The 144,179-nt window shown below is 44.2% G+C and overlaps 2 protein-coding genes across 2 annotated transcripts; one reads left to right on the top strand and one right to left on the bottom strand.

The window, feature by feature from the left end:
* Window positions 1-20,639: 20,639 nt before the first annotated feature.
* Window positions 20,640-74,289, top strand: lamb3 (laminin subunit beta 3). Its single transcript, XM_078546556.1, has 21 exons — window positions 20,640-20,784; window positions 23,925-24,088; window positions 35,928-36,054; window positions 40,054-40,127; window positions 40,968-41,153; window positions 41,440-41,503; window positions 43,853-44,052; window positions 45,404-45,524; window positions 46,335-46,523; window positions 48,472-48,668; window positions 49,483-49,591; window positions 57,061-57,430; window positions 59,030-59,199; window positions 61,695-61,903; window positions 62,876-63,064; window positions 63,411-63,555; window positions 64,472-64,679; window positions 65,778-65,919; window positions 67,956-68,132; window positions 70,607-70,757; window positions 73,822-74,289. Exons 1-21 carry the CDS (start codon window positions 20,760-20,762, stop codon window positions 73,959-73,961), a joined length of 3,357 nt encoding a protein of 1,118 aa, XP_078402682.1. The 5' UTR covers window positions 20,640-20,759; the 3' UTR covers window positions 73,962-74,289.
* Window positions 74,290-75,261: 972 nt separating this feature from the next.
* LOC144683497 (calcium/calmodulin-dependent protein kinase type 1B-like) lies at window positions 75,262-112,476 on the bottom strand. Its single transcript, XM_078546557.1, has 12 exons — window positions 112,376-112,476; window positions 107,149-107,280; window positions 106,947-107,021; window positions 102,610-102,748; window positions 99,210-99,333; window positions 97,051-97,126; window positions 93,241-93,353; window positions 89,914-89,992; window positions 87,004-87,091; window positions 82,689-83,137; window positions 79,733-79,845; window positions 75,262-77,652 (listed from the first exon to the last, which is right to left on the bottom strand). The coding sequence occupies exons 1-11, from the start codon at window positions 112,459-112,461 to the stop codon at window positions 79,773-79,775; spliced, it is 1,434 nt and encodes a 477-aa protein (XP_078402683.1). The 5' UTR covers window positions 112,462-112,476; the 3' UTR covers window positions 75,262-77,652; window positions 79,733-79,772.
* Between the last annotated feature and the right edge of the window lie 31,703 nt (window positions 112,477-144,179).

Raw genomic sequence — 144,179 nt, forward strand, 5'->3', positions numbered from 1 at the left:
TTGGCGACTCTCATGGAGAGGGGCTTCCAACAGATTGAGAATCATCTGATTGGGTTACGCTCTGACCTGCAAACCCTTACAGCGCTAACGGCCACAGGTGGTCATTGGCAATGTGGGAGATGTTCTGGGCACCAAGTGTCCCAGCTCAGTGCCCATCCATCTGCGGTGAGCAGGGAGGTTCAAAGTGACCTCACGTTGGCGCAGCAGCTGCCTGTCATCTCTGCGAGCTCCTCTCAGGGCGCTCCGGATGAGGGCAGCAGCTCCTCCGCCCCTCTGCCAGTGACCGTTGCATCCGTTAACGTTGCGACAACGGGGGAGGTGTCAGTTCTAGAACTGGCTACTCCCTTCCAGGCGGAGCCAGCACAGGCTCCATGGGCCAGAGGCTGGCCGCCAAGGTCATCGAGGCCAACAGGACAGCAGAATCAGCAGGCTGTCTCACAAGCCACTCCGAGCGATGGGGCGGCACCTAGACGTGGCACCCGCAAACATAAGCATAAGGCACGTTAGGCACTCCACGGGTATGTCACTGGTGATTTTGTGTTGGCCCTAGATTAGGGAATGTTTCATTATCTGCATCAGAGCGACATTTGTAGTTTTTTTGGTGGCAATAAAGTCCACATTTCTGACCATGGCTGAGGGTGATTCTTTTGTGCTGCATTTGTATGTTTCACAGACATGAGTGTTTGAGTGGACATTAATGTTTATGTACTAAGCCCTTAGTTGCAGCTGATGAGGTGGAAGATGTAGCACCTAAGTGCCACGTGTGGAAGTGCCAGGCAATGCTGGTCCTGCAGATCCATGTGTGTGGGGCTAGCTGAAAGTTCGTTGGATTAAAGTGTCCCGGGTGTCCCTGCCTCCTTGGTGTAGTAGCGAGTTGGCGTGCTGCCCCTCATCATTGCCCTGTGCTTTCTCATCCTCTGAGCCACTGCTGGATTCGTCATGTGCAGCCTCATCCACTGCATCAAGGTCTTCATCAACAACTGCATTCTCCCTTTCCAGCGCAAGATTGTGCAGAGCGCAGCATGCAACCACTATCAGAGAGACGCTATCTGGGGGGTACTGGAGTGCGCCCCCTGAGCGGTCCAGGCATCGGAAGCACATCTTGAGAAGACTGATGATTCTCTCCACCACACCCCTTGTGGAGACGTGGCTCCTATTGTAGCGCTGCTCAGCTTCTGTTCTTGGATGGCAGAGAGGCGTCATGAGCCACCTTCTGAGGGGATAGCCCTTGTCACCCACCAGCCAACCATCCAGCTGAGCTGGAGCACTGAAGAGCCCCGGCACCTGGGAGTGTCTGAGGATATAGGCGTCATGGGAGCTGCCTGGGTACCTTGCACAAACTTGCAGAATCTGCATCCTGTGATCACACACTATCTGCACGTTCATGGAGTGGAAGCCCTTCCTGTTGACAAAGGCACCGGGCTCAACTGCTGGCGCCTTGATGGCCACACGTATGCAGTCTATTGCACCCTGGATACGAGGGAAGCCAGCAATGGCTGCGAAGCCTCTGGTTCGCTGTACCTGACTTGCCTGGTCACAGCAGAAGTGGATGAAGGTCAATGCACGTCTGAACAGAGTGTCTGTAACCTGCTTGACACAAGTGTGGACAGCTGATTGGGAGACAACGCAAAGATCACCCACCGAGCTCTGGTAGGAGCCAGATGCATAGAAGTGGAGGGCAACTGTGACCTTCAGAGCCGCTGGCATGGGGTGTCCACCCACACAGTTAGGGGAGATCTCAGGGCCAATCATCTAACAGATATAGTTCACTGTCCTCCTTGACAGTCAGAGCCTCCTTCGGCACTGCACCTCAGTCATATTGAGGTAGCTGCTTCACCGTCTGTATACCCTGGCAGCACGATAGTGGAGTCTTCAGCGGCCCCTTCCACCTTGGACAACCTCTTGGCCTTGGGCCCCTTGTGCCTGTACCTGGCCTCCCAAAGGTGGCTCCCCTGGAGGCTGATTGTCCAGTCCTGACCACCTCCTTATTCTATCCCTCCCTTCCTCCTCAGAGGAGCTGCCTCCGGTGGAGATGTCAGAACCCATATCCCCAGGCTAAATGGAGGCCTCCAGAAAGCTGCAGGCCCGATAAAGATTACAGAGATAAAAGCAAAGAACTGGGGATGCTGGAAATCCAAAACAAAAACAGAAACAGAAATACCTGGGAAAACTCAGCAGGTCTGGCAGCATCGGTGGAGAAGAGCACAGTTGACGTTTCGAGTCCTCATGACCCTTCAACAGAACTAAGTAAAAATAGGAAAGGGGTGAAATATAAGCTGGTTTAAGGGGGTGTGGGGTTTAAGGTTTAATTTAAACACCCCCCCTCCCCCCCCACTTAAACCAGCTTATATTTCACCCCTTTCCTATTTTTACTTAGTTCTGTTGAAGGGTCGTGAGGACACTCCACCGATGCTGCCAGACCTGCTGAGTTTTTCCAGGTATTTCTGTTTCTGTTTTTGTTTCCGATAAAGATAACTGTCTGCAGACTGCTGAGCTGAAGCTTCAAAGTACAGGGAAAGCTGTTGGAAATCGATCTGAACTGTTAACAATTACACAGGCAAGTTTAAAACACTTTCTGCAATAAATACTTCAGATAAAACATTAACAACCCCTCTGAGCCCACATATCCCACCCGTGGATGAGGTTTGTTAAAAAATCACTTACCCGCCTGCCCGTTGCGCCCGTGCGCCGAGCCGAAGATCGCGTGGGCTCCTCAAAACCGGCATCAATTGCCGAGTTAAGGGCCTTAATAAGGCTTTTAATTAATGGCGGGTGCGCATCGTGCTTCATTGCGCGCCTGCCCAGCTAAATATCGCGGTGGCGCGCACTGACGTCGGCACGCTCGCCCGACATCGGCGTGCGACATTTTAAGCGCTGACGTGTGGGGTCCGCCACCCACACATCATACATAAAATTCTGCCCAATGACTTCAGTCTTCCGAATATTTAATTAGAGGAATTTCTGCTCATTCCATACTGAATGATAAGCAGCCTGATAATTTGGCAACAGTGGAGGAGAGACCAGGTTTCAGTGTACATGTGAAAACTAATGCTGTGCTTTCAGATGATGTCAGGAGATGGTTCTTTTCCCAGGGAACAGTGGACCTCTTGAACAGGTTGCCATCTCATGCAGTGAGTGTGATTCACTCCATTCCTTCAAGTGAGAGTTGGACCTGTTTTTAGCTGAGGCGTAGATCACCTCTTACAAAAGAAAGGTCCAGCAGGGAATTCAGGGCTGGAGTGATCTTCTAGACCAATTACAATCAACTAGCTGAGTCAGAGAGGAACTTTGAAGATTTTTTTCATCCTTATCTATTTCAAAGAAGAGGGAGTTATCCCCACTGCCCTGGTGCAAATTCATTCCTCAATCAATACTATGAAAGCAAATTAGATTATCCCTCACTATCACGTTGCTGTTTGTGATAGTTTGCTGTGCGCAAATTGGGTGGGAATTTCCTAAATTACAACAGTGAGTACACTTCAAAAAGTACTTAATTGGCTATAAAGTGCTTTGAGATGTCCAGTGATCATGGAAAGTGTTATATAAATGCAAGTCTTGCTTTCTTTTGCAGTTGGCCGGGGGTTTTATGTCTCTTTCAAGAGATCACATGGTTCAAAGTGGGGTAGAAAGTGTGCATATTGTGATTCACAAGGTATCACAATTGTGTGGGGCAGGGTGGATGATCAAAGGGTCTCTTACCTTTCCGTCATTGTTTGCATGTTTGTAAATGCAGGCTTGCATTGCGCATGACTTTCCAACCATTACGCGAACTTATACTTTGAGAATCCAGTATGCTGTATGCAACAACCAGTACTCCAGAAAGGAGAGACAGGTCAGACACTCATCCTCATTATTTCTAATTGTTTTGAACAAAACAACCAGAACAAAAGCATCACGTTATGCACTGATGAACAGTGTGGCATAGTGTTTCTTATTTACATAGGAGGAGGGGCAAAGTAAGTAAGATTCAATTACAACATAACTCTGTACGTTCACTTGGTGTCTACAAAATAAAACAGTTTATTTGATTGGTATCTGGTCTTGTCTCATTCAGATGTTTTTGGTTGGCCTACTTGAATATTGGGAAAGTGTACGTGAGAATATGTATGAAAAGCACTGAGACAGAAACTAGATTTTGAGCCACGCAGGTCCACTCAGAGGCCTAAGGAGCGATGGAAATTTGCCCTTGGCCTCATCAACATGCTTGGGGCCAGCTACAAACACTAGTGACATCTCTGAAGTCATGAAGACAAACTCGCTCAAGGAAGGAGTTCAATTTCGGCCCGCAGCTATGCCCCAGGAGGGGTTTGTAACAGGCTATGGGGAGTGGGGAGGATGGTGGGTTGGGGTTGCGGGGGTTGGTGGGGTTGTGACACCTGTGGAGTTGGGTGACCACCCTAATTCCTCCTGGCTCCACAGGAAGGTTATTTCAGAACAAAATGTTGGAACTTATCTTTCGATGGTAGTCGTGTAGGCTGCTGCAGAATCCTGAGGGGGGGGCTAGGCCCTGAGCCTTAACTACTCATCACTGACTAAGTTCACCAGTAAACCCTTCAACAGGCAGCAGGCCCATAGTTGCCACGTTTAATTTAATATACAAATCATAATTATACTTTGAGGCAAACTGGATGATGTGGAAGAGCAGAGAGATTTGAAGTTTCAAATTCACATGGCATTCAAACCAACAATTCAAATGGAATCGGCCATTAAAAAAGTTAATAGAATACTTTGTTTTATGGAAAGAGGTATAGAGTTGAGGTGAAATGTCGAGGTGAAATGCTGCAAAACTCTAAGAATCCAATGTAGTTCAGGTACAACACTATTACATTCAGTCAATAGAGAGGGTACAGTGCATATTTACTGAAGTACTCATGAGGAAATACAAATACGAAAAAAAACATGAAAATTGGGACTGTTTTGTTAGAGCAGAGGAGATTAAGGGATAACTTAATAAGGTTTAATTTTAAGTCATGTAGGGATGAAACAGGTTGGATAGAAATAGCCCGTTCTGAAACAAAAACAAAATGCCACAAATGTTGGAGATCTAAAATAAAAACAGAAAATGTTGTAAATACTCAACAGGTCAGACAGCAATTGAGTGAAAGCAAAGTTAACATTTTACACACGGACATACATATGAACATACGAATTAGGAGCAGGGATAGGCCGCTTGGCCCCTCGAGCCTGTTCTGCCAATCAATATCATCATGGCTGATCTGATTTTAACCTCACGCTCCTGCCTGCCCCCGAGAACCTTTCACCCCTTTGCTTATCAAGAATCTATCTACCCCTGCATTAAAGATATTCAAGGACTCTGCTTCAACCATCTTCGGAGGAAGAGAATTCCAAAGTCTCAGAGCCCTCTGAGAGAAAACGAATTTCCTCATCTCTGCCCCAAGTGACCCCGAGTTCTAGATTTTTCCACAAGAGGAAACATACTTTCCACATTCACCCTATCAAGTCCCCTCAGGATCTTATGTGTTTCAATCAAGTTGACTCTTATTCTTCTAAACTCCTGCAGATATAAGCCTAGCCTGTCCAGCCTTTCCTCATAAGATAACCCGCCCATTCCAGGCATTAATCTTGTAAAACTTCTCTGAACTGCTTCTAATGCATTTACACCTTTTCTTAAATAAGGAGACAAATATTGTACACAGCATTCCATATGTCGTCTCACCAATGCCCTGTAGGAGTCATAGAGTCATAGAGGGCTACAGCACAGAAAAAGGCCCTTTGGCCCATCGAATCTGCACCGGTCAAACAAGTACCTAACTATTCAATCCTGTGTGATTCTCCCTCTGGAGAAGGGAATGCCTGATTTCTTTCATTTCAGTCAGACAGAGGTGTATTGTGAGGATTAATCTTTGTGTTAATTTTGGAATAATAACAGCAGTGTTCCAGCGAGAGAACGTGTCTGTCACTGCCTCAGATGCTCTGAGACCTGCTGAGCATTTTCAGCATTTTTTGTTTTTATTTCAGATTTCCAGCATCTGCAGTATTTTGCTTCTGGATTAAAGTTGGGGAAATAACAGGTTATAAGCAAGTACAGAAGCAGTGACAGGAAAGATCTGTGATAGAGTGGACGTCAGGAGAGGTTAGATGGTGAAGGGTTTGAAGGGAGACTGTGGGGACTGGAACAGAATGGTATAGATATAAATGTTAGAGATTTAGGAAAAATAGCAGATGAAACTTTCTCATACTGAGGGCTGTGAGGCTGTGGGATGCACTCCCCGAGTTAGCGTGGGAGACCTGTAGCATGAAACAGACTCAGAGCAAATCAAAGTCGATCTTTTCACCACACCAGCTTCTATTTTCTATTGATTTGGAAAATATTGTCAAGATTTTTCATTTCAAGCCAAGTAAATTGACAGTAAAATGAGTAAATGAGACTCCAAAAAAGAGTTTGAATATCATTCTGTGAACTTCAAGATTGGGTGCAGTGAAAAATTCTCTAGCTATTGATGCCTATTTCCCGCTGCTGGCATTGACCTCCATGTCACCATTTAGGAATAGATTGTTGTAGGTAAGGGGGATACTACAGAAGCCACAAAATGGGCATGTGGATTGTGATTACTACCCGTATACAGGATAAAACCTACATGGAATGAAAAGACCGATTGCCCTTGTCCACGTTGGAATTTCTATGTAATTTTATACGTATTGGTGACTCTAAAGTTCAGGCTAAATTCCAATGCAGGCTAAACGTGTGATGTGTAAGACATGCCTCCCAATGATTCTATTTCAAGGTTCAGAGGCCCCAGGCACTCAATAGAAGTGAATCCTCCAGTTTATGTGAGATCCAGCACCAAGCCATGGCAAAAAAAAGGGGGGAGCAACTGAAGGGAGTTGCTGACCTGACACTGAGTACTCTGGAGCAAGTGAGCCTCTTTGTCAAAGACTCTCACAAGAGGACCTGGATTAAGCAAATAATAATTATTAAGCCTGATATTTGACACTGGGCATCTAGAACTTCAAGCTGGCTTACATATCTCAACCCAACCAATGCAGATTCTTCCACTGTGCTGAAGAAAGTGTGAGATTGGAGATGACAACTGCTGAGAGGTGTTATTCTAGAGACTAGATACAAGAAACCTCTCTTACAAGATAACTATCTCATTATTGGCATGAAATGTGACTGGCAATGAATACCAGACATAATTTGTCAGATGCTACTCCACACCACCCACTCTCCCTGCTCAGTCTGGCATCATTATTAGAGGGATATCAGAGAGCGAATCTTGCACCTGCTGTAAGCAGTAAAGTTATTGCAGTGACTTCCATTCTCAATTTAGCTGTAAGGGAGTCATTGTCTCAAAAGGATCAGAGATTTAGCAACGAATGAGCAATTTGTAAGTGGTTTGTGGAGTGGCTTGGCCACAATTTAGTTCGTGCTGTAAATGATCACTTAGGTGGCACCTTTATTTTGGGGATTTAGATAATTACAGTTGCCGCAATAATCCGCCTGTATTTAATTCAAAGGGAAATGCACTGTTCTGTTTATATTGAAATCCCATTGAAAGTTGTTCTATGCCTTGCCAGATTTTGTACAGCCCTTGGCAGCCTGAAGGGCATCACATTTTGATGCAACGACCTGAAGGTCACAATAGCTCTGGAGGAATGGTGCAATAGCCCCTTAAATTTCAGCATATGGCATTGTGTAAGATTCGCATGATAGCTGAAGTAAAACTCGAAGGTAGACATATATTTAATTTCTCAGATAAGTTCATTGAAAATGTTAAATGCCATAAGGAAGTTATTGGCACCATTGCTAGCCATCAAAATAAGATTTATCACCTACAGTGTGCACTACCCAGTCTGACTGTCAATTTGTTTTGAAAGGGCTAAAGTTCCATTCCTGACCTGAGAATTGGTTATGATTTTTAATAACAATGCAGAATGGACTTGGTTGTGAAGCAGGTTTGATATACCTGTACAGAATGCTATCCTATTGAAGCAGTCACTACATAGATAATGGCCCAAACTTTGCTGGAGCGGGACATCTCATCGCATGCACCATTAGTTAGACTTTTCAATGAGCTCTTCAGCTTGAAAAAGATTTTGCCCTGAAAGCTGCTGGAAGTAAGAGCTGATAATGGTGTGACAAGGGCAGCAGGGCATCTAGGATCTTAGTGAATGATGGGACCAACTGTCTATCTCCTTAGCCAATGAGATATAAGAACTGAGAAAGAAATCAAAGAACTATGGAGAAGGAGGGTGAGTTGAGTCAAATCAGGTACAGAGAGATTAATAAAGAGAGGAAAAGGAAGGTTCAAGTGAAGCAAAAGAGAAAAATAAGAAAACATTTTAAAACTTCAATTTTTTAAGTCTCATGAAAGAATTTACTACTCACAGAAGTGAGACTCAACAGTTTGAATTATCCCCTTTCTGGGTTGCAGAGATTGATCAGCATTACATTAACAAATGCCATGTTGTACCTACACTGTTAAGTACCAGCTCTAATTTTCTGCTGTGAGTTTAATTTGAGTTTAGTGTGCAACTCCAGCAAGTTCTTTTAGAAATAAGAGGGAGGCTAAGGGCAAAATGCTGTTTGTCTGAGGCAAATATCATAGTGACATAAATTAGCCAACAAGTTACATGATTCAGAACTCACGGCATACCTCTTCTTCGTCTGAACTTGCTGAGTGATTTGCTCATTAATAACAGCTTCATTATGTCACGACAATGGGAAATTGTGACTGGTTAAGATCTACCTATAACTTCACCAGTTAACCAAAAACATTGAACTGTTTAAAGAGGACCTGATTTTTTTTTAAAAACTAGAAAAGACACTGACCAAAGAGTGGCTGCCGTGAGTCATGTGATGTCTGGAACTATAAGTTAATCTTTTCTGGAATGTTACTATATGACTATGTTACTGCTGACATATTACTCACAGAATTCCACTCCTGGGGAGTTTCAAGGTCCACTTCAAAAGAAGACTCTTGAAAAGAAGGCATTAAAAATGCAAAGTGCTGGACTTTAATCAACTGTAATTCTGTCAAGACAATGAGAACTGTTAACCAGCCAAAAACTCAACAGACATTCAAAACTCCCTGTGGTAGATGAAATAATACCATTTCCTGTTGAAATGTGTCAAAAGTTTTTGAGATGAAAGATCAAAAATGTCATTATTTGTATGACAACAACAACTGCATGACATGTTAATTGAATTCCTTCTTGAAATATACAGACAGGAGGATTAAGAATTGGTTTTGCCAAGCCAGAAACAGAAAGAAAAAAATCAAAGTCATCTGGAAATACTGCTGAAGAGAGCAGTAAGGAATCACTCTCTCTCTCCCTCTCTCTCTCTCTCCCTCTCTCTCTCTCTCCCTCTCTATGAAGCTAAGATTGACTCCAGCAAGGTGCAGTTACCTGAACTTCAATTCAACTCCAGGATTTTAAAGAAAATCAACTTAATTCAAACGGTCACAATGTTCAGCAATCTATACCTCAAGGACAAGCAAAGGACTTAATAGTATATTCTTTTAACTTATTTGGACTCTAACTTTTCTTACTTCTGAGATCTGTGTGTATGTTGTCACACCTTTTATTATTTTTTCTCAGGTTTAGTAACTAATAAATTTGGAGCAGGATTTTCAGCCCATCCTGCCACCAGGATCATCCAATCCAGCCAAAAGCCAATGATCAGGAGATTTGGCAGTCCAGCCAAGAGTCACTAGACTTATGGCTGGGCTGCCAAATCTCCTGTGGCAGGTCCCGCCATGACGGGACCAGGAAATCCTGGCCTTACTATTGTTTTGACTCAAGAAAACCTGGTTTGATTGGCTCCTTATTAAAAAGTAAATACATATGGATTGGAAAAGGCTTTACGGGAAAAGGAAATTTTAAAAACCTTTATTGCGACCAACCAATAAATAAAGGGGAGTCAGTTCACTTCTCCTCACTCGGTCGTAACAATTAGGAACCAGCCTTTATTTTCTCAGCAAGATTTGGGCTATTATTACAAACAATGATACTGCTACACCACAGGGGGGAGCTATATTTCCTTCTTCAATTGTTGGAGTATCAGTGAATAACTGCTTGAATACATATAAAAGCCTCAGGCTTATTTACATTACAGCACGTAGAGACTCTACAGCAGTACAATTTTAAATTGTGAAGCTCTATGGATCGTCCTCCAACACTTTGGCTGCCCATTGAAGTTTGTCACTGTCCTGAGTCTCCTGCATGACAACATGGCCACCACTGTCCTGAGCTGACGATCTGAAACTGACACCTTTCACATCCGGGCCCAAACAGGTTGTGTAATCGCCCCCACCTTGTTCACCATTTACCTGACCATCATCGTCCACCTCATCCGAGATGAGCTACTATCTGGTGTCAGCATTCAGCATCGTCTGGATGGGAAACTCTTCAACAGGTCAGTTCCAGGCAAAAATAAGACTCACCACCATGGACATCCACGACCTTCAGTTTGTGGATGACTGCTGCATGATGGCTCACTCTGTATAGGACATGCAAAGGGTGCTTGACCTCTTCACCACCTCTAATAAGAGGCTTGGCCTGTCCTTAAACATCGCCAAGATGAAGGTTCTTCACCAGCCTTCCCCAGGCCCGTTGAGCATACCCTGCACTATCCGCATAGATGGGGCAGCTCTGGAGTATGTGCAGAACTTCCCTTACCTCGGCAGCCACCCCTCCCAAGGGACTACCATTGATGAGGAAGTCCAGCACCGAGTGAACTGTGCCAACGCTGCCTTCTTCAAGCTGCACCAATGTGTCATTGACAACAGGGACCTTTGGAAGTCAACAAAGGCTCTGGTTTATAAGGCCATTGCGTTGATCACCCTCATCTACTGCAGCAAAACATGGGCTGTCTACCGATGCCACATCAGGATCCTTGAGAGATTCCATCAGCGGTGCTTATATCGAATCCTGGGGATCAAATAGGAGGATCGCCAGACTAACACAAGTGTCCTCCATGAAGCTGCATCTACCAGCATTGAAGCCCAGCTCCTGCAGAACCAACTTTGATGGATGAGCCATTGCATCCAGATGCCCAAAAGCCGCTTCCCTCAGCAGGTTCTATTTTCACAGCTCTCCATTGGCCAACGGTCAAAGGGCGGCCAAAGGATATGCTCAAGGTCACCGTAAATCATGGAGGCATTAACACTACTGACTAGGGGGAGAATGCTGCCAATCGTTCGGCATGGCATCACCTGGTCCATCAAGGTACAAGCCACTTTGAGGCTCAGCAACTCAACAACGAGGTGGAATAGAGGTGGCAGAGGAAGGAGAAAGAAGCCAACCCAGGGCTGTGATTTCCATTTTTTTTTTATTCACGCATGGGATGTGGTCATCACTGGCTAGGTGGCATTTATTGGATCATCCCTAATCTAATTGCCCATGGTTAGAGGGCATTTAAGAGTCAACCACATTGTTGTGGGTCTGGAGTCACTTGTAGGCCAGACCAGGTAAGGACAGCAGATTTCTCTTCCCTAAAGGGCATTAGTGAACCAAACGGATTTTTATGACAATCAGCAATGGTTCCATGGTCACCATCAGACTTTTAATTCCAGATTTGTATTGGATTCAAATTCCACCATCTGCCATGGTGGGATTCGAACCCAGGTCCCCAAAGCACTACCCTGGATCTCTGGATTACCAGTCCAGTGACAATACCACTATGCCACCTCCCCTGCACAACAACGTACACCCACTGCAGAACAACATATGGATCCAGAATTGAGCTCCTCATTCATCTGAAGCTTCACCAAGCCTGACAGACGTCATCCTCAATTTCAAGGGGCTGCCATCGCCGCTATCAAAGACAATTTTTGGAATGGAGGTGTGGAGAGGTGAATCACTGGAGCTGTTACATGAATGATATCTGAGTGGATTCTCTCCAGAGAGGCGAGATGGTTGGAGGGGTTCGAGGGTGGTGGAGGGGGAGATCCAATAGAAATACAACAAATTGTTGACTTTATTGGGTGTGTAGTCACTGTTTTTGGACTAACTTCTTGCCAACAGCTGTCCAATCTTAATCTATGCACAACATCTGAAATGTTTGAATAGTATATATGCCACAATAACCTGAACAATTAAGGCTTTCGGGGTGGGGGGAGGAGGGGGTGTTGGAAATGGCTTTGCAAAGCCCAAATGTCACTTCTTTAAAACATAGCATTAAAACCAGTTTGCATTCGATTCTCACCCAACACCTGCGTATTCACTTTGCAGCTGTGGTCACTGGATAATCATCCAGACAGTCAATGATTTCTCTCCTCCTTAGCCCAGGGGCACTGATTAGGGATCAAACCTGATATCTTTCCAGTTTGTATGGCTCAGTAGCACACCAGATGATTCACATACACACCAAACCATTGGACAAGTCCATCAAATTTTATATATGAATATACTGAAAATGACAGACAGGAAAAGACCTATTGGTCCATCCCACCTTCCCCAGACAACTGTGAAGACTCCCCAACCCATCCGGAAGCCATGGAATCTCTTGGGAGAGGTGAAAAACCAGATAAAAACCTAAACCAATTAGGGCAAAAGAAAATCTTGAAAATCCGTCACTAACCCCATTAGGCATTTGAACCAGGAGATCAAGTTCGCCCTGATTACTATTCTTTGGTACCTATACCTTGTGCGAGGTGATCACCATCCCAGCCTGAAACAAGCTCCACCTCTCACTTGAAAGAATTCAGCCAACCAGCGTTCAGTGCATGAGCCGATAACGTGCTTCATTATTCTCTGGGAAAGGAACCACCACCTAACATCCTATCTAGCTCTGCCTTCATATAGATTGGGCTTGCGACTCAAGTCCTTTGTAACCCATTTAAGTTGAAGCAAACTGACTCCACAAACACACATTCTAATTCTTTCATCTTCGTATAAACCTAGTTCAAATTACTTACAAACCTGTGTTTCTCCAAAACATAGAGGCTCAGCTGCTTGAGCCTATCTGTGTAACTAAGATGTTTTAAACTGGGAATTATGTCTAATTCCCTGGTTTTCATAAATACGTTGTAATTTTCACTGGAGTGCTCTAAAATGAGACTCATCATCATCCGGAATTTAATATTCAACCTGTGATCTAATTCTATTGGCCTCTGCTTGTCGAGATTCTGTTTTGCCAAGACATGTATTGTAGACTGAATGCTGCAACAGTGCTTTTAGTAATGCATGTTTCAGAAAGGAATGATTGATGGGAACACCTCATTGCAGGTTTAATACCCTAGTTGGGACAGCAGAGTTCATAGCTAAGTCTTTTCTATAATACCGTCACGCATTAGTATTTATTTTTCAGCGTTAGGCGCAAAAAATATTGGGGGGAAAATTGGGATGGTTTGCATCCATTTTTGGGGGTCTTACCAGTGCCTTTTAGAGCTCCAATGATGCATGCACACACATTTAGGGCAAATTGCACAGGACCCCATATTGGTCAGGGTGTTAACCCATGCACAGTGAATGGCTGCTTAAATTATGTAGAGCAGACAGACATGACACCAGTCAGCGTGCAACACTAACTTAATACCAGGATGCTAGTTTGGAGATTATACTCCAGCCAATGCTCTTTCCTCACCTCGCACGGTTCAGTTTTCAGCAACAGGGAGGGTTGCCCACCAACGCTATTTATAGGGATCATTAACAATTTGCAGGTTAGTTGTTGGTTGATTTCTTTTGGCTGTTACTTCAATTGCACAAGTGTTTCATGCTTTCTATTGTGTCAAGTTGCAATAGTCTACGGGGAGTGGTGTGACAGGTGCTGACTTCAAGGCATCTGCACAAATCACCTCCACTCAGACCTTAGTGCACTAGTGGGCTTACCTCTTTGAAAACAGCATGACATGGAGCATGAACAGAGGTCACACAGAGCAGGAAGAGCTGGTGGAAGAGGGAGGAGGGGAAGGGGGAGAAGGGCTCTCAACATGAGGCCATATCCAGCTTGGGTGCTCAGGTAACAATTCTCCTGCATGAACCTCAAAGGCAAACAATGGGCAGAATTTAATGCCCCCATGAAGAGAATTTGGAGGCTGGGAGGCTGTGTGATCAGGCGGGAGGGTATGAGGCAGAGATCCCACTGCCTTCCTGCCTCACCCTGATCAAGTACAGTGCAGATAGTCTTGCAGGTGGCCTTCCTGGCCAGAGTAGCCACTTAAGGGCCACTTAAGGGTCTCATTCCACTACCTCTCGGGCAACCCCTCTCCCCATGACCCCAACCCTGCCCACATTCACCTCTATCTGGAGATCCATTGGCGATCCTCAAAGTAGGCCCCACTGTAGTATTGACCTACCCTCCTGATGGTGCTGCCAGTACTGGACAGCTGCTGGCTTCTGATTGGCTGGAGCTCTCAGGAGCTGGATTTCCACTCTACTGAGGACTTAATTGAGCAGGAGGCCCGATGCTGCCCTGGTAAGTGCCTGATTGAAACGTAGTAGAATTGGGCCTCCAAGAGAAAAGTGACCCGGGACTCCTGCCGGTTCTCCAACTGTGGTGAAACCTCTGTCACCCACATTAAATTCGGCCAATGTGTAAGATGTCTATGCATCCTCACTGAAATCTGCCACAACTGAAACCTCAAAGCACAACAAAAACTGCATTGATAGCAATTGTGAAGTTGACCATGGCGACAAGCAGGAGACATTTACAAGATCTCACAGTTTGTTGTTCATGTTTGCAGAAGGGAGGTCACTGAGTCTCCAGCATGGAAAATCCAGGGGTGGCCACTGGGCGACAAGGGCTATCCACTGACAGGATGGCTGATGACTCTATATATGTGCGCAGCATAAAAGCAATGAAAGCCCTACTGCCACACAAAATGCTATTACATTTCAATCAGGCACTTAGCAGGGCAGTGTTGGGCCTCCTGCCCAATTATGTCCCCAGTAGAGTAGAAATCCAGCCCCTGAGAGCTCCAGCCAATCAGAAGCCAGCAGCTCTCTAGTACTGCCAGCACCATCAGGAGAGTAGGCCAGTACTACAGTGGGGCCTACTTTGAGGATCGTCGATGGATCCCTAGATAAAGGTGAAAGCAGGCAGGATGGGGATCGTTGGCATGTTGAGACAATGCTTCTGCTGCCTAGACCACTATGGAGGAGTGCTGCAGTACTCAGCAGGCTGGATGTCCAGGGTTGTGGTGGTCTTGTGTATGCTGTACAACCACGTCATCATGAGTGCATAGTCCTTATCACCAGGTATACTATATGTCAAGGAGCTGAGGAGCAGGAGCATGAAAAGGAGGAGGAAGAGAGGAGACAACCTATAAAAAGCCCCTTTCTGCCCAGGCCTTGTATATGAAGGACTCATCCAAGTGCAATACCAGTAACTGTAACCCCAATTCCTCATTCACCAATTGTCCCACACCTTACCTTCCCTCTGTCTCTCACCATCACAGTGTCTGTTTGGCCATAGTGAAAAAATGAAAGCTGCCACAAAATAAACACTCCAAACCAAATTTATAAATGAAATCATGCCATATTTGTTAATTCAAGGGATGTGGGTGTCACTAGCTAGACCAGGATTTATTGCTCATTCCTAATTGCCCTTGAGAAGATGGAGGGGACATATAGGTTTGATGGCAATGTCACTGGGCCAGGCTAATGGTCTGGGGATATGGGTTCAAATCCCACCATGGCAATTGGTGGAATATAAATACAATTAATCAATAAAAACTCAATCTCTTAAAAAGAAATCTGGAATTGAAAGATAGTTTCATAATCATCATTTCTGAGATTATCATCGATTGTTGGTAAAACCCATCTGATTCACTGATGTCCTTTCAGGAAGGAAATCTGCTGTCCTTACCTGGTTTAGCCTACATGTGACTCCAGACCCACAGCAATGTGATTGACTCTTAACTATTTACAAGTGGTGGTGAAGAGAGTGAATGTTTAAGGTGGCGGATTGAGTGTGAATCAAATGGATTGCTTTGTCCTGGTTGGTGTTGAGCTTCTTATGTGTTGTTGGAGTTGCAGTCATCTAGGCAAATGTAAAGTACTCCATCACACTCCTGACTTGTCCCTTATAGATGGTGGCAGGCTTTGGGGAGTCAGGAGGTAAGTTAATCAATCATAAAATTCCCAGCTCTTGTAGCCACAGTATTTATATGGCTGGTCCAGTTCAGTTTCTGGTCAATGGTAACCCCAGGATGCTGATAATGGATGATTCAGCAATGGCAATGCCTTTGAATGTCAAGGGAAGATGGTTGGATTCTCTCTCTTGTTGGAGATGGTTATTGTCTGGCACTTGTGTGGCACAAATGTTACTTGTCCAAGCCTGCATGCTGTCCATGTTTTGCTGCATATGGGCATGACTGCTTCAGTATCTGAGGAGTTGTGAATGGTGCTGAACATTGTGCAATCATCAGCAAACATCCCTACTTCTGACCTTATGATGGAAGGAAGGCCATTGGTGAAGCAGCTGAAGATGGTTGGGCCTAGGACACTATCCTGAGGAGCACAAGCAACGATGTCCTGCAACTAAGATGATTGACCTCCAACAACCACAACCATCTTCCTTTGTGCTATGTATGATTCCAACCAGCGGAGAGTTTTCCCCCTGATTTCCATTGACTCCAGTTTTGCTAGGGCTCCTTGATGTCAAACCCAGTCAATGCTGCCTTGATATAAGGACAGTCATTCTCACCTCACCTCTGGAGTTCAGCTCTTTTCTCCATGTTTGGACCAAGGCTGTAATAAGGTCAGGTGCTGAGTGGCCCTGGTGGAATCCAAACTAAGCATCAGTGAGCAGGTTATTGATGAGTAAGTGCCGCTTGATAGCACTGTCAATGACCCCTTCCATCACTTTACTGATGATGGAGAGTAGCTAGATGAGGCGGTAATTGGTCAGGTTGTATTTTTCCTTCTTTTTGTGTACAGAACATACCTGGGCAATTTTCCACATTGCCAGGTAGATGCCTGTGTTGTAGCTGTACTGGAACAGCTTGGCTGGGGATGCGGTTAGTTCTGGAGCACAAGTCTTCAGTACTATTGCCGGAGTGCAGTCAGGGCCCAAAGCCTGTGCAGTATCCAGGGCCTTCAACTGTTTCTTGATATCATGTGGAGTGAATCGAATCGACCGAAGACTGGCATCTGTGATGCTGGGGGCCTCCGGAGGAAGCCAAGATGGATCATCTACTTCTGGCCAAAGATTGTTGCAAATGCTTCAGCCTTGTCTTTTGAACTGCCGTGTTGGGCTCCTCCATCATTGAGCATGGGGATATTTGTGGAACCTCCTCCTCCAATGAGTTGTTTAATTGTCCACCACCATTCACGACTGGATGTGGCAGGACTGCAGAGCTTATATCTGATCTATTGGCTGGAGAATCGCTTAACTCTGTCTATTGCATGCTGCTTACACTGTTTGTCATGTAAGTAGTCATGTGTTGTAGCCTTTTGAGGTTCACACATCATTTTTAGATGAGCCTGTTGCGGCTCCTCCCATGCCTTACTGCACTCTTCATTGAACCAAGGTTGATCCCCTGGCTTGGTGGTAATGGCAGAATCAGCGATTTACCAGGCCATGAGGTTACAGATTGTGGTTGAATACAAATCTGCTGCCCACAGCGTGTCATGGATGCCCAGTCCTGAGTTGCTAAATCTGTTTGCAATCTATCCGACTTAGCACAGTGGTAGTTCCACACAACACGATGGAGGGTATCATCAATCTGAAGATGTGAATTCATCTCCACAAGGATGGTGAGGCGGTTACTTCTACAAATACTGGCATGGGCAGATGCATCTGTGACACGTAGATTTGCAAGGACGAGTTCAGTTAGGCTTTTATCTCTTGTTGGTTCTTTCACAATCTGCTACAGACCCAGTCTAGCATCTATGTCCTTTAGGACTTGGCCAGCTCAATCAGTAGTGGTACCCAGGTCGATGCAGGGTGGTTAGTCCAGGTTCATTCCTTTTTGATTTTGTAGCAGTTTGATATAACTGAGTGGCTTGCTAGGCCTCTTCAGGCTGTCAACCACATTGCTGTGGATCTGGAGTCACATGTAGGTCAAACCAAACCAGGCAGGAACAGGCATTAGTGAACCAGATGGGTTCCTATGACAGTCAATTCATGGTCACTATTATTGAGGCTAGTTTTCAATTTAAATCAAAATGAACCAGCTGCCGTGGTGGGATTTGAACTCGCGTTCCCTGGGCATTAGTCTGGGCCTCTGGATTACTTGTCCATTACATTACCACTACACCACCGCCTCCCCATCTCCTCCAGATACAAAAATCAATAATCACCCTGTGTGTTCCCTTAGTGCCTATCTTTCATGTGCCTTGGCCTGTCCTCGTGTTTCTAGCGCAGTGCTTTCCCCAGTGGCTGCAGAATGGTTGGTGACCGACTGGTGACCTTCAGTGGATGAGTACTGCAGATGGCCTTCGGGAATTGCTTTGACAGCTTTGGCCTGGAAGGTCCAGCTGCAGAATGCATATCATGGCATGGATGGCAGTAGTCCGAGCTGGCTGCAACAGCAAAACACTGATGGGTGTTTCAATGGGGCAGCGTACAGGAAAAGGCTGATAGAATACACACAGAAATGCAGGCCAAAAAGAACACATTGCTACATTGTGATTTCTATGTAATTCTTTTCCTCTGCATTCAAAGAAATAGGTTGTGCATCCTTCCTCCACAGTACTTTTAATCTCTTATGTCCGGTTCCCATTTATTGGATTCACCAGTTACAAACTGATGCATTTTGATACATGGGTTGTCCTTTTCAGGAGCTAGAGGATCAGATTATGAATATACTCAATTGTCTCCTCAGGCCTTTGCAGTAACTTTCCCCAGACAAGTTGTAACACCTATAAGATTATCTCATTGGGCTGTAATAGCAGGGCGGTGGTTTCTTTTTTTTTTATGAGCAAAAGGTTGTTCAACCTGAACCCACCCAAGGAGATTGTCTAGACAGGTTGCTTGGAAAGCTCCAGGTGAATCATTTCAGTGATGTAGTCAAAAAACAAATCTTCAACATACTGAAATGAGTTTATTGGGAACCAATACGTAGATTGCCATGGTTTTCCTTAAAAATAATAATTTTATTTAAAGGTGTTAGAGACAAGGTATTTTTCTCTGAATTTAAACACATTTATGAAAACATTGATTGTAAACTCGCTGAGGTAAATTTGGCACAATACCTGTGATTTTCCAGTATGCTATGGGCGTTTGTGAGGCCTCAGCAGCAGCACGGTGCCTTATAAAATTTAGCCAAACACCTATAGCTTATTAGAATGCCTGCTCTAGAACCAAGGGTAGACCCTAATTTCACTCTTGAGAATCTAAATTAGAAATTACTGAGTAACATTATCATAACTGATCATTATTCTAAACAGGTGACCACAGACAATGAAATTGCGACAGAACCCAGATCCATCCTGTTTAGGTCATAAGGATGTTTACTGCTTTTTTTTAGGAATGTGTACTGTGGCAGAATTGTATCAATTTTAAAAAAATTATCTGAGACTACTTTCTCAGAGAGAAAATCTGGTTTGCGCAGTTTGCATTGAAGTGGGGATAGTCTGCTCTTTATCTAAATCTTTATTTATAAATAGGTGTTCATCAGGTCCAGCTTCTTGGGCCAAATATATCAGGCTGATGATTTATTAATACAGTATATGTAAGCTTGCCACTTCAAGAGGATATACAGTAGTTAGTCCCAATTGTTGAACCATCAAAATGAGCATCGTGTTTGCCAACCAGATTCACACTTGTTAGATTTAGCAACTCCAGGTCATCATTTAAGACCGAGCTATCTATGTTATCCAACATTGATCACCAGGCTGTCAAGGACCTACCCTTCACTCTATTCTTGATGGAATAGCTTTCATTAATTGTGAATAATATTTATCTATCTCTCTCATACCAGTCTGAAAAAGAAAACTTTGCAAAATATATGTCTTTGCTTAAAAGTTTTTCATCAAGGCCATGTGGTTACGAAAGTTATCACAGAGTGCTGCAAGATTTCTAGACTTTTATGTTTTGGAGTTATTTTAAAGTATTGGTGAGAAAATATGATAGGAAGCCTTAATGAATTACAATGAAAATGCAAATATTTAAAAATATTTAACTTATTTAATCACAAATTTGAATGAAAACACACAAGATAGAACCTAATTAATATTTTAGATAAAGACTAAAAGATCAGTAAGAGTTTGTAATTGTGTGCAGTAATACAGCAGGATATTGCTGCCAATGGGTGTGTGTATGAGTAATCCTGAGACATTCCTTCATCACCCACAGGCTCACACAACCTAAGACACTCCTAGGTGAGTTTAAAAGAGAAACTCCCACATTCAGAGGTAGAGACGGAACCTTAGACAGGTAAGAACACCAAGTCGGGGGAAAGTTTAATGTAAAATTAAAGAGATTATACTATTGATAATGTTTGCAATAAAACTTTCAGAATTAGTGTGAAGTAGTTTCTGGCAAATTTGGATATTGAGTAGAAGTATTTCCATAGGAATTACTGTCAACTCACCTTAATAAATCTACTGAACTGAATAAGAACATTGATCATTTTTCGGTTACATGATCTCCTCAGACTGAAAGGCCACAAAAATCAGTAAAGGCTAACAACTCAGAACTTTAAATCTTGAGCTTGATTCCTGATGCCATTGAATTTTGATTTGATTTACAATAGGTTGAATATGTTAAAAACATCTTCATATAATTGAAAGTGGCTTATCAAATATCAGTGGAAAGTTAAGGTTGCTTCTTTCGAAATATTGGATTGTATTTATCTTTATCCTTATAGGTTGACAATTTTAAGAGGCTCCCTTCCAAGGTGAAGATGTTTCCGTTGTTCCTAAGTCTAGGTGAGTTTTGAAAACCATGAAATTGAACATAAAAATAGATGCATAATTAAATGTGTCAGTGAGCAAACCTATCACCGATGTGCTTATCTATAATCTTTTCATGCTTTGTTTTGAAAACGAATAAGTGTCGGGAGCTGATTTATCATTGAAAAGGATTAATACATGTATTTTAAGATTAAGGACTTAAAACATTCCAAACAGAGCATCATGCATGCATATTACTGGCGGCTGGTTTGGGCATGTTTCCTAACAGTAAATGATTGAGGTAGCCACACACAAATCTTTATCAATACTTCTGCTGTAAGTATATTTTTAGTGCAATTTTCTTATAGGTGTGTTATAACTGTTGACATTGTTACTAAAGGGAAGCTTAAGTATAGTTGTCAGCCAGTCAACAACACTAATGTTATTTTTTGCTATCATTATTAGGTTAATTGGATATTCCTGAGAAGTAGTTAACTTTTGAAAAGTGGTAATTTTTGAAGAATTGATATGATAAACAAAGACAAAGATAACTAATTCCATCCAACCTTATCTGTATGTGTGGCACCAGCCAATGAGTGTAAGGTCTATCGCTCTGAGACTGCATTGGTTAAAATATGGTGACATGGGGCTGGATTTTAAGGGGTGGGTGGGGATGGGCATACTGGTCATGCCATCCCCCCCACTGCCGGAAGGAAAGTCAGTTCCAAACTGACCGACTTTAAATAAGGCCGCCCCCAAATGGAAGGACATCCTGCCCTCAGGAGCTGCCGGCCAATCTAGAAGAACAAGGTCAGCAGGCTTGTGGGTACGCTACCACCTCTAAGACCCCCTCCGAGTCATGCGCTAATCCTGATTTGGAAATACGTTGCCCTTCCTTTGTCATTACTGGATCAACATCATGGAACTCCCTCACTTACATTACCGGGAGAGTACTGTCACCAAATGGATGACAGGAGATCAAGAAGACAACTCACTACCACCTTCAAGGGCAATTAAGGATTTGAAATAATTTTGAAATAAGCTCACCTTGCTAGCAATGTTGTCTCCCATGAATGAATATTTTAAAAATTAGTTTCCAGATATTATGGATCACAAATACAAATGTGAACTTGAACATGAGAAATATGAACCTGATGCAAAATGAAAAAGTTGGCATTAAGGCAAAGCTACTAGGCTGAAACTTAACATTCTTGAATACAGCAGTAAAACCTCCCAAAAGTATCTCTAGGTGACTAGAACCTTCAATAATGTCATTGGGCAACTGAAGGACCATATTTACTTTTGAAAGCATCTCTAGTGGGCCATAAACACTGCAGCCTTCAACTAAATTTTGGCTATTTTTACCGCGTTTTTGTTATTTTGCTGTTCTTCAGTCCACCCTAGGGGAACTTGGAATATAAATGGAAAATGCTGGAAAATCTCAGCAGGTCTGGCAGCAGCTGTGGGGAGAGAAACAGAGTTAATGGATGAAATTTTCTAGCCCGCACCACCACCCCCAGCCCCTTCCCCATGATGGGCAGCTGAGCCATCCAAATCCCTGTTCACATCAGCAGGACCAGAAGATCTCGCCGTCATGAGACCATGAGACCATAGGATGTAGGAGCAGAAGTAGGCCATTCAGCCCATCGAGTCTGCTCCGCCATTCAATGAGATCATGGCTGATCTGATAACCCTCAACTCCACTTTCCTGCCTTTTCCCCATAACCCTTGAATCCCTTACTGATTAAATATCTGTCTATCTCAGCCTTGAATATACTTAATGACCCAGCCTCTACAGCCCCCTGTGCTAAAGAATTCCACAGATTCACTACCCTCAGGGAAGAAATTCCTCCTCACCTCTGTCTTAAATGGGGGACCCCTTACTCTGAAGTTATGCCCTCTGGTCCTAGACTCTCCCACAAAGGAAACAACCTCTCAGCATCTACCCTGCCAAGCCCCCTAAGAATCTTACACGTTTCAATAAGGTCACCTCTCATTCTTCTAAACTCCAATGAGCACAGGCCCAACCTACTCAACCTCTCCTCATAAGAAAATCCCTCCATACCCAGGAGCAACCTAATGAACCTTCTCTGGACTGCCTCCAATTCCAGTATATTTTTCCTTAGATAAGGGGACCAAAACCGTTCACACTATTCTAGGTGTGGTCTAACTAGTGCCGTGTATAGTTTTAGCAAGACTTCCCTATTTTTATACTCCATTCCCTTTGAAATAAAGGCCAGCATTCCATTTGCCTTCCCTATTACCTGCTGAACTTGTATGCTAGCTTTTTGTGATTCATGCACAGGGACCTCCAAATCCATTTGTGCTGCAGCTTTCTGCGGTCTTTCACCATTTGAATAATATTCAGCTCCTCTATTCTTCCTGCCAAAGTGCAGAACCTCACATTTTCCCATATTATATTCCATCTGCCAAGCCTTTGCCCACTCACTTAACCTGTCTATATCCCTCTGTAGACTGTGTCATCCTCACCACTTGCCTTCCCATCTATTTTTGTGTCATCCACAAACTTGGCGATAGTACATTCACTTCCCTCATCCAAGTCAGTAATATATATTGTAAATAATTGTGGCCCTAGCACTGATCCCTGTGGCACTCCACTAGTTACAGGTTGCCATCCTGAAAATGCTGCCCTATCCCAACTTTCTTTCTTCTATTAGTTAGCCAATCCGATTTGCAGGGCTTCCTGTGCCTCACGAAGGCCACCCAGAAAACCCTGTTGGGTTTGCTAGTAGCCCACCAGGGGTGTCCCTCGTTGACAAACACTTAGTGCCAGGTCCCTCAAGAGATGAGGGGCTGGAAAATTTCAGCCAACGTTTCAAATCCAATGTGACTCTTCTTCAGAACGGGACTGGATATGGCTATAATGCCTCCAACTTTCCAATACTCCATGTGGAAATTGGCCACTTAGGCCAGCAATAGAGGGCAGAAAACACTCAGGACCCTTTATTCTCCCTCAGCATGGTGCCTAAATGTATAGGACTCTTTCTACAAGTATGCAGAACATGCATTGCACCGTTTTTATCCTTCTAAGCCATTTCCTACTAATAAAGGTTATGCAAAGTACTTACTTCTTATTTATTCAACGTTTACTAACGTTGCTTGAATATGATCCTAGTGGAGCTTTTTCTGTAGTTTAACTGTCACTATGTTTTCAGTATTTGCCAGTTATGTCACAGCACAGACAGATTGCTCTCAGCAAGCATGCTACCCCACGCCAGGAGATCTTGTCATAGGTCGGATGGATAAACTACAAGCCTCATCTACATGTGGTCTTTCTGCATCTGAGAGATACTGCAGCCCAAGGACATACTATGGACGGGTCAGTAACATTAATATAGTAATAACTTGTTTCTGGGTTATTGGCTAGTATGTACTATGATTAAGTGGTGTCACATTTTAAACATCCTTGTTGATCATTAATTAATCTGGCTACCAAGTGGCCAATTTTACCATGAAAGAAATTCATTTTTTTCAAATATATACTGTTTCTACGTTTCAAAAAATTGTTTTTGTCTTGACAAGGATTCACTGCTAAGCCCTTGAGGGAATCTCTAGGGCATGTCTGACCTGAAAATTAACCCGGTGTAATATGCAAGATTTAAGTTGATTCACAAATACACCTATGGGGTAGTACTTTGGAATATATCCCGGATATTGAAGGGGCTATTTTAGCTTTATATTTCCTGTATAATTTAAATAAAACATATGCACTTTCCAGCATTTTACCCCAATACTTGACAAAATTCTGATGGAAACTGAAAAGTAGAATTTGATTTAAATGGTGTTCCACCTTCTAACATGCTGTTAAGCAGCAACCACTATCTTGGGTGGAAGAAATGTTCAATGTAACAAAATAGCAAAGTATATGCAAGGTTTTGCTAGAGAAGTGATTTTGTCAAATTTAAGCTATTTCTATGTTTGAGAGAATTATTTTAAAATATAAAACTAAAGCAGACTGAATATCTGGCCATACACATTTGATAGATTTCATGCAAAAACTCAAGAAGTATTTTTTTTAAAATACAGTTGCCTCAGTCCATAAATATATATGTACTCTTTGTGGTTCCTTCATTGGAATAGGCACCATGTACATCATGCTGAACTGGGCAGTGATGAGAGTTCTGTGATGCTTATCAGTCTGACTTACTGTGGGTTATTATCCCACTTTGAGCCAGCCTGGATGCCTTTTAAGCTGTACCCCAATATCTTTGTTGGGTTTCTCTGACCTAATTATTGCCCGGCCCATTTTTTTTTAACTCTGTAGTATATTGAAGGAAGTAAATGCAGACAGTTGAGCATGGCTTTCAATTGAATCAGCAAGGGTGGGTCTCAGTTCTGTTTGCCCAAAGGCATGTTTCATTTTATAATGTGCTCACTAGCAAGAGTTTAACCCATTCAGGACTGTGCAGTCATATCATTTCTGCAATAGAACATAAGCAGTTGCAAAATCGCAATTATTTAACATAAGCATTTGAGCATTTAAAAATATCCAGTTAGTTATAGTCTTGTTGCTATAGTTAGGAGGAGTATAGGTTGCTGTTCTGGAGTGTTGCTGAAAACATGAATACAGTAGTTTCTTGTGTAATTGTAACTATGGGCAATTTTATTTTAAACCCTGAAGTGTTGACCTGAGTTCCCTGTGTATTATTTAAATCAAACTTAATGCTAGAATAACACTCTGTACTACAGATGTTTTGAAAAAATTGTTAATAAGAATAAAAATGTATTAGGTAATTTACATGTATCCAGTTATTCAATATTATTCAATATTATTGAAAACTGGATACATGTAAATTACCTGATACAATCTTTTTGAATAACTTTGCAACTGCACATTAACCAGCTGGTCCCCTATTGATTTAAATTTAGGCAACAACCCTGCATAATTTATAAACAAATCCAAATGTGTCCAAAAATTCAATAATGTTAATTAAACAATGACAATAGCATGGCGAAGCGGGTATTTGGTGCTGAATTTATTGTAGATGATTGGATAATTTATATGAAGTAACTTTTGAGTTGAGAGGAGTAGCTGTGTATAATATTTTATATATAATTACTATGTCAAAAAGAAAGAATCCCATTGCAATGCCCGACACAACTAGACCAGCAGTGTTTGTTAGATGCCTAGAAAATTTGAGGACACATATACACATTCTGATAGAGAATTCCTTCTACAAGTTCACTTGAAGAAAAATTGCAACAGTTGCTGAAATGTTGGCACAGGATTCAGACCCAAGATTTGCCCACTTTCTGTAAAATTGGATTGCAGCAACAGGAAAATTGCCCTTTTGATCAGTGACTATGTACATGAGCATTCCATAGGAAACAATCCAGCCAGATTGAACATGGTGCTATCAAAGTCCAAAATTATGCAATAGGTTATACTAGAACCCTAATGACTAAACCGCTCCCAAAGCAGGATACATAAAAGAATACAATATATATTTCAAAGTAGCACCTTTGGAGGGAATAAATATCTCCAATGTCCTGCTTCTGTGTTGCAAGTGATATATTGTTAGATTTGGACACAGCTCGTTAGCAGCTGAAGACAGCTCATATTAAAATGCTAGCATCGTTATACAAGTTAATAGTCTGGCACCAGGAACCCTGTGGATTAAATCAGACCACTGTGTTTTCTCATCACTCTTGCTGACTTTGATTTATATATAAATGGTGAGAGATGTGACATGGAAAAAAAATTAAAGAAATTGGTGTCTTTTAAGTATCTCTTGTGTTAGTAAATTGTTCAGTCAAGTACCTCAAATAAGTTGATTGAAATGCAAATGATATTTTTTTAAAAATGAAAAGTGTTTGGGTGGAATCACCCACTTCCGGTTGCGGCAGGCGGCATAGTAGGCCGAGGCAGAAAATATCGGGAGATCGCAAAAATTGGTTTCATGTCATCGTAAAACCAGTTTGCAATCATCCTCTCCACCCGTCAATGGCGAGCTGCGTTTCCCGTTGCCGCACGTAGGGAATCTAATTTCAATACTTTCGCATATCATTATAAGACCTGCTCGCCAGAATCATCCCCCTATGTTGAATCATTTGGGCACGTCAGCGTGCTGTACACGAGCAGTGCGCACCTGGCGTGCTGTACACGAGCAGTGCGCACCTGGCCAGCTGTACACGAGCAGTGCGCACCTGGCGTGCTGTACACGAGCAGTGCGCACCTGGCCAGCTGTACACGAGCAGTGAGCACCTGGCCAGCTGTACACGAGCAGTGCGCACCTGGCCAGCTGTACACGAGCAGTGCGCACCTGGCCAGCTGTACACGAGCAGTGCGCACCTGGCCAGCTGTACACGAGCAGTGCGCACCTGGCGTGCTGTACACGAGCAGTGAGCACCTGGCCAGCTGTACACGAGCAGTGCGCACCTGGTCAGCTGTACACGAGCAGTGCGCACCTGGCCAGCTGTACACGAGCAGTGCGCACCTGGCCAGCTGTACACGAGCAGTGCGCACCTGGCCAGCTGCACACGAGCAGTGCGCACCTGGCCAGCTGCACACGAGCAGTGCGCACCTGGCCAGCTGCACACGAGCAGTGCGCACCTGGCCAGCTGCACACGAGCAGTGCGCACCTGGCCAGCTGCACACGAGCAGTGCGCACCTGGCCAGCTGCACACGAGCAGTGCGCACCTGGCCAGCTGCACACGAGCAGTGCGCACCTGGCCAGCTGCACACGAGCAGTGCGCACCTGGCCAGCTGCACACGAGCAGTGCGCACCTGGCCAGCTGCACACGAGCAGTGCGCACCTGGCCAGCTGCACACGAGCAGTGCGCACCTGGCCAGCTGCACACGAGCAGTGCGCACCTGGCCAGCTGCACACGAGCAGTGCGCACCTGGCCAGCTGCACACGAGCAGTGCGCACCTGGCCAGCTGCACACGAGCAGTGCGCACCTGGCCAGCTGCACACGAGCAGTGCGCACCTGGCCAGCTGCACACGAGCAGTGCGCACCTGGCCAGCTGCACACGAGCAGTGCGCACCTGGCCAGCTGCACACGAGCAGTGCGCACCTGGCCAGCTGCACACGAGCAGTGCGCACCTGGCCAGCTGCACACGAGCAGTGCGCACCTGGCCAGCTGCACACGAGCAGTGCGCACCTGGCCAGCTGCACACGAGCAGTGCGCACCTGGCCAGCTGCACACGAGCAGTGCGCACCTGGCCAGCTGCACACGAGCAGTGCGCACCTGGCGTGCTGCACACGAGCAGTGCGCACCTGGCGAGCTGCACACGAGCAGTGCGCACCTGGCGTGCTGTACACGAGCAGTGCGCACCTGGCGAGCTGCACTTTGCTTGGGGCTTCGAGGTTTATTTGCCTATCTTGCTTCAGGCAGCTTCGCAGTCATCAGTGCCAGGCTTCACAGGCAGCATCACATCACTTTAATGGGGGCTCAAGGGCAAGACTTGCCTACCGGACTAGCCATAAGGCAGAGGTGGCTTTTTGATAGCTGCAGGGCTAGGGCTTGTTTGGGGAAGAGGGAGAAGAGGCCACAGGCAAGAGTAGAGGCTGCAAGGTGAGAACTGTACTGAGGAAGGGGGTATCCCAGGGTGTGTGCGCAGGCACATGTTGATCTGTGCAAGTGGCCTCAAGATGGTGAGGGCTGAGGAAGCAGTCTCCAGAGGAGATGAGGCCAGCTGGAGATGTGAGGGTGTGTATGATAGAGTGAGTGGTGATGTCCCTTGAGCTGGCAGTGAGTGAGATGCTATTGAATGTGTGATGGCCTTGTGAATGTGTGGGTTTAGAGCGATGAGATGGTTGCCTTAACCTGATGGCACAGATGAGATCATTCTTCCTCTTACTGCACTGGATGGCCAACCTCTTCTTTGGTATTTTTGGCATTGGTACTGATCACCACTGCCACCGCCAAACCATAGTGGTGACATTGCTGGACCTCCTGCTGCCAGAGTGGGGGTGGAGGACATCATGGTGGGTCTGTAAAAGGCATTCCAGTGAAGGGTCACTGAACTCTCCTTGGCTTCCAGGGCCATGTCTTCAGTGGAGCAGTCCTGGGCTGCAAGCATTGAGAACTGTGTGCGCGACTGCAGTTTAGATATGTCACCTGGAGTGAGGAAATGGTGCGATAATGGCGTGGTGGGCGATTCAGAGACTGCCCACCAGTGAGGCAGCATGTTTCCTGTGGCTACATAATTAACAAGACAGGAAGTGAATGATACAGCGTGAAAAGCTGCCACTACGGCTGGTGGGTACAACATTGTTTTCACACTTGCTACTGCACTTAGTACAATTCTGGGATGATTTCGCCCATTGTGATCTGTTTTGGTGAAATTATTTTTGCACCAAGGAAATACTGAAGTCAACAGGCAAAAGGAAATGCCCTCCTCTTTGACAATCCAAAAGACTGCTGGTGGAGGCATTGCTCTCTCGCTTGTGGGAAATTATTGTCAAGAAAACACCATCTGAAATTGTGATGTAGCACCTACACTGATCTAGGGAAATGTCATCAAAGGAGATTGAAACTTTATAAATGTTATCGTTCCATTTTCCATGTTACCATAATCAGCATTCTCTGAGATTTGGGCCCTGATAATCTGAAGGCCATTGATCCCAGTACAAATCCTTGGATTGAACCAGAAATGTGTGCATGGTCAGGTAGATGTTCTCTGTTTTCAATATCATTGATGGACACCTCTACCATTATGGGCATATCTCGAGAGCCTGCTGTAGCAGGAGGGGGGCAGTAATTTGGCCCTCCTTTCCATCTTTGTAATCTCTTCCAGCCACACGCCCCTCCAAAATATCTGCACTCATCTAATTCTTGAGGATTTCTGATTTTAATTGCTCCACCATTTGAGGCTGTGCCTCCAGTGGACTCCGCCTCACGCTCTGGAATACCCTCCCTACAACTCTTTGCCTCTCTGCCTCTCTTTCCTTCTTTAAGTTGCTTTTTAAAACCTAGCTATTTGACAAGCTTTTGGCCATCTGACCTAATATTGCCTTATGTGGCCTCTTATAATGTTCCTGTGAAATGTTGAGGAAATTTTTATGGCATGATAGGCTCTTTATAAACACAAGTCATAGTTATTTGCAGTCATTTCCTATCTGTGCTGGTATGAAGAATTTTGCTTTTGGAAATCTTGACCCCATGTGCAGAGGAGCCCGGGTCACCCACTAATGTGCTACTTTTTCTTCATGCATCTAGGTCAGGACCGAATCCTGAGGGTGGGCTTCATGTCCATCAGCCAGGTGGCATAACTTCTTTCACACACCTGTCCTTTCAGTGCCCACTCTCTTAGCCATTCCTCCTCTGATGTTAGGGATCATGTTTGAGGTGGACAGGATTTCTGCCCTGATCAGGTCCTCACAGAACTTAGTCGCAGACACCAAAGCCAGTTTTTAAGCCATCAACTTCAACTACAGCAAACTTGTTGGAGGGAGTGCAATGGAAGTCTTGCAGATTTTGGGGGCTTTTTATTTCTGCTAATTATTCTTGAATGGACTACCAGAACTTCACTCACTGATTAGTGCATCAGGAAATCAGTGAAGGCATGGCCCACAATTGTCTGCCCATTCATATTCACCAATAGAAAAATGGACAGCTCACTGACATGGGGTATTCATAAGATCAGTAATCACTTTGCCATAATTTTTATATGTTAGTCATGTGATTCATCTGTAACCAGTCAAAGTTGATGTAGTAATACTGAAAGCAGTGAATAGGGTACTGTAGTTGTGGAGTACTTTAGGCCTCAGTGAAGGTGGGGCCCATAATTGCCTCTAGAGAGGACACTCCAGCTTCATGTATATGTTGGTACAACACAGGAAGCAACAGTTAACAGTTATAATGTCTCACTCAATTGCCATAGAGCACAAGCACCAGGGGTTACTTCTGAAGGTGGGAGAGATTATCACGTCTCATTGGATAGCTACCACCCTCCCCAAGCTGGGCAGCTCCCTGTTGGTTAGGTGCTGTCCCATCTTGGCCTGCTTGCTTCAATTGGTGCTTGGAGCTTGGAAGGTCATCTGTCGACAGGCGTGTTGCTAATCTACGCACCAGCCAAGACAAACTCAACAAGGCTCCTTCAACAGCACCTTCCAAGCCCAAGACCACTACCATCTAGAAGGACAAAGACAGCAGATAGATGGGAGCACCAGCACAGGAAGTTCCCCTCCAAAACACTCACCATCCTGACTTGGAAATATATCGCCGTTCCTTCACTGTCACTGGGTCAAGATCCTGGAACTCCATCCCTAACAGCACTGTGGGTGTACCTACATCACATGGACTGCAGCAGTTCAAGAAGGCAGCTCACCACCACCTTCTGAAGAGCAACTAGAGATGGACAATAAATGTTGGCCTAGCCAGTGAAGCCCACATCTTGTGAATGAATGAAAAAAAAGACACCAGTCTTTCGCGTTGCAAGCTGGAATGTAAGGCCTTACTGACGACCTTCTGCAGGTTGATGACACACGCTGTGATCGACAAAGAATTTACAAGGTTCAATGTGGGCATTGCTGCACTGCAAGACCCTAGTCTCAGTCAAAGTGGATCTCTTAAAGAGAAACACTACACTTTCTTCTGGCAGGGGAAAAACCAAGGGGCAACATGCGAGTATGGAGTGGGTTTTGTAGTAAAAAAATACTCTTACTTGCGATGATTGTACACCGACAGAAGGCTCAGAGAGACTTCTTACCCTTCACTTGTCAACAAGCATGGTCCCATTTAACATCGTGAGCATCTGTGCCCCTACACTGACCTCCACCCCAGATGTCCAGGATCAATTCTATGAGACACTTGAAGCTGCCACCTAGCACCAGGAGACTTCAACACAAGGGTAGTTAATGGCCACACAACTTGGCCAATGTGCAAAGGGACCCAGGGAATTGGCAAAATGAAAAAAAAATGGACTGAGGTTGCTGGAGCTATGCTGTTACCATGAACTCTGTGTGACAAATAGCTACTTTTTTTTTATTCATTGGATGTGGGCATCACTGGCAAGGCCAGCATTTATTGCCCATCCCTAATTGCCCTTGTTCAGAGGGCATTTAAGAGCCAACCACATTGCTGTGGGTCTGGAGTCACATGTAGGCCAGACCACCAGTCCAGGTAAGGACAGCAGATTTCCTTTCCTAAAGGACATTAGTGAACCAGATGGTCATCAGCAGACTTTCAATTCCAGATTTTTATTAAACTCAAATTTCATCACCAGCCATGGCAGGATTCTTTAAGGCCTCAAGAAATAAAACTACCATCATTCCACTATCGCAACCATTTAGAAAGGCAAGGGCAGCAGATACATGGGAACACCACCACGTGGAAGTTCCTCTCCAAGCCACTCACCATCCTGACTTGGAAATATATCGCCGTTTCTTCACTGTCGCTGGGTCAAAATCCTGGAACTCTCTCCCTAACAGCACTGTGGGTGTACCTACACCACAGGAACTGCAGTGGTTCAAGAAAGCAGCTCACCGCCACCTTCTCAAGGGAAATTAGGGATGAGCAATAAATGCTGACCTAGCCAGTGATGTCCACACCCTGTAAATGAATAATTTTTTAAAATTCCAAAGTTATGGAGTTTTCCTATCCTGCTGCTGCCTCTGTAGCCAACTTTCTACTGGATCACAGCAACTACAATTAAACATAAGAGCTTTATGGAGTGTACTTATTGGATTGCATGAGATGAGTTGAGCATCAAAACTACATGTCTGATGCACTCAAGTCTACTGCCTCCATGGCGAAGTTGCTTAATGGAAAATGAACAAATAGATTTCAGTGGGACTAACACTCTAATTGGAAGCAAGTCAAATACAGTGGCAGGTTTCAATGACCTCGCCGGTGACTTTATGGGACAAAGGTTAAACTTTATTCAACATATTTCACCATAGCTGTCTGGAAAAGTTGGCTGAAATTGCTGTCTGGAATTTTTGCCTATGCAGTCAGAAAAACTGAAATGGAATAATGCTGAAAAGAGAGACATGTTGCAGAAACCTTTTGGCCCGAATCTTCTGGCCGGCGAGCGGAGGCGGGTCCCACTCGCCAACACATAAAATGACGCGTAGTGATGTCGGGCGTGCGTCCCGATGTCACTGCGCATCATTCCGATCTTCAGTTCGGCAGGCGTGCACCGGAGTCGTCTGCGCGCCTGCCGAATTGTCAAAGGCCTGTTAAGGCCACTTAAAAACTAAATTCAAATAATTAACGGATCTGCCCTTCCAACCTTAAGGTTGGCGGGCAGGCGACGAGACCAGGTGGCCTTTGCATTTATCTTGAAACCTCACCCACGGACGGGATGAGGTTTCATGAAGGAGTTATAAATCAAATACATTTTTTCATTAAAATGTGACACTGTCACATGAGGGGACATGTCTGAAATATTTTTTTTTTCTCTTTATTTAAAAAAAAAATTAAACTCCCTGAGGCAGCTCCGTGCCTTAGGGAGATTTCTGCGCTCTTTCGTGTTCATGCGTGCAGCCGATCACGGGCGGTTCAAGAGGAGGTCCCGCTCAGCACCCCCGACGGGGAGAAAATCCTCCCCTTTGTCTTGCACTTATCAGAACAAACACAAGAATGCCAAATTTCAAACGATCACCATCATTTACACTACAGGAGAAAAGGTGCTGATTGTTTGGAAAGTCGACTCTGATTGGCCGAGGGATTGCCACGGAGAATGCAGCGGGGAGCTATAGGTTCCCCAAGATCCCGGGTAATTCAAAAAAAGGCATAAGGCTTGAGCTTTTTCCTTTTGTTTGCGGAGAATGGGTCCCTGAGAATGAATGTGTGTTGTTTCTAGCAAGTGCAAATCAGCCACATTATGAGCTGGACTGATTATCTTAAATTGTTCGTTACTGTAGCTATTAGCGCACTCAGGATTGTTCAGCAATCAGATCAAAACTGAAATTCAGAGAAAATAGAAGTAGGAAACATTTTCAATCCTGGAATTTGGGATACAGTGAATTAAATTCTAAATTATGTTTGGACAAAAGATTGTGCCGAGGCCTATGTTGCTACATTGTGTTGTATGTGATTTTGATTGCTACACTTCAAAAGGGACACATGTGCAATGGAGATGCAGCATGCCAAATTTAGAAGTGATAAACTATAGGTTAATATTATCGAAGTTTAAACTTTGTAGTATGAAGGAAAATAGCCCCCAAGATAGATGAACTGTTAAATAATATAAAGCAGACCCCTCGTTCTCTGTGATTCTACTGGGTAGGGTGGCACTGGGTAGGGTACTGGACTATCAAATCAGAGTTAGTAAGTTCAAAATCATATTGTTAAATTAAATGCAAGAAATCTGGTCATTTATAGATCAGATCTCTGACTGCACCACTTCTAGTTAACCATACTGCTGTATAATCAGGCAAATAATGAGAGGTGGGGGCTTCATGAGCACCCCCACCCTCAACCATGCTAGAGTCTAGCATATAAATGCAAGTAAGAGAGCTGAGTGGTTTGTGATCATCACCATTCAAATATGCCGAGTGGATGATCCTATCTGACCTACTCTTGAGGTCTCCACCACCACAGATGCCAGCGTCGGGATGCTTTGATTCATTCCACATGACATTAAGAAGCGATTTAGTGCGCTGGACACAGTGAAAAGTATGAACTCTGGCAAATTACTTTTTATAATGGTGAATACTTGCACACCAAAACTAGCCTCCACAGAGGTATTCCAGTGTAGCTAAGCCAGCAGTAGCATCCACCCAGCAATGGGGAAAATTGACCAAGTATAAATCCATGAAAAGCAAGACAATGTAACCCAACCAATTATTGCCTCATCCACCTTCACACAAACATCAACAATGTGGTGGAAAGAGCTTTTAATCACCAACAAGCCACACACCATCTTAATCACCCACTTGTGGGAATTTATTATCAAGAAAACACCATGAATGCTCTTAAAAGATGAACAGTGGAAAAACCAAAGTTGGAAATTTCATAAGTATTACAATGGAATGATTCCACTGAGATCTGACAGTTGCTTCTTTTTTTCCCTTCTTTGACCACAAAGATGGTGATCCAGCAGATTGTGGTTCCCCGACCTATCTTTAGGGAACCTTTTCTAGCCCCCTTCCCATATGGGATGAGCGGAGGGTATCCTCAAGAGGGCTGCTCAGTCACAGATGCTGCTGCCTAAGGGCACCTCTTTCTGAACACAGGTATCCAACGACCTCTATGCATCTGTGACCTGTGTGCAGATTCTTGACTAGTGACTCCCAGGTTCACAGCCCTGACCCTGTCGCCAAATCTTCATCACCACAGCACTTGGCAAATGGACCATAGTAGAAGCCTGCACCTGACTTTGGGATGTCGTCATTGTCCACATCATCTTGATGGGTTGGTGGCCAGATTTCGGTGATGCGTTGAGCCACGATGACTGGGGTCACCCTGCTGTTGCAGCCTTCCTCCAACTTTGCAGCTGGTGAGATGCACAGCCTTCCTTCACCTGTTCTACCATTGAGCAATTTTGGGACTGTACCTTGCCTGGCACCTACACCTCCCCCCCCCCCCCCCCACCCTCGATCTTGCCGCTAGGGATGACCCTACCAGAAGCAAGGAACTCCCAACGGCATCTCTCAAGGGATGCTCAGAGTGCACAAGCCTCTCCACCACAACAAGATAGCAATGCACAGAGGGAGAACATATAGTTACTTTGCAAAAATTCTATGTGAGCCATAATTGTGTTTCACAGATACAAGAAACACATTTTGGAGCCATGCGGATATATTTAAAAAGAGCACCCTTTATCAGGTTTGGGGCAAGTGATTTGGAATAATTGGAGATCCCACATTCTTGTTGATGATATGTTGCTCAAGTGTCAGAGTTTTCCATAAAAACTCTTAGAGGCAGTAAAAATGTTGGTTTCTGAACATTAACAGTCTCACCCCAATAAGAATATAGAATAGGAACAATTAACTACTTCAAATATCCTGTGCGCAAAGCCATCATTGACTATTGCAGCATTCCTGTATTAAATGAATTATTAGGTTGAAAGTACAAGCCAATTCTTGTTTACTTTAGAGCACTAATGGTTCATGAATTACAGCAATTCTGTGCCAACACCACATTAGCTGAAGGAGATAGAAAATGAATAAAATATATGTCTTTTTTATTAGCTGTAGGGAACAACAAACTACCTTATAAAAAGTGAAATAATCAGCTGAAATGACTTTTACTTTGTGCCTCAGGAGTTACTGCAGTGCTGTATCTGTGACTCTAGAAATGAATACAATCCTGTATATTTCACAAACAGCCATCGAATTAAGAATGTGGCTTCTTCAAGTGCATTGAGGAGCTGGTGGCAATCAAAAAATGGTAAGATTAGCATTTAATTTCATGTAAGGAGCACAGTAAAATAAAGCTCCACGTTTGCATGGAATTATATTCCTATATTGACCTGCTCCCACCAAAATGATCATGTTAGAAGCAGAATCAGAATAAGATATTTTTGAAGTGGGTGCAATTCTTGGAATAGCCCAGCATTACTCCAACGCCTGGACTGTAGCAGACAATTTATTAACTCTAAGGTCAGAGTTGTTAGTTCAGCTTCCAGATATTAAGCGTAGGTTTCCCTATACTGTAACATAAGATCCCATTGCATCTATTATAAGTTATGTCATTGCACTCGTTTTAATATAAATACATGCAGGACAGACTATCTTGGAAACTGAATAGCCATTAAGATTTCCCTGTGGAATGGCCTGATAGCCCTAACAGTGGGGAATATAGGGCTGCTAATTTACAGCTTATTATTTTGGAATACAAAAGCTGACTGACTTTTGAAATCTGCTCACTCTTATTGTTTGAGCTTCATCAATTCTCTGACCCACAGTGAGTTCAATAGCTAGTGCATCTGAGCAGATATATACAGAATGGGCCAGAAATTATTTTGGGCTGGTTTGCAGATGGGAAATGGCTGCAGGGAATGATCCCAGCATCTGGGGAAGGAGGCTCATGGATTGAGAGAAAATGGTCCTCTGGCCTCGCCTAAATAATTGTAGCAAATTGCCAGCACCTTTCACAGCACCCCCAGGAGCATCACACTCAACTAGAAAAAAAATAATAATTGAACTTGACTGGAAAAGGTAAAGTTCAGTGAGATAAGAAGAAATCTGGGTCAAGTTAGCTGGGCAGACAAATCAATGAATAAATTGATGGGTCAACAGCAAGAAATCTCCAAATGTGGGATTCATTGGTTGAAATTTTATCAGCTCTGGAAATTTTCAGGCCACCTCCCATTTGCCATCCAATTAAGGACAGCGGGTGGGGAGGCCCAATGGGAGGGTCCACAGGACTTCATCCGACAGCCTCAATGGGAGAGGTGGGCGTTGCTGGTGCAGAGGGAAAGCACGAAGATGCTTCCAAATGGAGGCACTGCTGAATGGCTTCTAAGGGCTTATTAAAAATGAAAGACCAGAGCTGTTATGGCCAACAGCGGGAGGGGGAAAGCTTTGGAATCCTTTTAGCTGCAGCTGTGCCAATTTCAGCCTTGTGGCTTCACTACAGCGGCATGGACAGTAGCCTCTGACCTTTCATCATATACTGCCTCCGATGTGCTGCTGGACACCAGACAGTGCACAGGGCCCTTACACCTCTTATCAGATCACATTGCTGCGCACAATTAAGGGCTAATTGCTCTTTGCACACCTTGATCAACTACCCTCTGCAGATGGGCAGGTAGCCACTGCTGCAGGGAGCCCACCTGTTGGAGGTGGGAACATGCCATGGAACCGACTCAGTGTGCGGTGTTCCAAATTTCCATGCCACTAACCCCACCCCTCACCCCCACCCCACCTCCAAATAGGCCTCTGCGGGGCTGGTAAGATTAGTGTGCAAAGTAAATGGATTCCTGAAAAGCAAAAAACGGAATGCATCAAAGAATAGTGTTCTGCAAATAAGTACTGAAATTTAAATTAACTCAAAACGTAACTGAGAGGTCTATGATGGAAATAGCACAAACAATATTAAAGAATATTATGAGAATGTAGAGTTCATGGATTTTCAAGGAAATATTAGAAGTGGTGACTAAAACCTTGGTCAAAGAGTTGGGTTTTAAGGGAGTTCTTACAGGAAGAGAGAGAGAGGTGGAGGGGTTTAGGAAGGGAACTCCAGAGCATAGGGCCAAGACTATTGAAGCACAGTCACTAATTGTGGGGTGAAGGGACTGCGGTATCCCCATCAGGCTAGAGTTGGAGAATCACAGATTCCTCACATAACTTTAGAATTAGAGAATGTTGTAGAAATAGGAATAGGGAGCAGTGGGACCACAAAGGGATTTAAGCATAAGACAAAAGCAAATCCAACCTGACCAATCATGCCCCGTCATCCCAACAGTACACTCTCAATCATCAGCAGAGTGTTGAAAGGTGTCACCGACAGTGCTATCAAGCGATAACCTGCTGACCGATGCTTAATTTGTCTTCCTTCAGGACCACTCAGCTCCAGACCTCATTACAGCCTTGGTCCAAAAATGGACAAAATAGCTAAATTCCATAAGTGAGGTGAGAGTGACTGCCCTTGACATCAAGGCAGCGTTTGACCAAGTGTGGCATCAAGCAACCTGAGTAAAATTGAAGTCAATTGGAATCAGGAGTCACGCCTAGCATAAAGGAAGATGGTTGTGATTGTTGGAGACTAATTATTTCAGGCCCAGGAGATCTCAGCAGCAGTTCCTCAGGGTAGTGTCCTAGGCCCAACCATCTTCAGCTACTACATCAATGACCTTCTGTCCATCATAAAATCAGAAGTGGGGATGTTTGCTGGTGATTGCACTGTATAGTTCCATTTTCAACTGCTTAGTTAATTAAGCAATCCATGTTCATGTGCAGCAAGACCTGGATAACATTCGGGCTGATAACTAGCAAGTAACATGCTACATAAGTTCTAGGTAGTGGCCATCTCCAACAAGAGACAGTCTAACCAAATCCCCTTGGCATTTAGTGGCATTGATATGGCCAAATCCCCCACCATCAACATTCTGGGAGATACCATTGACCAGAAGCTTAACTGGACCAAGCACATAAAAACTGTGTCTACAAAAGCATGTCAAAGACAAGGTATTCTGAAATGAGTAACTCACCCCTTGACTGTGGCCAAAGCATGTCGATCATCTACAAGGCACAAGTCAGGAGTGTGATGGAAAACTTTCCATTTGCCTGGATTATTGCAGCTTCATCAACACTTAAGAGGCATGACACCATCCAGGAGAAAGCAGCACGCTTGATTGGCATCCCATGCATCACATTAAACCTTCACTCCCCCTACCACCGGAGCACTACGACTGTAACGTGTATCAACACCAAGGCTTCCTAGACAGCAGCTGCTAAACCTATGACCTTTATCACCTAGAAGGACAAATAAGCAGACACTTGAGAAGACTACCACCTTCAAGTTACACACCTCATTGACTGGAAATATATTTTGTTCCTGGGTCAAAATTCTGGAACTTCCCATCTAACAGCACTGTTGGTGTACCTTTACCACATAGACTGCAGCAGTTCAAGAAGGCTGCTCCCCACCACCTTTTCAAGCACATGTAGGATTGAGCAATAAATGCTGACCTTGCCAGTGATGTCCATATCCCATGAATGAATAAAAAAATCAAATATAAAGAGTTTGAATTTGAGACTTTGGGGGCTGGGAAAACAATTTAGGCCAATGAGAACAAACCTGATAATATACTTACGGCAGAGTTCTGGATGAGCTGGTTTATGTAAGGTGAAGGGTGGGATACTCCCCAAGCCACAATTGGAATATTTGAGTCTGGAGGTGACAAAGGCATGGATGAAGGTTTCAGAACAGATAAACTAAGGCAATGCAGAGGTGGGTGATGGTATGGAGGCAGAAAAAGGCTGTCTTTATGAGGGCAGGGTTGGGAAACTATGGCTATGAGAAGAGATTTGAGATCCTGGAACTAATTCCACTATTGCAGAGAAATTGATTTAGTAGAGCTTTGTGACATTATATAATTTTTGATACAGAGAATTAGAGAAAGACTATTTTCTCTGAGGAGTCTGTGATGAGGGGTCATCAATTTAAAATTGTTTTTTGGAGTGTAAAGAAAAATAGTTTTTTATATCCAGGTCAGTCTGACATGGAATAATTTGCCACAGGGAATGGTTGAGGCAAGGATTTTTGCATTTTTATGGATAAAACTGGACCAAGGGAAGAATGTGGGCTTAGGGCTAAATTTTAAGTCACTGTGCCATAGAGCTGGTACAGAAACAATATGGTGAATGAGATCTGTGCTGTAAAATTTAGTTCATTTTATTTGATTGATATCATCTGAAACTGTATCTACCTCTGCATTTACAGATCAGGATCAAGTGTATATACAGTTAGACATGGAAGGGAAATTCCAACTGAATGAAGTTCTTCTAAGATTCAAGGTAAGACATACGCTTTAGTATATTTGCCATGTGGGTGTTTTCTATTCTACATTGTGTTTATTTTCTTCCTATATTTATATTGCCCTCACCAGGATGGAACAATAGCAGGCAACTCATGGTTATCATCACATAGGCAACCAACACATTTGCTCAGTGTGAGAAGCCACCAACTTTCTCTCCATCTGACATATTCTGGGCCAACGCCATTGGTTAGAAGAAACTAAAGTGTAAATGTCAGTTGAGCGTGGAGTTGAAACTCAGATATTCAGGAATTCCAACTCTAACATTGCCGCTTACCCAGTGAGGGCATTTACATCTGAAACCCAGAGGAAATATAATTTAAATTTCTCTGAAAATAAGCAAATCCATGTACAGTGATGAAATACAAAACAGTGGTTTCTGGATTCGCTGCTCAGATAATAGCAACCAAAGATTTTGACCCTTCTGAATAGTGCTAACAGAAATATCTACTAATTTATTACTGTTACTCTGTACACTAGTTCCAGTTCTGCCCTAATCCATTCTACCCGTCATGGCTGACTTGTAATATGCCATAGGTCACCGTCAATACTGTCCCTTCTTTGACTTATGTTGGTACCCTCTTCCTTCACTGACTGAATCAATATTCCCAGTTGTATCTCTTGTTTTATTTAGCCAGACCACTTTTAGGTAGCATACTTCAGGGAATGACTAAGGGTGCAGCACAATGGTTGTAAATTTTGAGTTTGTTTACCTTGATGCAAATATGATTCTCCTAACATCCCTGATCTCAATTAATTTGGGTTATTTTAATGAAGACAAGAATGCTTTTAATGTTTTCTGATCTATTTTTACCTTTAGTCTCCATGGCCAGCAGCCATGATGATTGAGCGCTCCACGAATTTTGGTCAAACCTGGAAACTGTACCAGTATTTTGCTGATGATTGTGCTGCCTCCTTCCCTCAAATCCAAACAGGACAACCTCGCAGCTTTGATGATGTGCGTTGTCAAGTACAACCCCGGAATCAAGATTCATCAAATGACCAGGTACAGCCACCCACAGCAATATACTGAGATGAACAACTAAACATTTTCAACTCATGATTCTCAGCATCACTATTGTACTTTCCAACTATCTGCACCCTCTTTCAGCTGAGAACCACATTGCTAATGTAAAAGCTGTAACATGTAAATCACTGAGTTGGTCTGTATGTAATGTCAGAAATATCAGCAATTCTATTTGCTGAATATGCCGCTAAATTGCAATCTATGAAAACTATCATTAATTAAATGAAGGATTTTGACTGTCTCTCTTTTCCATGTTTGATTCTAGGTTACATTTAACCCACTCAAGCTGACTGATTATATCAGTGGTTCAAAGAGCAACAAAATTAACAGTAAGACATTTCTTTGATCTAATAAATCCCAGTGAATGTTTATGATCTCTAAACTTCTAAATGAACTCTGTTTCATAATGCCTTTGAAGACGATTACACTCTCCAATCCCACAACGATCACAGAGACTCAGGCTCCCTTTTAACCGGTTTTATTCAAGCATATGCAAGGGAGCCGCAATCATTCCTTAGAATGAGGACCCAGCTCCCAGACTGATTACACTTCATTACTTTTGTACCTTTTTCTTATCATTGGCCAGAATTTTCCCGTCGGTGATTTGGGGGCGGGGCCCGGTCACCGAGGGGAAAATGACACGGGATGGCTTTGGGAGGAATCCCCAACGTCATCCTGGTCCATTTAAATTTTTAGGAAGGTGGGCAGACAGCGAAATCAGCTGTCCGCCCGCCGACCTGTCAATGGCCAATTGAGGCCATTGACAGAGTAATTAAGATAATTAAAGACCCTGCCCGTCCAACCTTAAGGCTGGCGGGCAGGCCAGGAGCCTCAGCGGACTTCTGATAATACATAAAACCTCAAACGCTGGCGGGATGAGGTTTCATCTCAGTTTTTAAAAAGTTTATTAAAGTTTCACTCATATTTGTTAACATGTCCCATCTCGTGTGACAGTGTCACATGAGAGAGACATGTTAATAATGTTTTTATTTCTCTATTTTTAAAGTTTTTAAAACATTCAGTGCTCTCCCTGAGACAGCACTCAGTCTCAGGGAGCAGTGCGCTCATTCGCGAGCATGCACGGAAGAGTGCACTTTGACAGATGGGGATTCCTTCCACCCCCCGCACAGGAAGCAGCGCTTCCTGTCGGGCAGGCCGCTAGGCGGGCCTTAATTGGCCCACCCACTCAAAATGGCGGCGGGCCCCGTTTCGGCGGTGGAGTTCGGCTGCCCGCCCACCACCGAGTCGGTGGGGCCTGCCCGCCAACCAAGGGCAAAATTCTGCCCATAATACATTTGAGTACATTTGAATACATCCAATCGGTAACCAACACACCAGTCCCAAGCTAACTCTATCCTATTGAGTACATAAACATGTGATTTTGCTAACCAATTATTCTAAAGGATGTATACATAATTATATTATCCAATCAAAATTAAAACACGTACACAAAGACCTTGATTCTCACAGCTCAAGGCTGTTTGTGTTTCAACAAAGCCCCCTCTTTGTCTATTGTATGTCTTCCCATATCTAAGCTAAAACCATCTGCCCCCTCCTTATGTGAGAGGGGAGTACACTTAATCTAATTTATGTCCTGCTTGTGTCTCCAGTCTGACTCTCAAAGCTGTGCAATGTTCATCTGGTAATCTTCAACTCTTAATATGTTTAGCAGCCATGTCTGCCTGGAGATTTTAAGGGTTTTTCAGTAAATTATTACTGTATTCTCTTTTAGCATTTTTAATTTCCCCCTAACACCTTCATAAATAGATACAGTAATCAGAATAATTAGAACTTCTACTTGTCAGTAGTGAATTCCTAATCATGCTTGCATTGGCAGAGAAGCTGCTAAATATACCAATACTCTTCCTGAATAGATATGCATTTCTGATTTAATTTTTAGGTTAGAAAATTATTTCAAGCAATCCCACAGGCTATGTTTTCAATTCAAGCCATTGAATCTTTATTGCCTTGTTCAATACATATGCTGTAGAATCGTCTATTCCCATAAGCTGCACATGAAGAATCAACAGCCTTGAGATAAAGCAGGGTTAGAGAACAAATAATTAGGGCCAGGGCACACAATCTTAATTTTAAAATCAAATGTTCTGTCCATATTTTTATGTATTAGTTTTTAATGATATCATTTATGGTTAAATAGCAAAACTAACGGCAACTTGGGAAGTGGAGAAGAAGAATTGGCTGGAGGACGGGGATTTCTCTGCAGTGAAGGCCGCAGAGCTGGTAGCTGCATAGCTGAGGCACTGCAGTGCTACCACTGACAGGAGAGTGTAAAGACAGTTTAACCAGTAACACAAAATGGCATTTATCATTATAAATATGAACGTAATGAACTTATAATGGAAAAAGGTGACACACAAATAATAACAGGAAATAAAGTGTGCACTTTAAGTGCATGTAGACCAGAAGTGCATGTAGATTTATTGTAGATATTTATGATCAATTTGGCTTTGTGTACTCAGTGTTAGGGGCTTGTACATTCTGCTTGAATGCCTCACCCTATAGCCTTGATATTTCAAAACTTGGATAAAGACGATTATTGAACAATAAATCGTGTTCTCTGTCATGATTTAATTTTTTTCTTATAGTTTCATTGCATCCAGAAGAATCACAAGACCCTTAATGTATTTTAAGTAAACAAACACTGTCTCTATTCTTAGACATGGCACCATTTACAAACCTGAGGATTAATTTTATCAAACCATACAAGCCAGCTTTATCCCATGAGCTTCATAATGTCAACAACTTCTATGCTGTGTATGACATGAAGGTTCAAGGCAGCTGTTTCTGTAATGGACATGCATCTTGTTGCATCTCAGAAGATAACTCTGCGCATACTCCACGAGGACCAAGAAAAATGGTGAGAATCCTATTTTCACTCCATGTCCTTATTTCAAGCTACTGTACAAATAGGCTACAGACTGACAATATTTGCTGTACATCTTTGCATACCTTAGCCTAAAGTACTGACCATAACCCTGCCTTCAGGTACAGAACAATTTAATTGGATGTTATTTCGGAATACTCATGTGGTTCACAAATTGTGGAACTAGGAAGGGAAATCACAGAGATGCATTAAGAAGATCAGAAGGAAAAATGTATAGGAGCAAAAATATGAAACCCAATTCCACCTAGAATACCATCTACTTATTTGTAGCCTATGAAAACTAACATAAACCTTGCACTTCACAATTTGTCAGATAACATCACTTACTCCTTTTAATTATGCTATAGGATTTCTACGTCAATATTCTGTAGGATATGTGGTAAAAGTCCAAACTCAGCGTTACATCAATAATGAATGCAGGAGTGTTTAGGGTTGCAAACTGTGTGTTCCTTTAACAAGCAGTTGCTAGTTTCGAGTTACCTCACTGTTTCCTTAACTTCCAATGTATCTGATTTAAAATCCCTGTTCCTGTGTACAAAACTCTCCACAGCCCTGGCCCACTTCAACTTCCTCCAGCCTTGCACCCTCCCATGTCCTTCACTCTTCTTATTCTAGCCTTCAGCACATCCCTGTCGCAACCAATTCAGCTTTACTCAATGTAACTCCTTTCCTAAAGATCTTCATCACTTTTACCTCCCTCTGCACCATGCAATGCCAGCTGAAACCTTCCTCTTCCACAAGCTTTCAATGTCATCTTCTAAGGCACAATCCAAGGCTCAGCAAGCACACCTTTCAAAGCCACTTGTGCTATTGAAGGAACCATATAGATGCTAATTATTGTTGCTTGAGGATAGAAGATGACAGTGGAAATTCAAGCCTGCCACATTGTTTGCAATAAGCACACGAGTGAAGAATGATAACTATCTAGGGAGTAAAAATTATTTCAAGATAGGATTTCCATTATCTTTAATTCTCAAAGTCAGAAATTCCTGCCAATACATCACTATTCTGGGGCTTTCAGAAGGCACTAAGGAAGAATGATAGAAATGCAGAGCATAACCTGACGAGATATCTGATTCATCTGATTCTTATTCCATGAATGAGGCTGAGCCTAAATAGTCCGTGATTCAAATCAAAATGGAACTCAAACATTTCAACGCATTACTTATGTCTAAGAGTATCTATTGTAACGCAGTTTAAATGCTTCTATATAACTGAAAAACTTGTGCAGATGCCCGCTACAGATAGGTCAGAATCTGCCCTTTGCTATTTGTTTGTATTTTTAAAGTTGTGTTGTCAGTAACTCACTGTCCATTTCTTCTAGATTCATGAACAATGTGTCTGTAAGCACAATACTGCAGGTAAAAATTGTGAGATGTGTGCGAGCTTCTATAATGACCAACCTTGGAAGCCAGCTGATGATTACAATACCAATCAGTGTAAAAGTGAGTAATTACCTTAGACCCTTTCTGTGACCCCCAGCAAGAATTTCCTGGATTTAGAGTAGGGTGGCAAGACAAGTGCCAATTTCTGAGAGTTCATTAAAAATATCATTAGTAGATGGCCAAGCATTAATCATTCATCTGATAATAATGCCAATGATAAGTGCTGGGCTATACTTCCATGAGTCTAATATTTGACTCTCTATGGGGGCGGAGGTTACATGGTAATTAGAGGTTGGAGGCATTGCTCTCCCTAGCCCACCTTCTCACCGAACACTTGGTTCTATGTGTAACAAATTCTTCTAATTAGCTCTCTTCCTTTCACCAATGTGTCGTTATCTTTTATATCCCTTTTTTGGGGTGATGTTATAAATTCTTGCTCCTGTTGTGAAGCTTCACACACCATGAGCGCACATCTGGAATTTGGGCTGCATCTGCAACTTTTAAACTTAGTAAATGGAAAATCATCCTCTTGAATTTCCAGATGCTGAGAGAACAGATTTGTAAAATGTTCACTTATTAAACTCCAATTGCGTATACAGTTAAATTATGTGGTATATTTCTATAATTTTGTATTGAAAGAAGTCCACATAACTGGTGATAACAGTCCTTCTTATTCAGATAGGACAGCAGGATACTGGCAGGAGTTTGATTGGAGCTTGGGTTTTTAAACATGTTGTCACAGCACTCTAGTTTCCTGGTCACGGGGATGGAAAGACAAAGATCCTGTGCAATGCTCTGTTTTACTTCTTAAGTGATCCATTTAGGTAATGACTGGATGCAGTTTTTAGCTTTTCTTACTTTCTCCTGCAGAGTGCAACTGTAACAATCACTCCCAGAAGTGTCACTTTGATGCCGAGGTTTATCGAGCCAGCGGAGGAATCAGTGGCGGAGTCTGTGAGGACTGCCAGCACAACACAATGGGAAACAACTGTGAGAAATGCAAACCCTCTTTCTATCGCAGGCCACGACAAGATGCTACAGCGATCGACGCCTGCATTCGTAAGTGAACTCCACGTAGCATCAGAACCAGTGTTAGCAAAGAGATAGGGAAGAACATTCCAGCCCAATACATCGATATATAAAAAAATACAAGCATGTCAAACTTTCCATTAACTGCAATTTTCACGATACCTCCAAACCTATACATTATCATAGCATTTAAACTGGGCCACAGGGAGCATGGCGTCAAATCCAGCGCTAACTGACATTAAGTTAGGACTCATACTTACATGAACCACTGAGTGGGAGGTCCATTTTTGGTGTAAGTTTTAGAAATTTCCTGTCGCTCCGAGACTTTCCAGCTCAAATGCAATCACTGCAGTAAAGGTACTTGGCAATTCCAGAGGTCACAAGAACGGCAGGTATGAAAAATACAAATGTAAAGCTTGTACAGCAAAAAGAAAGAACTGACATTTATATAGCACCTTTCACAAACTTTAGTTATTGCAAAACACTTTACAACCAATAAAATACTTTTGAAATCACAGAATCTCACAGTGCAGAAGAGGCCCTTCGGCCCATCAAGTCTGCACCGACACGTGAGAAACACCTGACCTACCTGCCTAATCCCACTTACCAGCACTTGGCCTATAGCCTTCAATGTTATGACATGCCAAGTGCTCATCCAGGTACTTTTTAAAGGATGTGAGGCAACCCACCTCCACCACCCTCCCAGGCAGCACATTCCAGACCGTCACCACGCTCTGGGTAAAAAAGATTTTCTTCACATCCCCCCTAAACCTCCTGCCCCTCACCTTGAACTTGTGTCCCCTCTTGACTGACCCTTCAACTAAGGGGAACAGCTGCTCCCTATCCACCCTGTCCATGCCCCTCATAATGTAGCCACAGTTGAAATGTGCAAAACATAGTAGTCAATTTACTGTCCCAAAAACTGCAATGTAAAAATGATCAGATAATATGTTTCAGTGATGTTGATCGAGGGATTAAATATTTGCCAAAAAATTGTGGAGATCTCCCCTTCCCTTCTTCAAGGTTCTCCCATGGGATCTTTTATGTCCACCTGAGAGGATGAATGGGGAATAAAAGCTAAAAATGCTGGAAATACTCAGCAGGTCAGGCAGCGTATGTGGAGAGACAAAAAGAGTTAATATTTCAGGTCTGTGACCTCTCATCAGAACTTGGGGCCTGGCTTTAAGATCTAACCTGATGAGGGCAGTAGGTGCGTGGGAACACCACCACCTGCACATTCCCCTCCAAGCCACTCACCATCCTGACTTGGAAATATATCCTTCACTGTCGCTGGGTCAAATTCCTGGAACTCCCTCCCCAACAGCACTGTGGGTGTACCTTCACCACAGGGACTGCAGCAGTTCAAGAAGGCAGCTCACCACCACCTCCTCAAGGGCAATTAAGAATGGGCAGTAAATGCTGGCCTAGTCAATGATGCCCATATCCGTGAATGAATACATTTTTAAAAATCTGACATTACAGTTCTCCTCCAGTAATGCACCAAAGTATCAGCCTCGATAATGTGCCATAGGTCTTGGGAATTGAATCCACACTCTTCTAACGTGAGGCAAAAGTGCTACTACTGAGCCACTGAACCATGGCTGACACCTTATTAGAGAGAAGATACTCTTGTGCGTTTGGGGCACATGATTGAGGAAGAGCAAAGGGAATTTTACTTTATATCTGGGCAATTCTACTGCAGGCCCAAAGGTGTTTGATGCAAACACTGAGTGACAACAGGCGTGAAGTATTCCACTCCGCAACACTGACATCCCTAACTTGGTGTCAAAGTACAAAATGTAAAGTTCAAAATTTAATTGAGGCAGGCTGTGAAACTGCTATCAGACCCCACCCCTGCCTGATTTTCCTCCACCCATACGATGTTCCACACCCAAGCACAAATGAGGGAGAGCCGCCCATAAGTTGGGAAAATAGAATACCCTAATTGAATACTGTAAGGATTTGCTTCATTTTTCAGAATGCACATGCAATGGGCTGGGGTCCCAACCCGATGGTAGCTGCAATCCCACCACCGGCCAGTGTAATTGTCTACCAAACGTGATAGGTTCAAACTGTGACAGGTGTGCTGAGGGCTACTGGAACTTGAGAAGAGGGATTGGCTGCGAGCCATGTAGTTGTGATTCCAGAAACTCTTACAACCAGCGCTGTGATCAGGTACGGCATAACTCAACACTAAAAATGCTGCTAACCATTCCAACTAAAGAAGCGCTTAAATTGCGCGGCATTCTGTCTCAGCTGGGGGGTTTTTTATTATTCATCCATGCGGTGTGGGTGTCGCTGCAAGGCCAGCATTTACTGAGTGCGGATTTGCACAAAAATAAAATAAGCCATCAGAGGTGATTTTCTGAAGTTTTCTCTTTGCAAGGGTTTGCAGACTTTGCTGGTGCTATATTTTCAGGCAGAGGAAAGCAAGGCATAACCTTAAATCTAACATTTCATAATGTATTTCATATTGAAGTACTGTAGGTGTAAAGCTATGAAATGTAATTTTATACCAATATATTGCCTTAAAACACGTTTAGATATATGATTCACTAGCTAGGTGATTCATACTCTGGTATAATCAGTTTTTACAGCATGTGTAATATGCAATATAGTTTGCAAGTGTGACTCAATTCGGCATCAACAACAGCTGGCATTTACATAGCACCTTTAACATAGTAAAACATCCCAGGAGCTTCACAGGAACCTTACCTAACAAAATTAGTGCTTGTGCACCAAAAATGTGGGTTAGAATTAATAGTTTTGTTCTTGGGATTGAGAGCAGTGTTTTTACCTTGGGTAATCTGCTATAACATCTTGCTGATATGTTCAGTTACTGGGTGGTTCTGAAATCCTGCACACTATGCTAACAGTGTGCCTTTGGGACAGCCCACACTGAAATCCCAATAAGATACATGTTTTGGGGGTTCTTCACCCAGGCACGATGTAACAGAGTACTGATATGTTACTGTATTGTTCTGTCCAGGTCACAGGCCAGTGTCCATGCAGGGCAACAAACAGTGGGAGAACATGCAGCGCAACAAATTTACAAGAATGTCCAGACAACCACTACAGTTTGGGTACAGAATGCGTACGTAAGTATCCCAAGCCTTTAATTATTTTGTGTTTACTTAAAACAAATGTATTTTCCCCGATTGAAACATCTTAGGATCTTTCTGTCTAACTGCCCTGTTGTGTCAGATCCTACTGAGTCCCTGTAGATTCCTGAAACAGGTGCTGCTCACTTTATCTAACACAATGTAACAGGAAAAATTGTTACCGAGCCTCAATGGTGAGTAATGGAGTGTTACATATGAATTGAACCAAGTGCCTCGGCTTACGATCTCCTTCCGTTTCTTAACCTTTGACCCGCAGAGGGTATTCTAACAAGACTGTATTAATGAGGCATAAGTGAGAAATGTCTTTTACAATGGAAATGAATAATATCAGTATGGAGAAGAGCATATTGTGAAGCTGTATCAAGTTTGACTAAGCTTACTTGTACCACATCACATTGTTCTGAATAAGCTGTTATCTCAAAATAAATCCTCACTGGATAACATAGTACAGCACATTATACATTTACTTAAGGCATAATGAATAAGAAATCCATTCTGTAATGTCAATCCTGAATGATCAGAGTTGCATTATAACATTTGGATACTATCCATCAAGGACATGGGGTTAGCATGGGAAAGTGGTGTTGCGGTAGATGATCAGCCATGATCTAATTAAATGGCAGAGCAAACTCAATGGGCTGAATGGCCTACTCCTGCTCCTATGTTCTTATGTTCCTATAAATAAGCTCAGCTCTCTGCTTTTACTGGCATCATTTTTTTTATTCATTCATGTGATGTGGGCGTCGCTGGCTAAGCCAGCATTTGTTGCCCTTCTCTAATTGCCCTTGAGAAGGTGGTGGTGAGCTCCCTTCTTGAACTGCTGCAGTCCATGTGGTGTAGGTACACCCACAGTGCTGTTAGGGAGGGAGTTCCAGGATCTTAACCCAGCAACAGTGAAGGTACGGCAATATATTTCCAAGTCAGGATGGTGAGTGGCTTGGAGGGGAACTTCCAGGTGGTGGTGTTCCCATGTGTCTGCTGCCCTTGTCCTTCTAGATGGTAGTGGTCGTGGGTTTGGAAGGTGCAGTCTAAGGTGTTTTGGTGAGTTCCTGCAGTGCATCTTGTAGATGGCACACACTGCTGCTACTGTGCGCCGGTGGTGGAGGGAGTGAATGTTTGTGGATGTGGTGCCGATCAAGTGGGCAGGTTTGTCCTGGATGGTGTCAAGCTTCTTGAGTGTTGGTGGGAGCTGCACTCATCCAGGCAAGTGGAGAGTATTCCATCATACTCCTGACTTGTGCCTTGTATATGGTGGACAGGCTTTATGGAGTCAGGAAGTGAGTTGTTCGCTCCAGGATTCCTAACCTCTGACCTGCTCTTGTAGCCACAGTATTTATATGGCTAGTCCAGTTCAGTTTCTGGTCAATGATAATCCCCAGGATGTTGATAGTGGGGGATTCAGCGATGGTAATGCCATTGAATGTCAAGGGATGATGGTTAGATTCTCTCTTGTTGGAGTGGCCATTGCCTGGCACTTGTGTTGCACGAATATTACTTCCCAGCTGCTGCTTGTCAGCCCAAGCCTGGATATTGTCCAAGTCTTGCTGCATTTGAATATGGACTGCTTCAGTATCTGAGGAATTGCGAATGTTGCTGAACATTGTGCAATCATCAGCGAACATCCCATTTCTGACCTTATGATGGAAGGAAGGTGATGAAGCAGCTGAAGATGGCTGGGCTTAGGACACTATCCTGAGGAACTCCTGCGGTGATGTCCTGGAACTGAGATGATTGACCTCCAACAGCGACAACCATCTTCCTTTGTGCTGGAGTCTTACTCCAACCAGTGGGGAGTTTTCCCCCTGATTCCCATTGATTCCAGTTTTGCTAGGGCTCCTTAATGCCACACTCGGTCAAATTCTGCCTTGATGTCAGGGGCAGTCACTCTCTCACCTCACCTCTGGAGTTCAGCTCTTTTGTCCATGTTTGAACCAAGGCTGTAATGAGGTCAGGAGCTGAGTGTCCCTGGCGGAACTCAAACTGAGCATCAGTGAGCAGGTTATTGCCAAGCAAGTGCCACTTGATAGCACTGTCGAAGACTCCTTCCATCATTTTACTGATGATTGAGAGTGATGGGGGGTAATTGGCCAGGTTGGATTTGTCCTGCTTTTTGTGTACAGGACATACCTGAACAATTTTCCACATTGGGGTAGATGGCAGTGTTGTAGCTAATTGTCAGCTAAATATTTAATATCAGTGAGGAGACTGTCAGTTCTCTGTTCTGGACAGCTCCAGCAGGTATTCCTACTTTGGTATAACTCCTGACTTGAATGGCAATCTGAAGCTGCAACCAATCAATGGATTCAGACAGTGCAGTATAACTGATCCATTAACAGTAAAATAAGTCCCATAATCTCCAAGACAGAGGCAGAAAGTACTGGAAACATGCAGCATCTATGGAGAAACATGTCACATTAATGTTTCAGGTGTAACCCTTCATCAGAATGGCAAAAAGATTAACGGTGTACAGGATTTAAAAAGGAGCACCACAGAGGGAATGGAGGAAAACATATACACATGTATAAACATAAACATATACACATGCATAAATACATACGCACACATAAACATTTACACATGTATAACATGAACATATGCACACACATAAACATAAACATATATGCACACATAAATGGGACTGGAAGTATGTCTGGAATGAACTGTTAGATGTTTAAAAGGGAAACAGGAGATAGCTAAATGGCCGAGGCAAGATAATAAAAGAAATTAAAGGGACACAGAGATCCTGTGGACAGCTGAGGTAACTATAGAAGGAGGGCCTGACAAGGTGAAACAGAATCCAACTGCCTGGAGAGGAGCAAACAGCAAGCAGACACAGGCAGATTACTTTGCCAGAATAGTGATCAAGTAGAAGATTTCCGTCAATGATAAACGCATATACCCACCACCTCCTCCATCCTACACTCTCTGGATAAATTGATAGTACCCCTCCCTCATCACCAACATTTGCTGTTATTAAGAAGGTGAGTGCGCTATTTAAGATCTGAAGTTATAAAAGTCAGCTTTATATTCTCTAATTTCAGCTGATCACTCCACCCATTCAAACTTCTCTCTTACTTTGCGTTATATTAGTATTCTATTCTTCCAGTTCACTATTCTAAATCTTCTCAATTCTGATTAATCACAAAATGTATTGTGAAAATTCATCCCAGTACCTCTGATGTAATCATTTCAACTCTTGATTTTATTCCCTTCAGGGTTCATTCATATCTAATGACTGTTTCTTACCCTTTTTCCTCTCTCTCTTATTGCTTAAGTTATCTAAATGCAGCTGGGAAACTGAAACTGACCTAGTCAGATACAAACACTCCCAAGGCAGATGGAAATCTTTGATGAGGAGCTCCATCTGACGGTCTGATTGAGAGCTGCAGTTCAAACTTGGATCGTCTTGTTTAGTAGGAATCATTGGTAAAATTCTATCACCCATGATAGCCTACTCATTACCATGAATGAGGGAAAAGATAATTAGCTGGCAAGTACAAAAGTGGAAATCCCTAACCCATCAACTCTGCGTTGGTATTTTTCTTCACACAAGTCGCCTCGTCTCATTCCAATCGCCTGCTTTCTCGTCACACCCTCTAATATTTATCTTTTTTTATCCAACCCATTAATTTTTAAATCCCCTGCTGTCTCCTTAGCAATATTGGATGGAAGAACACAACCCAAACAACAAACGTACCATATAACATCAATTAAATACATCCTCCAAATATAGGTGGCATACACACATGCAAGATTGCTGACAGAAACAATCTTGTGCATTTCTTGACATTATTGAACCCTCACTGTACAGCTGACAGAAAGTTCCAAAAGTGGTAGCAGAGGCCAAGGGGATATTAGGACAACTGCCTTTCCCATTTCCCAATCCTGGCCACCCCAAAATAGGTGAAAACAAAGGGGGAAAAATCTGCAAGCATAAGTTTTTTTTTATTCATTCACGGGATGTGGGTTTCACTGGCTGGGCCAGCATTTAATGCCCATCCCTAGCTGCCCTTGAGAAGGTGGTGGTGAGCTGCCTTCTTGAACCGCTGCAGTCCATGTGGTGTAAGTACACCCACAGTGCTGTTAGGAAGGGAGTTCCAGGATTTTGACCCAGCGACAGTGAAAGAACAGTGATATATTTCCAAGTCAGGATGGTGAGTTACTTGGAGGGGAACTTCCAGGTGGTGGTGTTCCCATGTGTCTACTGCCCTTGTCCTTCTAGATGGTAGTGGTCGTGGATTTGGAAGGTGCTGTCTAAGGAGCCTTGGTGAATTCCTGCAGTGCACCTTGTAGATGATACACACTGCTGCTACTGTGCGTCGGTGGTGGAGGGAGTGAATGTTTGTGGATGTGGTGCCAATCAAGTAGGCTGTTTTGTCTTGGACAGTGTCCAGCTTTTTCAGAGTTGTGGAAGCTGCACTCATCCAGGCAAGTGGGAAGTATTCCATCACACTCCTGGCTTGTGCCTTGTAGATGGTGGACAGGCTTTGGGGAGTCAGGAGGTGAGTTACTCATCGCACGGTTCCTAGCTTCTGACCTGCTCTTGTAGCCACAGTATTTATATGGCTAGTCCAGTTCAGTTTCTGGTCAATGATAACCCCCAGGATGTTGATAGTGGGGGATTCAGCGATGGTAATGCCATTGAATGTCAAAGGATGATGGTTAGATTCTCTCTTGTTGGAGTGGCCATTGCCTGGCACTTGTGTTACACGAATGTTACTTCCCAGTTGCTGCTTGTCAGCCCAAGCCTGGATATTGTCCAAGTCTTGCTGCATTTGAACATGGACTGCTTCAGTATCTAAGGAGTTGCGAATGGTGCTGAACGTTGTGCAATCATCAGCGAACATCCCATTTCTGATGGAAGGAAGGTGATGAAGCAGCTGAAGATGGCTGGGCTTAGGACACTATCCTGAGGAACTCCTGCGGTGATGTCCTGGAACTGAGATGATTGACCTCCAACAGCGACAACCATCTTCCTTTGTGCTGGAGTCTTACTCCAACCAGTGGAGAGTTTCCCCCTGATTCCCATTGATTCCAGTTTTGCTAGGGTTCCTTAATGCCACACTCGGTCAAATTCTGCCTTGATGTTAAGTGCAGTCACTCTCACCTCACCCCTGGAGTTCAGCTCTTTTGTCCATGTTTGAACCAAGGCTGTAATGAGGTCAGGAGCTGAGTGGCCCTGGCTGAACCCAAACTGGGCGTCATTGAGCAGGTTATTGCTAAGCAAGTGCCACTTGATAGCACTGTTGATGACCCTTCCATTACTTTACTGATGATCGAGAGTAGGATGATGGGGCGGTAATTGGCCAGGTTGGATTTATCCTGCTTTTTGTGTACAGGACATACCTGGGCAATTTTGCACATAGCCAGTTAGATGCCAGTATTGTAGCTGTACTGGAACAGCTTGGCTAGGGGCGTGGCAAGCTCTGGAGCACAAGTCTTCAGTACTATTGCCAGAATATTGTCAGGGCCCATAGCCTTTGCAGAATCCAGTGCCTTCAGCCGTTTCTTGATATCACATGGAGTGAATTGAATTGGCTGAAGACTGGCATCTGTGATGCTGGGGACCTCCAGAGGAAGCTGAGATGAATCATCCACTTGGCACTTCTGGCTGAAGATTGTTGCGAATGCTTCAGCCTTATCCTTTGCACTGCTGTGCTGGGCTCCACCATCATTGAGGATGGGGATATTTGTGGAGACTCCTCCTCCAGTGAGTTGTTTAATTGTCCACCACCATTCACGACTGGATGTGGCAGGACTGCAAAGCTTAGTTCTGGTTCGTTGGTTGTGGGATCGCTTAGCTCTGCCTATCACTTGCTGCTTATGCTGTCTGGCATGCAAGTAGTCCTGTGTTATAGCTTCACCAGGTTGACACCTCATTTTTAGGTATGTCTGGTGTTGCTCCTGTTATGCCCTCCTGCACTCTTCATTGAACCAGTGTTGATCCCCTGGCTTGGTGGTAATGCTAGAGTGGGGGATATGCCGGGCCATGAGGCTACAGATTGTGTTCAAGTACAATTCTGCTGCTGCTGATAGCCCACACCGCCTCATGGATGCCCAGTTTTGAGTTGCTAGATCTGTTCGAAATCTATCCCATTTAGCATGGTGGTAGTGCCACACAACACGATTGGAGGATATCCTCAATGTGAAGGGTGGACTTTGTTTCCACAATGACTGTGCAGTGGTCACTCCCACCGATATTGTCATGGACAGATGCATCTGCAGCAGGCAGGTTGGTGAGGATGAGGTCAAGTATGTTTTTCCCTCACCACTGCAGACCCAGTCTAGCAGCTATGTCCTTTAGGACTTGGCCAGCTCGGTCAGTAATGGTGCTACTGAGCCACTCTTGGTGAAGGACATTGAAGTCCCCCACCCAGAGTACATTCTGTGCCCTTGCCACCCTCAGTGCTTCCTCCAAGTGATGTTGAACATAAAGGAGCACTGATTCATCAGCTGAGGGTGGGTGGTGCGTGGTAATCAGCAAAAGGTTTCCTTGCCCATGGACTGACCTGATGCCATGGGACCTGGCGTCAATGTTGAGGACTCCCAGGGCAACTCCCTCTTGACTGTATACCACTGTGCTGCCACCTCTGCTGGATCTGTCCTGCCGGTGGGACAGGACATACCCAGGGATGGTAATGGCGGTGTCTGGGACATTCTCTGCCCCTGTCTCTGACATTTCTTTGAGGATGACTACATCAGGCTGTTACTTGACTAGTCTGTGAGACAGCTCTCCCAATTTTGGCACTAATCCCCAGATTAGTAAGGAGGATTTTGCAGGGTCAACAGGGCTGCAATTGCTGTTGTTTCCGGTGCCTAGGTCAATGCCGGGTGGTCCATCCGGTTTCGTTCCTTTTTTGAGTCTTTGTAGTGGTTTAGCAGTTTGATATAACCGAGTAGCTTGCTAGGCCATTTCAGAGTCAACCACATTGCTGGGGGTCTGGAATCACATGTAGGCCAGACCAGGTAAGGACGACAGATTTCCTTCTCTAAAGGGCATTAGTGAACCTGATGGGTTTTTACAACAAACAACAATGGTTTCTTGGCCATCATTAACTTTTAATTCCAGATTTTTATTGAATTCAAATTCCACCATCTGCCATGGTGGGACTGAACCTGGGTCCCCAGAGCATTACCCTGGGTCTCTACATTACTAGTCCAGCAACAATACCACTACGCCATGGCGTAGGCCCAGTCTAGCAGTTATGTCCTTTAGGACTCGGCCAGCTCAGTCGATGCCGGGTGGTCCGTCCGATTTTCATTCCTTTTTTGAGTCTTTGTAGTGGTTTAGCGGCTCGATATAACCATTGACATGGAAATTAAATTGGAGTTTGCTCCCAGTGTTCTGGTCTTGATCATGTCACAATTGTGTATTAGCACTGATGGTGCGTGACATCAGTTGAATGCCCTGAATCAATCCTCTTTGAAACTTGTTCTCTTGATAGGATGTGATTGTGACCGAAGCGGCACCGAGACCAGCGGATGTGACAAGAGTTCAGGACAATGCCTGTGTCGCGCAGGTTTTACAGGGAGGCGCTGTAACGAGTGCAAGCGGGCCCGTGGTTACTGCTCTGACTTTCCAAACTGCAAAGAGTGCCATCCATGTTTCCACATCGTGGATAATCAACTCAGCACATTAAATATTCGACACAAGGCCCTGGTAAACATAAAGCTGCCAACTCATGTGGGAAATGATTACGATTCAGAGACACTTGCCCTAGACAATAAACTGCAACAAGTCCGGGCAATAATTAGCATTCCAGCCGTGACAGAAAGCACAGTCACAGACGTGTACAACAACTACAACCGGCTCAGGTAGGATGGATGAAATAATCAATCAAATGTTAATTTACTTGTCACCGTGCACTTCTGCATATTTACTCACTTTTTCCAATACAAGATTTTTGTTTTCACCTTATTACCCTATTCTTTGGGGGCACTTTAGTGCACACAATCCTCCACCCGACAGAGGCTGGTCATTCATTCTCATTTGTTTGTCAATGCCTGAGGCAGCAGTTCATGAGCTCGAGCATCACTCCTAAGACTCGAGCACATAGTCTAGGCTGAAGCATTACTCCAGTGCTGAAGGAGTGCTGCACTGTCAGAGCCGCTGTTTTTCAGAGGTGACATTAAATCAAGGCCCTGCCTGCCCTCTCAGGTGGATGTAAAATATTCCATGCTGCTGTTTGATGAAGAGCAAAGGTTTTCCTATATTACATTTCAAAAGTGCTTCATTAACTGTGAAACACTGGGGTTACAAAAGGTGCTATATAAATGTATATAATGTGATATTGATATCACATTAATGCACAGTATAAATAAATGAAAAGACTTAGGAGTGGGAAGATACACAAAAATTATAAACCTACTCTGGAGTTACCTATCCCCAGTGTCACATTGTAAACTATTTCCACTGTAGAAATATACGTATAGTCGATTGGTAGCACAGAACTTGAGTATCGCTGAAGAGACAATGCTGGTCCTGAAGAGCGAAAGCTTTTTTCAGCAATACACAAGAAATTTAGTTATTTACTAACTATATACACTGACATTTGAAGTTGTTCTTAAGATTGCACAGGTGTGCAGTTCCACTTTCGGATGGTGACGTTATTTAAGTGCAGCTGAAAGGTAGCAAAGCCCTTACTTACAGAATTTTTTACAGGGTGTGACAGGGTGGATGTAGATCAGATATGTCCCCTGGCTGGTGAGTCTAAAACCAGGGGACACAATCTCAGGCCATTTAAGGCTGAAAGGAGGAATTTCTCCATGCAAAATTGGTGAATCTTTGGAATTCTCCACCCCAAAGGGCTGTGGAAGCTCAATCACTGAACGTGTTCAAAACAGAAATTGATAGATCCACAAGCAGGATGAGGTTTCCTAAAGCTTTTATTAATCAAATAAACCATTTTTCCGAAATATCAAAACATTTTCCATCTCATGTGACACAGTCACATGAGGGGACATGTTTAATTAAATTTTTATCCATTTATTTAATAATTTCAAAAGCCCTTCAATCTCCCTGAAGCCCCAACTCTTCCTCCTCCCGCATAGGTAGCGCTGAGCGCTATGGCTCATGTCTTACGCTGGGTGGGCCTTAATTGGCCCACCCGCCTAAAATGGCGGTGCAGAGCTGATCGCGGGCGACAGTCGGCTCCGAGACTGCTCCAGCCGAGCCCGCAAGCTGACTGAAAAATCCTGCCCGTAAAGTTATCAGTCTGATCTATGGCAAGAAGTTCAGTCTCTGACTGTTGCTGTATCAGAAGTGTGACTGGAGCAAAAATACAAATGTGAGAATTTCATAATAACGCTTGTAGGGGGTTCTGTAGAATCTGTCTCTCACCACTCCGTGCGTGTTGGTGTTGCACTAAAGTCAGGACTTTATTCCCCAACCTGTTTGTTTATATTTGGACACAGGGCAGAGGCTGAGAAGATCAACCCTGATACCAATGTTGTGGATCAAAATTATCGCCTGAGCAACGAAATGGATGTCTTGGATAGTAACATAAAAATCATCAACGGTCAACTGCAGAGCACAAAGGAAAAAATGGAGCTTTTCATCAGTGAAGGCTCACAAGGCACACAAGGTATTACACCCTGGAACCCACACTGGTTTTCTGTTTCAGTAAATGATCAGATTTTCAACTTGAGTGCAGATAGCTTTAAACTAAAATATAATTTTAATGATGTTGTAACTTCAATTGTTAAGACCACGGTGAGGAACAGACCAGGAAGGTAGGAGATAACAAGTTAGAGTGATAGAAGGGAGTGGAAGACTTGAGGTGCCAATGTCACACAGGCAGTTCTCAATTAAAGGATCTAGAGAGGGTAAGAGGCCAGAGGGAGGGGTCCAGGCGAAGGCAGAATACTGGAACCAAGTAAAAGGGTCCATTGTGTCTGGTCAAAGGAGCGGGTGTGGAGGCAAAGAGGATGGAAGAAGAGCTTATACTCACTTCATAATTTAATGAGGAGGAGGTGTTAGGGGAGGAAGTTAAGGCCTTTGCTGAGAAAGGTTTATTCAGGGTCAGAAATGGGAATGTCAGAGGGTATAAAGAATATAAGGCAAGGGGTGAGATTAGAAGAAGGGATGGGGTTATAGGGACAAGGAAGGTTCTAGGTTGATCCGGGTATGTGCTGAGTTAGCTAATCTCAGTCAACTATTGCTGGCTAAGAAGGTAAAAATAAGCCAGCCAGGTTTTCTGCTGCAGGACACACACTGTTTCCTCGGGCTTGGGCGTGGGGTCCACACCCTCGGACTGGAATAACCAATAAACTTTCATCGTCAAAACTCACCTTAACAACCAGCCACATGGTAATTATCAGAGAATAACTGGCACCTGTGAAACCATACTGAAGCCTGAAGTTACAGTTTTGGCAAACAGGGGAGATGGTTACCGATATTGGCCGGGATTTTCGCGTCCCCTGGCGTCAGATGTGTTCGGTGGCGTGAGCGGACAATATGGCGAGAAGGCCAAAAAATCGGTTTCACAACATCGTGAAACCGGTTTGTGATCATCCGCTCAGCCTGTTGATGGCGGGCTGCATTCCCCACTGTCGGACGTCAGGAACCTCATTGTAATACATCAGCTTATCATTATAAGGCCAACCCGCTGGCCTCATCCCTCTGCCCCAATGGATCATCTGCCCATGTTGGTGGGAAAACACGCTGACGTGTTTCACAACAGCATGTATAAGGCGTGCACCTAGCGGGCTGCACTTCACTTGAGACTTCAAGGTTTGTTTTCCTACCTTGCTTTGGGCAGCACTCGCAGTCATCAGCGCCAGGCTTCACAGACAGAACCACGACACTTGTAGGGGCCTCACAGGCAGGTCTCTACCTACCAGATCAGCCATATGGGGGTGGCTTTTCAATGGCTGCAGGGCAAGTTCTTGCTTGGGGAAGGGGGAGGAGTGGCCTCAGGCAAGGGAAGAGGCCGCAGGATGAGGCTGTACTGGGGAAGGAGGGTATCCCAGGGTGTGTGTGGGGGCACATGTTGATCTGTGCAAGTGGCCTCAAGATGGTGAGGACTGAGGAGGCAGCCTCCAGAGGAGATGAGGCCAGATGGAGATGTGAGGGTACGTGTGTGAGAATGGGTGGTGATGTGCCCTGGGCTGGCAGTGAGTGAGATGCCAGTGAATGTGTGATGGGCTTGAGTGTGTGAGTTTAGAGTGTTGAGATGGTACCCTGGCTGCATGGATGAGATCATTCATCCTCTATCTGCATTGGACGGCCAACCTCTTCTGTGCAGCATTGGCACCGATCACCACTGCCACTGCCTCCAAGGCCAGAGTGGTAATGGAGCTGCTCCTCCTGCGGCCAGAGTGGAGATAGAGAACATCACAGTGGGCCTCCACAGCACCCAAATGCCGCTCGAGGGCTGCAGTCTTCTTGCCTTTTGGGGCCATGCCTTCTTTGCTGCAGTCCTGGGCTGGGAGCACTGAGCGAGACTGTGCTTTAAATGTGGTGCTTGGCATGATGAAGCAGCGAAGTGATGGCGTGGCAGGCGAATTGGAGCCCGCCCACCATGGAAATGGCGTGTATCCCGGGAATGCATAATTAATGCGGCGGGTTTAGGATGGTAGGGCGTGAATTACGGCCAGCGGGTAAAACGTTATTTTTCCTGCCCGCTACCACACTTAGTGCAAATTTGGGATGGTTCCGCCCATCGTGTCTTGTGGGGCTGGATATTCCTGCGTTAGTGTGACATGCCAATTGGGTCAGGGAATGTTTTCAGCCTGATAGGAGCTTTCAGTCTCAGCCAGAGCATCAGGAGGAGGCTCTCACTCGTGAGGTGAGGGAAAATTAGAAAAAAAAGTCTTCCCACTGATCTCTTTGCATCCCAGCTCTTAGATTAGGTTGAACAATATTGGCAGACACCTGGGACTATGGTACTTGCCCAACCTCCCTGCAGGGTGGTGTGGATAGGAAGCCCAAGATTGCCAGAGAAAGCAACTTACAAAATGAGAAAAATTGGTTAATAATTGAACAAAATCTGAACGTGTTCACTTTTCTTCTGAATACTAATGCTTTAATAGACAAAGTATTCAGATCAGGGTTACTGATGATTTATGTTTCCTCCAGGTACTTTCAACAACATTCTTTCATCATATCAACTGTCGGGAAAAGCAAAAGGCAGGATTGTTGCTGTGGAGCCCATCATTCTTAAATCGAGAGAATCTCGGTTAACTGCAAATCAGCTTATTAAGCATGTAAACACAGATAACAGGAATAAACTGGAGAAGCTGAAAGATGGTCTGAAGTCCCCCAATGTAAATCCTCTCATCAACAAAGTAAGGGGCTGTTTAAATAGTACAGCATGTGAAATAGCACAAAAAGACAATTGATAGTGGGCGGAATTTACAACAATGGCAATAGTGAGTTTCTAGTGGGATTGGCTGTTCTGTTGTTTTCATTCGAACACTGACACTGACAATCTCTCCGAAATGCAAGCGTGTAAGTGAATGAACACAACTATATTAGCCTAGAAAAAAGTTGACCAATTATAGACATGCCATACCATTCACAAGGCACAGGTTTCCGTTTTTCAGCTGAGCTAAGGGGTCCTTGAACACTTACATTTCAATTCTCGTAGCTGACAAAGCACAATTTGTGTTTAAATATATTTTTCCTGTTACATAGTGCACTTCATTTTTCACCTCTGCTAAATAGTAACATCATAGAAGCATTTGACCTTGTGCCTTACTGTCTTCATCCTCGATTACATTTTGGCTGATTTGCAATTTAGTGTCTTATTCCTCTCAAGAGCTCCAATTTTCAACAGCACAGTGATGCATTGTACAATTATTTTATATTTCTAGAATTTCAAAGTGAGTCCAGATGATCTCCTCAGTTTCACCTACCTGAAGGAGCAGTCCTTAGTTCAGCTGTATTGTGAACGTGACTTTATGTGTCCTCAGAAATGTTTATGTAACCTCAACCAGTTCCATTACTGAAATACAATGTTATTCTGTAATTGGTGGCATGAGTTTGGTCCCTGTGTAATATTAAACTGGAGCATTAGCACTTTGCCGAACTTTGACTCTAGGCACTGAACCTCATGGAAGCTCACACTTAGGTTCTGTGTAATTTCTAACAGCTGAAGTGTGCAGCTAGACTGTACTCATGCACCCAGGAGCTGTGAAAATCTGGTCGACTTTCCTTTTAGGACTTTGCAAAGCCTGCTTTAAATTTTGTTAACATGGATTAGTTTTGTTGAGGATACGTCACTATTTTCAACTAATGCTATTATGACCTTTCTCCAGGTCTGTGGTGGCTCTAGGGAGGAACCGTGCACAGCAGAAAGGTGCTCAGGCGATCTTTGTCCTGAAGCCTGCGAAGGTATCAACTGCCAGGGGACACTTCGTCTGGCTAAGAAAGCGATTGAAGATGCAGAGAGAGGGAGTATTTCCATACCAGATGTCTCCAACAGAATCACGCAGCTCGCCAAAAGGGTGAGAACATTTTCTAAAATGTTCAGAAATACTAATAATGTGTGAAACAACACAGGAATACTTAACCCTTCTTATATGTAGGTTTAAATATTGTCATAATTTTTCCCTACAAGCTGTTTGTGGTAGAATTGGAATATTGGCAACGTCACTTTCAATGATTGGCAACAGCTATAAGTAATTGAATATTCCCATTATTATTATTTTTGATATTCCCATTATTATTTATTAATAATATTCTTATTATTATTTGACTATTTTTAACGGGGAATGTTTTAACATTGATACAAAAATGTGAAAGCCTCAGTAGTGAAGAATGTGCTGTAATTGAACCTGTGCTTATTTCCAGCTTGAAAGTACAGATCAAAAGGCACAACAAATGAAAAGCAACATCTTACTTTTGACACAACAAGTTGTCTCAGCCAAAGATCAGATGCAAAAAAACATTGCAGACATCAAGACTCTCATTGCCACAATCAAAGATTTCCTGACATGTATGTGATCAATTGACCAAAGTTTTGATTAGATCCATTTTAGTTGATCTCCACTGTGCCACAAGTTAAAAAAATAGAGCAGATTTCTGTCTAAAGCTAACATACAGTATGCGTGCAGTACTCATCTGCAAACTCATCCATTGTAATCTATACCTTTCCCTATTTCCAAGAACTGATTGTACTGTCACAAAGCAAGAAGTGAATTAAACTATTGGAAAGATCTGTCTTTCACAAACACTGGAATTAGCCTAACGGAGCTACATTGTATTAGTAAGCCTTCGGGTTTTGTGAAAGCTGCAATACAGTAAGAATAAATAAACAGCATTTTCATTGCATGCTGTAACTCAATTACATAGTTGCTACACTGATGTGAGCATATCACTTCGAAAACTGAAGAACAGCAATGCTGCTCTTTCCTACTCATAGGTGTTACAAATTTCCCTTTTCATCCCATCCAGGTTACACCCGAGCCAATAGAAACATGGGAATTCACATAAAATAAAATTATTTTTGATGATATTGGTGGATGAACACTTAGTGTTCTCTATTTTGACGCAGGAATTAATCTTTAAATCGGTTAACTCCTCCACTAATACAGTGGACAAAGAAATACAAAGGTTATACAAATGAGTTAAGGTCATCAACAGCCATTTTGAGGCTCTGATGTGACCAACGATGTTTGTAGAGCTTATTTACATAAGAAGCACTTCAGATTTACTTTATTCAGGATGGTGTGAGACCGTAAAAGAACTCAGAATAAAAGATAGTTAAGGGGAAACGAAAATTGTTTCTTTGACCATACCCAAAGGGTGGGCGATTCCAAATCATGAAGTTTTAATGATGTTTACAGGTTGGATTGATACTTTCCAGGTGCTTTAATAATATTGTCTATTTACGTTTTACTTAATTTTCACAGCAACCCAGGCAGACCCAGATGAAATTCAGAGAATTAGTGAGAATGTTCTCTCACTCAAACTTCCCACTGATACTATTACAATCAGAGATAAGATCACCAGTTTACGCAACATTGCAGCCAGAATTCCTGATGTAAGCGAAATATTAGCAAACACACAGGATGATGTTGCCAAAGCTAAGGTGCTCCTTGAAGATGCAAACAAAGCCAGGTACTAAGTGAATCTCATTATAGATATCATCAGGCTCGGGAGAGAGAGGCAATCCTCTCATGCTTCACCATTGTAATGTAGAACCAATTGATACGTTCCTGCATGGAGGTCATTTTAAATGTTGCAATTTTTTTTGGAGCAGTATTTATGGGCAGAATCTTCTGGCTGGCGTGTGGATGGCGGAACCCACACCCCAGTGCTTAAAATGTCGCGCGCTGACATCACGCGAGCGTCCCGATGTCAGCGCGTGGCATCCCGATATTTCGGTCGGCAGGCGCGCTATGCAGCGGGACGCACGCCCGCCATTAATTAAAGGCCTCGTTAAGGCCCTTAACTTGCCAATCGTCGACGATTTTGAGGGGCCTGTGCGAACTTTGGCGCGGCGCACGGGCCCAACGGGCAGGCGGGTAAGTGATTTTTTTACAAACCTCATCCAGAGGCGGGATGAGGTTTGATAGCGGTTTAAAAAGCGTTTAATAAAGTTTTTGTTTATTTCATTAACATGTCCCATCTCGTGTGACGTTTTCACATGAGGGGGGCATGTTAATGAATTTTTTCTTGTTCTATTTTTTATATTTGCCAGCCTTTCAGCGATCTACCTGAGGCAGCACTTAGTCTCAGGGAGATGTACGCTGTTTTGTGCGCATGCGTGAAAGGGCGCACTCTGGCAGTTGGGGAATCTCTCCCCCCACAGACAGGAAGCACATAGCGGCTTAGTCGGGCGGCCCGCTGGGCAGGCCTTAATTGGCCCGCCCACTTAAAATGACGGCGGGCCCCGTTTCGGTGGCGGCGATCGGCCGCCAATGAGCTGGTAGGGCCCGCCCGCCCATCAAGGGCAAAATTCTGCCCTATGACAATATGCATTCATATACCGATAATCTTAAAAATTGTACTGCATCTTGATGCATTGTCCTTGCTAGCAAGTCATCTAAAATAAGGTAGGATATGATTGCAAAAGGACACGTAAAGTTAAGCTTCAATCCTGAAAGGGATCTATACATTTTCTAAGCGTTTCTTTATCTAGTAGTCATTGTCCTTGGTATATGATTGAAGGTACATTCAAATTAAGATGCTTCTTCCTTTGCTGTTGTGATCTAGGGACAGAGCTAGCAGAGTGAAGGATAACATCGACGAAGTGCAGGATGCTCTGACTGATGCCAATGAGGCTCTGAGGAATGTGAATGACATGATTGAAGATGCCTCTGAGGCTATTGACACCATCCAGGAAAAAACCACAAAGGTAAATGAAACGTGTTATAATTTCGAACCTCCTTCAACCATAATGAAAATAACAGTAATATTTCTACACTATGTCTCCCGCAAAACAGAAGTAATTTAATTTTTCAGTACTTCCTTTTCCTTCCTTCATTCTTTCCTCACCATGACACAGGTTCTTCCTTTCCAGAGAACACCAGTTGTCTGAATTTCAAATGTCACCACATTTTTCCTCAATATTGCTCCATGCCCAGTCAATACAAGCCAAAATTAAACTGAGCTGACTTTTTCCTTCCTTCTACTTCAGTGACGGAGGGACCTTGTTTTTGCCCCTTCCCAGTGCAGCTCAGTGAATTGTAGCAGATGGATTTGGTTGGTGGTTGGCTTCAGAATTTGAACCCCAAAATATTCTGATCACAAACCAAGTGCTCTACCATTTACGTTACTGACCAACTACATATGAGCACATATTTTTGTATCTTTATTTTATTGACATCTATTTGTGATGGAAAACACATCGGCCCAGATTTCCTGGTCTCTGTATGGTTGTACCCTGGAGGTATCCTGGAAGATGTGCTGAGGGACCCCTTGGAAGTCCCTATGCACTGACTACACGGGAAATGCCTGGGAAGTTTCAACTTCCGTTGGGCAATTATCCTGTGTCTGGAATCCTTCGAAACTGATTTAAAGTCGGAGACTTCGGATGGTTCCAATTTATTTACCAGAATAATTACACAGGAAAAGTTAGAAGAATTAAAAGCAGTTACTCCTGGGTAGCTATGCTACTGAGCTCCCTGACCCCCTTCTGGACCACCCGACTGCCCTCCTGAACCCCCACTACTCTCCAAATGCCCCCAACCATTCTCCTGACCCCCCAACTCCTTCCCAACCCCACCTACCTGCCCCACCGTCCCTCCCCCGCCTATACTCCTGACCTCCCGAACACCCCCAACCCCCTGACTACCCACCAACTGCCCCTCCCACTGGATCACTCGACTATCTTCCTGACCCCCCTCCAACTACCACCTTCCGGACTCCCCCCCCCCCACACCCAGACTACCCTCCTGAACCCCCCAGCCTACCTCCCAACTACCCTCCCAACCTACAGACTACCCCACCGATCCCCAACTGGACCTCCCGACTACCCCCCTAACCCCAGCCTCTCCCCACCCTGACTACTCTCCCAAGCCCCAGACTACCCCAGCCATACCACACTCTGACCCCCAACTGGACACCCCCACTACACTCCTTTCTGTCTACACCCCATCCCAACTACCCCCTCAACTACCTCCCTGCCTAACCCCTCAACTACCACTCCACCCCCTGAATAGCCCCCCCACCTCCCCCACTACACCTGCACCCCTTGACTACCCCCCCCCCCAAGACACCCCCAATCCCTTCACCCACTTCCCTTATACACTTAGCTTCTCTCCTAGCTTGTCAAAGTGGCTGATACACTTAAACTTACCAAACGTGGCAGCTAGTGCCATAAAAAGTATGTGTGGCTTGGCTTCCATTGACGCTCCTACACTACAAGGGAAGGACTCCAGAAGCAGGTACGCTGCACATTTCTCAGGAGGCTCGGTTCAGAAGTCCGAAGCATGTGGAGCAGGGTAAGTAAATAGGAGCAGAGTGGCAACTGCACAAATTCCAAAAGTGAAGTAGTGATCGCCACTCCATGGAAGATTTGGCCCATCATTACTCAAAAGCAAAGCAACTCATGTAGTGCTGAACTGGCAACATTTTTATTCATTTAGCTATGAACTGATGTTTGGAACATTTCGAAGCAAGTTCTGAAAATGATACATCTAAGATTTGTTTTTAGTGTGTTACATTAAGGAATGTGGATCTGTTCTAAATTAGAGATAATCACTCACTTTTTCCCTCCATGGATAATTTGCAGATAAGCATTGCAATTTTATTATGAGAAACGCATAGATTGATATTACACATAATTTGTATTCTGAATACAAAGGCCCAAAGAACAGTGTAATTGTGATTGTTTGTGTTTCCATTTTTAGATTTGGAAAGCAACATGTTCATATTATATCTATTTTTCAGATCGAGGACAAGCTCACTCACACAGAAACTAATCTGCAGGATATAACAGATCGTCTCAGGGACCTCACTGATAAAATCAACAACCTGCAGAGGCAGAACGATATTAATTGGCAGAGGGCCACAACATTAGAAACAACAGCTCTTGATTCACAAAGCATGGGTTACAAGGCTGAGCAGGTAGATAATCATCAAATTAAATAGAAAAGAAACGTTTTCATGGGGTTTCAACGTTGAATTTATTTCACATATTGTTAATAATGTATTTAATTCTACAATAAATAAGTTAATAGAAACTTCTTACTTCCCATTTATACTATTAACCTTGACCCAGGAGCACACAGTATTAGCACTGATTACAAACTGGTAATTGCCTTTTTCAAACAGCCTCTCTTGTTGGCTTTAATTTCATATTTCAACAAGGTGGCTATACCCCAAATTATTCTTTGCATGAATGCCGGAAGATTTTATATTGCTTATTGGAATGAATTTTGTTTTCTGTCATCTGAACAAGTGCATTATGTGATGCTTGCAGTCCTTTTTGTGCCTGTCTTTGACATGATGTAGCTGAGGATGGGTTTCCTTTGTTAAAACAAAACTTAACAATCTAGACTAAAATGATTGCACTGTCTTGACGCTTAATACCAGGCTTCAAATGACACCAGGATAAGAATATAGGAAGTAGGAGCAGGAGTAGGCCATTTGTTCCTTTGAGCCTGCTCAGCATGCTGATCTGCTATCTCACTTTCCCACGCTATCCCTTGATTCCCTTAGTATCCAAAAATCTATTGATCTCTGTTTTGAATGTGCTCAACAACTGAGCATCCACAGCTCTCTCAGGTAGAGAATTCCAAAGATTCACAACCCTCTATGTGAAGAAATTTCTCCTCTTCTCAATCCTAAATGACCGACCCCTTATTCTGAGACTGTGACCACCCTAGATCTAGACTTCCCCAGCCAAGGGAAACTGGGGAAATCCTCCCAACATCTACCCTGTCAAACCCCTTTCAGAACTTCATAGGTTTTATGAGAGCAAATCTCACTCTTCTCAGCTGTAGGGAATATAGGCCTAGCTTGCCCAACTTCCTCTCAAAGTACAATTCCCTCATTCCAGGAAGCAGTCCAGTGAACACTCGTTGCGTTCACTATAAGGCAAATATAGCCTTCCTCAGGTAAGGAGACCAAAACTGAACACAATTCTCCAGGGGGAGGATCCCCCTGTCAGGGGGGTTGTGCGGGAGCGGGCAGGTTCTCGATCGGCGCCCCCAATTGGGGGCGCGCAGCCATTTTACGTGGGCAGGCCAATTAAGGCCCGCCCAGCGTGATGTCCGTCAGGAAGCGCTATGCACTCCTTGTGCGGGCGGGGGGGGGATTCCCTGAACCGGGAGTGCGCTCTTTCGCGCATGTTTGCAAAAGAGCGCACAGATCTCCCTGAGGCTAAGTGCTGCCTCAGGGAGATCGGCTCAGGTAAGAAAATTTCAATAAAGAAGGGTAAAAAAATTACTGACATGTCCACTCATGTGCCTCTGTCACATGAGCTGGGATATGTCAATTTCTTTCATTTCAACATTTCATAAACATTTCAAATCCCTCATGAAACCTCATCCCGCCTGTGGATGAGGTTTCATGTTTTTTTCTAAAGGCCACCTGGCCTCCTCGCCAACCTTAAGGTTGGACGGGCAGGTCCATTAATTAGCTTAATTACTTTTTTAAAGACCTTAAGTGGCCACTGACAGTTCGTTGACACTTAAGCCAACTCGGCTGTGCGGCCGCCGAACTGAAAATCTAAATGACGCAGGGTGACATCGGGTCGCCCGCCTGATGTATTCCCGCGTCACTTCGCGCGTCGGAGAGCGGACCCCGCCCCTGCTCGCTGACCGGAAAATGCAGGCCCAGGTGTGGTCTCACCAAAGCAGTAAGACTTCTTTACTCTTATAGTCCAATCTCTAATAAAGGCTAACATACCATTTGCTTTCCTAATTGCTCGCTGTACCTGCATGTTAACTTTCGGTAATTCATATACAAGTACAGCCAAGACCCTCTAAATATCAACATTTTCCAGTCTCTCGTCTTGTAAAAATATCCTGCTTTTCGATTTTTCTTACCAAAATGATTAACTTGGCATTTGTCCACATTATATTCCATCATTTTGCTCACTCACTTAACCAATTATATCCCTTTGCAGCCTCTTTCTGTCCTCTCCACAGCTTGCTTTCCCACCTAGCTCTGTATCATCAGCAAACGTGGACATATAATGCTCAGTTGGGATTTATGAGGCAAGATTTTAACTCATTCAAAACTCTTCAACTGTGCAGAATTAAATTCGGCCCTCCATGGACTCTACCAGAATATAATTTCAAATAATTTCAAAGGCACACTTAATTTCTGAAACTGTTCAAAAATCTAGTTATTACAAAAATGATAAACTCCATGAAAACTACAAAGCTGAACATCAAATTAACTGATGCCTATCGGTTTTTGCTTCTTCAGTTCATTTTTTTTAAAGCTACACAAGTCTTTGAGAAACTGCGATATAGAGGGCAAAACAACAATTGCCCAGTTGGATTGATTAGCCCCAGTATGAAATGTGTGTCTCCTATATGTTTCTAAAGATCAAGGGGGAGTGTCTTGAATTTAATTTTTTTCTCGTTCAGGATCTGAAAAAACTTATTTCCTTGTATGAGAAACTACAAAATAAAGTTCCGGAATCACTTCCACAAGACCTGATAGGTCGAGTAAATCGGGTTAGATTCGAGGCTGATTACTATTTTAAAGAGGTTCAACAGAGGATGCAGGAAATTGGAGGTAAGTTATTGGAAATAATTTACTATGAAGTCAAGTCTATTTTGTGAAAAGATCAGCTGGTAAAGTTGTAGCATAATGGACAAAGGTTTTTGTGTTGCTGAGCATTCAATTCTAGTTTAGAAGTAAATAGCTCATTGGGAACGTCAAAAATGGCATTGGAAGTCTATAAATGTTCCACACTCAAACATCATTATGAAAATTATTGTAGTGGAATTCCATTTCTTGTGCTGACTCAATGGGCAGAATTTAATGCCCAACAGCCCCCATCCCCGGATGCAAGTTTGGAGGTGGGAAGGGGTGCAGGGTGGGTACCCTGCCACCTCCGCGCCCCCACCTGATTAGGTCCAGGGTGGGAAGGCTCATGGACGGTCTTCCCTCCCGGATGCTAAATGAGGCCTTGAAAGGGGCAATGGGCCCCATCCTGCCACCACTGGCATTCAACCAGCGGCAGGCCGGGAACTTGCCATTTGAGGAAACCAACAAGCAAACCCTGTTGGCTTTGCTTGCAGCTTCCTGGAGTGGGTTACACGGGCACCCTGTGCCCAATCGAGGGATCTAGCATCAGGAAGGGGATGCTGAGACCCACAATCCTGCCCCTTCCAACCCCCCTCCCCCCCAGCTAGTGACCTCCTCCTCATGATCCTCATCACACCTTCACTCACCTCTGGCCTGGATCTCCAGTGAGCCTGGGCCTCTCCCTGCGTGCGTTACCATTAGCAGCCACTGCTCCCAGGGGCAATGAATGTCTGCTGGCCTCTGATTTGCCGGCAGCTCTTGGGGGTGGGATTTCCTCCCCATGGGTCCTAAATCTCAAGGAAGGCCCAACACTGGGCAGTTAAGCATCTGACGGTCATGGATGTGATGCGGGAATCCCACCAGTTATCCAACCAGTGGGCAAGATCCCCATTGCCAAGATTGAATTCAGCCCAATGGGTTAGATCTTTGGAATAAGCCTTGGAAAGAAGAAAGAGGCAAAGTGCTTGAAATTTGGCAGAGATCAGTTAGGACTGATCCACACCCATTTTGCACTGCATTCAAGCTTCCAGTAGGAGTTGAGGTTAGATGGTGGTAATGTCTCTGGACTAGTAACACAGAGGCCCAGGCTAATGTTTTGGGGACATGGGTTCAAATCCCACCATGGTAGCTGGTGGAATATTAATTAATGGGTGGGATTTTCCGCACCCGCCCACTGCCGGGATCTTCCGGTCCCGCCGCAAGTCAATGGGCTTCTGGCTGGGGCACCGCCTCACCCACGGCGGGTCCCACCCGCGATGGGGCTGGAAAATCCCGGCCAATAAGTCTGGAATATAAAGCGACCATGACAACTATCATTGATTATTGTAAAAACTCATCTGGTTCACTAATGTCCTTTAGGGAAGGAAATCTGTTCTCCTTACCTGGCCTGGCCTCCATGTGACTCCAGACCCACAGCAATGTGGCTCTTAACAGCCCTCTGTAATGGCCCAGCAAGCCACTGTTCAAGGGCAATTATGGATGGGCAACAAATGCTGGCCTAGCCAGCAACGTCCACATCCCATTAAAAAAAAACTTTTCAAAAGGCTTGACAGCAGAAGCTAGAGCCTGAAATAGTCTGGAACCTCATTTAAATATGCATGTGGGACAAGACATCCTACACTCCCGGGCACGCAGGATGTCCAGTGCAAACAACGTGGTGGAAACTGGACATAGAGGGTCAGCAGGAACTGAAGACAGCTAGCAGGATAGGGTAGTAAAAAGGAAACTGTTTTGTTTATTTTTGTCAGGCACTGAGACTTTCCTGCCAACCGTTCTAACAGTTTTGGCCCTGCACCATTCCTGGCATCAATGAGGTTTTCAGTGGGAATACCCTTGTCTGAAATTTTCTGGAAGAATTAGGGGACTGACAATCATCAGACTGCACAAGAGCTGTTCTGCACCCAACTTCCAGTAGCAGTATACTCACATCTGCAGACAGGGATTAGCCTCCCTCATTTTAGCAGATGATCAGTACATGAGATGGTTCCTATTTACAAAGGATGCTAGGACAGCAGGCGTCATGCCATGACTTGAACAGGTTACTGTTTCATGGGCTTTAATGTTGGTTGCTTCCTCAGAAGCACCCAAATCACAGCATTATCAGTATTCTATCAGTAGCACTGCATGAATGAGGCACAACAAGCTGGTCGGCTGTCAGCACAACCTGATTGGCTGCACCTTTTTAAGACATTATCAGTCAGACCTGCAGTCTCAGGCATAATTACTGGGCCACAGCTGTGGAAACCATTTTCAAAGGATTTGGTCATCAGGCAACCAGACACAGTACCTTTCCAATCCTGTGCCTGGGATACCGAGAGATACTGTGCAGGTCTGCCCCCATCCTGTGACAGAAATTGTTAGTTGTGGCTTCAAACTTTATCAAAAGCCTTTCAAAGTTTTGTCATTGTATTGTGGTTGGCCCCTTTGATTATCCCCTCTCTTTAAATGTCACTGATGCAGAATGGATATGTTAATGTACAGGACATATATACTAGTAAACCAAAGACATAGACTAATCCAGAAAATGTGAGTTCCAATCACAACATGTTTCAGTATTTTTATTAATTCTGGAAAATAGAAACCCTGCCATCAATAAAAGTGACCATGAAGCTGTCATGTTCACCAATGTCCTTTAGGGAAGGAAATCTGCTGTCCTTACTCAGTTTGGCTGATATTTGACTTCAGTCTCACCTTAATGTGGGTGGCTCTTAACTGCCCTCTGGCAGGCAATAACTGTTAGCCTTGCTAGTGACACCTGCATCCAAAAAATGAATAACAAATAGCCTAAGACTGATCAATAAAACTCATTAAGAAGCAGGCACCCTGAGACAGAGGACTTAATTGCCAATGGATATAACTATAAAATGTTTTATCAAAAATTCAAGAATTAACTGTGCAAAGCAGCCAACAGGTATGTTGGTGCAGGACATCACTTAAAGGGAATGTTTACTAAAATAGGAGTTTAATTTGCATATTCGCAGTTAATAATACCATATGATGAACTAAATTCAAAGTATAACCCTGACATTTTGAATCTGTTCTTATTTAGCAATTGAACGAAATTTTGCAGAAGGAAATAAGCAACTGGAGATGAAATTTGCTCAACTGGAAGATTATCAGAAACAAGTGATCAGGATCAAGGAATACATTGAATCTCGAGCACAATACTATGACCAATGCACACCATAACTATTCATGGGCATTGTGTGAGATTTAGATAAATTATTTCCTCTACAGTCATCTTTATGTTTGAACATTAAAACTGCATTCAGATTGGACCTTTAAATATGGGATTCAGAAGGAATGAGTGATTCAGTCCCACTTGGAAGCAACTTTGCCCTCATCAAATATGAATAAGAAATACCCTGATAAACATTTTTATTCTCATTTGCACATTTCCAATGAGTCCAATTTTCGTGAATATAAAAACTTAGGTTTACCGGGCTACAAAATAATAGCCTTTATTGAGTTATTGTATTTCAATAAATGATAATTTATCACAAGTCTTCAGTATCCAGTCTGGGACTCTTGGAATTATTTGCAACAATCACTAAAAATATGTGACTTATTAAGCTTTATAGCCCAGCACTGTTCCTATGCACAATAATGGTTTATTTGGAGAACTGGGGCAGAATTCAACTGCCAGGGAACATTTGGTGGGGTTCTTCTGCATCCATTTGTTTGAATCAATTTCTAGACAGACCTTCCAATTAGCAGCAGCACTGTTCCCAAGGTAAGTGAGAGGTTGCTTAAATATGCATATTGGGGTCTTACACAGGTTGCAGAACCCTGATTGCAATTTTCATGGAAAAATGGAGGAGCAAGTTACCAGCTTTTCTGGGCATCGACAGGCAGAGCTAGTGATCTCTAAAGGACCATCGGAGGTCTTGCCGAAAAGATAAGTTTATTAAAAAATACTTGTGGTGCCAAAAGGAGCAGGAGTGTTTCCCCAGGGCAATCAAAAATCCTCTGGCCCACTGTCGATTCATTCTCATCGAACCCCCAACATCTGCTCCCTCACCCAACAGGTCTTCCCTAGTGACTGGCTGCCTGCTACAGCGGGCAGGATACCGACAAGCTGCAGTGAAGCTCTTATGTGGCAACTTAGCTCAATGTTTCAGGCCCGAATCTGAAAATATTTCAACCCTCCTGACCACTACATTGGACAAATGCCATGGGTGGCACCCAAGTGGAAAATATCTCCCACTGGGTTCCATTTTGGGCATTCTGCCTTTAAAATGCCACTAATACATTAGGGGGGCTCAGAAGAATAAGGTTGATTTGTGTTCTTATGACTCTTAATGAAGAGGAACTCATATACCTGAACTTTTTCTCACTGGGGAGAAGAAAATTGGAGGATGATATTACCCCCAAAGGATCTTTAAAATCCTTAGAGGCATAAATGATATAGCCATAAGCAAGCTATATGAATTGAACTGTGAACAGAGAATGACAGGACATGGATTTTAAATTAACAAACATCCAGAGATTTGCTTAAAAACTACTTGTGCGTGGCCCTTTAATGAAAAATCAAATTTCATTTTACAGACTTTTATCTTTATATCTAAAGAAATATTTCTCAGATAAAATACTTTACATTTATTTGTTCAACACACAAAGCATGTCTATTGACAAAACATAATTAACTTGTTTAAATTTACAGTACAAGATGCACCTTTGAGAGACGATTCAATCCATTACTTCAAACTGAATGGCCTCATCCTGCAAAAAATACTTGAAAGAATCGTACCTACTGTCACAAGTTCAGTGGTTGCAAGCATTGATTGTCAAAGCAAATTCATTTCCATTGATATCAAGGGAAATAATATCGTGCATTTTATTTAATGGGCAGCTGATCCACAATGCTTGTTTTATTTCTGAGCAGCAAGCTCAAACTTTATTCCCAAGTATCTAGTTCCCAACTCAAGCCAATTCTTAAGCAAGTTAGATTTGGTGCCTTAACAGCAATTCAACCTCTCGCTTAAAATAAAGTCTTGAGAGTGAACAACGTGTAACAAAAATGATTCATGTTAAGCTGAGTGTCTCTCTAAATTCCATTAATTCATTAACCAGATAAAAGATTGGAGTTTGAGTGGCTATGCGGGTTACCTGATCTACAAAAAGAATATGGATCCAGTTTTTGAAATGCATAAGGGCAACGTAAAGTTTATACAAATGCTCAAACTGATACCCCCGAATGTCTCATTAATATTGTACCATTTGTAAATTGTGCTTCAGCCATTTGAGTGTACATTTCCACATCAATGGAGATTAGAGTACGGATGTGGTATGATCTTTGTATTCTGCTGAAACTCTCAATGGATCAGTGGGGGTTTTGTGGTGGCATATATAGTTATTTTTGTTTGCCACAAAGAATTTGGTGTAGATAGAAACACAGCATGTATCAGAGCAGTTTGGATCTGCGGTACCATTTAAAGCAACAACGTGTACTTGACTTGTGCCCAATCTGCTTTCACAGCAAAAAACTATCACAAACATCAAGGTAGACCTGAAACAAAATGTAAAACTATGAAGTGTGAGAAAAATATCTCTGGATAGGAAACAACAGCTCCCAAAAGACAGAATGTTGCAAAATAATCTTTTGTTTACAAATCAGGCCTGTTATCTTAAAGACTATTTCGCTTTCTGTTTCCAAACCACAATCAACAAATAAAATCAATCACTCCATAAGTGAGAGAACACAGAAATGTTACATTCTGTTTCCAACAAAAAAATGGCCACATGCTGCAAATAAGAAATATTAGTTCTCTTTCTAGTTTAACTCTGAAGTGATCCCACTTCATAGTAAGCAAGTTTGAAAACAGGGCTTACTTTTACCCCCTTTACACAGAGTTACAAAATTATTTCAACGTGCCATTTAACCTTAAATACAAGTCTGATGGGCCTGTTTTAAAGAATTTCACTGTTAAGTACTACTTTTATGCAAGCTCTCATTACACTCTCAACACTAAGTTCTGCTTGCTGTTCAGTTGTCTCTAAGGTTGGTATTCATTAATTTTACAGAGATCCCATGATATATTTATTCTCGCGTGCCTGCCGGACACATAAGTAGTGTAGCTGCAAATACAAAAATCCCACTCCACAAATTTTATAACTATTATGTCACATGATTATATAATATAATTTAAGTACAATAATAGTGTACAGAAGTGTCAGCATTTCATCATATTTTCAGTTCATTACAATGGTGATTCCTTTCTGTAGAAACAGTGTGATGCTCAACACAGTTGTGAATATGAGCAGTCCAGCAAGTGAGCAATCCTAAATTTCTCTGATACTTCACAGTTTGTGACATCAAAGCTACTGTAAGCCAACGGCTTTGGGTACCGATTGAACCATCTCCCACTGAATTTCATTGTGCATTCTTTTCACTTATAGAGAATGCCATATAAATGTATTATTTTATTAATTAATTTAAAAAATGCAAGTTAGACATGTCGCATAATGGTATTTTCATTGCTCTTGAAAGAATAACATTGTGTAGATCCAAAGCCATACTGCTACTGTAGTGACATTACTCAATAAAATACATTTATCACAACAAATCAAACAGAACTTGAGTGTTGGAGGAAGATTGTACATTAAATCTCAACTTGGCTACCCTCAACCCAGTCCAGTTCAATCTTGTACACCCATTTAATGGAATGCCCCATTCCAATGACTTTCTTTTATTTGTTCTGAACCTACCCTTCAGCAATCTCCAAGTTATTGAGGAGCAACAGCCACAAGCTGAACCCCTAACAACATTATTGCCCATCTCCTTTCAGACTCCTGTGAAATATCCTCTCTCATGGTAATGTGTTTGAAATTGTTTTCTCTCCATGAAAATCAGAAATTACTGAGCATCCACGTGTTCCACCTAGTATAAAGAATATTGTTTGTGTAAAAGAACTCCAAACAGTTAGCATGACATATAAGGTTGGACATTAGTAACATATGGCTTTGCATTTTCTGATGTTAGGTCGTCACTAACAGTGCCTACACCTATATATACATGATGCTAGTATAATTTATGTGCATTATAAAACTTAGTAGGAAAATATAACGTAATGCTATCAAAGCACGTTAAAGCACTTAATTTAACCCTTTTGCATTAACAAAGCTGATCTATTAAATAACATTTCCACCTAACTTTAGAACAGCCATTGTGAAATGCCTTTGGTTCTTAGCTTGGGGTAAATAACCCTATTATACCCGTCTGTATTTGCATTACTTGTATCACTAAGAATTAAGAATTCCAGAGAGATGACAAAGGGAGTTCAGGTGAAGAAGTAGCCAACTATTGAATAGCAAAATGGCTGAATTACCGACATTCGATTCCATTGGTGTTCTTGTTTTTTTAATAGATTTTTTAAAATGGTCAACTTACAGGTGGGGTCAAGTCATTGTTTTACTGCACAATCTTCATTACACAAATCATGGATATCTTTATATCCACAAACTATAAAGCAGGATTAATATTGTTAATGTAAAGCAGATAACTTTCATTTGCATTCAAGGCACTTCTTTATTTTGTGAATGTAAAGCATTGCAACAAAAGGGACATTCATAACAAGTCCACTAATAAGAAGATGCTCAGTGGCTGAATCTCCTGTTTGTAGAAAATGTGCAGAAACAGCACAAAGCTCCTAGGTCACCAGGAAGTAGGAATGAATAAGGCACATTGTCATGTGACCTTAATATAGTAGTAAAAGGAAAAAAAAAACTCCCCTAAGAAAAATGAGGTTGAATTACTTCCTCAGATGATGGCATTTTTTTTCTCTTAGGCTGGAATTTTCCGGCCCTGTTGGCAGTGGGCATCACGGCACTGCGCGGAATGTTTGTGTGGTGAGGAGAGCCATGGGCGGGATGAGGACACCAGTTCCAGAGGATATGAGCCTGATGGAGATGTGAGGGAGTGTGTGAGAGTTAGTGGTGTTGTCCCTTGAGGTGTGAGGTCCCTGTGGATGTTGGGTGAGTCTGTGACTGAGAGTTGAGAGTGAGGTGGTTGACTTACCCTGGTGGAACAGATGAGAGCATTCATCCTCTTCCAGCACTGGATGGCTGACCTTGTCTGTGCTCTGGTGGTGCTGACCGCTGCTGCCACCGCCTCCCAGGCCGGACTGGTGACTCTGGTGGACTCCTGAGGCCAGGGCGGGGGTAGAGAACATTGCGGCGGCTTTCCACTGCGTCCAGCAGGTGCCCCAGAGAGGCGTCACTAACTTTGGGGTCTGCCGTCTGCTTTCGGGGCCATCTGTCACCAGGATCAGCCCTAGTCTGAAGACATGAAGTAGGCTGTGCCCTGGTGTGCTTTAAATACGGCGCCCGGAGCGAGGAAGCGCTGAGGTCATGGCATGGCGGGCAAATCCGAGGTGCCAGTGATCCAGGATGTTTCCCGTGAATGCATTATTAATGAGGTGGGACAAGCTGGGAATGGGATGGTACAGCGTGAAAACCCGCCAATGTGGCCGCTGGGTAAAATGATGTTTTTCACGCCAACTACTGCACTTAGCGCAAATCTGGAACAATTCCGCCCTTTGTCTTTGCTCCCTTCTTCCTCTTTACCGAGGAAGAAAGAATCCCCCCATTCCCTCCCACTCCCCCATCCCCATAGCTAAGTCTGTATTTGGTTTAATATCAATACACAGCAGCCTGCCACACAGTGCATTTGAAAAGTACAGACTGTTTGTCCCTCTGCAAGATTCTCCGACACCCCCCAGACAAGATGAATGAATGGATAAAGCTTCCGTCATTGGAACCATGAATAAGAATATGAGATAGGGCTGATATTCAAGCTTGAGCATACTAAATGGGAGTCAAATGCATCAAGTACAGCCCGTGCTGTCCATGCACCTTCACCTTCTGATTTAAAATGTACTTCATTTTTTTTCGTGACTTCATGATGGAAACTGTTATGATTTCCCTTGCTTACATATCACGTCACAACTTGAACTACTTACAGATGCAAGAAGACAGCCTAATGCGTTCCAATGACATACATTACATAATGAAGCACACACTTGTCTTTATGTTTTGCAGTTTCTTTGAAACCACTTTTGAAGGTGAAGTTGATCTGTCAAGAAGATGAAATAGGTAGATTTTGTTAAAAAGAAAACCACTATTCAACATTTCAATCAGATATGTTTCACATTCCATCTCTAATTTTGAACTGATAACCCTTAGTGAATTAGGAGACAATGGGCAGAATTTTCTGCCTGTCGGGCGGGCGGGCCCGACCCAATCTCCGGCGGGCGGGGAGCCAATCCCCGCCAGCGAAACGGGCCGCACCGCCATTTTACGTGGGCGGGCCAATTAAGGCCCGCCCAGCGTGACGTCCGGCGGGAAGCGCTATGCACTTCCTTTGTGGGTGGGGGGTATTCCCTAAAAGCGAGAGTGCGCTCTTTCGCGCTTGTACACGAAAGAGTGCACATCTCCCTGAGGCATAGTGCAGCCTCAGGGAGATCGCTTACACTTTGAAAAATATTAAAAATAGGAAAAAAAAATTCCCTAACATGTCCCCCTCATGTGACAATGTCACTTGAGATGGGACATGTTCATAATTTACAGATTAACTTTATTAAAATGTTTAAAACCCTGCATGAAACCTCATCCCGCCGCTGGATGAGGTTTCATGTTTTTTCTATTTGCCGCCGGGGCTCCTGGCCTGCCCGCCAACCTTAAGGTTGGATGGGCAGGTCCTTTAATTGTTTAATTGATCCTGTCAATGGCCTCAATTGGCCATTGACAGGTCGGTGGGCCCGCAGCTGATTTTGCTGCACCCTCACCTTCCTGAAAATTTAAATGGGGCAGGATTACGTCGGGGGTTCCGCCTGACATCATCCTGCATCATTTTACGCATCGGTGAGTGGACCCTGCCCCCTGCTCGCCGACGGCAAAGTTCTGCCCAGTGGGTTATTTCTAGGAAAAGCATATCCCAAGTAACTTGAGTCCTTCTGCAATCAGTTGGTGCTAATGTGTTTCTATGCCACCGCATTCTGATAATTGTAACAGTCCTTTGAGAATTGTATCAGTATTTTGTAGTAAACTGATGATTATTTTTGCCTGAGGACTGGAAGAAATCAGTGAATCTGTGATCAAATACAATGGGCACAAAGTGAATTAGTATGCATGGTTCGTGGATTTTTAAAACAAATGAATGTTAATACACGCTCTATTATTATAGTTTTATCTCAACTTTGGTTCAATCTGGATTCTTTACATTCCTTCAAAATACATGATAGGAGCTCTTCAGCACCTTCTCTTTTGTTTGATTTTGATCCTTACTCAACAAATGTATGAAGTAAAATCCCTTAAATCAGGCAAGTAGCCTTTTTGAGTATTAGCTGTACCCATGTGTCAAATGAGTGTTGACATTCTAATCTGATTGATCAGATGCCCCTTCCAATATTATAAAGAAATAGTTAGTACTATTTTCGTTAGTTAGTATGATATTCTGCCACTTGATGTCATTAGCACATGTATACTGAAAATATTAAAGGCTTAGAGTCATTACTTACTCCACTTTATCTCCTTAATCCAAATAACAATCATAAAAATTTGCTCGCGTAAGCCTGAATGGAAATCTAAATTTAAAAGTGAACTGATCAATTAGCCACTAAGATAAAAGCAAAAAAACTGCGGATGCTGGAAATCCTAAAACAAAAACAAAAATACCTGGAAAAACTCAGCAGGTCTGACAGCATCTGCGGAGAGGAATACAGTCAATGTTTCGAGTCCATATGACTCTTCAACAGAACAATTAGCCACTTGTGGACAACCATGAATTCATGCAAATCCATTAGACAACATAAAGTCAGCAGCAATTTGCCTACTTGTTTTTATGTTACATTCTATTTAAAACAGTGGCCAGTCTAATTGAGTTTTTGCTTATGATGCATCAGACACACATTGTTTCATAATTACCTGGAAAAACTCAGCAGGTCTGGCAGCATCGGTGGAGAAGAAAAGAGTTGACGTTTCTCCGCCGATGCTGCCAGACCTGCTGAGTTTTTCCAGGTAATTCTGTTTTTGTTTTGGATTTCCAGCATCCGCAGTGGTTTTTTGTTTTTACACATTGTTTCATGTTGGGGGTTTTATCAACAAAGTGTGCTCGAAAATTGTTGCAGGGAATGAGTATGACACTTCCAAGAAGTGCATGCTATGTGCAAGATTAAAATACAGCTGATGCATTTCCTAAATGTCAATGTAGCATTCCTAACATTTTGGATGTAATAGTTTTTTGAGTGCTAGGCAAGATGAGGTAAATGGCAAAGTATGCATCTGATACTTGGGATCAGCATCAAATGCTCCTGATCAAGTACAGGATAGCCAGATGCACAGTAAAATGCCCTTTACTCTGCTCTGAAATGGAATAAGATACTCCCGAACTGTAACATTGCAGCATATTTATTTTTCTGTGCTCCTCGTGAACTTTTTCTATATTCAGTACGGAAAGATATCTGTTAAAAGATCCGGATTCAGTATATTTTTCATGGTTTTGGAGAGGGAGCTTAGTGGGCAAAAGAATAATTGTTGTATTTATCCAGGGTGTGAAATCCCTCGATTTTTCTGCCGCTTTTTATCATCACTCATGTACTTGCTGCAAACAGAGAGTAAGTGGATGACCAGTCCCAGGCTCCTGCTACTGGCAATCATAGATAACACCTGGAGGAGTCGCCCTCTTATTTATCTTCCCCAGTGTAGAGGGTGGTTGTCTGTTGGGGGGAGGGGCACTGAGCAGAACCTCAAAACTTCCTCGGGAGAGAAAGCTACAATCAGCAAATCAGCAGAAGGCCTCTACCTCAGACTGGTATCCCATTATTACATACATTGCTGTACTCAAGAAATAAACTGAGTGACCTTAAAATAAAATCTTTCTCCATTTTGAATGATAAGTCTGAAACATGCGCTACTTACTGATCATGACCATTAACTTTAGCTGGTGGGAGAGTTTTGGTCGTGGCACTAGAAACCTTTGTCTGCTTTCCTTTCTCAGTAGTCCCAATGTGCACCTCGCCATTTACTGCACAGCCAGCAGCCACATCCTGTTTAGATGGTCCATCACTTTTTTTCACATCTGATGCTGCACAAACTAATGAACTTTCACTAGTCCTTTGGTGAGGTGGTTCCTTTGCAACACAGTTTGATGCAGTGCTCTGATCAACCACTTTATTTGTTACCAATGTTGCTGGCCCATTTGTTGAAAGGCTGGTAGCTGAATGCTGCGACATATTCTTAGAAATTTGTAAACCTGACCGTTTGGAGTCACCCTGGGGGCAATTGCAACAGCTTGCCTGTAATTTCTGCTCTGAAGGTAACTGCAACTTCTTCATGTGGTTCACTATTAGTGCCACATTGATTGCACGCTAGGAGAAGAAAGAGATCAAGTAAGTCACAAACATACAGAAATCAAGACTGGATGAGGTGCTCCTAAGAAAGAATGGGTTAGCCTGAAAACAAAATGGTCACCAGTGACCCAATGATAACATGTATACAATATAACTGACAAAATTCCATTCAACTTTTTTTCACACACTTATGCTCAATTGACTAAGTACACTAGTGTCCTCTAGTGGCACATTAAAACCACAGCTAAGCGGTTCAATGCATCATTCCTACCAGGCTGAAGGAATACATTTTTTGAATGTAAGGCAAGCAGTGTATGCTCAAACCTTCATCTAAAATATTTTTCTGACTGAAAGATATCAACTGTGCGTAATTAAAGTTGTAAAGAGGAAACTCTGACTGAAATAGCTCTTCTAAAAATAACTGCAGTTACACTGCAGTTTATGATGTCCCGCAAAAACATTTCCAAACGCTTTATAATTGACCTTTTTATGTATTAATGTCAGTTTCTTTGGAAACAAAAATGTCACACTTTCCTCACAGCAATTTTCCACAAAATGCAATGAGATGAATGTCACCAACAGTTAAAAGAAAGCCAGAGAATTAGAATAAACTGCCTGGGAACTAACATTGCCAATAATAAGGGGAGCAAGAAAAAACCATCATCTGGCCTAGTTCACATTTGTCAATACCACGGTTTGCATTTATCCAGCACTTTCAGCATAGTCTAACAACCTAACGCACATCACAGGAGTACAAATCAAAGTTGACGCTGAACCAAAGAAAGAGTCATTGGGCGGAACTTAATGCCCTTCTCCATGGCATGTTTGGTGGCTGGGGAGAGTGCTGGTCTTCCCACCTCCACTCCGATTAAATATATGGTGGGAATGTCCACTCAAGGGCCTCGTCCTGCCACCATTGGTACTAACCCAGCAATGAGGAGGGGACTCTCACCATTCAAGAGGCATGTCAAGCAAACACATGTGGGGTTGCCTGCAGGCTCCCAGGGAGGTCCTTCATTCAAAGGCACTCTGCCTGATCGAGGGACTCAGCATCAGGAAGGGAGGGTTGGGGGGGGCTACTGAGAGCCACACCCCTGCCCTTGCTGCTGACAGATCTCCCACTCTCCCCCGTGGCCATCCCACCCCCCGCTTCACTGCAATCCAGTGATGATCCTAGGCTATGGGTGGGTGTCCCACTGGCAACAGCCATCATCTCCCTGGTGGTGCTGCTGTTCAATAGAGCTGTTCGCCTCTGATTGGCCTACAGCTCTCAGCAAGCAGGACTCCCACCCCCAGGGTCTTTAAACCCAGGGAAGGCTTGCAGCTGTCCAGCTAAGTGCCTGAGTGGCACCTAATGCGGTGGGCCGTCCCTAAAAGAGGCATTGTTGCCAATCATAGTTTAAAAAGAACAAAAACAAAAACAGAATTACCTGGAAAAACTCAGCAGGTCTGGCAGCATCGGTTTAAAAAGAACGTGTGCGTGTAGTAACTGAAGGTATAGCGTCTCCTACTGTCTATCAAGATCACGTGATTATTCCTGGAGGCTCTGACCAATGAGCCCCAAGCGTGAGTAATCTGGGGGCGGGGGCGGGGGTGGGGGGGCGCTGCTGGGACCTGGTTCAAACATGTAACATCTGAAAAGCTCTTTGTAATAAAGTTAACTATTCCTTGTTGAAACCTATCCGGTACATCAAGTCATTACGGTGCATAACAGTTATTGAAATCTATAGCCAGGAACTTTCTCAGAGCTGCTCTACGTAACATCGCTGGAAGTCTGATGGAAATCTAGACTCCACATGTAAATGGGGGTGTTACAGGCAAAATTATGGCAATGGATTAGGAGCGGCTCTGGGGAAAGTCCAATTGAATACAAACTCTCACATAATATTACAGAGTGATTGGAATAAACATCTTCACCAGTGGTGAATGATGCAAAATTGATTACAGCATTTGAAAAGATACTGAATTTATAGGAATGTAAAGTAGTACAGGAAAAAGCAGGAAGAAGGGAAAGTGTAAAACCAGCTGTCAAAAGTGGTCTAAATTTTCAGTGCAGCAACCTCCTTCTGTGCTAAAATTTCCATGGTATGAATTTTTAGGATGGTGGGGTTTTGTTTCCTGCCATCCAAAGGGTCAGCGGGGAACACAACCCACCAACTCTGACTGCCCCGCAGCCAATTTACATTCCAACAAGCATTAATTAGCTGCAGACAGGACTTCCACCCCTCACCGGGAGGAAGTCCTGCCTTAGCGAGCTGGCGGCCAACAGTGATACACTGCAGTGGACAGAAAGGGAAGTTCAAGAAGACGTCGGAGACTAAGTCTGGGAACCAGAGGCCCAGGTAAGTTCAGGGGAGGGTAGGGAAGGCCTGGAGAGGCTGCAGCGGGGGGGAGGCACATGGGGATTGATCAGGTTCTCGGGAGGACAGGCCGGTGGGGAGAGAGGTCCGGAGGCCACCAGACCTTAAGGTGGTGGTGGGGGGGGACTTCAGAAGGGGCCTTCTAGTGGAGGAGCTCACCCCACCCCCTTCCCGGCCTGGATGTAACTTTGATATCTTTCGGGCTTCCCCCACAGAGATTTAATCTCCCCACCAACCTAAAAATTGAGGCTGGATGGGAAACGGCCCCCATGTGGCCATTAATTGGCCACTTAAGGGCTTCAACTGGGGAAAGGGCGGGCTTTCCATCTGAGGCCTTGCCCACCCCAGAGTAAAATCGCCGTGTGCTCGGGATGGGCAGGAACCCGGAGGGGACCCTGTCCCTTGAATTTCATGCACACCTCCCACCCCCGCCTAAAAACCCGCTAGCAGGGGAAGGTAAAATTCAGACCCATGTTTCTTAATTCTACGGTGAATTTGCCCTTCTAGAATCCCAGGTGAGCTGCCTCTGTTCAAACAACTTTCTCCAAGTAAAACAGTGGCAAATTTCTTTGATGTTCTTCCCATTTTGTTGCTGTGAATTCATTAGAAATTTCATTTGCAGTCATAAACGGATCTTCCACTGAAATGACAGTGTTTGAGCTGGTGAGCTTTAAAAAGATTCATCCTTGTAGCCTTGATTTTAAAGTATAGCTTTTTTATGAGCACCGAAAATGACCTTTTCCATTCACAACTGTTTGTTCATCAATAAGACTCATTTTGCCGCCAATACCCAAGCTGTGCCTTTTCCATACTCTCCATGTGCTATATTTAAGCTGTAATTAGAGTAAATTAGGATTCTTTCTAATCTGAATCACAAGATCCATTTGGAGAGACTACCTGTTTATTATTTTGCACAGCTTATATAGGGCTCAGTCTTACCTACGTCGGGTGGGCTGGGCGGAGAGCCAATCGCCACCTGTGATTGGCTGCGCGCCACCATTTTACACGGGCAGGCCAATTAAGGCCCTCCCGGTGTAATACGCGTTCCGTAGCGTTCAGCGCTACCTGTGCAGGCGATGGGGGGGGGGGGGGGGCGGGGAGAGAGTCGGAGCCCGCACTCTTTCACGCAACCTTGGACGGGCAGCGTTGCGAACAACTTTAATTGCTGTTTTCATGGCCATAATAGGCTGTTGACAGTCCGGTGGGCGCGCAGCCGCCTCCGGTGCACGCCCGCTGAACAGAATATCAAAATGACGCATGATGAGGTCACCCGACATCATCGCGTCATTATACACGTCAGCACGTCAAGCCCGGCACCCTCACACACACAGCAATATTCTGCCCATAATTACACAACAAAATATTGATTTTAATATTTCCTCAACTGAATATACAGGGTGAAAGAATATAACAATTATAAAATGTGTACATTATACGTGCAATAATTTTGTGTAACTGAATTAGCAAGGCCAATGCACTGGCAGGTTTGACAACAGTTTTGAAATACATTCCAGCTGGACTCACCTTCCAATTACTTCTTGCAAAGTTCTTCATAATCTGAACGCTGACAGAAGGATAGATATCACGTGTTGGACTGGTATTCGCTGCAATCCTGCCAAGAGTCAAAGAGAAACAAATTCAGCAGGTAGGTGGGTGTGTGAGATCACAAAGCATCAAATTACCATTAGGAACAAGAATCAATCGATCCTCTTTTAAATGAACATTCCTCCCACACATATGGGGCCGAATAATATGGGAGCGGTGGGAGGCAGATGGCACTCCCCTCTGCCCCCAACCCTACCCCCCACCCTGCTGCCACCCTCCCCTCCACTCCCCCCCGCCACCCCACCTCCCCTCCTCCCCCCTCCCCTCCACTCCCCCCTCCACTCCACCCCCCCACTCCACTCCATTCTCCCAACTCCCCTCCCTCCACTCCAGCCCCCCCACTTCCCCCCTCCACTCCATCCTCCCAACTCCTCCCCCTCCACTCCATCCCCCCAACTCCCCCACTCCATTCCAACCCCCCAACTCCACCCCCCCCACTCCTCCCCCTCCACTCCACCCCCCCAACTCCTCCCCCTCAACTCCACACCCCCACTCCTCCCCCTCCACACCACCCCCCCCACTCCACCCCTCCACTCCACCTCCGCAACTCCACCCCACTCCACCCCCCCACTACACTCCCCTCCCCTCCCCCCCTATCCCCCGTCCCCCCCATCCCCTCCGCTCCCCCCCCTCCCCCAGGAAACCACATTGGCATGAAGCCGACTGGCTCTGCGCCAAGCAGCCCTGCAGCAATAAAACACTGAGGGGCTCATTAACGAGGGCTGAGTGAGTCTTCTGCCCCCCATTGCCGAGACTGCAGCTGAAGAGAGGAGCCCAAGGCCTAGGGTCACCGGAGACTCAAAGTCTGGTTCTTGGGCCGGGAGGTTTTGGAAGCGTTAGGGACAGTGGGGAGGAGTGGGGGGGCGGGGGGGCGGTTTCAGAGGGGGTGTGGGTAGGAAGCAAGGGGGATTCAGTCTAAGGGGGGGGGGCGCCAAAGGGCAGCCCTCTAAGAGCAACTCTCCCTTTCCTTCTCGCCCTTTAACCATTTGAGGTAAAAAATCAGGCTTTCTGCTCCCAGCCCTGCTGCCTACGTCAAATGTATTATTATTAACAAGCCTAATTGACCTTAAATGGTCATTTTAATATGGCAGGCGGGCTGCCGATCTATGGGGGTGAACTCAGGGGTGGGTGGGGAGGTGTTGGGATGGGTGCCCATGCCATTTTATGTGCCCCCTGCAGGAAACATGCCCATTGGGGCCATGTAAAATTCAGCCCATGGCTTATTCCTAGAGACATTTTGGCAGTGCTATTTGGAGAATTGATGAAACCTCTTGGAACATTTACCATTAATTTGGTCTGAGGGCAGAGTCAGGGTTTCCACTAAATGTTGTTCACAAGCCCACTGCAAATACCTTTCCTTCCTTTAGTTTTTCAGCTGTTTCTTATCTATTTCTTTTTTTGTGTAGCCACACTACTGTCTAGATCATTGTTAAAACATCCATAAAACCTCATCACGTGCAGTATTACCACACTCAAAACCCCTGCAACAAGTTTGGTCGGAAATAAAGTAAGACAAACAAATCTGACAGTGTTGTCAGGAGGTGACACTAAAGGGAGATCATGAGGTGCCCTCCCTACACTCTTCTTCATTCTCTGCACAGCACACTTTATCCCCAGCGGTTTTACCAACTTCTAAATTCTCAAAGCCCCCACTCCTCTGTCTTCCCGGAGTGTCATCCTTCAAATAAAGTCAAAGGCCTGAATTTTCCCGTCAGTGATTTGGGGGCGGGGCCCGGTCGCCGAGGGGAAAATGGTGCGGGATGACATCAGGAGGAATCCCCGACGTCATCCTTGTCCCTTTAAATTTTTAGGAAGGTGGGCGGACAGCGAAATCAGCTGTCTGCCCGCCGACCTGCAATGGCCAATTGAGGCCATTGACAGGGTAGTTAAAGTAATTAAAGGCCCTGCCCGTCCAACCTTAAGGCTGGCGGGCAGGCCAGGAGCCCCAGTGGGCTTCTGATAATACATGAAACCTCATCCACTGGCGGGATAGGTTTCATGTCAGTTTTTTAAAACTTTAATACATTTTATGTGATATTTATTAACATGTCCCATCTCGTGTGACATTGTCACATGAGGGGGACATGTTAATAATTTTTTAATTTTTCTATTTTTAAAGTTTTTTGGACTGTCACTAATCTCCCTGAGGCAGCACTTAGTCTCAGGGAGCAGTATGCTCTTTCACGCGCATGCGCGAAACATCGCACTTTGACAGATGGGGAATCCCTCCCCCGCCCCGCACAGGAAGCGCATTGCGCTTCCTGTCGGGCAGACCACTGGGCGGGCCTTAATTGGCCCGCCCACTCAAAATGGCGGCGGGCCCCGTTTCAGTGGCGGGGGTCAGCTGTCCGCCCGCCGCTGAGCCGATGGGGCCCGCACGCCCACCGAGGGCAAAATTCTGCCCAAAATGTTTGAGGGGCTCATTGTATTTCATTAATGTGTTCTACATAGATGCTGGAGCACACCTAAGAAATACAAATCTTTGTGGAGCTTCAGGAATTCCTCACAAAATGCAGTTGATGTGAACCGTGTAGTTCTAAATTGGACCGATACCTGAACCATTGCACTTCCACACTGAATTCTTAAAACATTCTATTTAAATACTCTGCACTACCATTTTTATTTGAATGGGAAAGCCCATGATTCACATGCAGCATTGAGAGTCACAGAGCCCGCTCTAATCAATGAAAGCCTTGTGTTAATGCTCTACATTTACAGTATGTGATATTAATTTTACTGTATTCTCTTCCCTACAGTTCTTTTTCTCGCTGGCCTTTAATGAAATTAAAAGAGTTTGCGCAGGTTCAAAGCCATCATGTAATAGTTTACCATGGGTGTTGTAGAGCTTGTTCACAAGTGAAGCGCTTTGCTGGGTCCTTCTCCAGGAAGTGCCTGATAAAAGCTTTTGCTGTTTTTGGAAATGAGGAAAGAGAAATGGAAACAATGTAGTTGGTAATAAGGCAGCATCATTTTATACACTTTTAAGATCTTCCATCTCAATAATAAAGCGTATTGACAGTGTTTTGTTGTATTTCAAACCATTCTACCAATGTATTGGGAAAGACAGTTCAAGGAATAACAACTTGAGGAAAGATGGATCATTTTCTAGTATGTTAACACACTTCAGAAATCCGATCATAAGCGCTTTGATTTTTATCACGACAGAAGTGCCTGCCCCAATGGGTATGGAAATGAACAGACCAAGGAAATTCCTGCCTATCTTCCTCCAGAGCCCAGCAACATATACATACTTCTTTAAACTAAAAGGTGCAGCTGCAGGTAAATCACACTGAGGTAATTCCAGACCAAACTGGTTAAGTGGTTAAATAAATGTCCTGATTAAAATTAAATTTATTTATCAGCGAATGACATTTTATTTGCATATATTCTACAGGGCAAACAGGGATTTCATAGGGCTGTATCTTCCGGGGGGCGGGGCCCGCTCACCAACACGTAAAATGATGGGGGGGGTGACGTCGGGCATTTAGCCGAATCGGCTGCGCGCCCACCGAACTGTCAAAGGCCTATTAAGTCCATTAAAAAAGTAATTAAAGTGTTTAATGGACCTGCCCGTCTAACCTTAAGGTTGGAGGGCAGGATGGGAGCCCAAGTGGGCTTCTGAAAAAACATGAAGTCTCATCTACGGGCGGGGTGAGGTTTCATGAGGTTATTAAAATTTGTATGAAATCTCTAAATAAAAGAAATTGACATGTCCCACCTCATGTGACAGTGGCACATGAGGGGACATGTAATTTTTTTTACCCTTCTTTATTGAAACTTTCTTACCTGAGCCGATCTCCCTGAGGCAGCACTTAGCCTCAGGGAGATGAGAGCGCTCTTTCGGGCACATGCGCGAAAGAGCACACTCCCGGCTCAGGGAATTTCCCCCCTGGCCGTATAGGGAGCGCATAGCGTTTCCTGGTGGACGTCACACTGGACGGGCCTTAATTAGCCCGCCCATGTAAAATGGTGGCACGCCCCCAACCAGGGGTGCCGATTGGGAACCCACCTGCCCATGCCCGCTCCTGCACATCCCCCCCCCCCACAGTGGGAAAATGTTGCCCATATTACAGCAAAAAAAGAACAAATATTTCTGAATTTTGACATCCTTTAGTGAGATTTTAATCCTTTTATATTATTTAGATATTTTTCAGTGTATTTCAGTTCATTTCTCGATCAGCAAATAGCCCTATTACTAAGTAATTCAGTGCAGTCTCCTGGAAAGTATATAGACCCTACCACACTCCTCCATTGAAGGAGAGTGCATACTCTGTACAAACAGTTTTAAGGCTTTTTCACTTTTCCAATTACACAGGGGCTGGATTTTGCAGTCAGCAGCACTCAACCATGACCTCGAAAAGAGATCTAGCAGTCTCTGCGGCATGAATTTCCCCTTTCCTGATGGCAGTTTAAATTTGATGCCAAGTCAAAAGTATCTCCAAACGTCCAGCAGCAGTGATGACAGTAAGCAGCCAATCACATTGAAGTAATCTGACAGACAGGAAACCAGGAAGTTAAAAGCACTGATTATCCTTAATTTTTAATTTAAAATTTTAGATAGTGAAATAAATAATTATGATTAAATTAAGAAGGAAGCTAGAATATCATAAACAACCTTTTAAAAAACGGTGAATTTTTTATTGTAATGGATAAATTTGAAATTCCACAAATATGGAATTAGCTTTTCAGGGCCAATAATTATGATCTTAGCACGCTGTTAAAAGCCCAGTTATATGTCAATCAGCAATATTCTTTCTCAAGCATTTTAAAAGTGAGAATAATAGCATAAAAGTGGAAGTTTTCATCAATTAACTGATTCCTTAGGGATTGCACTCTGGGTGGCTCCTCAACAGCGTACGCTCTGAAGGAGCGTAGAATCACTGACAGCAGCTTCTGGATTTACATGTTATTCTGCGCATGTGTGGACTCTCAAAGTTGTTGCCAGTTTCAGTGGGGTAATGATGGTGAACACTGCCAGTTTCACCAACATTGCCACCATAAAATGGGATCAATAAATCTTGATTCACCTGTTCCTGTCCATTCTGTTCTCAGAACTTTGTCCTGTCCAGAAGTGATCATATCATATATGAAATATACATTGCTTTTACACTCAAATGTTTTCTAAACATGAGATGGTCAAATTCCAAAATTATTTTGAAAACAGAAATACTTTTGGTGGGTTGTTGTGCTATTCAGGTGTTTTGTGCTATTCAGGTGTTTTGATCTTATTGCATGTGTGCAGTCTGAAGAACTTTGAACAGCACACACAATATCCACAGAGAGCTCATAGTCATTTTTATATTGTTTTGCAGCAGCAGCTCTCAGAGTGAAAGTCTCATGCATCCGGTGGCAACATTAAGATAAATTTATTGGTCATTTTGAGACTGGTGACCAGTTTTCTCCAGCATCTTCCTTACTGCTGCCAAACAGCCTTCCATGTCCATCTAAATACACTGCTCTGGGGGCAGTGTTGCCCCAATGATAGTGGTATCATCATGATGCGATATCATGATGGCAGGACTTCGCATATGTCAACTAGCCAATCTACCATGCGCATGCTCGAAATAACAGACCCTACAGAGCAGCTAGTTAACATGAAGGCCAGCTGACTAGCATAAGAACAGAAGAAATAGGCGCTGGAGTAAGTCATATGATAACTTGAGTCTGTTCTGTTCTTCCATTCAATAAGATGATGGCCAATTTTCTGCTTTAATTCCACCTTCACCATACCCCTTGATACATTTTTAGACAGTCTTGGGAATCAATCTCAGTGATGAATATGCTCACGGGCTAAGCATCTGCAGTCCTCTGGGGTATTGGCTGGGAAATGCAGGAGACTCACATAGTTTACTCTTCCAAGCCCCAGGTGGCACTAGCAAAGCAGTCTGACAGTAAAACTCTCATAGGTACAGGAGAGCATTGTCAATGTATAGTGTCAGTTACACAACATACAAATGAATGTTCATGAAATTATTTAAATAAAGGTTTAACTCCTGAAACTATGGTACTGACAGAATATATCTTAACACATTGTGGATAATTTGCAAACTTCATCTTTATAGCCCCATTCAAAATATCCTTCACTGATGGGATAGGAGATCACAGTCATTCAGTGTATTAAGATATAAACATCCTTTACTTGTAGTGCTCACACACCTTGCTCAGAAACATCATCCCAGAATGGAGAGTCAAATTCATAGTCAGCCTTTAAAATTCGATCAAACAGTTTAGCCTCAGTCTCTTCATAGAAAGGAGGGTAACCACATAACCTGTAAAAATAAAAGAAAATTGTTAGTTTCAATTTTCTGTGTTATTTCCAGAAGCATGACCATGGTAGTCACAAAATATACTGTCAGTCATTGGTTATGTTGTGAAAGGAACTGTTTAATGGTTCAAAATCCAGGGGGGGAATTATAACCTAACACCGCTCCCCCTACCCACCAGCAAAAAACAGATAGGATTGGATCAGGTACCAGGTTTTACACTCCGCCCAATTTTAATTTCCACTGATTTCAATCGTGATCCAATCACAGCACCTTCCTGCTGGATATGATTGTTTAAAATACCACCTCCTATCACCTGACCCCAAGCTTAAATCTTAGTTTTATATTCTCATTTTCCGAACTGGTATCACAATGTCACACTGCACCCAACTTATAACTCAATCTACATCTACATCAGATCCGTGCTCTGGTAAACTTGTATAAACTGCATTTCTTTCTGAACATCTTGTTAGCTTTCGTTGGTACACCTAACCAGAAATCTGTCAATGAAATGCGTGTAAATTATAGAGCTGGCATACAGGAATTTCTGCAGAACCACAACATAGATTTCACAGCAAGAGGGTCAGTATTATTCCAGCTTGAAATCTCTAATATGAACGTGGTCCTAATTTTGCAGAATTATGTGACTCTATCTGAAGGAGGTGACTGAGGTTGCAGAGGCTTGTTTTCACCTTGGCTGGAACTGGAACAATTTTTTGTGACACCATTTGCTAAAAACATTATTTTCAAGGTTAAAAAGACCCTGGGTAGTTTGCTGGGTCACCTTTACATTTTGTTACAATCAGGTGAGGAGGGGTCAAATGGCTCCCCCCTTTTCCCACTCCTCGTTTGACCGCAACAGTTTTTTTTAAAGGATATGCTTGCCAATTCAGTGTGTGTTCAACTGTTTATGTGCTGTGACCATAAAAGACACAAATGAACAGGTTTCCTCGTGTCTTTTGAAAACAAAGATTTTATTGCATTTAACCACGTTTAAGAAAATAATTTTAAAAACACTCCGGCTTTCTCTCTCTTTCTCTCACACACACATTTCACACAGAAACGACTACAGGGTGGGAGAATAGATTAAGCAATGTAAAGTCCATTAAAGTTAAGGGGATATACGGTTTGTGGCTTCACTGGCTTCAGGTTGAACTTGATTGTCCTTCTGGGTCAGCATCAAGGTGGTTTAAAGATATAGACAGGTAATTTATCTGTTCTCCTGAAGATAGCAGCTGTGGTGGTGAGTTCTTCTTAAACTCTCCGGCCAGAATTTTTCCATCGGCGAGTTGGGGGCAGGGCCCGCTCGCCGACGCGAAAATGACGCGGGGTGACGTCGGGGGGAACCAATTGAGGCCATTGACAGGATAATTAAGCCAATTAAAGGCCCTGCCCGTCCAACCTTAAGGCTGGCGGACAGGCCAGGAGCCCCAGAGGGCTTCTGATAATACATGAAACCTCATCCACTGGCGGGATGAGGTTTCATGTCTGTTTTAAAAAACTTTAATAAACTTTATGTGATATTTATTAACATGTCCCATCTCGTGTGACATTGTCACATGAGGGGGACATGTTAATAATTTTTTTATTTTTCTATTTTTGAAGTTTATAAAACTTTCAGCGCTCTCCCTGAGACAGCACTTAGTCTCAGGGAGCAGTGCGCTCTTTCACGTGCATGCACGGAAGAGCGCACTTTGACAGTTGGGGGAATCTCTTCCCCCACTGCACAGGAAGCGCATAGCACTTTCCGTCGGGCGTCCTGCTGGGCGGAACTTAATTAGCCCGCCCACTCAAAATGGCGGCGGGGCCAGTTTCAGCGGCGGCGATCGGTTGCACGCCCGCCCATCAAGAGCAAAATTCTGCCCATTGTCTCCATTTTAATGGTTTTGGAATGTAGAAAGTGCAGTGATGCAAATGTGCAGCCAACTTTGACTGTGATCCCAACTCATTGGAAAGTGGCTTTAGTCTTTTCAAAAAAAATTTCAATTAGAGGTTTTTAGCCAGTAAATTAAAAATATTTTTTGATGTTAAATATGATTTCACAACGCATTTTTATGTTAGAAAAGAACATTAAAATATTCCATCAGATAAAATGAAATACAAGCTATACAGAGACAGCAAAATTGAAAACTTCAAAAGCATTGAAGTTCATATTTCTGTGTGAAACAGTATTTCTGGCAGCAGAGACGTCAGATGAACATGCACTGTACTAATTTTGTTTTACTTGTTATTTTGAGTAATCCTTTGACATCCAAATAAACTATTTTTCACAGTTAGCATAGTTCATTTTGGCTTCTTTCCATTATTGGAATTGAATAAGCATCTGAAGGGAAAAGATTTGCACGACTACGGGAAAAGGGCAGGGAGTGGATCTAACTGATATGCTCTTTCAGAGAACCAGCACAGACAGTATGGGCCGAATGGACGCCTTCTGCACCTACCCTGCCTAGTCCTGTTAGAATTTTATAGGTTTCTATGAGATCCCCCCTCATTCTTCTGAACTCCAGCGAATATAATCCTAACCGACTCAAGTTCTCCTCATATGTCAGTCCCGCCATCCCAGGAATCAGTCTGGTAAACCTTTGCTGCACTCCCTCTGTAGCAAGAACATCCTTCCTCAGATAAGGAGACCAAAGCTGCACACAATATTCTAGGTATGGTCTCATCAAGGCCCTGCATAATTGCAGCAAGACATCCCTGCTTCTGTACTCGAGTCCTCTCGCTTTGAAGGCCAACATACCATTTGCCTTCTTTACCGCCTGCTGCACAAGCATGTCCATACAGTGACCACCAGGTTGTGAATCTGAGCCTGCTGTAGATCTAGGTCCCACCAAGGTGTGTGTGTCTCTGCGCTGGTGGAGGCTGTGGGTAAGCGCTGTGACGGGTCTTCCAGGCTGCTTATTTCCAGCTCTTCAATGGAGGAGGTGTCCTCTTCGCTGGAGGTGAGGACCTGGATGTCGTCACTAAATTTGAAGGCTGCCATCACCTTTCCTTTCAGGGCCATCTGTCACCTGGAGCAGTTCTGGTCTGAAGACACAAAGTAGGCTGCGTTCTGGTGCGCTTTGAATGTGGCGCCCATTGCGAGGAAGCCTGAGGTCACGGCATGGTGGGCAAATCCGAGCCTGCCCACCAATAATCAGCATTTTTCCTGTGAATGCATTATTAATGAGGCTGGGAAGCGGACAATACGATGCAAAAAGCTGCCATTGCGGCCGGAGGGTAAAACGTTATTTTTCACATCTGCTACCACACTTAGTGCAATTCTTGGACGATTCTGCCCATTGTACCACAGCCAGCATTCTAAGAAAGATCACTGACATGTTGGTAAATAAACAAAAGGCTGGATTTTGAAAGCTCACTGTAAATGTCTGCATTTAAAGTGTATTCAGCATGTAGTTGTTGAGTCAATGATCTGTCCTGTATATCAAACAGGTTTCGTTTAGCTTAAGAAAGGTGTCAGACTTGGAAGATTTTTAGTTTCACAATTGCGACCAGTGTAATTATATTGAAGAGAAAATTAAGAGTATAATGACTTGGCAATTAAAGATCTTAGAGGCTTTAAAGCCTGTTGTATACAAGGATTGTAATTTCAATGCAGCAATTTCAAAGGCCAGCTGAGAAGATGGCTCATTTCTCTTTTGTGCACAACGTTGTTTCCTGAGGACATCAGGTCAAAACTCTTTACATATATTCAGATACTCACAGAATGTATGCAATTACTCCAATGGACCAGCAGTCAACTGCTTTGTCATATGGTTTTTGGCGAAGAACTTCAGGGGCTTGAGAGAGATAAAATGCATTAGTTCCTTTGAAGAGTTGCTTCTACTGAAACAAACAGAATGAATAGATTTCTTATAAATGAATAAGTAAGTAAGAAGTTAGCAATCATCTACAAAGGACCATAGGCATCTGTCTCCATTAGAGAGACAGAGAGACAATTGGTTATATAGCTTGAGGGCCACATTCCACAAGTATGAGGCAAGGTGAAGAGACAGACCTCTCTGAATTACCACAGCCAGTACAGGGAGTAAGCCCGCGTCATTGGCTAGTGTTTGTTATATGCATGTTTGATTAATTATAACGACAAAGTCCATTAGATAGCAATATGAAACTTGCTAATATCCAATAGACACAAGTTTAAAGAATTAAAGAATTAATGCAGGCACTAACACCTCGTTTTAAAAATCAATTGCACAGAATTTTAATTACCTTTAATTTTTTTTTTCAGTTTCTTTCCATTTTATTGCCAATTTGAATGCCCAGCTCTCCCATATCTTTGCTCATTATGAGTCTGAGATTAGACTGTTTTATAACAATATGGCAGTTATCAAAAAGTGTAATGGGGAGAGTGTTATAAGAGGTGAGTGTGACACTTAAGGAGCGTTCTACACGCAAAACATAAATAAACAAGACTTTTGTGTAATGAGAATATTGATTATGCGACTGGGAGAGCTCCAAGTATTTACTGAATCTGAGGCTGAGGGTCCATTAGCGTAAGCATTGCTATCACTCAAAAGGCATGTGCTAACTCATCTACTCATGCCATCAAATTCTGTGACTCCGCAAGTCCTGTTCTCCCTAATCATGTTATCAATATTATTCAAGTAAAGAAACAGAAATGAAACAAAATGATGCTTCAGTGCCCCCCCCCCCACCCCCCCCCCACCACCCCCCACCCCCCCCAACCCCCCACCACCCCCCACCCCCCCACCCCCCACCCCCCCACCCCCCCCCCACCCCCCCCCCCCCCCCCCCCACCCCCCACCCCCCCCCAACCCCCCACCACCCCCAACCCCCCCAACCCCCCACCCCCCCCACCCCCCCACCCCCCCCCACCCCCCCCACCCCCCCCCACCCCCCCCCACCCCCCCCAACCCCCCACCCCCCCACCCCCCCCACCACCCCCCCCAACCCCCCACCCCCCCCACCCCCCACCCACCCCCAACCCCCACACGCTGATCTGAAGATTCTAGCCCATGACTTTAGACAGGTCCCATTTTACAGTCTGTCTTATTTTAATACAATGTGCACACAGGAAGGCAATGAGGTTTTGCACAGCTCTGACTCACCAGTGTGTTTGCTGTTGGGTTATAATTGCTGTTTACCGTTCCCCAATCTTCCTCTCTATGGTGCCTAGCTGAACCCCCTACCACTATTTATAGGTGCCTCATACATAATTGCGATAACTGCCAATCGGTTCAGTTGACAACAGGTCACAGTTCAGCTAAATAAGAGAACAGGAGTCACAGTACAGGCAATTTGAATACATGGGAAAGAGACAGAGCTCACAAACAGAAGGACCACATGAGGCTCATCTTCTTCCTCTTGAGTTCTCTGCCCAAAGGCAGGTCCTTGGTGATTATTCACCAACCCATGACAAAATGCCACGATTTTTTTTACAGTGGGCAGGGACGAGGAGGCAGGCCCCGAGTCAACCTCAACTGCAGCAGGGATCGAACATCATGCTGTTGCTGTTGATCCGATCCAGACGCTAGCTGTCTAGTAAACTGAGTCTGGCTCATACATTTGTGTCATGTAAACATCTGCCTCTATAACAATAACTACACTGCAAAAGCAACTCGTTGACTGTAAAGCACCTTGAAATGTCCTCAGGACATGAGGAAATACTGCATTAGTGCAATCTTTTTTCTTTCTAAAAATGACTTAATTCTTGAGAAAAAACTAATAACAGATAGAATCTGTTAAATTTTCCAAATTTATTAAAGATTGGAGTGATGAATCCCTCAGAGTCAGCAATGAAACATTCTTATTTCATTAGGTATCACAACAGCCTATATGCAGCTACTGAAGTTTTACTACCTACTCATAAATTAATTCAATTAATAAAACATCCACACCTACCCACATAGCCTGGTGTACCACATGCTGTGGACATCACACCCATGTCCAGCATCTTAGAAAGACCAAAGTCACTGATCATAATCTTGGAGTTTTCTTCAGGGCTGTAGAACAGCAGGTTTTCAGGCTATGAGAGAAATTGTAACATTATTAATAGTATTATAATCTCTACTGTTTTAGGATCACTGCTGAGGCCACATTTTGAACATCATAATATTTATTTAGCAATATTGGATACTTCCAAAAATAAATTGATCTTGAAGGTTTGGAGAAGATTCAGAAAAGAATAAGGAATATCCCATGGACGGAATTTCACATCAGCAGGATTTTACAGTCCCCCAAAAGTCAATGGACTTTTGAATGGCCCGCTGCGACAGGGCCATAAAATTCCAGACAATGTCTTAAGATTTTATGAGGACAGGGATTGTAGAGCTATACTTGTTTCCCTGGACGAAATTCAAATTGAAAGGGGACACAATTGAGATTATTCTATGGAATTCTTTTCTATGTGACTTCTATGCTTAGCAAGAAAAGGGATGTTACTGCAGAAGAATGGAGCACTTTACATTTCAAGCACCAAGTACCAGCACCAGGCGCTCCCTGCCAGGTGTAGGAGAGTTAGATGTACAATAAAGTTCCCTCTATTTTGCCCTTCCAATGTCCCTTAGTAACTAACCTCAGAAAAAAGAAACCCCTACTATTCTGGCATTTATCCCATTTCCCACACTAGCCACCTCTGGCTGACATTGTCAATTTAGGGGCCATGATCCTTGGCCACCAGAATTTCAATTGAGAATATCCAGAAAGCACTCAATGTATGTGGAAAAACAGAGTTTCAGTTTCAAGTGGATGGTCTTTCATTCGCTCTGACAAAACTTCTGATATGCGGGGCTGAATTTTGTGGGAGTGGCAAAGGTCCCACCACCAGTGCAAAAGGGGGGGGAGGAGCTCCAGATGGCAGCAGGACCCGTGGAGGAATATTGCCGGTGGAAGCCAATTGAGTGGCTGCTGCTGTCTCAATCAGAGGGCGGCAGGTCAGCAGCCTCAGAGGCACCACCACTAACAGTGGCCATTGATGTTTCAACACAGGGTGGTGGGGTAGTGGTATTATCACTGGACTAGTAATCCTGCAACCTGGGGTAATGCTCTGAGGACCTGGGTTCGAATCCCACCATGGCAGGTGGTGAAATTTGAATTCAATAAAAATCTAGAATTAAAAGTCTGGTGATGACCATAAAAAAAACCATTGCTGATTGTTGTAAAAACGCACCCTGGTTCACTAATGCCCTTTAGGGAAGGAAATCTGCTGCCATGTGACCACAATGTGGTTGACTCTTAAATGCCCCCCTGAAGTCCAGTGAGAGATGGGGCCATCCCATGAACAAATTTTGTTTAAAAAAACCAGGGAGAGGGCACCTCAGCAGTTGGGCACCTTTGATGAAAGGTAAGTAGGGTTTGGGGAAGGCCCCAGGGACTGGGATGGGGGGTCACTGAGTGCCAACAGCATCGTTCCCACGAAGCCAGCCATTGCCCAGCTGGGGACTCTTCCAAGGACCATAGATTACCCATAGAGGAGTGCCCACCCCCCCCACCCCCCCACCGCAGAGAACCTGGTGGGAGGCTGCCAGGTTTCACTGGGTGGTCTCCCCACATGGCACAGCTTGACATGAGGGGGGAAAGGGGCCCTTAATTGGTCATCTCAGTGGTTTAATTGGGACGGCCAAACTGCCAACTTTCCTACTAATTGCAAAGTGGCATGGCAGCATTGAAGATATGAGGCACCACCACTGCCCACCCGACCAATGCCAAACTGTGCCACTTTGCAGCCTTCCTGCCTCCTAGCCCAACACAAAAGGCTGGTAAAACTTCAGCCATTAACTCTGTTTCTCTCGCCACAGATGCTACCTGATTCACTGAGTGTTTCTAGCTTTTTCTGTTATCATTTCAAATGTACAGCATCTACAGTATTTTGCCTCTGTATTGAGAATATCCAGATCTACTTCAGAAAAAACCTGTCATAGATCTTGATATCTGATCAATTAGTCCCCATGATTCAGGTCTTTAAAATACTAAGATGCACGGTGATGTAGATGCAGGCAGACTTTACTTTTTTTTAAGGGCAGCACTGGAGTACATTGAAGGTTTGCTCATTTTAAACCAATGGTAACAGAGATTAGAAGAAATGGCTTTGCAAAACTGTAATCTTTTTATATTTTATTTCCCCTTTTAAGCTTCTGCTTAGGCTGACTGGGACTCTGTTCCTGCTCTGCACTGTGAACATACAAAGACAATGCTTATGCGCAGAGGGTGTATTGTCACGGTGACAGTTTCAACTGTTAAAAAGATTATTAGCCCCCTCTGGGCATTAGTGCTCTCAATATGAAAATATTTCCATTGCAGAGCCTATCAAGAATACTCACACCAATACAAACAATCACAAAAATCTATTCAAAATTGGTCAATTGGATTAATGATGACTTGAACCAGGGTCTCATTCAGGACATATGAAATAGTCCAAATACAGGCAGATTATCATTGTCATGCAATTGTGCTTACAGGTTGTTACAATTATTTTTAAGTAGATTTCCTGCATCTCACAGATTGACCGTCAAAGTATTTTATCATTATAAGGTTTGCAAAGAATTCAAGCATCAGAAGTTTAGTTTGGACTCACCATGAGGGACAGAATGCAGTTCTGTGGATATATACTCATCCTGCAAAGACTGTGGAGCTGAAATTAGTCTTCACATGTAAAGTGAAGTGGGTTCAAAGCCAATTGGCAGCATTTACTACCTCATATCTGAGCTCACCTCACGTTCATGGTGAAGACCAGTATAATCCGCTCCATTTATATATTTATATTTGATTGCATTATGAAATGAACTGTTATCCCAAGCTCTGCAAAGAAATTTTCAAAGAATCTCATCTGAATGATTGTTCAAGCCTCCAAGAAGTGTCTCCAGCCTGCTCTATTTGAACAGCTTTAATCAAAATAATCAATATCTTGCTCGTACTGCTGCCTCTGCTTCTATATTATTAAACCTGTATGAGAATTTAGCCTGTTACAAAACTGCTTTGTCTAGTTCATATTCTCTGTCTTCTGGAGTGACATGAAATACACTGAAACTCACATCTGGGGGCAGTAAAAAGGTTCATTGATCTCCCAGAGCACGTTATTCCAGAGTACTCTGTGCATAAAGCTACATTTGTTTCGTAAGGAGCAAAAGCATGGAAATTGAAAAATACAATGCTGTACATGATATTTTCCTTTATACAAGGTCTGGACTACACAAGAATAAATATTGTAATAATTAGGTGAACAAAATTATTCTGGTAAAATTAGAGCATTATTTGTTTATGGTTGCTCTTTCAAATATTCTTGCCAGCAAAATCATGTCAATACCTTTAAGTCTCGGTGTACAACTCCATTGTCATGAAGATATTTCACAGCATTGAGTATCTGTCGAATCAGAAGGCTGGCATCTTTCTCTGTGTAAATTCCACGGTCTAGAATCCTGTCAAAAAGTTCTCCTCCTGACACACTGGAAATAAATGTGAACATGTATGTTTCATCTGACATGGAATGGAATGGAATGCACACTCACAATGAGCATGCTTGTAATTAGCAATACTTAAAACATTGTTTTATTCCTCAGCAGAATGTGCCTCAGAAGCCTCTAACCAGGTTAATTTTTTTCAATTTGCAGCAGGTACATTCCTGTGGAAATCACTGATTATGCATCACCCACAAGATTTTCCTCCAGTAAAGAACATGGTGTTGATAAAACATCCTTAACTGTGACCTCCCTTCCCCATAATTGTCAATCACAATCAGCAACGCTCTATTATGATTGTTACTACTCTAATGAGGCATGGAGTGATAGGCTCTACGAGATCTATCTGTTTGAGAACTGTGGCATTAAGACAATTTCATGATGCCACAAAGACAATTGCCAGTCATTTCCAAATGGGATTCTCCTGATTTCCAACCATAACTTCAAGGGAAACTCTAGAGAAGCCACACGATGAACATTTATGCAGTTTCCCTGGAGTTTCTGCAATCTTCTACCAAAGTTATGAAGGGAAACTGGAGATTCCCTTGGAAATTCTATACAGGTATACCTTGACCTGCACCAGTGAATCCACTTCTCATCATTGTTATTCGCAAGATTTAAAGAAAAAAAAATAGCCTTTCGCAACCACAGAATCTCCCAAAACACTTCACAGGCAAAGTATTTTTGAGGAGTAGTCATTGTGATATTGTAATAAACATGACAACCAATTTGTGCACAGCAAGCTCCCACAAACAGCAATGTGATAATAATCAGATAATCTACTTTTAGTGATGTTGGACCTCAAATGAGCACCTCACCTGAAAGACCACAGCTGATACGGCAGTGCTCCTTTAGCACTGCACTAGAGTGTCAACATAAATTTTGTGCTCCACTCTTTGGAATAGGACTTGAACCCAAAACTTTCAGACTCAAAGGCAAGAGTGCTATCCACTGAGCCATGGCTGACACAGCCTCAAAGCGGACTGTCAAAAGCCTGAATACTTTACAGCTGTTACTAACAGCTGTGGGCTTGTGCCAAAATTGGGACAGCATACTAGTCAACAACAACATGACATAGTCATACTCACTGAATCATACCTTAGAGGCAATGTCCGAGACACCATCATTACTGTCCCACGGGCAGGACAGAACCACCAGAGGTGGTGGCGTAGTGGTATATAGTCATGTGGGAGTTCCCCTGGGAGTCTTCAACATCGACGCCACACCCCACGAAGTATCATAGCATCCGGTCAAACATGGGCAAAGAAACGTCATGCTGATTAGCATGTACCGCACCCCACCCCCACCACTCCCACTCAGTTGATGAATCAGTGCTCTTCCATGTTGAACATCGCTTGGAGGAAGCACTGAGGGTGGCAAGGGCACAGAATGTACTCTAGGTGGGGGACGTCAATGTCCACCACCAAGAGTAGCTCAGTAGCACCACTACAGACCTAGCTGGCCAAGTCATAAAGAACATAGCTGCTACGCTAGGTCTGAGGCAGTGGTGAGGGAACCAACAAGTGGAAAAAACATACATGGCCTCATCCTCACCAATCTGTGTGCCACCAATCTGTCCATGACAGTATCAGTAGGATATCGCACAATCCTTGTGGAGAAAAAGTCCTGTCATTACATTGAGGATATCTTCCATCGTATTGTATGGCACGACCACCATGCTAAATGGGATAGATTTCAAACAGATCTAGCAGTTCAAGACTAGGTATCCATGAGGTGCTGGGGGCCAGCAACAGAGGCAGAATTGTACTCAACTACAATCTGTAACCTCATGGCCCAGCATATCCCCCACTCTATCATTACTATCAAGCCAGGGGATCAACCCTGGCTCAATGAAGAGTGCAGGGGGGTATGCTAGGATCAGCACCTGGCATACCTAAAAATGAGGTGTCAACCTGGTGAAGCTATAACACAGGACTACTTGCATGTCAAACAGCATAAGCAGCAAGCAATAGACAGAGCTAAGCAATTCCATAACCAACAGATCAGATCCAAGCTCTGCAGTCCTGTCACATCCAGTCATGAATGGTGATGGACAATTAAACAACTCACTGGAGGAGGAGGCTCCACAAATACCCCCATCCTCAAGGATGGGGGAGCCCAGCTCATCAGTGCAAAAGATAAGGCTGAAGAACTTGCACGAATCTTCAGCCAGAAGTGCAAAGTGGATGATCCACCTCGGCTTCCCCTGGAGGTCCCGGATGCCAGTCTTCAGCCAATTGGATTCACTTTTGGCGATATCAAGAAATAGCTGAAGGCACTGGATACTGCAAAGGCTTTGGGCCCTGACAATATTCCGGCAATAGTACTGAAGACTTCTGCTCCAGAACTTGCCACGCTCCTAGTCAAGCTGTTCCAGTACAGCTACAACACTGGCATCTACCCAGCTATGTGGAAAATTGCCCAGGTATGTCCTGTACACAAAAAGCAGGACAAATCCAACCCGGGCAATTACCGCCCCAACGGTCTACTCTCGGTCATCAGTAAAGTGATGGAAGGGATCATCAACACCGCTATGAAGTGGCATTTGCTTAACAATAACCTGCTCACTGACGCTCAGTTTTAGTTCCGCCAGGGCCATTCAACTCCTGACCTCATTACAGCCTTGATTCAAACATGGACAAAAGAGCTGAATTCCCAAGGTGAGGTGAGAGTGACTGCCCTTGACATCACAGCAGCATTTGACCGAGTGTGGCATCAAGGAGCCCTAGTAAAACTGGAATCAATGGCAATCAGAGGGAAAGCTCTCCGCTGGCCGGAGTCATACCTAGTAGAAAGGAAGATGGCTGTGATTGTTGGAGGTCAATCATCGCAATTCCAGGACATCACTGCAGGAGTTCCTTAGGGTAGTGTCCTAGGCCCAAACATCTTCAGCTGCTTCATCAATGACCTTCCTTCCATCATATGGTCAGAAGTGGGGATGTTCGCTGATGATTGCACAATATTCATCAACATTCAGATACTGAAGCAGGCCATGTCTAAATTCAACAAGGCCTGGCCAATATCCAGGCTTGGGCTGACAAGTGGCAAGTAACATTCGCGCCACACAAGGGTCAGGCAATGACCATCTCCAACAAGAGAGAATCTAACCATTGCCCCTTGACATTCAATGGCATTACCATCACTGAAACCCCCACCATCAACATCCTGGGGGTTACCATTGTCCAGAAACTGAACTGGATCAGCCATATAAATACTGTGGCTACAGCAGCAGGTCAGAGGCTAGGAATCCTGTGGCACGTAACCTCCTAACTCCCCAAAGCCTGTCCACCATCCACAAGGCACAAGCCAAGAGTGTGATGGGATACTCTTCCCTTGCCTGGATGAGTGCAGCTCTAACAACACTCAAGAAGCTTGACACCATCCAGGACAAAGCAGCCTGCTTGATTGGCAGCACATCCACAAACATTCACTCCCTCCACCACCGGCACAGTGGCAGCAGTGCATGCCATCTACAAGATACACTGCAGGAACTCACCAAGGCTCCTTAGATAGCACCTTTCAAACCCAGGACCACTACCATCTAGAAGGGCAAGGGCAGCAAACACATGGGAACACCACCGCCTAGAAGTTCCCCTTCAAACCACTCACCATCCTGACATGGAAATATATAGCCATTCCTTTACTGGGTCAAAACCCTGGAACTCACTCCCTAATAGCTCTGTGGGTGTACCTACAACACATGGACTGCAGCGGTTGAAGGCAGCTCACCACCACCTTCTCAAGGGCAATTATGGATGGGCAATAAACACTTGCCTGGCCAGCAAAGCCCACATTCTATGAACGAATAAAAAAACCTCTACCATGGAGTCATGCTTTGAATAGCCTAGCCCCAAGGTTTGGAATTCCCTCCCTAACCTCTCCACCTCTCCTCTTTTAACACGTTCCTTACTTGCCTCTTCGACCAAGCTTTTGGTCATCTATCTTATGTGGCTCGGTGTCAAATTCTGTTAAATAATGCCGTTGTGCAGTGCCATGGAACGTTTCACCAGGTTAAAGGCACGATAAAAACTCAAATTATTGTGGTTGTTGCCCACAGCAAAGCCCAGGGTTCTCATTTGCATCTGCAGTTTTCATCACTGACACAATGTAATTCATGAAATAATGTGAAGTATAAATCATAGAAAGAAGTTTATATGATGTAAAATGGATTTAAATGCCTACTTACAGTTGCATGACTAGGTAGAAATGAGTAGGACTTTCATAGATGTCCTCTAGGGCTACGATGTTTTTGTGTTTTATCCTGAAATACAAAAAAAAACAAGGTAAACCATTGCAATAGTTCTGCAATTGCTCCAATGCATCCAGTGAAGTGATGCAGCTTAGCAAATGGATTGTCAGCTACACATAAGTAATATAATCTTACTCACTTTCTCAAAACTCTAATTTCATTTTCAAATGCAATGTCAAATGCACTGTTGTGGTTTTTCTGAACACACTTCAAAGCTACCATTTTGTCAGTTGCCCTCTCTTTTGCCAAATACACTTCTGAAAAGGCTCCTCTGCAAGAATGAAAGAAACACTTTATATTAAATGTGTGGATAACAAAGTAGTTAATAGTATTTGTATTATGCAGTTTGCATTCTTTGTACCACTGTGGGGCTGGAACTGTTTTCCATACTGTGCTCACTCAATAATAAGCACAATATGAAAATGTATTTGTTGATTTGCTAGAGCTATAGGACTGTGAGGTAATTTTTTGTCTTCACTGCATGGGCAGTTACATGCGAGAATATTGCCATCTGTTGTAGACCCTCCCCCCCACCCCATTTTTATTTCATTGATATCAAAGGGATGGAAATAAGGAAAGTTCCATAATGGGTGAATGATCTGCTATGCCAGATTACTGCCCATGTGGTGAAGATGAAAATTTATCCCTATTTGTCCATGTTTAATGCAGATCTTCAGAGTCTTTCTTTGGTTTTTGAAGAAATTGGCTAAAAGGAAAAAATCCTTGTGAAAAACCAAAGAAGAACAATTTGTGCTAAATTAGAAATTTATATTGAAATTAAGGTCAGCTCTGATCTTAACCATTCAGAAGCTTCATCAGAGCACATCCTGGAGAGATTATATAATAGACAGAACTGCAAATTGTCATTCTCACTGCTGATGGTTTACTTGAACAACATGTTTGTTTCTAAAAAGCAGCTTTGGTTGATGTCCAGTTACAAGGTTCTCCGGCCTGTCAGAGGTCCAGGAAACGCATTTTACAAATTTGAATTGTTTTATGAAAATTATTATTAGTGTGTCTCTCTTCCAAACGCCTATGAAAGATAACTTTAATAGGTGAGCAAATTGTTATTTGGAATACCCCATTAAGTAGCAGTGTTAATTGAACCAATTCTCCACAAAGTCTAATTCATTGATCATTCTCACTCTGTGTTTATCCTGAACTCTTTCCTGAAATTTGTATGAATCATAAATGAGAAAACATATAATTATTTTATAACAGTTCACGCGCAGTGGCATTGCTCCTGAGAAGTAAACAAAATGTAGTACATCTCCCTTTCAGTAAACATCTTTTTCCTTATCTCCACTTCCATTCTACTCCTCCAGTCCAGCATTCACACACTTTGTTGCCTCTGCCTCCAATTCATTCCCCATTTTTCACTGTTACAATTTTTGTATTAAAAAAAATTAAATAGTCATTTGTTGCTAAATAAATCTCTTAAGACCTGCTTGCTAACAGTTATGAATGTTGCTACTACAGTTTACTCAACAAATAATGCTTGTATTCTGAGTTAATTTGGTGAGCTCAATCGGACATTCATACTATTCTAGAAGGTGCAGCTCAGCTGTATGACCATGATGTAATGCGACATGTATAAGTCATCACACTGGTGCTCCTTGTTATTTGGAGACCACAATGAAAGGCTTACTTTAGTCTTATTCCAAGGTAGTCAGTGTATACGTGATGAGGCTATTAATGTAGGAGATTGGTATTATATTTGTTTAAAAGTAAATTCAGCACTAATGTTATAATTTATACAGACAGTACAGACTATGCCATGGAGACTAGGATTATTTTTCTTTATTCTTTAATGGGATATGGGCATCACTGGCAAGGTCAGCATTTGTTGTCCATCTCTAATTGCCCTTGAACTGAGTGGCTTGCTAGGCCATTTCAGAGTCAATCATATTGCTGTGGATCAGGAGTCACACATAGGCCAGACCAGGTAAGGATGGCAGATTTCCTTCCCTAAAGTGCATGAGTGAACCAGATGGGTTTTTACAACAATCAACAATGGTTTCATGGTAACCATTGCCAAGCTTTTAATTCCAGATTTATTAATTTAATTTAAATTCCAACAGCTGCTATGGTGGGATTTGAACCCATGTACCCAGAGCATTAATTCTGATAATGAACAAGACTCCTCCATGCTAAATAGTTATGCGGCCCCCAAGCAACTCTGTTTCTCTCTCCGCAGGTGCTGCTGGATTTTCCCAGTATTTTCTGTTTTTGTTTCAGATTTCCAGCATCTGCAGTATTTTGCTTTTACCCAGAGATTAGCCTGGGCTTCTAGGTTACTAGTCCACTGACATTACCACTACACCACTGTCTCCCCCCATATCAAAGAACAACTGAATGCACTGGATACAGCAAAGGTTATGAGCCCTGGAAATATCCTGGCTGAAATACTGAAGACGAAGACTGACGCAGCCACTAAACAAACCAGGCGGCCACCTAGAATGGCAAAATTTGGGGGATGGCAATAAACTGAATGAATTATTCATGAAACTGCAAAAGTAAACCAACAGGCTTCAGCAATGGGAAAGGTGTAGATCTACTGACATATACTGACATCAGCTACATATACTGACATGCATAATGGATTTCCATGTATTTACATGAAGACCTGTGCCCCAGAACTAGCCACTCCTCCAGCTTCCAACATAGATAGCCACCTGACAAAGTGGAAAATTGTCCTGGTATGTCCTGTGCACAAAAAGCAGGACAAATCCAAACCGGCCAATAAACACCTCATTGTGTTATTAACTAGAAGGAAAATATTATCTTGTCATTAATTTTAGGAAGATGTTAATTTGAGTACAAAACAGGATTGCTTTATTTGTAATTATCTGTAGATCATGATCGGACCTGGATTCAACTGCTCCAGTACAGTGCATGTCTTTCAAGGATGTATAGCTCCATTATACCGTGATACATATATGACATTCATACCAGTATGCAGTGTATATTACTCAAAAACAGTTCAGCTGTTATGTACCCCACACACACGCTCTGAAGAAGAGCCATACGGACTCAAAACGTTAACTCTGTCTTCCTCTCCACAGATGCTGTCAGGCCTGTTGAGTTTTTCCAGCATTTTTTGTTTTTGTTTCAGATTTCCAGCATCCGCAGTATTTTGCCTTTATATCAGCTGTTATGTACTTCTTCCCATTGTGTTTCCACATGCTCACAAGCAAAAAATACAGGAACATCAAAATAATGATGTGGTGTAAAAAACAAGTATATGAGAAAGGCCTGATATAGAGTACTTACTGATTCTCAACAAGGGCTCAAAGAAAATATACTATTGGAAAAGAAATGAAAATCTCAAAGATGGAAAAAGGGGTTTTCAATATTTAGATTTAAATGGAATTTGCTGTCTCTCACATAAGGATTGTACAGTCCCCACATATCCAAGAGGCCCAGACCTAAGTCAACAGACAACAGCTCCCAAACTACTCATTTACATTACAATATAATGTGTTTGCTGTAAAATGTTTAATGCATTCCTTCTATTTTTATCCTATGAATTTTCATTGTATGCAGAACCGACAGATAAATAATGAGACAAAAGTCTGAAGCAGTCCTTCTGTCACAGGATTAAATGAAAATATCTGACAGCCATACACAGCAGATTCAAGTTCAAGGACGAGAGTAAAGTGGTCAATGTGCTTCTGGGAGTAGTAATAAGCCTGCAATCTAATTAAGAGTTTCAGATTAATTCAAAAACAACATTTGAATAATTTTCAGCAGTCTGTTGAAGTTTCAAATTAAATTGCCGTCTACTAATTACTCCTGACAGACATAATTTCGAAAAAAAACATATATACCCGAGCTCTTTTAAAATCTGATTATTTTCTTTTGTCATTTCGCAACAGTCAAGGATGATTTCAGATACCTACTAATTCCAGATTAACAGTGACATTAAACAGGAGGATAAATGGCTACTGACATCTTTAATACAGGTTTATCAGGAAATAATCTGCAGCCAATTGCCATAAATTCCCTGCTCTCTGCGCTGATAACAGTTACTTTGAAGAGGTTCTATTATTGCAATAGCACCCAGAAAAGGTTAAGATCTTTAAGCTTGACATGCCAGAAAGAGGAGACTGAAAGCAGGATTTTGCTTAACCTTACCTCACTTTTTCAACATTGGGGTGATGCTACAGATCAAATAGAGCAGATCTTAGGGGATTGATTATAGCTGACAGGTGGCAAAGCTGAACAAGGCTGACACACAGAGCAGGGCATGTGCCTGCATGTGACTGTTCACACTAGATAGCACCAGACATGCGCAATGTGTATATTTTTAACAGATGAACATGTGCACAAATCAAATCCACAAAATCTAAACAATTATACACTGACTGATTGATCATTTAAAGGTGGAAAGTATTGAAAAGTGGCATATTCATTTTTAAAAGCAATAAGAATGAATTTGCCATTTGAAGGAGCAGTGTACCTTTCACGAGATGGGTTAACATTGGAATACCATCATATTGCCTACTTTATAACAAGAAAACATTTAAACAAAATTCATGGTAGCTCTGCACTCTAATTTATTATCTAATGAGTCCGAGCTTGGGGCACTCCAGCCTCGAGTGTCTGCCTCCTGAGGTCTGGCCATGTTTTTAAGCGCTCCTAGGTACATGAAACTGAATCTTAGGAAAGGATCGCTGATTGTCGTCTATGTTACATGACTCAGAGACATGGACAACCAACAAAGAGACTATTGATAAGCTGAATGCATTCAAGGTGTGGGCATATAGGACGGTGTTCCACAAATCCTGCACAGAGATAAAGATTAATGAGGAAGTGCTGGAAATGACGGGAGAAAAGAGGACATTAGTGCATAATATCAAAGAGGTAGACACAATATTTTGGTCACATCTTTCAAGCAGAGGTTGCCAGAAACAATTATTGAAAGGGAAGATAGCTGAAAAAAAAAGAAGGAAGCAGGGGGAAAAAGTGAATGATGGAAATAATGGACTGGATACAGATGGAGATTCATGGCAGTCAATCTTCTGTGAAGATGACACCAATGGGCAACCAACGAATGTCCAAGAAGCTACCTTTGGAGACTGTCACTGTTCCTGAGCTGTAGCCGGCACAGAGGAACTGGAGCAGCTAGACTGAGGGTGCAGTCCCCTAAATAAAGAAGAAAACGCCCCAAACACTTGGTGGGTCTCGCAGCTTCTACAGAGAGAGAGAAACCGAGTTAACCTTCCAGATGATGACTTTGCATCCGAGTCATCGACCTCGAGCTGAATCTTGTTTCTCTTTCTACTTGACCTCCTGCGTTCCCATTGTTATTTCAGATTAGTTAACTGTCCCAAACATGTTCCCAAATTCGCGAATCTACTTACGATCCCAGTAGTTCTATTAACTGGAAACTGTCCGTGATGTTGGTGGCCTGTTTCTTCCAGTGAATACACTCCTCCTTTCGGCCCATGGCTGCTGCAAATCCTCAAACTGGACACGTCCAGCGAAATAAAACGGGGAAGATATAAATTAAGACAAGAATTATCAGCGGGGGCACAAAGCCACGTGATATGAAACCTAAAAGATGCTTATCTGGTTGCACAACTGGTTCTGAATATTTAACATTAAAGAAAAACAACAAACGTTAAAACTTTTTTCTAATGTCTAAATAGCGATTAAGGCCAATTTCCTCGGGAAGCCCATTTCATTGCTGGTTCCTGCCTCAACTCCAGGAGACAGCAGGGTAAAAGCGCTAGGATAAATAGGTACTCACACCAAGGAGACTCCAGTCAGCTCACACAGACCCAGGGAAGGTGAGGCTCCTTCCAGTGCTCAGTCCTCTGTGACTCCTCGTCCCGAATCCAGCTCCTCCTGCATCGCTTCCGAGTATTAGTTCGAAACAGATTACAAGCAAATCCGCACCACTAAATCACAGATCAGCGCCTTAGAGGGAAGGTTAAGGTCAGGGGAAGCAGACAACACGAGAGGCGGATCGGACCAATCCTCGGGTCGGAGCAGGAGGTGTGGGTGAGGAGAGTCCCTTGAATGTTCTCTCTCCAACCAACACCGGTTTGTTAGGTCCCCAAAGAGCTGGGTGGCAGATTGCCACTGGCTTTCAGACAGCCTGGCGTTATCTTTTATAAAAACAAAAAGCTAAAAGCTACTGCGGATGCTGGAAATCCAAAACAAAAACAGAATTACCTGGAAAAACTCAGCAGGTCTGGCAGCATCGGTGGAGAAGAAAACAGTTGACGTTTTGAGTCCTCACTACCACCCCATCCTCAACTTCTCTCTCCCCCCCCCCCCGCCCCCCAGCTTATATTTCACCCCTCTCCTAACTATACTTCAGTTCTGCCGAAGGGTCATGAGGACTCGAAACGTCAACTGTTTTCTTCTCCACCGATGCTGCCAGACCTGCTGAGTTTTTCCAGGTAATTCTGTTTTCGTTATCTTTTATCTCGGTTTTTATTCTGAACTCTGTGCGCAGGATTACATCGATGCTAAAAGCAAAATACTGCGGATGCTGGAAATCTGAAACAAAAACACGCGTTCCTCTCCGCAGATGCTGTCAGACCTGCGGAGTTTTTCCAGCTATTTTTGATTTTATTACATTGATGCTACTCTTGCTGAATACCTATAAGGAACAGAGAACACCTCGAACAGAATCCAACGTCCGCCACCTTCTAACACCCTCCTGAGGCGCTGGTGGCTTCTGGACGGGCAGTCTCCAGGCGCCTAAATCAGATAGTGTTCCTAATTCCTGAGTTATTTTATTCCCAATATTCAACATTCTGACCCCTGCCCCCACACATACACAAAGGAGGCAAACAGGGGAGGCCAGTCTCAATCCAAGTTTCACTAACATTTATAAAGTGTAAAATATCCACAGTTATAGTTTCTGCATTTTTGTATTGGAATTTCAAATTCTAAATACTGGATTTGTTGCCTGTTGGCGTTCACAAAATCTACGTAGGAATAAATCTTTAGCAGATCTCATAATTGAGAAAAACTCAAGAGATTGGGAGCGAGAAGAGAGATTGGAGTTACAGGTTCAGTGTTCATTCAAAACTAATGGAATTGTTCAGGTAAAAGGAAAATAATGCTTGGTGTGTGCCTTCAGTTCAAGTTAGCCCAATCTGAACTGACCATGTTCTGTGGAATTTACTTGGACACCTTTGGGATAGGTAAAACACCCTTCAGGGCTATCAAAATTAAACATGGTCATGCATTTTTTACATACAAACTCATCCGAACTGTTCAGCTGTCAAACAACTATTCAGCTGTCAAAGAACTGTCCAGAACTGGGAACTTTGAATGGAAAATGATTTTACTCAGAAGGCCACACTTCATAAAAAACATCCCCATGGCCTGAAGTTTAAGTTTTTTGCAGAGTGCATAATTATCCTTGTCTCTACTTATTCCAATAACTCTTCATACTCAAATCTTCAACTAGTCTGCTTTCAAAACAATTCAGGTGGCATGGCAATGATGGCTTTCAACTGGAGTACACACATATATCTACTCACTGGCTAGGGCATAGGAGCTCTTTTAAACCACTAGTCTCACTAATGCCTTTGCTTTCTAGTCCTAGATTAAACTATATAAGCCACTGACACTCCAAACAATCCACAACCTCTATATGTATATAAAGACCCTTTTCATATCTCATCTCAATCTTCTTTCTCCACCGCTAATTTTGTTGCATTCATCTAATCCTGCAATTTAAGCTCTGTAATTGTTCTTGTTCCTCTTCCCTACAATCCATCTAGTTAACCAATGTCCTTTGCCAATAACTATATACAATGAACTAACCATGCTGCAAGAAAGCAGGCATTTCAGTTTTCAGAATAAACAGAAAAACAGATTGACCAAAATTCCAAACAGACACAATGATTGGATATGCTCATTGAATTCTGAAATTCACAAATAAAAGTTGTTATCCTTTCTTATATTAGCCCTGAAGTTACACATTAATTGTAACACACATTTCCCTGTCCAGCTGTCAAGGAACTGTCCAGCTATTGAGGAACTGTTCAGCTGAAAAGCAACAGTCAAAGAACTGTTCACCTGTCAAGGAACTATCAAGAAAGTGTCAAAGTTGTCAAGGAAATGTCGAAGGATACTAGGTGAGTAGACATGGAGAGGGTAAGGGCAAAGGGTGGTCAGTATAGGGGCATAGGGGATATGAGGGACCATGGTGAGTGAGGGGCATGGGTTGGCATAGGTGGTATGGGGGCCAAGGGAGTGGGTGGGTGCATGAGTTGGCATAGGGATATGAGGGCAATGGGGTGGGTAGAACAGCATGGGTTGGCATTGAAGGTGCATAGGGAGTGTGTAGAGGCTGAGGGGTGAGGACTGGAGGACTGTCTTTCATGTGAATCTTTTATTTATGTAAACACAGTGCTGGAGCACAGAGGCAGGCCTTCCGCCCAGCCTGCCTCTGGACACGGCGGCCTCTGCACTCTTTCTGGGGTTACCCGCCCGACTCCTTTTTCAGCCCACACACCCAACCCTAAACCCAACCCGCAGGCAGACATTTTTTAAAGATCGGGTTTGCAGAGCCAGGAAATCTCCTAACTCTGTGAGCCTGACCCAGGGATGATAACCTGGGCCAAGGTTCCACCTGACACCTCACCCTCACTTTATAATTGGGAACTTGTGCACAGCTGGTAGGGGCCACTAGCTGAATCAAGGAAGCTATCATTTACAACAGTTTGTGTACCAGATCATATTTGGTACTGTGTCCCAGTATCTACTGGACCTTTATTAAATCACATTTAAGAGGATTTTCACATGACAGTTCTTGCATCTCTTTGACAAAATAATAAAGGGACATCACACACTCCATCACACACGATCGTTGAAAGAGTTGCCCTGTAAAAGGTGGAAAGTAGATTCGTTTTTAAGAAATATTTTCAAAATAACCCGAGCTGTTCTGTGAAATGACTGCAACCTTTGCATGTTTTAAAAATTATTCCTCCAGAGAAAGAAAAAACTCTCTCTCCCCATCACTCAAGATACTGTCATTGCTGGAAATCTGAAACTAAAAACAAAATATGCTGGAAATACTCAGCAGATCTGGCAGCCTGTGTGGAGAGAGAAACAGCTTTAATATTTCAGGTCGATGACCTTTCATCAGAACTCGGAGAGAGCGAAAGGTAACAAAAGGCTTTCTATTCAATTGTGCTTCCACCCTTTCTTTCCCCTTTATTCCCTCCCACTTGGTATTTATTTTTTGTCTACTGCACTAACAAGGACTCTAGAACATTTGTCTGTATGATATGGGCAATATAAATCAAACTTTCTGCTGATTTCACAGAATCACAGGATTGTTACGGTGTAGAAGGAGGCCATTTGGCCCATCGCGTCTGCACTGGATCTCTGAGCATTTTAACTTAGTGCCAATCTCCTGCCTTTTACCCGTAACGCTGCGCATTGTTTCTATTTGAATAATCATCCAATGCCCTCTTGAATGCATCAATCGAACCTGCCTCCACCACACTTCCAGGCAGTGCATTCCAAACCTTAACCACTCGCTGCGTGAAAAAGTTTTTTCTCACCTCACATTTCCCCAGTTTCACTGTCAATCACAGTTCTTCGCTCAAAAATTGGTCAGAATTGCTGTCAAGCAACACCGAGCCAGCCCGCAAATCACAAAAATACAACATAATGGTAAAGGTATGTGTTCCTTTGTTCTCCAGGTCTTTGCCTGAGGGCAGGTCCAACCCACAGCACCAGAGCATAGGGCAAGGAGACAGGTCCTGAATCTACCCCAGCTGTAATAGAGATCAAACTCTGTGCTGTTAGCATCAAATTGATCCACACCAGCCATCCAGCTCCCAAGGAGTCTGAGTTGTAGCAACATTCACTTTTACATGTATGTTGCAGCCAGGAATAGCAGTGGCAGAGGCTTCAATTTTTTTCCATCACATGGCTGACCAGGAATCTCCTGTGCTCTTATCACATGCCATTGACATATGTTGGAAGGATTTATAAGTTGATACTCAACCTTTTGGCCACATCCACAAACACACCTTCCTTGGCCATCAAGCTCCGGGAGTGGGATTTGAACCTGGAACTTCTGGCTTAGAGTTGGGACACCACCACTGCACCACAAGACCTCCTCCCCTTTCTTTTAACCCGCCTCAAATTATAACTCATGAAACATTTTCTGGAACTTTTTGAATTCACAATTCTCTGCATGTTATGTGTAACATTGCATCAAATAGATTTACATCAGAACAAAAATAAAATCATGGCTTTACAAAAAAATTAATTAAATATCTCCTCAAGTTTCATTAAAATATAGCTGAATAACAAAAGCCCTTATTTATCTGGAATGTTCTGTGTAATATCCATTTCAGCACATTGTGCTTCAGTACAAACATACTTTTATTCGTCATTAAGTTTGAACCCTGTTCATTCATGTAGTCAGCAGGGACAACATCACTAATATAAACGAGTACCTCCAACAATCAATTGGAGTGTATACATGGAAATTATTTTGGTGCTGTGTTTGCCTTTAAATAGATGCTAAAAGGGTGTAATTTATATCCAATTTTCTCTGACATCTTAAAATGATATGACACATTATAGGGTGACGTATAGTCAGAGCTGCATGCGCTGACAAACTCCGCTGAATTAGTTTTCAGTTACTTTATTTATCAAACCTGCATTGGTTTGGATAAAATAAAGACAAAACATTTGTATGTTAGCAAGCCTGAAATTCACAACTGAACAGAACACTAAACTATCCAATAATAACCATCGAACAAATACTAGTTCACAGTCACATGACTTGATTACTGAACTAGGTAACACCTAATAATGCATGATTTTTTTTTTTATTCATTCACAGATGTGGGCTTCACTGGCTGAGCCAGCATTTATTGCCCATCCCTAGTTGCCCTTGAGAAGGGGGTGGTGAGCTGCCCTCTTGAACCGCTGCAGTCCATGTGATGTAGGTACACCCACAGTGCTGTTAGGGAGGGAGTTCCAGGATTTTGACCCAGTGACAGTGAAGGAACGGTGATATATTTCCAAGTCAGGATGGTGTGTGACTTGAAGGGGAACTTTCAGCTGGTGGCGTTCCCATCTATCTGCTGCCCTTCTCCTTCTAGATGGTAGTGGTCATGGTAATGATAGCACAAACATCTATATTCATAATTTATCTGAAAATTTGCTTTAATGGGTGAGTGGTGGTGCAGTTTGCGCATTGCAATGACACAGCCAATGTCATTAGTCTTGTGTTCCAGTGAACAGGTGTTAAATATTCAGATAAAAGCAAAATACTGTGGATGCTGGAAATCTGAAACAAAAACAAAAATTGCTGGAAAAACTCAGCAGGTCTGACAGCATCTGTGGAGAGGAAGACAGAGTTAACGTTTCAAGTCCGTATGACTCTTCATCAGTTCTGATGAAATGGATTCGAAACATTAAATATTCAGATATTCTCGTGGATGTTAATATCCAGGACTGATATCAATTCAACCCCTGAAATGTAGGAAGAATTTTTTCCGTGGATTCTTAAGCATTCTCACACAAATGTCATTAGTCTTCTGTTCCAGAGGCTCAATTCCACCAAACAAATCTGCTTTTAGAAATAACAGAATTGACACAGATTCAACAGCTCAACAGAAAATATCAAACATCTACCACAATGACAAAGACAAAGACACTGTAAATGCTGCAAGTTTGAGACCAAAAAAAAAATGCAGGAAATACACGACAGGCTTGTTAGTTTGTAAAAGTGGATAAAATATGTTAATTTTTTTGACACCTTTGCTCTGAGGAAATGCAGGGCATTTTTCTCCTGACTTTGTGGTTTAGGATTTTCAAGGAAATGGAGAGGAGCTTTTGATTGCAATTAATTGATGCAATACCTGTGAAAAATTACTGAAAGAACAGTCTGTGCCCTATCATTTTCTCAACCTTAATGAAAGAAATATGAACCCGTATGAGCAAACAATATGGATTAAATGTTATTACTTCCTGCTCACTTCACATGAAGATCTACGCTGTAAGCATTAAAACACAAATTAATGCCCCTGCATACATACTTGAAGAAAAATATATATGAACATGGAACAAACAGATATAATACAATAATAATGTAAGCATCATTATATTTTATGTTATCACTGTAGATATTTTCTCAGGTACAGTTACACCAGCAACTTCCACAAATGGACTTCACAGCCCCTAAAGATCCAGAGTACATCTTTTCCGGCCAACATTTAGATAAATGATAATAAAAGCCAGGGATTGTTAAGAGAGAACCCTTACTCTATGGAACTGCTACTGGGAAGCATGACATTGCCATCAGACAATCATTCTCTCATTGATATCTAAAGTGGATGTATACGATTATCAAGTTGGGACTCAGGCTTTGAACCTATAAGTGGTTTAATTTACTTAAAATAGATTAAGAGTACTAACTAATATAACACAATGAAATATACATTTCTATTTGCCCCGTCATGGGCAGGATTTTTACTTTGGCGGGCACCCATGATCAGCGAGCCCAGGAGCAGCCGGGGAACGGACCCCCAATAGCGATCGGCCTCCAACTGCGATTTCGTGCCGGCTGGCTAATTAATGGCTAGCCAGTGTGAAAGGCGGGCTGAAAGACTCAGTGCTGCCGGGGTGGGGGTGGGAGGAGGGCGAGCGCTGAAGGCAGCACAGGTGCAGGGGGGCGCGGAATGAAAGCTCCTTGAAGGCAGAGAGCTGCCTCAGGGAGCTGAAGAATTTAAATGCCAAAAATAAAAATTGTAAAAACAGGGAAAAAAATACCCACACGTCAGAATCAGTCACCAGAATGTATGCCAGATGAAAATTCTGTGAAAACATTTTAATTTTTTTTAAAAATTCATTTTGGAAACCTTATCCCACCCCTTGGATGAGGTTTCCCCAAAAAGGCAAAGACCGCCTGGCTAATTCGCCCGCCAACTGTAACGTTGGACGGGCAGTGGAAAATCACGGTTGATTGATACGTTAATGGCCTTAATAGGCCTCTTAATTGTCAGCAGGCACACTGCTGACTCTCACTTGTGCCCGCCCACCCAAAATATCGCACGAGTGCGCGATGACACCAGGACGTTTGCCCGACGTCACCACACGTTATTTCATGCTGAAGCGTGCCGGGCGCGCGCCCGCACGTCGAACAAGAAACTCTGCCCCATGTTACAAAACAATAAAGACACATTTCACTTTCTGTCTAAACACGAATTCTAACCAGAATTCTGCTTAACGCCAACTCAAGCTAACTTACTTCCTGGCCAGGCGGTTCCTAGCGTCAAGCTTCAGGCTCTGACTGCTGAGCAAAGAGTCTGGATTGCATCAAAGAAGACAACAGCTGTCAGCTGGCCACCTGGAGATTGTCCCACAATTTTAAAAATATTTTCATTCACGGGATGTGGGCGTCATTGGCGGGCTCAGCATTTATTGCCCATCCCTAATTGTCCCTGAGAAGGTGGTGGTGGTGAGCTGCCTTCTTGAACAGCTGCTGTCCATGTGGTGTGGGTACACCCACAGTGCCTTTAGGGAGGGAGTTCCAGGATTTGTGATCCCAAATGTGATCCCAAACCTCTGAGGTATAAAGAAACAAAGGCAAAAGTTAGCTTAATCTCTATTAGTTACCTTAGCACGGAAGTTACAACATTTATTGAGAAAGATACTACCTACCCCAAACCCTCCACCCCCCACCTCTGTCATGTAAGCCATAGACATGGATCCTTTCACATTCTATTCTGTCCGAAATAATTGAATGGTGTGTTTATTGTTTATGTTCATGATGGTGCTATGATCAGCATGCCCAGAAATACTTTGCATAAGATTTATACTTAAGATTAGAATTAAATGAATAACCCTGCCTATCTGGGTCAGGAATTTTATAATATGAAAGCTAGTGTGATTAACCTATTTATCTTTGGATCAGGTATGATCTTACATGAACTAAAATAGAATTTCAGCAATTACATATTAAAAATGACATTGAGCTCTCGACATGCACAGGAAAAAAATCACATTCAAATTGCCAAGTTAATGGTCGTAAGTTAACTTGTAACTTTCCCTCTGTGTATAATAAAAGGGAAAATGTATGTCTTGTAATTATGAATATGGTCTGTCAGGAGGAGAATTTTAGCCGCTTTAAGGACAAAAAGAAACAACTAGTTTCAATGCCATTTTCGGCAATTGTCTCTTGTGACATGGCAGCACTGATGTTTTCACAACGGCATTGAGATCATTACATTGTATATTTAAACAGAAGGAAGGTACTTACCAAGCTATTATTCAGTGATAGGTGGAATTCTCAAGTGAATTCACCATTTGCATAAACCTTAGCTGAAAATTTCCCCACTTTGATTTGCAAGATTGCTGCTCAATTAAAACCAACTTTGTGCCCACCAGAGGGATTTAAACACCAGTCTCCTGAGTCGACTGGGAAAAGAGCAGGGGAGTGGCACTAATTGGCTAGTGTTATGGTCCCAGCTGCTGTTTATACTGGACGAGTCAGACCCCAGAGTGAAACCTGGCTTGGTAGATCGTAACTCTTTTCTTTAAAAGCAGTGGAGGAAAGTTACTGAACAAACTCACAGGAGTCTGCTAATGAACGTTTAATACAAAGAATAGAATATTTATTAAAACAAGAAAAGTGAACTATTTACACCAGACAAAAAGGCTGGAAAGATCTCAATATAAACACAAGGGGATGATTCAAATTCCCACTATTGCTTTACCCCAGCAATATCTTTACATAGGGGCAGAAATTTTCTCTTGTCGGGCAGGCGCAGGCCCGAACCAAACGAGAGAAAAATGGTGCATGACGATGTCCCAGCGTCATCACACTCTCTCGCGATATTTCATTCGGCGGGCACATACAAGAGGAGGCAGCATGCCCACCAATAATTAATAGGCCTATCAATTAATTAAACGTGATCTTTCACTCCCCATCCAACCGTTCGGTTGGCGGACAGGCGAAAACACCATGCAGCCTTTGAATTTTTAATGAAACCTCAACCATGGGCAGGATGAGGTTTCCAACAGGAATTAAAAATAAAATAAAAATGTGGACATCTCATTTGTAACATGTCCCTGCTCATGTGACAGAGTCACATGAGGGGACATGTTTTTAACATTTTTAAAGTCTTTATGTATGTTTTTAAAAATCTTCAGCTCCCTGAGGCAGCTCTGTGCCTTCAGGGAGTTTTCAGTGCGCGTTCCCGTGTGCATGTGCTGATGTCTGCGCTAGCCCTCCCCAACCACCCCCCCAAACCCAGGCAGCGCTGAGGCTCCCAGCACGCGAATCACGCTGGCTGGCCGTCAATTAGCCAGCCAGCCTGAAATCGCGGTCGGGGCCTGATCACGGACGACCACTCCCGAGCTCGCCTGCCGCACTCACCCGACGAGGTAAAAATCCTGCCCATAAACTGGTGAAAAGTTACCACTTGCTTGACAGAAAGGCTTCTCACTTAGGAGTGGCACAGTTGCAAATGGTTTTCTTGAAGTGAATTCCTGAGCATTCGCTTGATGCTTCTCACCCAACTCTCCCCAGGACATCCAAAACCTCACTCTAAACACATTGTTTCTTCATCTGCAGAGTAAACAAATGAGTTCCCTAAAGTCAGTCTTCCAGTAGTACCTCCACTAAATTGATCACTTTATTGAGTCCTATAACTGGTTATTCAGTTAATTACTGTCTCACTATCCTTGCAGTTTTTCTTCTCAGAGAGCTTAAAATCTCTGCCTTCTTTCTCTGACACACACTGAACTCTCCCTCTCTCAACTTCTATCTTTTCTGTGTCTGTGTCACTGGATCACAGTTGCTAAGCAACAGTAAAGCTTTTCTACTTTTTTTCAGAATCACTAAACTTTCAACTACTTTAACCCATTTCTTTAACTTCAGTGGTTCCAAGACCTGATTAAAAATGTACATATACAAACAAACTCAAAAGGCCTGAAACCCTTTGGTCATAAGTCTATCCAGACTCCCAGGCACCAAGGTTCAGAAACAAAACCTGAGTGAAACTGAAACCATTTTTACCTTTCTTGACACACAAACATTTATATAATTTCAACTTTAAATTGATTATAACACTAGCTCTTTCAAAGAGTCAACATAGGCACATGTGCCAAATGTCCTTGTTCTGTGATAAAAACAAAAAAACTGCGGATGCTGGAAATCCAAAACAAAAAATAAAAAATACCTGGAAAAACTCAGCAGGTCTGGCAGCATCGGCGGAGAAGAGCACAGTTGACGTTTCGAGTCCTCACGACCCTTCAACAGAACTAAGTAAAAATAGGAGAGGGGTGAAATATAAGCTGGTTTAAGGGGGGGGAGCGCGAGAGAGAGAGAAGGGGGGGTGGTTGTTGGGAGAAACAAGCAGTGATAGAAAGAGCCTGCTTGCTTGTCCCAACAACCACCCCGCCCCCTTCTCTATCTCCCCCCACCACCCCCCCCCACCTCCAGCCGCCCCCCCTTAAACCAGCTTATATTTCACCCCTCTCCTATTTTTACTTAGTTCTGTTGAAGGGTCATGAGGACTCGAAACGTCAACTGTGCTCTTCTCCGCTGATGCTGCCAGACCTGCTGAGTTTTTCCAGGTGTTTTTTATTTTTTGTTTCCTTGTTCTATGCTCTATTATTCTATGGTCCTGTTTATTTGCATTCCTATTTGTGCGGGCAATGTTGTAAAATTGTGAGAAATAGGTGCAAGTAGCTGAACTACTTGGCAGCCTTTAAAAAGACAGTTCAGCTCCCAGTCTTGAGCAGCCGATTGGGAGACAAACAGATAAGAGAAGAATAGTGCTTGGCTCTTTCACTCTTAAGTAACCTCACATGATTATACTTCTTTTTTAAAAATTAATATTGTACAGAATTAAGGCAACCAAGCACCATTTCTACCCAACAAATAGCAGGACAAGGCTCCACCCAGGAGAACATCAAACTTTACGGATGCAGAATCCAAGTCCTCTTTGAGGGGAGTGAAGGCAGGAGGCACAGATTACTGGGTGCGGGTATCACAAAGTCACCCAGGAATGTCATTTGTATCACATGGGAGGTGGTGGCACTGTCAATGGTTGTCAACACCCTCAGCCTCAGTAAAGCAGAACAGAGTGAGAAAAAGATCAATGTCCTCATTAAGGCTGGCAAAGCGTTTTCCTTAACTGAGGTTTTCCACCCACGGTGGTTGACAGGGCCCTCAACCGTGTCCAGCCCATCTCCCGCGCATCCGCCCTCACATCTTCTCCTCCCTCCCAGAAACATGATAGGGTCCCCCTTGTCCTCACTTATCACCCCACCAGCCTCCACATTCAAAGGATCATCCTCCGTCATTTCCGTCAACTCCAGCATGATGCCACCACCAAACACATCTTCCCTTCACCCCCCCGGCGGCATTCCGTAGGGATTGTTCCCTCCGTGACACCCTGGTCCACTCCTCCATCACCCCCTACTCCTCAACCCCCTCCAACGGCACCTTCCCATGCAACCGCAGAAGATGCAACACCTGCCCCTTCACTTCCCCTCTCCTCATCGTCCAAGGGCCCAAACACTCTTTTCAAGTGAAGCAGCATTTCACTTACACTTCCCTCAACTTAGTCTACTGCATTCGTTACTCCCAATGCGTTTTCCTCTACATTGGAGAGACCAAACGCAGACTGGATGACCGCTTTGCAGAACACATTCGGTCTGTCCGCAAGCATGACCCAGACCTCCCTGTCGCTCGTTATTTCAACACTCCACCCTGCTCTCATGCCCACATGTCCGTCCTTGGCCTGCTGCATTGTTCCAGTGAAGCCCAACGCAAACTGGAGGAACAGCACCTCATCTTCCGACTAGGCACTTTACAGCCTTCCAGACTGAATATTGAGTTCAACAATTTTAGATCATGAACTCTCTCCTCCATCCCCACCCCCTTGCCGTCTTTTCCCCCTCCTTTTTGTTTTTTCCAATAATTTATATAGATTTTTCTTTTCCCATCTATTTCCATTATTTTTAAATGTATTTCCATCCATTGTTTTATCTCTACCTTTTAGCCTTTTTAGATTCCTTCACCCCACCCCCACAAGGGCTATCTGTACCTTGTTTGTCCTGCTTTCTACCCTTAATTAGCACATTCCTTTAGATAATATCACCACCTTCAACATCTCTTTGTCCTTTTGTCTGTGACATCTTTTGGTTATCTCCACCTATCACTGGCCCTCTATCCAGCTCTTCTTGTCCCACCCCCTCCCCCTTAAACCAGATTATATTTCATCCCTTTCCTATTTTTCCTTAGTTCTGTTGAAAGGTCATGAGGACTCGAAACGTCAGCTGTGCTCTTCTCCACCGATGCTGCCAGACCTGCTGAGTTTTTCCAGGTATTTTTGTTTTTGTTTTTGTAAAGTGTTACACTCTCTGTTTCTTTCTTCACCCCCCTGAGCACACCCACCAGCCTCTTAAAGAAACTCTTCCACAAATGACTGGCTCTCACTTCACTACACGCAAATCAGGCCAAGGAATTGGGTGACAGTTAACGAAAAAGGTCAAAAAGCGTGAGGAAACTCTGGGTGCTCGTGTTAAGGGTACACAAGCAGCAGAAACAGCTTTCACCAAAACCTACTAAAATACAAAGTTCCTGCGCCATTTTTGCCGCGCCAATGTGCCAAAAAAACTCATTCACCCGTTAATGTTTAGTTAAATAGTAAAGAGATGGTTTCTCAATTACTCATAATGCTCATACTATTTATAATTACGACATAAATATGAGTGTTCACTAAGATCTCCTGCTGAAATTTGTGCAGTTCACAGCAAAGAAATGGACTAGAAAATAAAGCCAGTGTTCACTTGAAATTTTTTGGTTCAACTGAAGCATGAACCAGATTTGCAATTAAGTCTAATGTGCCAAGCTTTCAGCAGTGAACATAAGCTACTAAACTCCTTTTAATCTTAATTGACCTACACACAGCTTTTGTTACACAGGGCAGCAATAATCATAGGAGCTACCTGCTAGTAATGTTATGCAATGCCACATGGCACAGCTTCCTTTCACGCTGCTTCGGGCCTCAGTTCTGCTACTTCTACACAGTAGCAATGCTCGGAGCCAAGGAATGAAACCAGGGAAGTGAACAGCAGGGATTAGGATGCACAGAGAAGCTAAATTTTGCACTGAAATGTTCTCCAGTTGCTGCCTTAGGTGGTAGACTTCAAAATAAAGTTTTGAAATTTGGGGATTGGGTTTTAAATACCTGGGAGGGAACACGGCCTAGCAAGTAGCTGGCCTGTCTGTAAGTGGCAGCCAGGAATTCCAGCTGATTTATGTTCAGCAGGATGGATTTCTGCTCGAACCTGGCGAGAATGAGAAAAAGGCCGGTGGGTTTGAGCGGGATTTCAGGGGTCAGAGTGCCGCCAAGGGGGCAAAGAAGCGATCTCCAATGTAAGGCAAGTAGTTGGGCTGGTGAAGATTCGGAGCAAATCGCAGATGGGAGAGGAAGGGGAAAGTCCAGTGCATGGGAGGTCCAAGGTTTCCCTGTAACGCCTGTCGTGAAAAGCAAGGATACCACTACTTTTTAAACTTACTTTCCCAGGTCTCTTATGGCCCTGATTCCAAGCCATGGTCAGGAAGCCATAATGGTTTCCCTTAGCAGGCCTGGGTTAACATTGCAACTAGGTCTCAATGACCTTGAAGCAAGTCAACAAATACATAAAAATACTGAATTCCAATAACCTCGCAAACACAACCCACCCCCTCCAACCCACAAGGTGGGTGGATCACCACTCACGAACATAAGGAGGTTTTATGTCTGATTATGGAAGAGAACCTTAGAAATCTTTCGCTGTGATGCCTAAGCGACTGAATAACCACAGAGCATTCACTATGTGGAATTAAGTATTGCCGCTTGGCCAAAGTGTTTTTGGAACCCTTAGAACTAGACTACAGCAAAAGAATAATGTCTGCGGAGGACATGGGGAGAAACTATGTGGGGGGGCGGTGTTGAGAAAAAAACAGTTGTGAAAGTTACAATCTTTCAGCTTGAAAACGGTTAACATTACAGGGCAGGTTTGAAGGTGAATAAGTAGAGGCCATGGGACCACTGGGAATGAAAAAAGTCTAGAAATTCTTATAGCCGAACTGGCAAAAAAATGAAATGAAAAGGCTTCTAACACTTGAGGAGAACAAGACTGCTAGAAAGAAAATTCTCCAAGGCAGACTGACCCATAGGGTGGAATTTTCCCTGAATTGCACTAAGTGCGGTAGCGGGCGGGTAAAATGGAGTCCTACCCGCCGATGAGAATGACGGGTTTTCATGCCTTATCTTCCTGAGCCCAGATCATTATATATTCACTCCCGTGAAACACGCCATTTCTATGGCGGGCGGGCTCTCATTCGCCCACTCGCCATCACCCCGCTGCTGCATCACGCCGGCTGCCATCTTTAAAAGGCAGCCGCCAGCAAAGTGCTCATTGCCACCAGCTCACCACCGCTGCCTGGGAGACATGGCCAGCAAAGGCAAAAAGACTGCAGCCCCCCTGCTTCAATGACGGGTCCCTCGAGCGACTGCTGGATGCCGTGGAGGCCGCCGGGATGTGCTGTATCCCAGCTCTGGCCACAGGATGGGCAGCAAAGTTACCAACCCAGCTTAAGAGCCAGTGGCAGCGGTGGTCAGCGCGAACACCCTGTAGAGGAGGACAGTCACGCAGTGCCACAAAAGGATGAATGATCTCCTCCGTTCTGCCAGGATAAGTCACTATTTTCATCACTCCCAACTCACACACTCACAAACCCATCATACACCCACAGAGCCCTCATTCACTGCCAGTGCAAGGGACATCACCATTCACTCTTTCACACACACCGTCACTGTCCTCATCCTGTCCATGGGACCATTCACCACCCACCCAGGCTATCTGGCCCGGCAGGCGTCCTGATACACTCTCCCAATCACTATCCATGCAGGCAAACTGGCATAGAACAGGAGGAAAAGGTCACAGACAATTGGAGGGAAGCCAGAAATCAAAGTTCAGACAGAATTCGAAAACAGAGCCATCCAGCTGGCCGGCGATGACTGGGACCAGTCCTGTGCTGACGGTGAGGTCGGCGCTGCTCTACCATGTGAGGATCCAGCAGTGCAACATCCATCAGACAACCATGCTGTGAGTGATGTGTCCTCTTTCACAGGCCACTGCCCTGCACTAATTATCTCCCCTTGCTTTCGCAGGCACATCTGGGAAACAGCTGACAGAGTCCATGACCCAGGGCCTCCAATCAAGCCCCAAAGAAACCTCTGAAGAGGAATCTGGAGGCACCATCCCTGAAACTCCATCACAGCGCTCCCCCTCACCCTCCACCAGCGCAGAGACACAGACCTCGGTGGGACCTAGCTTTAGAGTAGCCTCAGGATCACAATCTGTTGAGCACATCACACTTTCTGATCCACAGTAGGCAGCAGCAGGAACTTCCCGGTTCCCTGCCACTCGGAGGCCGGCTGGAGGCCAGAACATTACTGAGTCCGAGTCAGATGATGAGCCTCTGGACTCGGTCATGTCACAGTTGCTGGAGCTGCAAAGGCAAGCTCGGGAACAACAGGAAGGGATGTCCGCTGCACTCCTCAGGTTGCAAGGCACGATGGAGGATTCTGTTCGTCTTCAGTGTGAGGTGATAGCGCCGATTGCAATGCACCGAGGTCAACACTGGCAGGATGGCGGCCACCATGGAGACCTTGATCCAGGACTTCACTCCTGCACTGTTGCACGGGCTTAACTCCATCACTGATGCCATAATTGGCCTCCAACAGTGTGTATGCGAGAGGGGTGCTGGGCAGCTCGGTCTCGCTCCAGCTACCCCTTCCGCTCACGGAGTCAGCCTGGGGCCTTTGGGCACCCATAGGGAGGAGGATCAGCAGGTGCACACTCCGGGACCATCCACCCAGATGATTCTGGGAGTGGCCTCTCCTCTTCCTGTGATCTCCACAGATCCAGCTTCACAGGTCGAGGATGGTGCCACTGCTACACAGCAGGACCCCGAAAGCAGGCTGGGGCCTACCAAGCCTCAGTCCTCCAGAGGTCGCCCGCCAAAGACATCACAGACAAGGTGTAGCAGTCAGTAGGCTGCCTCCACCACCACTGTGGATGTCCGAGGAGCACCAAGACATAGCGGCAATGTTAGGAAAGTTAGGTAAAAGTAGTTGCACAGACTGGTCACAGGTGTTGATCACTTGTACATGCTGTTCACTATTATCAGTAAACTCCTAAAAATGTCTCCCTGCCTGTGGTTCCTTGTTCTGATGAGCAGTGTTCTTGTCACTCAGATGTGAAACCTTTCTGCACAAGATAACAGGCAGGTGTCTCAGTCCAGGGCCTCTTCCCCGTGCTCTGTGCAGCCTTCAGACCACAGTGATGGTCCAGCCTCACACTCCCTGGAAACATTACTGATGCCTGCACCTCGGCTGTGCTGGTCATTGCTGCCAGAGTGTAGTGGGCAGGGGCCACAGGGTTCTCTCATTCTCCCTGTGCTCTCAGCACCTTTAAGGTGGGGCTGGCCCCCATCACACCAGCATCTGCGACCAGTGATGCTGTGCACCAGCTCCTGAAGGGCTGAGGTGCTGAAGACGGACACAGCATCAGATGCGTCTAAAGTTTCATGGCTGCGTCTCTGAGATGGCCCTGATCATGGAGCGCAAGCGAGTTACCCTGGTGAGTCAAATGTTCACAACTGTGATGTGAGGATCTAAGGGGACACCTCACTGCATGTCGCCATCATCCTCCACAAATCTGGCAGCTATGAGGGTCTCCTGCACGTGCCTGCCTCGTCTAGCCAGTGCGAAAGCCTCATCCCCATCATCGTCACCACCGAGGACCCCCTCACCCTCATCCCCGTCGGCATCCTCCTCATCTGAGGAGATGTGCAGCTCCTCCATCTCCTCCTCAGCCAGCTCCTCACCCCGTTGCAGCACCAGGTTGGAAAGGGCGTAAAGGGTGTGACATCCTCTGTGGACTGTATTGCAGGGCTCCACCAGACCAGTCCAGGTACCAGAACCGCATCTTCAGCATCCCGATGGTTTGCTCCACCAAGTCGCGAGATGCTGCATGAGCCTCATTATAGCGTCGCCCTCCTGCAGCCTGAGGCCACCGCATGGGTGTCATCAGCCACGGCTTCTGCGGGTAGCCCTTGTCCCCAAGGAGCCAACCCTGCAGCCTCTGTGGACCCTGGAAGACTGCAGGGATCTGCGAGTGACTCAGGATGTAGGCATTATGCACACTTCCTGGAAACCGTGCGCACACCTGCAGGATGCGTTTCTGGTGGTTGCATAGCAGCTGCACGTTCAGTGAGTGGAAGCCCTTGCGGTTGATGAAGTCCATTGAGTGTAGCGATGGAGACCTCAGCGCCACATGAGTGCAGTCAATCGCACCCTGCACCTGTGGGAATCCCGAGATCAGGGCGAATCCAATGGCCCTTTCATCCTGGCTGTCCCGGTCCCGGGCAAAATGCACAAAGTTGTGTGTCATGGAGAAGATGGTATCCATGACCTCATGGATGCATTTGTGGGTGACGGATTGTGAAATCCCACAGAGTGACCACAGTCACCTGTGGAGCCCTGAAAGAAGCCACTGGCATAGAAATTGAGCGCCATGGTCACTTTCACAGCCACTGGCAGTGGATGCCCTCCATGTCCCCTTGGCGCCAAGTGCTGCAGTAAGTGGCAGATGTGAGCCACCGGGTCCCTAGATATGTGCAGCTGTGGGCGACACTGGTTCTCAGTCATCAGCAGGAATGGCAGGTGTCGTCTATAGACCCTGGGTGTCGCTAGGCACTGACCAGCCATGGCTCACTGTCACTCCTGGGCAGTGTGTGCGGGAGCCCCTGCTGCCCCTTCTTCATGAGGTTGCTGCTCCTGCCTTTGCGCAGCCAGGAGCCTCAGTCGCTCTCTCCTCCATCTTCTACAGCCTCTGTAGGTCATCAGGCAGACAGCTAGGGCACCAGGATCCATGATCCTGACATGGTCCTACTCCAGCATGAAAGAGAGAGAGAGACGTGGTTATCATGGCTGCACTTAGCACCTTTCCTGGCCCTGTGTGACCGCCCCTTAATGCTTCCCGGAGAGTGCTGGTCACCCCTCGGATGGCCAGAGATGAGTGCGCTGCATGGCTGCCCTGTCAACCTGCGACATGGGAGACACTGGTCCAAACCGGGATGCTGAGGTTGCAAGGGGCTGTGAGCACCTCCAGCAGTGACTGCTACATGGCCAGCGTTGGTGAGGAGATTGTACAATGTGTACCGTCCAACTGCTCCACGGTCCAATAAAGTGGTGGTGGACTCGAAGTCTGTGCTGGGGGGATGGGGTGGGGGCGTGGTGGGTAAGCTATGGAGCACTTGGTGGCCCTTTGGTACCTCCACGATGCTTGCGTAGGTGGGCAGGCTAGGAGACCAACTCCAATCATATCACTGTGGCTGCGCCTGATCTGCCTCAGTTGCAGAGGCATGGTCAGTTTATACAGGTGTCCCTAATGTGTGGCCACTTCCCTCACTTACCCTGACCCCACCTCGATTTCCTGTGCACGGGATGCAGCGCCAGGGCAGCACTTGAAACCTCCCCCTCACCCACCCATCAGCAGTCACCTCTAAGGCTGACCAGTCCTTGCCCCCAGACACCCCCCTGCAAGAATCATAGCAAACAGAATAAAGCAGGAGATACTTTGCAACTTTAACAATTCCGCATTCAATGGAAAAATATTGTCTACAAGTAAAATTATAGAGCTGCACAAGACTGAAAAATCAGTCCTGTATTGATATCCATGTAGCATAACATACAACAAAAGCAATATAATTACAAGTGGGTAATAGCAAAAAAATGTGGATGCTGAAAATCTATCGTAAAAACAGAGAATACTGGAAATGCTCAGTAGGTCTATCAGCATATGTGGAGAGAGAAATAGAGTTAACATTTCAGATCTGTGACCTTTCCACAAAACTGTTGTGCTGAGAAGTCACAGGCCAGAATTTTTCCATCGGCGAGTTGGGGGCGAGACCCGCTCGCCGATGTGTAAAATGACGCGGTGATGTTGGGAGGAACCCCCGAAGTCATCCCACCCCATTTAAATATTCAGGAAGACGGGTGAACAGCGAAATCAGCTGTCCGCCCACCGACCTGTCAATGGCCAATTGAGGCCAATGACAGGGTAGTTAACCCAATTAAAGGCCCTGCCCGTCCAACCTTAAGGCTGGCGGGCAGGCCAGGAGCCCCAGCGGGCTTCTGATAATACATGAAACCTCATCCACTGGCAGGATGAGGTTTCATGTCTGTTTTTAAAAAGTTTAATAAAGTTTCTGTGCTTTTTATTAACATGTCCCATCTCGTGTGATATTATCACATGAGGGGGACATGTTAATAATTTTTTTATTTTTCTATTTTTGATGTTTATAAAGCTTTCACTGATCTCCCTGAGACAGCACTTAGCCTCAGGGAGCTGTGCGCTCTTTCACATGCATGTGCGAAACATCGCACTTTGACAGTTGGGGAATCCCCCCCCACCAAACACAGGAAGCGCATAGCACTTCCTGTCGGGCGGCTCGCCCACTCAAAATGGCGGCAGGGCCCGTTTCGGCGGCAGCGGCAATCGGCTGCCCGCCCGCCAATCAAAGGCAAAATTCTGGCCTGTGACTTCTCCTACAAACTTGAATTATCAGGCTGAATTTTCCTGTGAATGTCGGGATCCTGAAGACATGGCTGCCGGAGCAACTTTATGAGAGGCAGTCTCCTAATTAGCCACCCCCTTGTTGCCTGTCTGATTAAGGGCGAACCAGGGATGCAGGAGGCCCAATAGGAGAGCCTGCAGCAATGACCGGATGGCAGACCCACAGGGTGAGGTGAGTGATGCTGGAGGAGAGCGAGGCCTAGGGGTACCTCAAAATGAAGGCGTTCGCAAAAACCTCCTGCTTTAGTGGTAAACAAGATAACAAAGTACTCTGAGTGGCTTCAGAGTGGCCCCAGAGGAGTGGCTGCAGCAACTCCTAGACCTGTGTGATGCCCTCTATGATGCCAACTAATTCAGCCACCCTTGGTGTTGGCCTACTTCCCACAAGAGGCCACCTCAGCAATGTTGCTGGGCTCCTGACACAGCGTGGAGGAATGGGGGGGGTTGGGGGGGGTAGTTGGTGGTGGTGCTTTTGACACCAGGAAAGTTACAGCACTTGGCCAAAATGGACCTTGATTTGTGCCTTAATTGGCTTTGTTGCCTGTCCACTTCAGTGGGATGAGCTGTCAATTCCTGTGGCAACCTGCTCCCAGGAAAGTTGCCCTTAGGGGTGTTACTATCGAGGTACCATCCCGATGAGGTTTCCCGCTACTTTCCCAAACCTGTCCCCACGGGCCAGGAAAATGCAACCTATTAACTTTCTCTCTTTCCACAGATGCTGTGAGACCTGCTTAATATTTCCAGCATTACCTGTTTTTACTACACGAGTGGATTTTTGCAATGCTATGAGATTGGACAATAAATGATATAGGGTTGCCAACCGTCCGTGATTAGCTTGGAGTCTCCAGGAATTGAAGGTCAATCTCCAGGACACTGCTGTGTGAAAATCTTGGAGAAAAATCACGCAGACAATAAAAAAAAGATTTTTTTTGGTCTCACTTTCTTTGAGCTTTTCTCTTTACTAGATATAAAAATGTTGAAAATGAGAGAAAAAGGCTGCTTGGCTGACAGTCAAGCATCATCCAACTGGGTAACGATCCTTTTTGCTTTCCGATTGGCGTAGGAAGGCAGTGTGACATAGGCACGGATGTGTTGGCCGACCAATAGCTGGAGTGTGGAGGGCAAGCCATGTGATGAAACCTCCAGGAATACATTTCATCACAGTTGGCAACCCTAGTGATGAACTGGTACATATTGTATTCTACAAAGTCGTCCTTAACTGCTCATTCCTACATTTAGCTGATTATTATGGTGTAAAAGCCAATAGAGATTTGTGAACAAAATGTCACAGGGAGCGTGCCCATAAACCTGTTATGCGCTTTCAGCTGGCAAGGCCCTAGGGTGGAGGAGTGAATTCACAGCATTGACCTTGAAGTGTTCACGGAACTCTACATTAAAATAAATTCCTAACATTTCTGCAAACAGAAACCCAAGATTGATTTCTTTACAAAATGCAGTCTTACCAGAAATATTCTGCTCTGCCATCAGTTTCTACTGAAGTTTGAGCGGGAGTGTGGCGTTGAGATAGAGGATCAGCCATGATCATACTGAATGGCGGAGCAGGCTGGAAGGGCCTAATGACCCACTCCTGCTCCTATTTTCTATGTTTCTATGTTTGATGTAAACCCCATGTTATGTGTATAAATAGGATTTCTGCAAAAGTTACGAAGGCAGAGTGGGAAGAACCTTGAGGAAATTCCTGTCAATTTTTTTTCATACTATTTGAATATGCTACAGCACCACCTTTATACGTTAGGTATACACTCTTCATTGCAATGTATATTGAGGAATGGGCTAACATGTAATGACAGACCATACTGAGGTACAACAGAGCAGTCTACAAACTTCTTGATGAAGGGAAAAGTTTGGACATTTTAATGCATGGTTACCTTCTACCAAGAGGGGGCAGCAAACACCTACTGAGACAAAGGTTAATAGATTCAGCAGTTGGTGATCAGCAACTACTTATAAAAAATCTACTTTTGGTTCAACCAAGGTCAATGTAATTCAGCAGCATACATTTGGAATGTTCTGTTTCTAATCCTCAGGCAGTTTTAAGAAGGCAGAAAGCAAGTTTCAATTTTGTGATCCTCACAGAATAGACTTTTTTTTAAAACTCATTTGTGAGCATCAAGGCCAGCATTTGATACCCATCCCTGGTTGCTCTTGAGAAGGTGGTGGTGAGCTGCCTTCTTGAGCCGCTGCAGTCCATGTGGTGTAGGTACACCCACAGCGCTGTCAGGGAAAGAGCTCCAGGTTTTTGACCCGACGACAGTGAAGGAACAGCGATATATTTCCAAGTCAGGGGGCAATGTGTGGCTTGGAGGGGAACATGCAGGTGGTGGTGTTCCCATGTGTCTGCTGCCCTTGTTCTTCTAGATGGTAGAGGTCGTGGGTCTGGAAGGTGCTGTTGAAGATGGCTTGGAGAGTTGCTGCAGTGTATCTTGTAGATGGTACTGTTATGATCCTGGACCAGACTCCCAAATTCTTAGTACGATCCGGTTAGGGACCACCAATACTTTGCTTAAAGTAGACAAGGTTTGAGATTCGAGACATTTGCTAAGAGAATAAAACCACAAGATTCCAGGGGTTTTGAACAAACTAAATAAACTTTACTACACAAGGTCTGAAAGGTAAGACAATTTACAACACCTATCTTATACTCTGGCACGCAGGCTTAATTGGAGGTACAACAGGCAAATTGTGATCGAACACATCACACTGCACACTAAATAGCAAATGCAACCAATTCAGGTCCCACGGATTTCTCAGCAACCCATCCAGACATCAGTTAACACTGTGAGTCAATAAATCTCATCGAAACTCTGGGCAGAATTTTCCGGTCAGCGTGCGGGGTCGGGCCCAACACGCCGACGCGCAAAATGACGCGCGACGACATTGGCGTGTGTCCCGACGTCACTGCGCACCGTTGCGATATTTCAGGAGGCAGGGAGCGCTATGAGTTCCGAGGTGCACCCGCCATTAATTAACGGGCCAGTCAAGGCCCTTGTGGAAGCAATTGAAGCCGACTGTTCGCAGCCTGCGTGACTGTCAGTACGTCGCACGGGCGCAACGGGCAGGCAGGTAGGCCACATTTTTAAAAACCTCATCCAGGGGCAGGATAAGAGGGGCAAGTGGGCTCACTAATGCAAGTAGTTAGAACTTTAGTTTATTACTTACTGCTACTTGCTTGTGTGTACAGGCCAACTTCATTTTGTTTCAGAGCTGCTTTGACAGAAATAACAGGCTTCAGTTCAGGACTCTGGAGGAATCATAATACTTGGGCCCTTCCAGGTATCAGACAGCCTTCCCTTACCCTGGGAATGGGGGTTGTGGTCTCCGCTGGAGGCACCTCCGCTGAGGAGGAAGAGAGGAGCAGAAGGGGGAGGAGGCCAGGAGTCCACATTCAGCCTCCAGGGGAGCCGCCTTTGGGAGGACAGGCGCAGGCACAAGGGGCGCAGGGCCAAGAGGTAGTCCAAGGCAGAAAGGGCCGCAGGTGACGCCACTATCCAGCTGCCAGGGTTTACAGGCGGCAATGCAGCTACCTCAATATTTCTGAGGTGCAGTGTCAAAGGAGGCTCAGTCTCTTAAGGGAGTCAGTGACCTCCATCTGTCAGATGATCGGCCCTGAGATCAGCTCCAACTGTGTGAGTGGACACCCCATGCCAGTGACACTGAAGGTCACAGTGGCCCTCAACTTCTATGCCTCCGGCTCTTTCCAGGGGTCACTGGGTGATCTTTGTGGAGTCTCCCAATCAGCTGTTCACAGTTATGTCAAACTGGTGACAGATGCTCTGTTCATGGATGCAATGGCTTTCATTCACTACCGCTCGGATGAGGCCAGCCAGACACAGTGAGCCAGAGGCTTTGCTGCGATTGCTGGCTTCCCCCACGTCCAGGGTGCAATCGGCTGCACACATGTGGCCATCAAGGCGCCAGCAGGTGAGCTGGGAGCCTTTGTCAACAGGAAGGGCTTCCACTCCATGAACGTGCAGATAGTGTGTGACCACAGGATGCTGATTCTGCAAGTCTGTCCAAGGTACCCAGGCAGCTCCCATGACGCCTACATCCTCAGACACTCCCAGGTGCAAGGGCTATTTAGTGCTCCGGCTTGGCTGGATGGATGGCTGCAGGGTGACAAGGGCTATCCCCCTCAGGAGGTGGCTCATGACGCCTCTCTGCCATCCAAGAACAGAAGCTGAGCAGTGGTACAATAGGAGCCACGTCTCCACAAGGGCTGTGGTGGAGAGAGCAATCGGTCTTCTCAAGATGCGCTTCCGATGCCTGGACCATTCAGGGGGCGCACTCCAGTACCCCCAGATTGTGTGTCACTGATTGTAGTTACATGCTGCGCTCTCCACAATCTGGTGCTGGAAAGAGGGGATGCAGCAGAGGAAGAGAATGTTGACGCAGCTGCTCTGGCTGCAGACGATGAGTCCAGTAGTGAGTCCGAGAACGAGCACGGTCAGGAAAACGCTGAGAACGCTGACCTGGGCAACCTCCAGGGAGGCAAGGACACCCGGGAGGCTTTGATCCAACGCTCCTTCAGCTAGCCTACCAAAGATGAACCACCAACGCAAGCCAGGGCTGCAGGCTCCATACTCAATACTTGAGAGCAACATTTGCTTGGTGAACAACATTCACTATTTGCCATTTCAATAAAACTCAAGGACAAACAAGTCACTCATAGAATCATGGGTTCCCCTTCACCTGCAGAACTTGTGAAGCACCCAGAGGCTTGTTGAGAACCAAAACATTTGATGATTGGTAACTTGGCATACAGAAATCAAAGTTAATTAAAAAGTTTTGAACAGCACACCAACTTAAAAGTAATTTAAAAGTGGGGCAAAAGAAAACCATTAGTGATAAGCCCGTGTGTACCTAAGGTGCTATACATTTATGCTTGTGGGTGCTACATCTAGGTGCTTCCCCCTCGCTGGCACTGCCATTGGAGACAGCCTGCTCACCCTGCTGGCCTGTTGGCTTTAATGACCTTGGCAGGCGTCCTGTGGCCCATGGAGCCTTTGAAGGCCTTGCCTGGGAGGGAGCAGCCAGTGATACGGCTGGCATCTCCCCAGTCGCCGCAGCCTCATCTGATGCCACAGTCACTAGCAGAGGGGGGGAGGAGCTGCTGGCATCATCTGGAGTGCCCTGGGAGGAGCCCACAGAGACGACAGGCAGCTCGTGTGCCAACGTGATGTCGCTCTGGACCTCCCTGCTCGCCATTGATGGATGGGCACTTAGCTGGGATACTGAGTGCCCAATCCATCTCCCGCACTGACCCTGACCACCTGAGGTCATTGCCGCTGTGAGGGCGTGCAGGTCCGAGCGCATCTTCAGGAAGCCCTGATTGTTCTTCTGGAGCAGCCTCTCCATGAGAGTCGCCACTCTCTGCATGGAGGAGGCATGGCGCTCGGCCATGAGGGTCATTGCGTTGTTCATGCTCCACATGGACTCCTCTACACCGGAGACCATGGCACGCATTCCCTCATGTATCTCCGCCAGATCCTCCCGCAGACCCTGCTGGACTTCCAGAATCTGCTGCCTCAGGGACGACTCCAGAGGCCCATCATCAGCCACCGACTGAGCATGCTCCTGGCAACGTAACCGCTGTGCTAAGTGACCCATGCCAACATGGTACTCACCCTTCCCGATCGCAAGAGGTCATTAAACTGCTTGTGGCACTGCACCCAGGTGCGTCTCACCACACCTTGGGAGCTGACCCATTCTGTCACCTCCTCCCAGGCATATTTTGTTGGTTGGCGGGGGGGCCTCCACCTCCTGTCCCTTGGTACCAGGATCTCGCAGCGTGCTGTCACCTCCTCGAGGAGGGTAGCGAGGCACTCATCGGAGAACCTCGGGGTCGACTGCCCCGCCGACCTGCCCTCTTGCCTGGCCTGCTCTCCAAGGACATTCTCCATCGTGCTCCTGACCGAAATCAGTGGCAGCCTTAGGACGGCTGCCTGGGCCGTTTTTGAATAGGCCGTTGGGTTGCCATTGGACCCGGCAGACATTGGCCTCCCACCCCTGCCCACCCCTTCCCGCTGACGTCGGGAGCCGCGAATTACGCTGGGCGGGCCTCAATTCGCTCGCCCATGTAAAACGGCGGCGCAGAGTCGATCGCGGGTAGCGATCAGTTCCGCGCCCACCCCCACCCGCTCCCAGCAAGCCCGCCCCCCATATGAAAAATCCTGCCCTCTGTTTCTCTCACAAGGGATTCCAGCCTTCATCTTCGAAGGTCTCCCCTTGGAATTCTCTCCAAAGGTCGCTCCAATTCGGACAGCATCAACGACAGCTCTCCTCATAGGGTTGCAATCCTGTCTCCCATGACTCCGTTCCCCTTTTTCCACCCCCCCGGGCCTTGCAATCCAGCACCAACTCACAAGCACAACTTCAGCTCTTCAGTCGCGCTGAGCAGAATACCACTGCTCCAAAGGCCCACACCACGGATTCACCAACATTCTGCTGCCCCCTTCAATTTCCAGGCCTTCCGCCGAGCCCTAATTACTTAAAGTCTGCTAACTGCAGCCCTTTTCTCTGCGTGGAGCCTCTTTCTCTGCTCCTCTCTCTTTCTTTTTGACTGGGACCTCTCCCTGTCCCCCTGTACCCTATCTCGATTATGGTGCCCTGCTGCTGGGTCACATGACCAGGATTTTCACATGGTTTTCTTTGTACGCAGGCGTCGCAGGCCCATTAGCCGCTCAAAGAGCTACAAAAACGCCAATTGCACATGCGCCATTCGCTTCCGGTCCGCGCATGCACTAAACTGCCGAGGCCTGCCGGGATTTGAGTTCCCCGCCCCCGCTCGCTGATAAGCTAGGTCTGGATCTTGTAACAGTATGCATGGCTGCCAATGTTTGCTGCTGGTGAAGGGAGTGAATGTTTAAGGTGGTGGATTGGGTGCTGACCACGTGGGCAGCTTTGGCCTGGATGGTGGCGAGGGGGACATGAGGTCACACACACTAGCTAGCATGATGCTGGATGCTTAGAGTAAATTGTTCGATACAACAGCAAAGTGGTACAAGGCTAGGTGTATCAACATGTGATGTGTGGTAGATGGTGGATTTCCACCCATTGCTCTTGCAATGCTGACCTCTCAATCACAGCTTGTCGGACAGGAATGAACATCCAACAGGAGTGAAAGGAGAAAGAAAAGGGCAAGTAACTCTTGATCACTCTTGTGTGCTTCCTAGCAGCTGGTTACACAACAGAGTTGCAGAAAGGGATAATAAATCACCCACATATCCTTTTAGATAGGAAGTATTATATGAAACGAGAGAGAACAAACATTAAAGGAAATCTAAATTTGGATATAAAGAGAAAGAAAATAATTCTATGACATATCACAGGAAAGTTTTTGATTTCTCTCCTCTTGTCCATTTTTGGCTTTTAGGCTTGAACTGCTATCCTCAACATGTTGTCCCAATCAGTAACACCAATTAAAGTGGAGCAACACTATACATCATTTCAATATTTCCAGACAATATGGGGAGCTGAGTTTCTGAGTGCATGCTGGTGAGAGGAACCTCACTCAGCCTTATTGAGAAATTTATCCTCTATATGTTTATTCAACTGAACAAGCAATGATTAAAATAATCAAAGCTTTAAGCCTAGAAATTGTTATTATTACATTATTTGAGGATTGACTGTGGATTACTGAATGATAGAAAATTTAATAGGTAAAGTTGAAATACAAACTCTTAATGTGCTTGTGTTATATTCCTCTGTGCGATATTTTTAAGCTGGTTTTGCCAGATTATTGAACAACTGCATTAGTGTTCCTACATGGACTTCGCTGATTGGAATTTCTACCCTCAAAGGCTTTGAGGAGTAATAAAGCATGCTCTTTCACAATGTAAGGAGTCAGGAAGAGAAGGCACATAATCTGAGGGATTAAGGAGCCTCCCCCACCCCCAAACAGTGCCTGGTGTACCAGATATGAAAGGCAGCCATTTAACAGTACATGCAATGTTCTTGTGATGCACAGCCCAAGGAGGTCTAAGGCCATCAGAATCTCAGCAGCCTGTCAATGAAAAGCTATAGCCAGTCAACACACTTAGGGGGGGCAACTAGAAATGAATAGGCGAAGGGAATGTGATGTGTGATTAACACTTCCCCATTCAAGGCGATGCAGGGAGCTGATCTGTGCTGTCTGCTGTTTGTGTAGCTGACATGTAGATGTTGTTTTATGCCTTGGAGAAATGCAGAGATGACACCAGTTCCTGTGTCTGAACAGGAGTCTTTACTTAAAAGGTTTTTAAAAAATGTCTGCTCTCTCATTCTTCCATCTTGCTGCTGCTTGCTTTCAGTTTCTCTTTCTCTGTAACCAATCCCAGGCTTAACTAACAGTACACAGAACAGGGAATAGACCACTGACACATTTGATCAAACGCCAAGTAATTGAATACTACATTTTCTCCCCTTCTAAAACTAAAGGATCTTATTTTAAATTAAACTACCACAAACCACAGACATATACAGTGAATCATTTCTTAAAGAAAACATACATTCTAAACTCTGAACTCTGTATAGAAATAAACTTTGAGATATGAAGGTTGCTGATGATGGAATGAGAGCTATGAAATTGAGATTTGGTTCTGCATGATCATTTCGATGAGGCAAATGATCAACATTGTAAACACTCATCAGATAAGGAAATGTATCCTCATAGTCACTGTCCTCAAAATATCCTGGTCTACTCGCTAACAAGCATTTCACGTTCCACTTAGCACTGTCATCCAACAGATGACAATAGATGGTACTAAGCAACCACTTAATCTGCTTTGGTCCTGATAGAGATGACGTGAGTTTGGGGTCACGATTTGGCCGTCTGATGCGAACCCAATCTTCAGCCCAGGTCCAATGTCCATCTCCAAGTTATGGTTTCCTTGTGCATGTTCACTTGCTGAAATACAGTTTATCTTTAACTTGCCACTTTGCAATTTCTTTTGCTTTCACTCGGACATTCTCGTTGGATGGCAGTGATGGCTAATGAATGGTCAGCAGCATGTAAAAGTTATGGCCAATCATAAGGTCAGTCGGTGTCTTTCTAGTCAGAGAGTGTGGGGTGGAACAATATGTGTAAAGTAGGATATGAATGGATTGTTCAAACATTTTCCTCTTTGACATACTAGCTCTCAAATTGTCCTTTATCACCCTGTTAAACTATTCAATGCCACCATTGGATTGAGGGCTGTATCATGATGTCAGGTGGTGGTAAATTCCATAGCTTGCTAGGAACTCCGTGAACTGACTAGAAACAAACTATGGTTCATTGTCTGTAGTGATAGTATCTGGCAAACCCATCTTGTAAACATCTTGTCTAGAATGTCAATGACCGAAGTGGTGGTTATGAAATTTGTTGTAGTGACTTCTGACCATGAAAAGCAAGCAAAAAACATTGATTGCTAGGGGCTTGCTTGCAGTTCTCCAAAAATATCTCCAAAATATGTTGCCATGGTTTTGTTGGCCATGGCGTTGGTTGTAGAGTTGCAGAACATGGTTTAACAGATTTTCCACTGACTGTACATGCTGTGCAGTTTCCAATTAGCTCATGTATATGGCGATCTATTGCTGGCTACCAGACTGATTCGTGGGAACGCTGTTCCATCTTAATAACACCTAGATGTCCTTTTATGGGCAAGATGCAATACACGTTGCTGTAATGCTTTTGAGATAACTGCTCCAGTTCCGCGTGCGACACAGTTGTCATCAAAAAGTACTAGTTCACTTGCGTACTCTGTAGGATTGGACCAGTTCTTCCTTGTTTTCACAGGTCACTCAGTTTTAAGGTACTAGCTTACATTTTGCGGTATGCTATCTGTCGCCAATTCTGCCTTCAACTCCTCTAGAACAAGGGGTCACAATCTCAGGATACAGGGTAGGCCATTTAGGACTGAGATGAGGGGAAACTTCTTCACTCAGAGGGTAGTGAACCTGTGGGATTCTCTACCACAGAAGGCTGTGGAGGCCAAGTCATTGAATATATTTAAGAAGGAAATAGATGGATTTCTAGACTCTAAAGGTGTCAAGGGGTATGGGGAGAGACCAGGAGTATGGTGTTGAGATAGAGGATCAGCCATGATCATATTGAAAGGCAGAGCAGGTTCGAAGGGCTGAATGACCTACTCCTGCTTCTATTTTCTATGTTTCTATTGTTTAATTTATCTGTTTCTCTGACACATGTATAATATCCTATTGTTAAAGTTAGACACAGATTGGCATATGTTTCACTACAATGTTATACTTTTTATGTTTTTGAGAACATGTTGTATTCTGCTGAGTTGTTTACCGGACTTTAAGTGTTCATTGCAAAGTAATCCTAGGTCATGTATTTAATATAAGATGGCTGTTATAATCCCAAGTTAGTACTCTGTTGAATTAGTTTTAAAAACTGGCGAACAAAATGACTTACGGGTGTGAGCAGCCCCCTCCTCAGAGGAACCCCCTTACTTCCAAGTATCCATCTGTGCAGCTTTGGGGTTGTTGTGAACATTCAAAGCAGTCCCAATTCATGAGGAATAAAGGAGTTGTGAAAACTGCCAGGGTAACAGGCGCAGACAGGAAGGAACTGCTTGTGATAATCACAGAGCAGCTGCACATTCAAGAGTGGCAGTCCTTTCTATTTATGTAGCACTCTACATTCTGTGTGGGAGCCCTTCTCGCAACATGAGTGCAGTCGGCCACATCCTGCACCTGTGGAAAGTCAGCTATGGAGGCAAACCCTGTCACCCTCTATGTCTGAGATGCTGTGTCAGTGTCATAAGAGATGAACTGGGCCACCCTGGTGAAAAGGGCATCGGTCACAGCGTGAATATCCCTGTGTATCGCTGACTGGGTGGTGCCACACCAGTCAGATATGAGCCCATGGAAGTAGCCAGTTGTGAAAATGTTAAGAGCCACAGTTGAGCTTCAATGCCACTGGCAGTGCACGCCCCTGGAGTGACCTTTACTGTAAGTTTTAGTGGAGAAGGGCACACAGCTCAGACATGACTTCTTTGGAGAATGTCAGCCTCCTCCTGCATTGTTTGTCGCTCATGTCCAGCTAATTGAGCCTGTTTCAGTACACCCTTCGCAGTGGGTGCTGACTGAATCTCCAACACCTCATTCTTGCAGTCACTCAGCCTTGAGCTTCATAGAACTTAGAAAAATCGAAGCAGGGAAGGTCATTTGACCCTTCGAGCCTGCTCCACCATTCAATATGATCATGGCTGATCCTCTATCTCAACGCCATACTCCCGCTCTCTCCCCATACCTCTTGATGCCTTTAGAAGTCTATCTATTTCCTTCTTAAATATATTCAGTGACTTGGCCTCCTCAGCCCTCTGTGGTAGAGAATTCCACAGGTTCACTACCCTCTGAGTGAAGAAGCTTCTCCTCATCTCAGTCCTAAATGGCCTAACCCCCTGTACCCTGGGATTGTGACCCCCTTGCTCTAGATCTCCCAGCCAGAGGAAACATCATTCCTGCATCCAGTCTGTCCATCCCTGTCAGAATTAAATACGTTTCAGTGAGACC

This window comes from Cetorhinus maximus, chromosome 8, assembly GCF_964194155.1.
Source record: "Cetorhinus maximus chromosome 8, sCetMax3.hap1.1, whole genome shotgun sequence".
Taxonomy (NCBI): domain Eukaryota; kingdom Metazoa; phylum Chordata; class Chondrichthyes; order Lamniformes; family Cetorhinidae; genus Cetorhinus; species Cetorhinus maximus.

Excerpts from the sequence above, each read along its gene's own strand:
- lamb3 (XM_078546556.1), top strand. The coding sequence starts at position 20,760 with ATGTTTCCGTTGTTCCTAAGTCTAG. Across the intron at positions 61,904-62,875 it reads TAAATCCTCTCATCAACAAA|GTCTGTGGTGGCTCTAGGGA; the intron begins GTAAGGGGCTGT and ends ACCTTTCTCCAG. Across the intron at positions 63,065-63,410 it reads TCACGCAGCTCGCCAAAAGG|CTTGAAAGTACAGATCAAAA; the intron begins GTGAGAACATTT and ends GCTTATTTCCAG.
- LOC144683497 (XM_078546557.1), bottom strand. The coding sequence starts at position 112,461 with ATGGGCCGAAAGGAGGAGTGTATTCACTGGAAGAAACAGGCCACCAAC. Across the intron at positions 93,354-97,050 it reads GGAGTAATTGCATACATTCT|GTTATGTGGTTACCCTCCTT; the intron begins GTGAGTATCTGA and ends TTATTTTTACAG. Across the intron at positions 79,846-82,688 it reads AAAGTTAATGGTCATGATCA|ATCAACTTCACCTTCAAAAG; the intron begins GTAAGTAGCGCA and ends TCTTCTTGACAG.